This window comes from Scomber japonicus, chromosome 16 (assembly GCF_027409825.1).
Source record: "Scomber japonicus isolate fScoJap1 chromosome 16, fScoJap1.pri, whole genome shotgun sequence".
NCBI classification, from domain to species: Eukaryota; Metazoa; Chordata; class Actinopteri; order Scombriformes; family Scombridae; genus Scomber; species Scomber japonicus.
The window spans coordinates 18,524,498-18,668,676 of NC_070593.1; the positions used below are offsets into that span (position 1 = coordinate 18,524,498).

The 144,179-nt window shown below is 40.3% G+C and overlaps 8 protein-coding genes across 9 annotated transcripts; 2 read left to right on the forward strand and 6 right to left on the reverse strand.

The window, feature by feature from the left end:
* Positions 1–2,683: 2,683 nt before the first annotated feature.
* sipa1l1 (signal-induced proliferation-associated 1 like 1) lies at positions 2,684–37,887 on the reverse strand. The gene is made up of 21 exons (XM_053335481.1): positions 37,652–37,887; positions 18,862–20,558; positions 18,600–18,730; positions 17,245–17,433; positions 16,788–16,962; positions 15,905–16,008; positions 15,426–15,583; positions 11,501–12,080; positions 10,219–10,493; positions 9,862–10,116; positions 9,613–9,756; positions 9,374–9,522; positions 9,185–9,267; positions 8,466–8,872; positions 7,370–7,579; positions 6,588–6,750; positions 6,281–6,482; positions 5,864–6,013; positions 5,557–5,674; positions 5,179–5,257; positions 2,684–4,700 (listed from the first exon to the last, which is right to left on the reverse strand). The coding sequence occupies exons 2-21, from the start codon at positions 20,333–20,335 to the stop codon at positions 4,557–4,559; spliced, it is 5,190 nt and encodes a 1,729-aa protein (XP_053191456.1). The 5' UTR covers positions 20,336–20,558; positions 37,652–37,887; the 3' UTR covers positions 2,684–4,556.
* A 2,869-nt stretch (positions 37,888–40,756) lies between these two features.
* On the reverse strand, positions 40,757–42,401 carry gpx2 (glutathione peroxidase 2). Its single transcript, XM_053335499.1, has 2 exons — positions 42,043–42,401; positions 40,757–41,110 (listed from the first exon to the last, which is right to left on the reverse strand). The coding sequence occupies exons 1-2, from the start codon at positions 42,262–42,264 to the stop codon at positions 40,757–40,759; spliced, it is 576 nt and encodes a 191-aa protein (XP_053191474.1). The 5' UTR covers positions 42,265–42,401.
* Positions 42,402–43,675: 1,274 nt separating this feature from the next.
* Positions 43,676–47,059, reverse strand: rab15 (RAB15, member RAS oncogene family). The gene is made up of 7 exons (XM_053335498.1): positions 46,936–47,059; positions 44,852–44,912; positions 44,678–44,738; positions 44,509–44,586; positions 44,226–44,315; positions 43,964–44,029; positions 43,676–43,834 (listed from the first exon to the last, which is right to left on the reverse strand). Exons 1-7 carry the CDS (start codon positions 47,057–47,059, stop codon positions 43,676–43,678), a joined length of 639 nt encoding a protein of 212 aa, XP_053191473.1.
* Positions 47,060–50,818: 3,759 nt separating this feature from the next.
* Positions 50,819–55,887, reverse strand: max (myc associated factor X). Of its 2 annotated transcripts, none has more exons than XM_053335501.1 (4): positions 55,726–55,887; positions 53,334–53,441; positions 52,297–52,420; positions 50,819–52,164 (listed from the first exon to the last, which is right to left on the reverse strand). In XM_053335501.1, exons 1-4 carry the CDS (start codon positions 55,759–55,761, stop codon positions 51,980–51,982), a joined length of 453 nt encoding a protein of 150 aa, XP_053191476.1. In that variant the 5' UTR covers positions 55,762–55,887; the 3' UTR covers positions 50,819–51,979. The 2 variants fall into 2 exon arrangements, with proteins under 2 accessions (XP_053191476.1, XP_053191475.1); XM_053335500.1 differs by having other exon boundaries at positions 52,297–52,435.
* Positions 55,888–60,068: 4,181 nt separating this feature from the next.
* slc10a1 (solute carrier family 10 member 1) lies at positions 60,069–64,030 on the forward strand. Its single transcript, XM_053335170.1, has 5 exons — positions 60,069–60,457; positions 60,650–60,854; positions 61,356–61,534; positions 62,277–62,476; positions 64,002–64,030. The coding sequence occupies exons 1-5, from the start codon at positions 60,069–60,071 to the stop codon at positions 64,028–64,030; spliced, it is 1,002 nt and encodes a 333-aa protein (XP_053191145.1).
* Positions 63,446–69,606, reverse strand: susd6 (sushi domain containing 6). Its single transcript, XM_053335486.1, has 10 exons — positions 69,489–69,606; positions 68,238–68,429; positions 67,544–67,738; positions 66,935–67,126; positions 66,509–66,700; positions 66,055–66,246; positions 65,689–65,883; positions 65,435–65,567; positions 64,910–65,304; positions 63,446–64,822 (listed from the first exon to the last, which is right to left on the reverse strand). Exons 1-10 carry the CDS (start codon positions 69,604–69,606, stop codon positions 64,797–64,799), a joined length of 1,830 nt encoding a protein of 609 aa, XP_053191461.1. The 3' UTR covers positions 63,446–64,796.
* A 1,004-nt stretch (positions 69,607–70,610) lies between these two features.
* fsip1 (fibrous sheath interacting protein 1) lies at positions 70,611–98,515 on the forward strand. Its single transcript, XM_053335171.1, has 10 exons — positions 70,611–70,772; positions 70,869–70,926; positions 71,035–71,209; positions 71,304–71,392; positions 71,494–71,577; positions 72,432–72,571; positions 72,781–72,900; positions 75,590–75,751; positions 89,330–89,485; positions 98,408–98,515. Exons 1-10 carry the CDS (start codon positions 70,611–70,613, stop codon positions 98,513–98,515), a joined length of 1,254 nt encoding a protein of 417 aa, XP_053191146.1.
* Positions 98,516–102,438: 3,923 nt separating this feature from the next.
* LOC128375196 (thrombospondin-1-like) lies at positions 102,439–111,383 on the reverse strand. The gene is made up of 22 exons (XM_053335482.1): positions 111,216–111,383; positions 111,039–111,123; positions 110,135–110,694; positions 109,881–109,959; positions 109,644–109,733; positions 109,425–109,534; positions 108,954–109,079; positions 108,531–108,627; positions 108,238–108,411; positions 107,982–108,158; positions 107,723–107,896; positions 107,341–107,621; positions 107,041–107,259; positions 106,828–106,935; positions 106,261–106,420; positions 106,037–106,155; positions 105,414–105,648; positions 105,081–105,308; positions 104,721–104,992; positions 104,520–104,617; positions 104,288–104,427; positions 102,439–104,180 (listed from the first exon to the last, which is right to left on the reverse strand). The coding sequence occupies exons 2-22, from the start codon at positions 111,100–111,102 to the stop codon at positions 104,173–104,175; spliced, it is 3,519 nt and encodes a 1,172-aa protein (XP_053191457.1). The 5' UTR covers positions 111,103–111,123; positions 111,216–111,383; the 3' UTR covers positions 102,439–104,172.
* Positions 111,384–144,179: the final 32,796 nt, after the last annotated feature.

The window sequence follows — 144,179 nt, forward strand, 5'->3', positions numbered from 1 at the left end:
GCCCACTGATGCTGAAAATAAGAAACATTTCATTAGGAGGATATTGAAATGCTAATATATAAGCAAGTTACTGTTACCGAGAGCGCACAGATGCAGGCTATAAATATATATCCCACTCTTTCTTTGAGCGAGCAAGCTCAGAGATAATGCTTTTCAATTTCCATTCAAAGCCCATGTGTGAAAGGCTGCATTTTTATGGTGACATTACTCCGCCAGTTGTTGCTCGTTTTCTTAAGCAGGCTCTGATCCAATTTTAGACATTTTATCCTCAAGTTATATTTGTATTTCTGGAGCTTACATCTCTTTGCATTGCTAAAAAAAAAAAATACCATTCTTTGCTTGAGGATGTCAAACACACAGTCTGTTTCTGTCTCCGGCTATTCCACTCTTGCATGTCTATGCCCCCCCCCAGCCCTCCCACCCCCCCACTCCGTCTTCATGGAAACTCTGGAGTCATTCAAGCTTAAATGGCAACCTCGAACAAATGAACCTTTTTTTTTTTTTTTTTCCTACAATAAATGAGATCCCAAAAGCCCCAGAGGAAGATACTCCAGAAATACATGGCATGGCCAATTTGTGAACGCATGCATGCAGAGTGAACACACACACACACACACACACACACACACACAGAGACACACAGAGACACACACCTGCTCACAGCCACACACATACACAGATGTTTGCGTTGAAGGAACCAGTTCATCAGTTATCAAACAACTATCTTGCTTGCTTCTCTCTGCTGTGTCTTCTTCTCTCTTTCAGCAGTGTGCTGTTATCTAAGCAGAGGTCCCGGCTCTGAAAAGCCTCCTCTTGTTTCACAGACACTCGTTGCTTTTGAAAATATTTGCTTTCAAATATACTTCAATACAGCCTTTATCATACTCTACAGATGAAAAGCACAGGTCTCATTATTACAAGTACAACTTGCTTTAGATTTTTTTCCTCAGAGAAGATTTGAACAACTTGATTTGAATAACTGTTTCTCTCTAATTCTTTGTTCTCTCTTATAGTTTTCAGCTGAAAATTAGCATATTGTATACTATCTCTCCCCCATCACCCACATCATTAGAGATCTGCTTACATATCTAGCATATAGCAACATGACATAACCACCCTTCCCCCTCCCTGCATCCCCACACACATGACCCACACTGCAGTGACCTGCGATCAGCACATCTTCCTGTCCCATGAGCTGCTCTGGCATTAAGGAGTGCCATCATTAACAAGGTGACAGACAGACAGGCAGGCAGGCAGGCAGGCAGGGAGGGACTGCTCTAATCTGCTTTAAGGGGGCCAGCCCTGCTATAATCTGCATTAATGCTAAATTATTGAGCAGCCTGTTTATAGCCACGCCGCTGCCAGAGAGCAACACTACCGGCCACACACACATGACACCATAATGATCTTGCTCGCATGCACGACTGAAGAGGTATGTTTCTTTTTTGTCAGCTGAGAAAAGAAATACAATGACGCTGACGTTACATCTGGAAATGTGGGGACTGCAGTGTAGACAAGGATAGGCTCATAAAGTCTGTCTTAGAAACAATGTTAACATTCCCATACATCCGTTTTTATGGTTGCTCTAGTTATTCCTTCTCTTCATACAGAGATCCCTGCCTGAGATAACTCCAGGCTTCAACTATTGGTTGGATTCCCATGAATTTTGCTACAGATATTCAAAATGCCCAGAGAATAAATTATATTGACTTTGGTTATCCTCTGGCTTTTAGGGCCACCAACAGGTGAAAGTTTCCACCTATTCAGTGAAGAAGTGAGATATCTAGAAGATCAACGGGCACAACACTTTGTACAGACATTCATGGTTTCTAAATTATGACTTAGGTACCATTTCCCTGTTTGTTCCTATTGTGCCACCATGATAGCATTTTTGGTTTGAGTGAAATATCTTAACTAGGTGGATTGCTATGCAATTTGCTCCAAATATCCAAGGTCCTTTGAGGATAAATTCTGTTGATTTTGGTGATCCTTTTTATCTAGCTTCACAACATTTAAACTTGTGCAATACTTGCACAAGTTTAAAGGCCTCGTCTTTTCCCACACAACATAACTTCCGATGTCGTAACCACAAGCTTAGAAGTTCAATTTGAAGGCAGCTTTACTAGTCCCCAGTCTAACAGAGGGTTCCTTATGCAGCTAGTCTGGACAAGAGGAACAATTACAGTGACCAAGACCTCTGTCACTGTACACGTTGATATTTAATTATTGTTTAAAAAATATATTTTTAAAAAAGTGAACCTATTGTATTTTTTATTCAGTTTAGCCATAACTTTGCAAGCCATCACACTGCAGTCATTTCTTGGACCCTAACCGCCATCAGCTCGCCATCTCTCAGGTTATCCTCATCCATCAATCTGTCCCATCCAGGCTCATCTCTGTCAGGGCAGCTGCCTTGTGTAATCATGCCTGAGTGGAAAAACAGCAGCTCTCTGTTAATCACAATACAACAGCAGGCAGCCACCTCCTGGCAGACCTTTGACAGGTATCCATTTACTCCAGCACTCAGCACTAATGGCAGACATTAGTTTAGCTATTGTTTTCCTCTTGTTAAAACAAGTTTATGTGGTTGATGACATCTAAACCATATGATTCATACTTCATTTCCCCATAAAACATCACAAAGTGTCACACCAAAAGACCGCTCTGAGAAACAAAGTGTAATTCAACAAAATATCTTTAATAGATATAAACATTTTTACACATCACAGCTCAATGGAAACAGAATCACATGCTGTCACACATGTTGAGAATGAAGGTGCAGGGGCGATCTGCTGTGCTAGGGGCGTGGGACCCAGTCTTGAGTCTGAGTCCGGCTCATGGTCTTCGTCCTGCCTTATCCCCTGTTTCTCTTTCATATTACTCCTGTTGCTCTCCTCTATATCCTAGCCAATAAAGCAGATTTACATCAAAAATAATCTTAAAAAATAAGAATGAAGGTGCAAATTCTGATGAATATCAAATTCTCTTTATATACAGTTGCACAGTATCTGAGTACAAAAGGAATCACTTATGAGGCTTAAATATAGACTTTGTTTGCCTGGTCATCTAGAGACCAAATTCAGGTCAGGCTTAAAAGCAGATTTACATACTACAGAAACCTCTGTAGCTAGAATTTCAGGATTTACACAATATCTTACTATGTAATAATATACCAAACAGTACCGATTTTAATCTATTGAGAGAATTAAGGATCAGATTGAAGCCCTATAGCATGCTATGGATGGAGGAGGGGGTCAGATCCATGTAGCATTTTACATGTTATCAACACAAGGTGACAAACTATTATGAGGTCTTTATGGGCCAAAAACATATTAATGATTTGTATTGTTTACTAGTTTGGATAAAAAATGTGCCTTGTTTAATTGATAACTTTGTTTCGAGTAAAAGGATAAATATCCTCTCACATAGGAGACTGACTATAATAAAAACATGCAGATCTCGAACTGCATAGGCTTGGTTTCTTTTTATTTTTTTGGCCATCGTCTTTTCATAAATACTCTTTAAATATATCAAGGGCAGAGGTGAGAAAATAGTTGTTAACATTATATATTTACAAGAATTGAAATAAGTGACATTGCTCTATTTGTATGACACCCATATTGTTCTGTGTTTGTACAATATATATTCTTTTCACCAATTTTGACCAGTAGTCCTATACAGCTTTGACTTGCAATAACCCTCTAGAAGTCAAACATTTTTCACATAGGGATTACAGACAGGCGCTTGACATTACAGTGTTTACAGTGTATGCTATGTAAAGGGTCTGCCTGTATCTACCTATGCACACTGCTACCATAAAGATAGTGATATCTTTCATGTAAAGTATCTAGCATATATCTCTTTTTTGGTTAGTAATTTAAAAAAACAACAACAAAAAACAGTGACGTCATCACTGAGTTGGGGAAAATTGAAGGTCAATGTAAAACAAAAAAATCTGCAACACACTGTCAATTCTTAAAAAGTGTCGACCTCTATCAGAGGAATTATGGGGCTATATTCTATAACTCTTAAATTGGATGAAACATTTTTTAATTTGGGCAACAACTTTATAATTAGAAATCTGTTCACTTGTAATTAAGTTAGCTGGGGAGCTACACAGGGACAGTAACTTTAAATCCCTTTAGGTTAAATTCAACATCTTGCACTCTCTGACATGCAGGGATACCAACAATCCGTTAAATTGGACACAAAGCATCATATCATTTGTGAAATTCTAAGGAAGGGACTGCATGCTGATCAAAACTTTCACACAGTTACACCACTGCTCAATTTCTCTGTCCCCCTGTCCTTTCTTGTAATGATTCTCTGCCTTTCATGGTGATTATTATACCACAGATTCACAAGGCTGAAGCAGGATGGCAAATAAGTCTGTGTTGGCACTGGTTTGTGAGAGAAACTGTTCTTGATGTGAGTTTTTATGAACATTTTTTTGATGGTCCTTGAAGGACTGTAATGTGTGTACAGTACTGAACAGTTTCAGGTCAGCTTCAGTAGTGGTCATACTCCCAGTGGAGAACAGTCGACGGCTGTGTGCATCAGTTCATGTCAATGGTGTTGAAAACCCACTCTGTGAACTTCTTGAGCTTGGCTGAAGCGCTGTAGGACTCCTCCAGGAGACGTTTGTTGTCTTCACGCAGACTCTGGATCTGAGCCTGCAGTGACACCTTGGCATCTTTCTCCTGGTGATACAGTAACACAGTTTTGTAATGCTTTAAATACATATATGTAATATGCACTTTGTGGCCACTGATGTAACCTGACTCAAGTAACCAAATACTGGGAGAATAAAAGAAAAAGAAATTGTGAGCAATATGATCTGAAGATAGAGACTGTTCTTCTCTTTATATTTATATTAGTGTCCAGGTAAAGTGTAAAACTAAAGCAAACTGATTCTTAATTTAAACTGGTTAATAACCTGATAGTTAGGGTCTGGATTTTGATGTTTCAACTTGCTGTAACTGGATAGTTGTATACAGTACAGTCTTACGCATGGTCATCTAGATCTGTTTTATCTATATTTCATGTTGATTTGTTTGTGACATTTTGGACTAAAATTCAGACCCATTGTATTTCATGTTTATTACTTCTTCAACTGTTGTAATTGTTTTACAGATGTTGTGGACCTCAGCAAAAGAAGAGAAGTGTTCCACGACTCACTTTCTTCAGGTCCTCCTGTAGTGCTTTCACCATTGACTCCAGCTGGCTGACCTTCCCCATCAAACAGGCCGGAGTCTCTCTGTAAAAAAAAAAAGGACAACCAGGACTTAAGCTGGGACAGACTTTAGCACTTAAAATAGTGGTTTAGCTTATGGTCAATATTTCTTTTCTGAAAGTGGGTTTTCATCCGAAGCAAACATTATAGCCGTTGATTCTACGGATTAGTGTGTGGTCAACCAGAGTAGAAGACTAATTAGTGATATCAGCTGCAGTAGTGTTTCACTGGAGTGAGATCTGCAGGGTCTTATATGGCACAGTTCTGGACATGAGTGGATTAAAGCAAACACTGGTCCCAGGCCATGACCGGAGGCCTCTTACCCAGGCGAGGGTTGTCTCAGTGGGGCTGCCTGAGGCTCAGCCTGCTGGGGGCTGGTGGCTGCTGTGCTCTCAGCCATGGAGCTCTCCTCCTGTGCTGCTAGGAAGACCAGCCTTTGCTCTGAATGAAAAACAGTATCCAGATGTACTGTTAGAACTTCAGCCTTCAGTTGAGGGAAAACAAACACAGAATAACAGCACACTCTTCTGGTGATAATAAATACAGCAGTTCCCTTGAAAAATGATTTCCTTAATTAACCTTCACTTCCAATAATTTGGAAGAGGAAATGGAAACATGATGTGTGCCTACCCTCAAAGGCCTTGGCAGCGTCTACCAGGTGGGCCCAGTCCAGTGGACCATCTGCCCCGGAGTCAGGCAGGGGCATGAGGACAGGATCCTGCAGCTGCTGCCTCTTCCTCTCCTGTTCCAGCTCTGAGCTCTCCGGGGCGGACAGGTCTCCTGGGAAAGAGAAACTGCAAAGTAAAACCCACTGGACAGCATATGTGTCTGCTCCCCCATGACCATGAAAATAAGAGAAATGCAGCCAACGGTGATGGCACATAACCCATGTAAGCTAAAATTAAATGTAATATTTTAATTTCATTGCCTGAATACATACTGTGAATTGTAAATCAATTCATCCCATTTCATTACTGTTTACAGAAAGGACAATATGCACTACACTTCCATCTCCTTTATGATCAACCATAAAAATTGAAGATTTACCCAAGGATTTGTGTGACGCTCGTCGGCTGGCTGCGTGGCGAGCAGTGGGTGAGCGTGGCATGGTGGAACAGCTGAACAGAAGGTCGGTGGGTGTGTTGTGCTGTCCAGTCGAGGGAGGCTCCCTCTGTCCGCTGTAAATACTCTCATCTGACAGCGTTCTCTGGATGGAGCGACGACTGGGTGGTGGGCCAGGAAACAATGGCTTCAGAGAGAAATAGAATATATGCAAAAAGATGTGTTTTACATACATTATAGACCTTTACATTTACATCAGTATTGACAGTTAAGCCAGTGCCTTTCTGAATACCTTGTCTTCACTTGTAGTGGGTGGAGGGCTGTCAAGTGTGATGAGCTTCTTCAAGTCTTCCTCCAAGCTGGACTTGGCAGTGTGCCGCTGGGGTGACTGGGAGCCCCGGAGATTGGCCCTGAGCTGCGGCTGGCCACCCAATAAGCCATCACTCTGGTGCCGTCTGGAGAAAAAAAAGTGAAACCTAACTCAGACTGAAACCTCTTAAATCCAAATGAAACACATTTAATAGAAAATCGGGGGCGTAATGGAGGTGGTGACCTAAAATTCAAGAAAGCATGTCTGTGATTAGAGGTCAGTGGTTCAGATTCCCAGACTGGATGGAGAAATCTGGGAAAGATAAGATAATTGTGTAATTGTGATGTAGTGTTAATGTACCATGACGAGTGTACTCAATCACCCAACCGATTCACCAAACTGTACAGTGTGAAAATAACAGTTGTCATCAACCACAAATTATACTATCACCCTTTAAGCCAAACATACGCTGCTGCTACCTTGAATGAACGAAAAAGGGAAAGTAAGTCACTCATGGGAACCAAAAGATGATGTCAAAAAAGCTTCCCAGCTACACCACACGGTGGCAGTGTTGACCAAACTTAAGAAAGCATGTAAATTAGAGGAGCATTGTCTGAGACAAAATATTCCCTCCCAACCTCTCAAACATCAACACCACTAACAGCAGGACGCATTTCTACACTGAATAATAAAGTTATCACAACATGCATGAGGCAGACTTTTAAACATTCACAGATGCTTCATAAAAATTGTTCCTGTCATACTTGCGAGTGCTGCCAAAGTCCACAGAGTTGACGGTTCCCCCTGGTTTCCTCCAGCCAATCAGGTATTTCGAAGTCGCCCCCTGCCGAGGATAGAAGCTCTTGGGTCCCGGGGAGTTCTGGGACGTGAGTGAGGGGGCTGACTCATCCTGGGGTGACATGGGACTGCAGCCCTGGCCCATCGGACTCCCTGAGTGGCCAGAACTCAGTGTGCTAGAGACGAACAGGGGAAAGAGAGGGACGTAAAGAATAGATACAGAAAAGAGTCGCTGACATAAATATTTAAGCAATCACAAAATACACAAACACAAATATAACTCACTACAGTTGTTTAACTCTTATTTTAGCCTTTTATTAAAAAAGCACTGATTACTTGTGATTGAAAATGCATTCCCCAAATTGCCAGTCGTCTTCTTGCTTCACTGTCAAAATATTTTATAAAATAAACATGGGAAAACCTCTTAAAAACATTAACTGTTCCATCACTAAACCTCCTGCTATTGCTGTAGATGGGACCGACCGATGAATTCATAAATAAGAAATAGGACACTGTGTCCTTGCACTTCATTTCCAGCAACTTCAAATAACACTTCTCCATACTTCTTTGGCTCAAAAGCTAAAATTTCAAACGGCAAGTTTTGTGTCTAGGTGCAAGCGCACATGTGCGTGCACATACTATGAAACAAAGCTGCCTATGTACAGGTCTGGTGGAGCTGAGTTATTTCTGGCTGAGTGAAGAAGAGAGGGAGGAAAGCTTTAGTTGATTCAAAGGAAGTGGGATTTAGAAGAGGGGGGAACAGTGCTGAGCTCACAGTCTGCATTTCTAGCAACATCAAGCATTTCCTTTCTATCATGGATATCGGGAGACTGAGATACATACAAATTCAAAACCTCACACACACACACAGTTATTTCATTCTTCCCCTTTCCCTTTGTTAATGCCAAACCACAAACCGCAGAGCTTTGGACTTTTCCATCTGGGATGGTACAGGATATATCTGGACTACAATGAATCACTGTCTGTTTAATGAAGCATTGATGCAAGGGCACAAATTCCTCAGCTGCCAACTCAGCTGACTCTAACAGAACAGCAGCACACCTGGAGTGGGAGGCAGCATCACTCAGGCTGTAGGAGTCAGGAGGGAAGGCTGATGGGCTCGTCACCGGGTTCTCACTGCCTCCAATAGCAACAAGAGAGTCTGGTGTTGGAGGTGACATGTCGGTGGCTCTCTGGCTCCCTGCTGACTCATCCTGCCACGGACTTTTTTCTTTGGCCCTGAAGGCACCAGTTGAAGAAGCTGTGCTGCTTTGGGTAGCAGTGAAGGAGGTGGCGTCGATGCCACTGTCAGTGGAGGTCCCCTGAAGATAGCCATTGAGCTCTAGATCAATCCGCACCCCTGAACGGGAACCAACCTCGTACCATTTCTCGTCGCTGTGGGCGGAGCTGGAGGCGTTGCTTGAGAGTGTGTTGCTGCTCGACTGGCTGGATGAATATGGAGCATCCGCCTGTTCAGAGACAATGAGTCAAATTATAGTTTTTTAAGTTGAAACCATTTTTGTTTTTTACAATCCATATAGAGAGGCTTTGATAATGATACTGCAAGCAGCTGCCCGTGCTGCTGTAATAGTTTAGATGTTAAAAACATTTAAATAACTGTTCTTAGAGCAGAATGATACAGTATAAACATATGGTAGTTTCTACTCCAAATTACATTACCAGCAATTAACCAGTAGCCCTTTAGTTACCACAGTTATCAAATTGTAGCTTGCCATCAAATAGAAATGATAAAAATGACGTGTTTGTTGACTTTGGCTCACCTTATTACTCTTATTAGGCGACATGTGTCCGCTTTGCTCTGGTGGCTGTAGTCGAGGAATCACTGCCTTGGAAACCAAAGTGTCTGTAGGAGACATATGAGTAGTGAGGTCTCTACATCAGTGAGTGCACAGTAAATAGCATGTTTTATTTAATAATAGCTCTAATACTGAGACCAAATTTTATCCAACCTGCACTGGATTTGTCTCCCTGTCTGCTGGCTGTGTCACCCTCCCCAGTTCGGGACCAAGCAGCACTGGTGCTAGACGACACTTTGCCCCCGTCACCTGCCACATGCCGTGCAGATGTCACAGGGGACTGGCAGTTGTTGTTATTAAACCTAGAAGAGCAATGAGGGGGGCTTATGTTGCAAATTTTGATTCATGAAATTTAGTCTGTGAAACTTAGAGTGAGGCGCAGAAGAACATACCCATCAGGCATAGACTTCTGCCTCCATTGGTTGGAGCCCATGGTGTCAGAGTAGGAGAGGCTAGAAGGGGAGTTTGTGTTGTGCAGCGTGCGACCCATCACGATGGAGCAGGCAAGAGCATAGTTATCGTTCCCAGGGGAATATCTGCAAGGACACATAAGGATGTCATTAAAAAATATGCAGCAATCAGACAGGTATGAGTTCAGTGTGCCTTAAAGTTTCATAAACGCATTTTAGGTATTATATGACCTTTTGGGATTGATGGGTCGACCATCACTGGACACACTGCGTGGAATAGCAGCAGAGTTACGGTCACCGAAATCTGATGGCGGGGCCTTGATCAGTGTTCCCCCTGTGCCAGCAGCGCGTGTTTGAGGACTGGAGGATGTGCGTGGCCACTTGTTGTTGTTGGTCGGGCGGAAGGGGAACTTTAATTCATAGGGCATGCCCTCCTTGTGGTTCTTGTAGTCCACTAGTGGCATGTGGTAGATTTCTGAGCAGCCTCTGTTGGCACATGAAGCATTCACATTTAGAATACTATCCTGACAGCCTCAACTGGATTAACTGCAGTAGCTTGTATGTACAGATTCTTTATGTCCACTCTACCTGCGTGGTGTAGAGTCTTCGTGTGGAGGAATGATGACCACCTTGACGGTGACGGAGGTTCGAAGCAGGTCGATCATCTGCTCGTGGGACAGTGAGGCCACTGAAACCTTGCAAATCTCTACTAATCTGCTACCTTGCCGGAGTCCAGCCTGCCAGGCATAGCCATAGGGCTCCACCTCTGCTACAATGCCCTCAAAGTTGACGTGGAAGCCCAGTTGGCCCAGGGCATTACGACGCAGGGTCATCTCTGTGGTTTGGCTGCCCTTGGTCAAGAGCTACAGAACAGACAGTAGAGTAGAGCAATGGACATGCGTAAAATTGTTCTTAGACACATCCTTCCATCACAATCTATGAATACAAAACACTTTAATTTGAATTATTTGGAACACTCCCTGTATATTTGACTACCACTGGACACCCTGTTTAGCTCCTCCTCTACCTGTGACTGATTAACTGACAAGTAAATACTAGCTTGTACGGTCTGGGAGCAAATCACAACAGTGACCGAGTCATGATAGCCACAACAAAAGCCATGGCCAAAAAAAGAAAAACAAGAATGTATTACAAAGGACATGTGCAAGTACTGGCAGCAGACAACAGTAATTCTTGACTTTGTCTACCATCAACTAAAACTGCTCAGACTGAGGAATGATTTAAATAACCCACCAAAAAGCAGTGCCTTACCTACAAACCTCAGTAATGATATCATATCACCAAATAACTATGTATTATGCTTTGCATTACTTATAATCATAGTTACAACACAACAACTGTGGCTTTTTGGTGGCTGCATAATTTGAGGCTACGCCCATATGTTGCTATAATAACATCAACACTTTGTTGTTATTTTTTTCATACTGCTATAGTTAAAGAAGTGGACATTGGGCATTGCATGTCTTCAAACTGTCTATCATGGGACAAACTTCACTAAGTACTTTGTGCCTACATATCTGTTAAATTAGTGGTTACATAGAGATTTCAAAAGGCCCAGATCTTCGCACTCATTGAAATGAGTTGCTTGATTTAGAATGTATATTTATCTTGTTTTAGTCATTGTAATTTGTTTCTAATAACAGTTCCAGATAACTACCTAAAATGTAAATATAATGATTAAAGTAGTAACAGATTTATCATATTCAGAGTTACAAGGATTTATGTGTTTTTTCATTACAAGCTGTTTGTCAGAGACGGTGCTTAACTCACTGTGACCTCTGATAGCTACAGCAGATGTGAATGTACTAATGAGAAGTACTGTCACAGACAGCAGCAGTGCCCCACTGACCTCCAGTCTTTTGACAACCTCTCCAAAGTCTTCCGTGTTGTTATTAATGGAGCGCAGCGACACGCTCTCACCACGCTCATAGTAGATCTTCATGGAGGCGGGGCTTCCAGATGACCAACCAATCACATCACGTGTGGCACAGTTAAACACAACAGCTTTGGCCTCCTGATCCAGTAGGATGATGAAGTCATTTGAAATGGCCAACAGGCATTCACGTTCAGCGCCAGCCACTTGGTCTTCAGCATGAACCTGCCAGGTTACTGCCCCCAGGCTGCGGAGCTCCGCCCCACTGTATGGACGCACCTTCTCTCGCCGCTTGTGTGCCAGAGAGATGAAGGGGAACTTCCCAGTGGGTTCTACTGGAGTATTGGTCACATGACGTTCTGCCAAGTCTCTCAGGTACTCCTGCCGTGTGCGTGTTGCCATGGCGCCAAACTTATCTGACTTGTGGGCTGCGTTCTCAGCATTGATGACTTTGGCCAACAAGAAGTCCCTGAAGACAGTGGACTTGGGGAAAGTCACACCCTTGGGGATTGGGGGGCCGAAGGAGGGGACATCCTGGGAACGGGTGACAGCCACACTGTAGAGGGATGAAAGAAGGGAGGGTGTGAAGTCACTGCTACATTACATACATCATCATACATACCTGTAAGCTAATTTTAAGTATGCATTTGCACCTTTTAAACCATATAAATTAAACATATTTGCAAAAACATACATTGAACAAAAACACTGCTATCCACATTACATAGAGACTAGATTTGATGGAGTGAGGTGTGTATATTATGCAATATATATATATATTATGCAAACATAAAGATATGGAAACAAGATATGTGAAAAACTGAAGAGTGACAAAGTATAAACACTAAAACAAAAAAACAAGACAATTTGGTGAGATACTGTATGTTGCAAGGACAAACAGCAGATGGGTTTGTAAAATAAGAACAGTAGAGACATCTTTACATAGTTTCTCCTGAGGCTTCGTTGCCTTTGACCTGTTTCACTCATGAATATAAAGGAGGGCGTTAGAATTCCTACGGGCAGGGTTCTCCTCGTGTTACCCTCTACTGCTCCTATTCCATTTGCACACAATAGCTGTCCTGGAGTTGAATTACTATAAATTAGTCAACAGGTGCAGGTAATGCTGTCTCATACCTGCTGTGCAAAATTGGGATATCATCATCATGTTTATATCTACTGTGGCTACATAATTAAGTAAGAATATATATATATGTATGTATACACACACACACACACACAGTAAACACACAAATACTCTTTGTGTGTGTCTATTATAGATACAGTAAAAGTCTCATGAGTGCATGAAAACCAAGATGTGGCCTTGAATAAGCTGATGTGACAGTCCTGACAAGTCTCCGTCCAGTCCATTAAACAGATAATAAAGTCATTGCCTGTAGCAGAGATGTTGCACACCATGCCTGACTACACAAAGCATATAAATACTATACATCCAATCAGATTTGACAAGCCAGCTCCCAGTGCTCACACTCTGCCACTCTTTGCTACATCATGGTATGGAGAAGAGGCGCTACAGCTATAGCTACAGCTAGCAAGCACAAAACATCCTCTATTACCTTAACAAAGATCTAGTTATGCAATCTTCCTTGCTGGCCTCGTGTGACTTTGAGGCAGCGGTTGAAAGCAGCAGATTAGCACCCTGCTGGCTCTGGACCACTTACTCCTCTAATGCTCCGGTCTGGCTCAATATGACCTGAGTATTATCCAAATCTCAGCAGCAGGCAACAACAGGCTATTAATAACTAGATTACTCAACAAATCAAAACATACACTTTTACTAATAGAGATCAGAGAAGTAAAATCACTGCCTTTACAACAGGGTCTTACACAAGGCATAAAGACACAGTCCCATTCTGTGATAACAAAAATCACAACAAACAATCATCTCTTTGTATGACATCTAGTTTCAATCTTGTATGTATCGATGCTGGCATTCACATGAATGTATGTGTGATTGCTGTGTTTTTGATTATAATGTTTGACTAGAGATCAGCTAAAATCCACAGAGCTTGGAATCCAGTAAATAACAAGAGTCAAATCACTGCATCAATTGCTCTACGTGCTTTCTACAAAACCAAGACACCAAATCATACAAACACCTACACAAACACCTATAACTTACCTCCTGGCTTGGACAAAAAGCAACCATGCTCCTCAAAATGTTAGCTGCAAAATATTCTGAACCTTCGTTACAATGAACACAATGTGAGAAAATTATTCGCTGAGCCAGTGCTAAATTTGTTATTTTCTGCAGCTACAATCCGATGCTCAAGTATGCTGTTACAAGTCCTTGTAGTTCTTGTCCAGACCCAGACTTATTTTCCACACCATCAGGGAAAGGCATCCATGGAAATACTTGTGACAAACAGTCAGGGAAGTCTTAACATATGGTGACTAGATCCAAAGAATGTGTGGAGAAGCCAAAGGCTGGGTGTGTGAGTGGCTAAATTGTCGTCAAGGATTCTGTGTCCCATGCATCTCCATTTCATCCATAAGGCAAACCAGGAGAACCAGCATTTCACCCTTTTCTCTTTTCCTTCAAAAAGACTCCTGGAGTGTAAACCAAAAGATGCCCCCTTTAGGCAAAAGCAGGCCGAATGAAGGTGTCCACTTGTCGATGAAATTGAGCAGCTGGTCAAATAAACTTGGCAGTGAACAGAAAAGAGCTCAAAATAAATTAGCCTGAATTTGACATGTTTGTGAGCTGAGAGACAGAAGGCTAGCTTGACCCGTCCGCTCCCGAGGTGGACTATGTGAGCTCTGAGGGACTCTGCTCTCAACAATCCTTCCCACTCACATGCATGTCCGGGTGAAGAGAGTATTTCATGTGCATGGCGCTAACTCCTTCAGACCACTCTGGCTCATACTGCCCAAAGGCAAAGTGGCAGGCAGGGAGAGGGGGGGGGGGGGAGGACACGGATGGGGGGGGGTTTGTATTATATGAGTGTGAGTAGGGTGAGCCTTTGAGTGAATCAGTGCGAGGGAAAGAGCGTGCATGTGTGTGTGCAAGTGAGCATGAGAAAGAGGTAAAAGGAGAAAAGGGAGGAATAGAGCAAGAGGGAGCAACTATGTGTGCTTGATATGTGTGTATGCAGAGCAATCTGATCATCACAAGGCCAAGAATGAGCCAGTGGAGGAGAAGAGGAGAGCTCCCGACAGATCGACAACCGCCGCAGCGACAATCTCTTCTATCTGACAATAATCAGAGTAATTTATACTCATGCACACAGTTGACACGAAAATACACAGTCCAGAAAGATGGGACGATGGTCACGCAAAGGCTTTTAGGTTTCACTGTGGCCCATGCCTTCCAGTCAATGCTTTTGTCTTAATGCTAGTTACAACAGCACTGCTGGTAGCACGCTGAGTAGTGTGGAGCTTTCAGGCTACTGTAAAAAGGGTTCAGTTATGTCCTGGAACGTTAAAACCAGATTTATTTTTCAACAACGATGGCAGGTGTGGTCAGTCTGCCCTACTTAAAATTGTAATGAGTCTCCCTAGTCTCAAGAAACAGTCATATATGGTCATATATATTCATAGCTGGTGGGCTAACCTTAACCTTGGTGTCAGTCTCACAAATTTTGAAACTGTAAACCTTTCCATGTCTTTGGTAGGCTGTTGGATTTTTTGAAACCTGTATTTATCCAGGATGGGGTTTTGTTCGGTACATATGCTGCATACCAACACTACTTTTCTTTTCCTTCCTTCCATCCTTTCACAAACACAAATCACATAGTATGTATACATGTGCAGAAATAAAACAAAATCCCTTGTGGTCTTTTCACACATTTACTTTACACCTACAAGCTCAGTGCATTGCTGCTTCAGTCCAGCTTCACTGTATCTGCTGTATCATCTTTCCTGGTCAAATACAAAGACCCACCTGTAGCATGTGTTGTCAGAGCAGGGGTCGTGCACCCTTACGATGATAAAGACATGCTGAAAGTGAGAGCGAACAGCCTTGGGCGTGAAGGGGTGAGAGCCAGGCTCCTGGAACACGATGGTCACTATGTCATTCCCAATGTGGCGCTTTCTCAGCAACTGGTCAGAGAAAAACATTCAAGTATTTATAAGTGTAGTACTTGAGTATGAGAGCATACTAAGCATGTGGAGAATTCCTTTTAAATGACAACCAAAAACCTTGACATGGTACTTGAAAACAATGAAAGCCTCTTTAGAATAAAAGTTGGACAGAAATCAAATCTGATATGTTAGCCACAATTCATATCATGCATTCCAATAAACCACACACCCCCTTCCTTAAACGTTGCCTTTGGAACATCTGTTTTAAAACAAAGGAGATTTTCATATTCTGATACACAGTTAATGATAAACCACAATGACTGGGCTCTATATCCTCACCTGTTGTTTGTTGTTGGGTGTGTAAGGCAGCAGGGTCGACACATGAAACATGATCTCATAGTCCTTGTATGTTGTGTACAGGGAGTGAGTGCCTGTGGAATCCGCTGCAGGAAAAATAGCAATACAATGTTGAGAACCACTGTACAATTACTGCAATCCATCTCTCTCACACGTGTATTCTGTGTGCTTTGTGTTTCCTGTGCAAGACAGGATGCAATTTCTCTTTAGCCATAACATTCAGACAATAGTCAAGTGTGGATCAATGTCAGCCTGGATAACATGATTGTCAAAACCAATGTAGAGAACAATTAGCTGTTTTACTTATGTACCCTATAAGTGTTCGCAATAGATAAGAGTACATATGTTAAGAGTTACACTAGAAAGTTTCTTTGTCAACAACAAGGCTATAAACCATGAATGATGTCTGACTCAGTTCAATCAGCAGATATTTGTTTGATTTTGTCATGTCGGTTACAGTATATCCATAACTGGGATGAAGGACTATTATAGTTGATATATGTGAGAGAAAAGGATATAAATGCAAAAAGTTAAGTGAAATTGTTATGAGGACAAACATAGACAGGGAAAGTGAACTCCGATTAAATTAAATATTTGGAAAAAAGTAAGGAGCAAAGTGAAAGTCCCATGAAGAAAAGTGGAATATGAATAAAGGGGAAACTCACAATTCGAGCCAGATTGTTACTAGCAATAAAAGTCAAAGTAATGGGCAGCAAAATGTACATTGCACCTTTGATCTCTAATCTAATCAAACATCAAGTTAGCTCCAATAATTACATGCTTTTAAAGGATGCATCATAACCTGGATCATTTATGAATAAAAGCACAAACTGTGTCATCTATGTGTGTGTTCGGGCATTGTTACTTTTAGTGTCCAGCTGGGCTCTGTACTTGGTGAAACCCTTGAGGCGAACCTTCTCCCCCAGCAGTTGGAGGAACTCTTCCAGGGCGGGACCGGCCATCTCGTTGTTGTACATCTCCTCCTCTGTGCTCTGGCCCGCTCTACAGTACATCACCCCAACCTTTACCTGAAAACTCAGCTGGGGATCAACAAACACACACACACACATACACAATGAGAGACACAATATTTCTATAAAAAAGGTTCACATAAGGACATCACAGAACACAAATATTTCCACTTCTGTAGAGATAAACAAATTCAGGCAAGCAATTAGACACAGCCGTAATACATTTGTTCCACCTAAACCAAACTTGAAATAGTACATTTTAAAAAAAAAAAACCCTTTAACACAATTTCAGACTGCTTTGCTGCTTGTTTTTATATTTATGTTTCAATATTTGTGCTTTCATCTTCCTACCCCTTGTTCATCCAGTTTCATCAGCTGCTCTGTGACTTTGGGTGTGTTGAGGGCCAGTCTAAGGCAGGACAGATCCAGCTCAGGGAGAAGGTACTCCAGTACCTCTTTAATGGGCAGTCCTCGGGTAGTGCCATGCTTAGAGGTGGAAGGCACTGCATCCTCCAGGATAGAACCCCGAAGAGTTGTCAGCTGAATGGACAGAGACAGGGGAGGAAGAGGAGATTAAAGCGGGTTGTGCGAGGAGAGAAAGAATGCACCTCAGGAATCCTTGGTGTGCTTTGAACTTTCTGTCAGAGATGGAACACACTGATAGCAGGAAATGCCTGCCCAGATACCAGAAAAAAGGATGCAAGCTGCTGTGGTTTTTAAAGTAATACCATCCTTGTATTCATAACACTGACATAAAACAACAAGACAATTATGTTTCTAGGCCTAGGGCAAATAGAGAGTGGAACTGAGGAAGAAGAGGTGGGAGGGCTTGTCGAGGCATTCTGTGTACACAGAGTGTGCATTGTGCTGGGCTCTGGGGGTGAACTCAATCACTTGGCTATCATAAGCAGCTGGAATGGACGGAGACTTTCTCTCCTACATGCTTGAGACTTGTGGGAGAGAAATAGGCCTGTGTTCACAATAGATCTGTGTTCTCCATATTTGGAAGGTAGGATAGGGGGTGGGGGTTCGAAGGTACTTAAGTCTAAAGTGTGGGGGTTTAATCACATGCACCTGTTCTACTTCAATGCACAACAAACAGCCTCAAACAGGTGCCTTTACTCTCTGTCTGGGAATGTACATCCTCATAATAAAACCTGTAACCCAAAATTTATAACCCAGAATCCAAGGCCAGACACAGAAGGGCTAACATTGCAACAAAATATAACAGCCTTTTTTTTTTTATTGAAACAGCTCTCCACACAGTGGTTTGGGCACTGACAGGCCTTGGAGGCGGGGAGATGAGTACACTCTCTGAAGTTTCTTCACACATTGCTGATAGTGGAAGACAGCTGAATAGTCAAAGGGCTGATTGTATAATGAGGAACAAGGACTGAGACTGGTTTCACCTCGAGCTGGTCCTATTAGTATGGTGCAGGCACAGTAGAAAGTGAGCCATACTCACCTTGCAAATTTCAGGATTTGTTACAGATATAAGCAAAGCAGGCTACTGATTTTTCTACATGTTTAACAATCTAATACTACAAAAAAATCTTTCCTCAACTTTTCCAAAGTTGTGAGTGTAAAAAATAATAGACTATATCTTTAAACACTGTGGGCAGATTCATTCCACAACAGGAAGCACTGATGGGATGTAGTTCTGAGCTGAGGTTGGACTGTAAGCAAGACAAGTAATAATGGCTGACCTCGCTCGTTCTGAAGATGAGGCGGTAGTTATACTGCTGGCCGTGATCTTTGTCCTCCTCCAGCTTCTCCCTGCGCAAGCTCACTGCCACTGGACCCAGCACCTCATCCATCCCAAAATAGTTCCAGTGCTCTGAGGTAACGAAAGTGAGAAATGGGCACAATTAAAAACCATTTGTTGGTGGATATTCAACATCACTGTTTTAAAACACACATTTGTATGCTAATGAACACATATAATGAAAGCAGTTAAATTAATCTTACCCCTTAGGTAAAAAAACTTCCTATAATAGTAGGCTCCCAGGTCCACATGCTCCACAATGTATTGTTTGCCCTTTTCACTGAGTGTGCTCGGGCCCTCTTTTGGTCCTTCGAGCACTGCTACTCCAGCATTGGTGCAGTGTGTGCTCACAGATGTTTCATACAAGTTTCCTTCCACACTCAGGTTCCCTGAGCTGCCGTTACCTCCACCACCCACAAGCCCATGATACCCTGTTCCCAATCTGCGTCTCCCAATGCCATCAGCACCTATCTCATTGCGGAAGCAGGGGCAACTTAGCAGCATTTCGTTGCTCTGCTCATCCCCTGTGTCCAGGGTAGGACTGTCTCTTGAATTGAGCTCTTCCTGGCTGCCGCTTGGTGAGCTGTAAGGCAGGCTGTGGGTGGACGAGAGGGTGGAGGTTGCTGATGCTACAGCAGCAGCAGATGCCCCTGTGGTAGTGTTTTTCCTTTTGCTTGCTGTCTGTCGCAATTGAGTTACTTCGTTGAGGTCAAACAGCATGCTCTGAACATCATAGTGGGAAAAGCCTTTCTGACACACCCAGGGCTTAAGAGGGGGGCCCATGTCCTCTGTCCTGCTATCCTCTATGTCAGACCCCGCTCTGGGTGAGTCTGACTCACCTCGCACATTTCGAAGTTTACGGAATATAGACTCCCCCCCTGTCTCAGATTTAGTGCGTCTCTTTGGGGGCTTATCTCTGTCCTTCGTTTTAGGAGGCAGGTTTTCCGTGACATCCTCCTGAAGATCAATGATGGTCTGCTTGGACCCCACATTCAGCATGTCCTCTAGTTTCGCTGGAGCAGGGCTACGCTGGTCAACCTTATCCCCTTGATAGCCCTTAAGCATTTCAAAGAAGCTCTCTCCAGATGCTCCATGCTGATCTATTGAGGAGGTGCTGCCATATTCGCGGTGAAGAGGGGACCATTTGTTTCCGGATGGTGAACCCCAGTCCTCACCACTGTCCCCACTGCCTTCCATCTCACTGATAGTCATGTCACTGTTGCTGCGCTGACGGATGCGTCTCTGCCGTGGGTTTCGATGTGATGGACCTCTGTAGTCTCCTGGGGCTAGGTAACGGGTGTCAGGACTGTAGTTGTTAACCTGGATCTGGGTTCGATTCTTCAAAGTATTGTGGATGTTACGCAGCATTGATGAGTCCTGAGGGCTAATAATCGAGCCTAACCTAATGTGAGGTTTTCCAGCAGATGGGACAGCAGGGTTCTCAGGCTCCACAGCTGGGTGCCACAGAGCAAGGTCTTTTCTTGGGGGCCAATCAGCAACCCGAGCCCGAACACCCATTTTAGGCACTCCTGTGCCCACAGTGGCATGAACATTGTCTGTGCGGGTTGGCACAGCCCCTCCATTGACCATACGGAGGTGGCGGGTGTAAAACTCATCAGTGGCGGGGATGGAACCCCCAACGGTGCGCTCCATGGGTGGCCGCTTCAGACTTGTCATGCCACGAGTGCCAAAGGTTAAAGGCACTCAGCAGGTAGACATAGCTGTCTCTGGGATGGGATGCTGCTCCCTGACTTCATGAGCAGATTGATTGTCTGGATCAAAGAGGAGGCAGAAGAAGAGAAAGGGTAAGGCCACCTCTTCAGCACTCAAGCCTTCATACTGCTTCCTCAGCAGAGTCACAGCTTCCAACTGGCATTTCTTTTACTCAAAAGACACCATCCTGGAAAGAAAAGAGGACTCAGTTAGTACAGACAAAAAGTGTGGGTCATATCCATATCCTGACTCATACAGCTTTACCTGACATAGAAGAAGGCTAGAAATAAGGTATTATACTATACAACTGTGGAAATGAGATCCATAGTATTGGAAAACTAGACTTCTTCACACTTGTTTGACTTTGATGAGTACCCTGTGACACTCTCCTTGACATTGGAGACAGCACAATGCTAAGTCTAATTACGATCCCATTTTTAAGGTAAGCAAGAACATATCTCTCCTTTTTTCATTTCATATCTGTCACACAACAGAGTATCTCTTCATTTCACCTTTGCCATGTAAATATGTGAGGGCATCTTCATAAATATGCAATAATTTCCTCTCTGTAGAAAGTAAGAGAGATATATGGAATCCATTAACCTGTTTTTTTTTTTCTTCTGATGGCTTTTTAGGAGCCAGTGAAAATTCACTGACTTGTTTAATTTCAGATAAGGGGCCCTACTTTTTAAACCAATTTCGGCATAAGCATCTAGAGGAAACATGAAAGCTCAGCCCAAATCAAAATGAGTTCAACAAATTGTGTTTTATTTTTCCTGAAAGTCTGAGCAAAATAATGCCTTTGTCCAGATCAGTTAGTTGGAGTAGAGCTACAACCAATTTATTTTCATTATCAACAATCTGTTGATAATTTTTTCAATGAATCAATGAGTCATTTGGTTTATAAAATAGTGTGACAAATGTCAATCAGTTTCCCAAATCTAAAAGGTAAAATCTCAAAAAAGTCTTCTTTTCCCCCCGACCAACAGTCCACAAGCCTGTAGAATTTTTGGCTCTCCTCATACTCATCTGGGTGCTTTTGTTTGATGTGGTGAAATAATTGTTTTGTATTGCCCCTTCTTGTTGTACGTCTTCTGGCACTTCTTTCATAGTACTGCGGTTTGTTATACATCTGATCTTTTACAACCACTCCACGTCTACGCTATTGAAATCATTTCCCTTTTCAACTCCTCAGCTGTGGCGCTGGTAGCAATGCTTCTTTTGCTTTCAGCCATGTTAGTTGTTACTGCACGTACCAGTATGACATCATTACGTCGACAAGTCGGAATATTGCCATTATCACAATAGGAATTTCTTACCATATTAAAACTTACGATAATATGGCACACTTAGGTCAGAGCAAGATCATATAAGTGAGAAAAAACATCTGCATCAATCAATAAATTTCAGTCTCTGCAACTGGCAGACCTCTAAGCTTCCCTCTAACACTGACTCTTGGCGTGTGAGATCTCTTCGCGTGCCCATTTAGTAGCCGACTGTAGTGAATTGTAATGCAGAGTTGCAGTTTTCTGGATCAAATATCCAAAGCTCCACTTCAAAAAGCAAAGGGGCCTTTGAAAGTCATCTGAGAAGTGGGTGATGATCCTCTGCCTGACAAATCAGGCCAATTTGGCAGTGAGACACTGGGGGAGATTAAGGCTCCACTCTCAGTCAGCCCTGCCTGGCTGTGGCTGTGATCACATTAGCCACTAGCAATCAGTGCACTGTGACGGGCCTACAGCAAGGCCACCTTTACACTGCATCCCAACATCCCTGCCAGCTTTATGCTAGGTAGCACACAGATACACTACTTAGAAAACAGGCCATCATGTGGGGTGTGACACACCAACTGTATTGTCCATATAAGAGGGATTACAGTTTGCTTTAATAAATAAAAGTAATCAAAGAGGGTTTCCATTCAAAAATGAATGACATATATCTGTATGAATGCAGTGCATAGTGCATGTGACCAACAACATTACCATAATGACACAGTCAACTGAGATGGGTCAAATGTTTAGGAGACCATTTGTATGATAATATCAACATCAATTTGCAAGGAAAAGAGAGCAAGTGTAAAATCTCATGGTTCTGGAGATGATTCAGTTGTAAGAATGCCTGAGGCAAAGCAACCACAGCCAGCTTTATTTCAAAACAACTAACCTCTAAACAAGCAGAATAAAATCTTGTGGTAAAACTACTAGACATAGTTATTATCCTAATCCAAGAGTGTGTTGAGCTGCCATTTGGTTGAATCACAAATAAAAACAGCAGTGAATAAACAAGAAATTCTTTAGAGGTTTCATGTGGAGACTAATACTCTTAACAGTCGGATAATAAGCAAATCAGCAAAAAAATTCCTTGCATTAGACCAAATTAGACCTGATTAAATGAAATGGATGCAACAAATATCAGATTGTCACAGCATCATGGTTAGATGATACGCCTTAACCCACAAGGCCATCAAGATGCCCCGGCATAACTGAACTGTAACCTTAATGCATGTTTTCAAATCTTCATCTAGTGGAAATTCAAATAAAGATGAAAGATGAAAGAAAATATCACCACTGAGCCCTGCTAGGGTTAGGCGATGTATACTAAATTTGCACATGACGATTTCCACAGTGAAACATCACGATGGACGGTGACATTGTTTAGGGGAAAGGGGGGCTGAGGGGGTAAAAATCACTATAGTCCGCTTTACCCATCTGGCTTTTTTGTCCTTGTTAAATTCCAGTGTCTGTAGCTATTGTCTATCTCCGCTTGGTGTAGTTTACTGTGTGGCAGGCAGATTTGATCCAGGCTGACCATACACAATTGTTAGGTCAATGACTGCCACACACCTCTCTAATGAATGCTCAGTTCAATGGGGTATGGGAGTGGAGTACATGTCTGAAGCAGATTCACAGAAACCGATTTATCTTTTAAAAACAACTCATTCATGTCCTACTAACACTGGATTCTCTGACATGAATAAGAATAGTCTGGGAATGTACATCAAACTGCAGGTCTAGTTCCCTCATGTTGCAGAGTATGTCCACAGGGACAGACTGATGAAGAGAACGAACACACACGTCCCAGAAAAGGGGCCTCTAATCTCTTCGCTGACGGACATGCAGACAGATGACAGGCTTCATAGTCTAGTCAGATTAAAAAGAAGAGTTTGACACAGAGGCTGAAAAAAGTGTGCCTTGTGTACATTTTAAGTGTGTGTGCATCTGACAGAGAGAGACTGACTGAAAATGCAACACTGAAGTGGAAGCCAAGGAGAAATAAAAGACCCACAACATAACGCAGTCTCCTTTCTACCCATCCTGCCACCCTCCTCCGTCCACTTCAGAATTTAACAGCTTCTCTCTTTCACAGGTCTGTGGGACATGTCAAGACAGCTTGAACCTGTTGACAAAATTAGGTTAACTTCCTGTAATTGGGGCTCTGACCTGCCCAGCTGGTTCGGAGGGCTCAGTAAGAGATGAGCAAAGCGGTGATACAGATGTAGACCAAGGTATGATATGATATTGTGGCATGCCTCTGAGGAGCAACAATTAGTTGTTGTGGTGGTAGGGATGAGTCTAGACAGACAGACTGCACCCCTTTGAAGACTCAGCCTGAGTGTGTTCCAGGTGACTCAGACAGAAGGCCATTCAGGACCTTGTGACAAAAAGCACACATACACTAATCAGAGGTGGAAGACAGACAGCAGTCTGTCAGCAGGACAGATTAATAGTATGATGAATAAGAGACGTAAATCTGGGGTCTGACTCTTCCAAGCTGACTCATAAACCAAAAGAACAAGAGCTGAGTCATCACTGAGACACCAATTGGGGTGCTACACTTTCTCAAAGCTGGGGTCTCCTGGAGGGGATTCCCTAGCTGAGATGGCTTGACTAGCTTGGTATACCAGAGAGAAAGGACAACATGTTGGACTCCTTGTCCCTAGTCGCCAAACAGAGAGGCAATGAAGTTTCCCAGTAGACTGGGCAAGTGTTTCCAAAGCAGTGACAAAGGAGCCGAAGGATTGCCCTACAAGCTTGTAATTACTGCGTGGTTGAATGGGGCTGAGGGGCTGTTTGGCTGACACCAATGGCTTTCAAAAGGCACCCTTCCATTTATCCCATTGGCTCTCCCTGTCTCCTAATCTATCCCTGCTCTAAGGGCTGACTGGGATGTTGGGCAGCAGGCACAAAGGTCCCTCTGTCCTGGCTTGGGCAAGTCTGGGGCCCCATTCCAACACAGTGAAGTCTTTGAAAATTGCCTGGCACGGGAACCTCACTATAGCTGTGTATATGAGGCCTGCCAGGAAAACCAAATGAATTGGTGAGCTAGAGAGATAGAGATGAGGCTAAGACTGAACCAAAAATGGTAAACAAGGTAAACAGAAGCAACAATGAACAACTGGGAAGATATTATCACGATGAGCAGAAAAAGGTGGAGGAATGTCCCACAACAAAAACAGCAAGGTGTACTTAAAGTCAAACAATGAGCAGACTTATGTGTTGTGCATGACTGTATGAAAATTATATCAAGATCAATTTAGTGGTTTTGTAATCTATTTACTCACTGCTGCAACCCATGTTAACTGTCAGATGACTGAGATTTAGGGAAGTGACATGGGAAAATACCTTTCTGGAAAAGTTTGTTTAAATGATGAAGAATGGAGTCAGATTGCAGTTAAGCCTCAAACTCTTACACAATGAGCTAGCTTACCCACAAGGCTGTGCACCGGTCAGACAGAGAATTACAGCTTCAGACAAGAAAAAAATCTGCAATAGTAGTAAATCCACCGACTCATACACAACATTTCCTGTCAAGGAGGGAGTGTTGAGGAGTGAGGGGTAAGCTGAGGTCTCCACACATCCACTGAGGTATAGCTCAACCACGGCTGGCCACAAGCACAACAGATTCACAGGAAGTAACAAGTATCTCCACCACTCCCCTCTCTCCACATCTGCCTTGTTCTTGTTTACCCTTTCAGTCTGCTCCCTCCTCCCGTATGTGCATCTGGCTGAGAACCAGGCACAAACCTGCCCATCTGATTGAGCAAACCTGAGAACCTGACACCTTTAGAGAAAAACAGGCAGGCCTGCTGGCAGACAAACGATACTCGCGTCATCCAACCACGAGCCAGGATACTGGAATTCCACCAATTTCAGTGGAGGAAGTGATGAACGTCTGTGTGAGGGGGGGGCAGAGAAGTAGGGCATGTTCAGGCAACGTCTTAGAGAGATGTGCAGCCCTAACTGTCCAAGTGATAGTCTGCAGTAAAACTTTTTTTTTAAGTGTCATGACTTTACAACTACAGCCTTGTCTTCTACCTTAGCATTCAACTTACAACTGGAAGCTTTGATCTATGAGATAACATCCTCGGATGAAGTGGCACACCGCAATAAAACGAACTGACGAATAGTTCAACTGACCACGCACGCAATGCAACCAGCACGTGTAGTTGGAGCACTTCAAAAACCGGTGGCAGCAAATCGACATTCATCATTGCCATTGTTCTGTGATGTGCTTTGCCCTAACTCTGGGCCCCTCGCTATCACTGCAGCACAGTTCAGTGAGTAATGGGCATAGCTAAACACTGGCAAATTGAATTTCACTCACAGCCTTACACAAGAAGACAGTTCTGGAGGAGCGCCAGTATATATTCATTGCCATTATCTCCAGCAGGGGTGTCCTCGAATCCTTCCTGTCTCCTGATCCAGAAAGTACACCACCAGGGTTTTCACATATTACGTGGGAGAGACACCAGGATAAATAGACACTTGAAACACTCTGCATAGTTTATACAGTTAGCAATGGTAAACCCATTCCCTATTTCCAATGTCATTATCTGGGTGGGCCAGGAGTTTGACAATGATAGTCTTTGTCCTGCTCCTAGAGGGCCATTTACCTTAAAAAAAATCTAATTGCACTGCTAACAGCTTAGGTGGTCTGCTTGAACAGAGTAAAGAGGAATTAGTACTACTTATACACTTAACAGCTGACGATACTCTGTCAAAACAAAAGGTGAAAAAAAGTTTTTAAATGGCCTATATTCAATTGATTTAATGTGTGTAAGCCATCACGGACATTGTGCACAGTAATTTCACAACTTTATGGTCCATAAATACATTAATCTATTGAGACAAGCCTGAGTTGGTTTAGTGCCTCCCATATTAGACGTGGGGTTATAGATGACTTGTCTTTATTACTCGGATTTAAGCTTGTCAGCTTTTAAAAGTTGTGCATTATAAAGAGCAATGGAGAGGAAGGAGTGTGCTGCTGCCTGAAGAGGAATGTAAAAAATTCTAATGAGGTGGCTTCCTGGCTGCTGAACTGCAGCAGTTGGGAGCTGAGGTTTAAAAGTGGAAGTCTGCTCTAGGCTGCACTTTCCCTCTCTGTGCCCTCTCTGCCCGCCTCCAACCCTAAGACTCCATTAGAGAGACGGTGAGTTCCTGATGCACATGGACAGGTACACGCGCAGACAAAAGGCTCAGACACACACACACACACACACAGTATATGACAAAGGATAACCCTGAATAAAATCCACAAAATTCCAGAAAAACGAAAACAGCAAGACAGAGTCAATTTGGACAAACAAACCAAACTTCTTTTTCTCTCTGAAAACATCAGAGACAGAGCTTTGCTGGTCCCAGTCAGCTTGTTGAGATGTTATTTCTGCAATACCTGACTTAAAACTACAGTGACGACTTTATTCATAACCAGAATTTCAAATCTGAACTATACAATAAAATGCACGGTGCAGTGCATGCAAATAAACATGTTGGTCATTTTTTGCAACTACCACTGCAGAGACGTGGGTCCAACTCTGCAACGGTGCTGTCTTCTTTGTTGGGTACAAAATTATACAGAGTGGGCAATGTTTGCAGATGGGAAGCCAGTGAGGGATCATATACTGTGCTTGTTGCCTAACAGTAAATACTGGCTGTGACTTGTAGCCCTCTCAACCATTAACTCTGCTTGTCTCATTCTTTCAGGTGATGAGGAAATGATACTGTATATATATATCGTAAAAATGTCCAACATATTCTACCTCTTCTACGGACATTGCCACACCCATATATAATGAACTGAAAGTTGACAACTCTGTTTAATAAACATATTGAAATAAGTTTGACTTCTAGGTTAGAAGTACTACGTGTGGAAGACATTGGTCTTTTGGTCCACTGGTACTTTATCGGTTCCAGCAGTCTGGCATATGAGTGATACACAGGTTCGTTGGTTAGAAACAAACACAAGGTTTGTGTGTCCAAGTGGCACTTCACTGATAGAGCACAATAAAGATAATTGCAGTAACCCTTGGCATGAGTGGTTAGCATTGTGCCAAAAGCTGATAATAAAGCCCAAAGTTCACCCAGTCAGCTACCACTCCAACAAGTACTCACCTGTATTTGATAAATACAGTCACAGTGTTATCATTTGATTTGGGCTAGTATGGACATGCCGAACTTGAGAATGGCCCGTAGAATCATATATTTAAATTATATTTACTTAAAATACATTATTTATATTTAAAGTAAATTGTAATATGCCCTTAATTTGCTACTTCGTTACAAATAGCTGAAACCACATGTTCTCTGGGCAACTGCAGCCCATGGATGCAGAGCTGTGTTTATCAAATACAAATAAACATCCCCCAAGCTAATTTTTATAATTTTGTTTATGTCTATGTCTGGTTATAAATGTACCTGAACATGGGCTTCTTTAAGGGGGCTTCGCTACTCGTTAGTGAATTCAGAAAAATCAGTGCCTCTGGCTGCTTGGAGTTCCAACACATCAGGAAAATTTGCCTACTGCGCTTCACTGAGAAAGCCAGCATACTCTTATATCAGTTGGCACAACTACCACAGGAGCTTCAAAAAAACACTAAGACATTTAATATGACAATCCCACCTCAATGTTTCTCCACAGAGAAAACACATACTGACAACCATTTCCGCACAGGCACACTGCCAAATAGCTTACCTTTTTCCAACAACCTACTGCATTATTTCCTCCTGGTGAATGTGATTTATGTGGGGATTTTATGTGGGGATTTTTACCCCCTGGGACATACTGAGAGAGAAGGCTTTGGCTTTCAAAATCCCAATACCAGAGGTTTAGTTAAATCTTTTCAGTTCTATCACTATTAGTGTGATTGGCTACCCCCTGGTTCTTGGAAAGTCTTTCACCTACTGTTTCTACTAACAGCCCCTACAGGGTGTGAGGTGACTCCCAACTTGCAGTCATGCATTTCAATGTATCAAATGTATGCTTATTGCTATTACATTTGAATATTTCCGCTTGTTACATTCTACTAAAATCTACAACATTTTTTCCTCACTGATCTAGATAAACCCTGATGCAACAGAAGTATTTCCCACCAGTGTGCATTGTCAAACAAGGAGATGTGGGCTGGGATTCAGCGGGAGGTGTTAATAGGGGCACTCTGTTCTCCCTATAGCCCCCTCTTAATATCTGATAAGCAGTGAACCTGTTTGTTACCAAACAAATACACCCTGCTCAGCATGGGGCCAGCACACGCCTCTGTGTGCTCAAGTGTGTGTGTTGGGATGAAGCAGCTTCCATCAGTGAAGGATTAAAATAGACAGGATGCGAGAGTAGCAGCAGTATAATTAACAGTGTTGATGCAAAGAGGAGGGCTGAGTGAATGGTTTGTGTGTTTGCCGCCTATAATTCAGACTCTCCACGTGCCAGAAGACGGGGGATGGGGTTCAGCCAGGGGGGGCGGCAAACACTTCCAAGCCTGCTATTACTTCATTCCCAGATCATAGCTACTCGTGAACAAAACGACTCAAGAGTCAGCCCACATAGCTGCTCACTTATGCATCTAGCATGTGCAGATTCACTTTGACTGCTCCACTGGATCCATGTCACATAACCGCCGGGACCAAAGAGTTGTAGAGCTGTAGGAAAGTTTGAACAGGGATAAACAGAGTGGCTCATCAGCCATCAATCAAAATGTCAATTACATCATGGTATTTTGATTGTGGGAAGGCCGGTTCCAGACAGGGGATGGTTCAAAGTGTAGTGTGCGCTGCTGGCCGCCCCAGGGCTGGGAGCATCCACTGGTCTTACACACTGCATGCCAGAGCACCATGCTGTGTGCATGTGTGTGCCCATCAGTGAGTATTGGTCACTTGCCCAGTGCCAGTGCTAGCTGGGCCGAGGCCAATACATCTGTTTACTCCTGTTGCCTATGGCTACCAACATGCACATGCCTGGAGACAACAAGTATGCATGACGCATGAAAATCTTTATTGGAATGCCGATCATGTGGCCCCATTATTCCTATTGGAAACAGGCTAATCAATGTTAGCCCCATTCCACTGAGAGCACAGGGCTCTTGAGGATGATAATGTTGGTCACTTGATTTGATCAAACTACTTTGGTCAGGTGGAGAGAGTAGCATATTCTGAATGGGCCATTCTTGGATTTCACAGAGTGTTGGGTCAGTGAGATTCCAGGTCTGAACTGTACAGAGGTTATTTTGCAAGACTGTGTGAGAATCCATCCTTTCAGTTTAAAGTTAAGCATTTATGGCTGCAATAACTGTCCTCTGATGAACTACTGGCAGCTATGGACATGGTTTAGGTATGGCAACAGTGATTAGTAACGGTTTATTCAAAAACAAAATTGTCAGCTCCTAAAGGAGTTAGCATAGACACTGTTATGGCATCAGTTATATCAGAACTGGAGAGTGTTTATAAAACTACAAAGTAGCTACATTGACTTGCTTGCCAACTTTCAAAGTTCCTCAGACTGCAGCTTGTTGTTGTGTTTCCTCCTCTTTGCTCTCATGTTACAACATATGGTACATTGATTTGACTGGTTAAAGTCAGACATTATAGATGGTGATAGATACTTCATCCAATCATCTGCCAAGTATTTGTTGAAAGTGCCTGCCCTTTTTCCAAACGGTTTCCAAAGACGACTTCTCAGAGGGTTCTGTGTAACAATCTAGCACATCAGGTTAGCATCGGGGTACTTGGACCCACAGGCTGTATATAAAGATGGACTTAGCAAGATGACCCATTAGACCTCAAAGCCTATAATAATTCTTTAAATCTTATTAACAAAGCAATAACTGAATGTAGCAATTAAAGAAAGAATGATTAGCTGAAAAAATGCATTGACTTAACATTTCTAGAGAGAAGTTGACACTTTTTGAATGGGAGTTATTTGGAGCCAAGATGGGATTGCACTCTGTTTTGGCTTCAGCCTCATGCGGTGGTAGTTACCACTTACATGAACCCTATTAGTCTAGTTTTAATCCTTATCACTGTTTTTCAAACCAAACCAAAAGTGAATGAGTGCCTGTTTATGAACATGAATAAATGAATGAGACTGTTAACATGAGGAAATAGGTGTGTGTGTAGTAAGTCTGGGTTTGGTATGAGGACAGGTTCATGGTGAGAGCAGTTAGGTCTCAGTGTAAAGTACAACTGTGTATGAGCAGCAAGGTCAGTCAACAGTAGCCTGACAGATTCTCACAGTGGCAGTGTCAATATAACAGATGCCTGCAATTTTTGGAAGCCATCAACTGCCCTGTCCTCTAACATCCTTGCTGCGTGATTACACAGGTAGCAAACAAGCCAAATCACACAGAACCATGAATCCTGCTTAGACCGAACCTACCACCGTTAAGTGAAGTACATTTCTATTTTTGCACAAACAGAAAGTTCTCATGCAAAAAAATCATATGTGCCAAAGCAACAACCACACTCTATCTGTAGCTAAAACACAAGACACATAAGGTGAATTGTCAGATCTGATAACAGCCTGATAGGGAAAAAGAACGAAAACATACAAAGAAATAGATCTCTGTCTCTTTCTCTATTTTGAATTCCACAGTTATGGGATTGTATTCAATTGTGTTGCTGATATCATAATTTAAGAATGGCATACTATGGGAATGACATGGTAGTTTGTTCTACTCATTTTTTATGGATCTGTCTGGCCAGGTTTGTGGCAAGGTGATGTTGTGGGAGAGGAGCAGCTGTGATGGTTTGATTAGGCAGTTGGGGAAAGGCCAGGACCGTGCTGAGCAAACATGAGAAACATGAGCTTCACTGCAGAACTAGCAGCACTCACCAGACTATTCAAAAAGGCCTCCAGAGAGTGCAATCAAATCTATCATAAGATGCTCTCCACATCCTCTGGAGTTCATTTTCATCACTCAAACTGATCTGACAATCGATCAACAGCTGCCTGGGCAACAAATTCACCTGTGGAGCAATCAGGGTAAAGCACAATAGCTAATTTGATTACACTGATGAATAATGGCAGCCATAATGGGATGCATTTGGAGTCCTTGTACAGCTGGTACAAGGATTTCCCCATTGACTAACGCATGTGACAGTAGAGCATGAGAGTGCTGCTAGGAAACAATAGGACCCTTAGCTGAGAGAGCAGCAATAAAAAGGAAAACACAGCCAGCCACCATAGAAGGCCAGAGTCAAGGTGAAAGCCTGATTAATATCCTCTCACACTGTCCAAATAGCTGCTCTGCTGCCACCAGACATTAAATGTGTGCCTGGTGCACAAGATGAACTCCTTTTGTAATTAACCCTTTTATACGCTTGCATAGATGGAGGCAAAAAAACAAGGAAATGGATCTTGCCAGGTTAGCATTTTAACAAGGTAACACCATGGGCTGCAGTGCTGAGGGCAAGGGAAAGCTTCAGCATGAGTTGACATTAGGACCAGCACAGAGAAAGGGAGGGGGTTGGCGTAAAGGAAGGGCTTATTATCCTCGCAGAAAACCTCAGGGGGATTCTCTGTCCTGACTCTGGAGAAGTCTGCTTGACTGTGTTGTCCCTTACAGCACTGAGGACAGCCTAATTCTCCAACTGAGGACTCAGTGGAAAGCTCAGGTTTGCCTCAGTAATCAGCATTATTCGTCAGAAATGGCAAGCAGACTGTAAATGTACTGTTTTGTATGTGGAAAGGCTTGATGAGGACACAAAATCCACAACAACAGTGTGGCAGAGCTATACACAAAAAAACATTTCCAGTCATTGATTTTGGTACATGTCCAGTGCATGGCCCATTGCACTTCCAGTCCAATTATAAGCAGTCAGGCCGCAGAGTTAATCAATTCATACAGAGCCATTTGGACTGCGATAAGTCAGTTAGTGTTGCATAACTGTGGTGCCCTGCTAAATAACAGCCTGTGCCAGAAATCACAGTGCAAACCTGCACAGCTGCTGGCCTGCACTGTACTGCACTTACTGGCACATTCCAGCCAGATCTGCTACTGCGGTTTATTGAGCACCCATGCCAGTTCCACACAAGCCACATGTCATTTTAGGTTGCAACCCAGGGTGCAGTGTTTTCTATAGTCTTGCTTCCAATAAACACCAACAAAAAAAAACACCCACTAAAGCTGAAATACGCACACAGCAAAAGCTGAGTAAATTAACATCTGCTTTATTAATCAGACGACATCAGACACTTGTCCCAGTAAATTCTTCTGCTTGAGTCTTACGTAGTTCATGGATGCAGAGTGAAGCAGAATGCAATTAACATGCTACACATCCAACCCTCCTTTTTATCCCCCCAGCTGATCATAATCAGGACTTTGCATCCCCATAAGTCACAGAGGAGGAAAACACGCAAGTTTTGACAGGAGCTCTTTGAGAGCCCCCTATAAACTGCAGTGTTTTTCTAACTTGTTTGGGGTATTTTAATACATGATTTAGGTTTCTAGAGTCTGCTGAAAATGAACCAAAAGCTGAACATCTAGGACATAAACAGGTTCTAGTAACAAACAGCCAGTGGCAACTTCCACCTCATCAGCATTCAGGGCAAGTATGAGTACCACATCAACACAAACATGGCAACAACACCCCCTTACCTCCTCACACTAGTAATGATAGCAAAGCACCTGTTTTGTAGAGAGACACAGAAAAATTACAATACACACTTTCAGCAATTTAACACTGAAAGAGGCAGTTGGAAAAATGGTAAGAAAGCTCATTATCTCAAATATCCATATACAGCACGCTTTCATTTATTAAGCTCATGCCTAACTCATATTTAGAGGCCAGCTTTCAGTTTCAGCTGTGACTCTTGTGTAGCAAATCTGTAGGCAGGGTATCCAGGAATACATCAATGAAATACACAGGAAACAGGCAGCCAGAGAGGAAAGGCTGGGAAAGCAGCCATGTTTGTTATTAGCCTGCCCTATCTGCCCTTTGCACCTGGAACAACAGGGCTACAGACTATGGCCAAATTCATCAGACAGAACTGTTATACGCTGCCTGTATAGCTTAATTACTGTAACATTAATGTTGAGTTATTTCTGCCTTTTACTATCTGGGCTGAGGTAATAACACAGAATTACATTAACAGTCCCTGCACACACTTCACTCAGTCCACTTGAAACTTATATTTGTTTAAAAAGTCATCTGAACCTAGAAAAAGAAGCCTTTGGTTTACAGTGGACTCATTTTTCCCTTTCAGCTTTACCGAGAGCAGAGCAGGAACTCACAGGGTGGAAATGGATTCCCTGGTTCCAAAGCAAAGGATGTGGAATTTTGGAGCAATATGAGGAAAGGATTGGTCAAGTTTCAGCACAGGAAACAAAGCACAACACAAACTACAGCATGAATCCTGCCTATTTTTATAAACTTGCAGCACTTTTTGCTTAGGTGGCACTCCTAGACTGATGTCTTTATGCTCAGAAGAAGCCTCACTCGTTGTACTGTTGTGCGTGCATTCCTGTTTTACTACACATCACATGCTAAAAGCTGCTCCTGAAAATAACGAAAACAGTTGTAAGCATGAGCAGGAATGAAGACAAGCTGAACAGACCTGTCTACGCATCGAGATCTGTTTTGAGCTCAGCCATGACCAAGCCCTCACGCATTCCTGCCTCCTTCTCAGATTTCTGTCCACAGGAGGGACAACAGCGAAACCTCTGTGGTTTTTGTATGTGGAATTATTTTTCCACCGCTGCCCACATAGGCTCCGCATGGGGCACGGGCCTGCAACTCTGCCTGATGTTTTGATTCCTCTCAGAGCCGAGTTCTGTAATCTGTTCCAGAGAGAGTGCACAAGCCAAACAGAGAGACAGTGTAGCAGACATGTCGAGACAATAACGAGCACGTCATTGCTGTGTGGCAGTGGATAGCCTGCAGCAACACATCATCTTCGCAATCCCAGATTTCATTATGGAAAGTTTTTCCTCCTTGTCTCACTTTAAAGTGTTTTAACTAAGAGGTTGTTTGTCAAAGTGTTGCCCCCCCCTCCCCTCCCCCCCCTCCCCTTCTCCATCTTCCGATCTCTGCCCCATGTCGTACTATTTTCGGCACGATGAGGTTTGATGGGAGCAGAAAAGGGGAATTACACAGTGTCTGATCTCTGCATGACTGTGGGTTTTGGTTTAGGGTTGAGAGTTGGGAGCAGGATGACAGAAATCAGTCACATAGAGGTTGCTTCAGTTCATGAGCGTATAAGTAACAGACCACCGAACAGAGGCCCAACTGTCAATCAGTTGAGGGCCCAGATTGGAGCCAATAGCAACACATTGCACCTGCCCTGCTACTGAACTCCCAATGCGAATGAGCTCCACCAAATCTCTTGCACAGATAATTACAGTGTCTGAACTGCATTTTTCCGAGGTCAAACTTCCCAAAACTTTGTGGCAGGTGGGGCGGGACGGAGGGGAATTTTTCTTTGTCTGCACGCATTTACTCTGTGACAGTGCACTGAAAGGGATTACATCATCACTATTGTAGTTTCAGAGCCTACCGCTTTCCTCCATTGGCTGGCATACAGTGGATGGTCCGATCCAGACAAAAAGACTGAGCATTCCAACAGTTGAGCAAGCAGGAAACGGCGACCCATAGTCACACCTCATTACAGTCAAACCCATCACCCCCTCGGTCACCAGTAAAAAGACACTCGCACTGAAAACAACTGGAGGCCATATCATCATCGAGTCATTTGACTTCTGACTATGGTATGACTAATACCAGTCAGACACTGTCAGTCATGTTCACACTGACAGAGCTTCTCTTTCTTCTAAAAAAACTGATATAGGTCAACATGTGACTTATTTTGGTCATGTCGTAGAAAGAACAAGCAAAAAGAAAGCAGTGTTGTAATTAACATTGGCCATGTTGGTACACCAGATCATCCAGGGTCATGTCTCAAGGTCTGTTTAGTTTGTCGTCCAGCTTGTGATCACACACAGGCAGTTAGAAGTGGCACAGACTTGGGCCCAGATGGACAGACCAATTTTGTAACCTTAAAAGTTTGAAGAAAACATTAGTCTAATACAGAATGCAAACATTGGGATCTTTAAATCAATAAAGAATCCCACACTTTGAACTTGAGAATTAATAACAACAACAACAATCTCATTATTCATTACATAATGTTAACAGTTAATTTAAGCATGTCATGATGGCCACTTAGCATAATTGCACAGCACACATTCCAGAGCGACAAATTATAAAGCAGCACAATGCTCCTCTTGTAGTTGCCTTTTATCTTTGCCCAAGCTATTCCCTGCCAGCCAATACGCAGGAGACAAAAGAAACATACGCTTAACTTAGCAACAGGAAGCATCCCTCTGTGAATGTGTGGGCACATTACGAAGACAATACTACAAATGAAGCACAATAACAATTGTTGTTGTTATGCGAGAAGCGTGAAGCGAAACGTTGAAAATAGAAACCTTGTAATTCAGTAATAGAACAGGAGGAAACACGAGAAGCGATGGCTTTTCTGTCAAGGAACGGACATGTTTAAAGTTTGTATTGCAGGTGCATTTTTTATGATAATGGCAAAAACTGAAGAAAAAAAAACTCATCTTAAGACTGATCCCGTCAACACGCTATGGCTGTAAAGTAGTGTCATGTCCCCCAAATGAGCTGTTAGTCCCACACAGTTCTGTCTCATCTTAACCTTGAGCGGTATTTTAGACTTGTTGTCCCATTGTGGCTGATTAAAATAAAGCAAACACGCTTTCCCCATTAGTAATATAAAGCTGCTGCATTTGCATTAGATTAAGCTCCTATAAGGAATCCCACCATAAAGACCAAGAAGCAGTCATGCGTGAATAATAGCTATGATTTGAAACAAGAAAAACAGGACAAAGCTGAGATTAGACTCACCAGTAAAGATGGCAGTGAGGCTGGATGATAAATCATGCTCACCACAAGTCAGCTAAGCCTATAAAGAATGCCAACAATCCTTGATCCATGCCCAAAGCTAAACTCCAAAGCTTCCCCCTTTTTTTTCACCTGACTCATGTCAAGTTACACAACTCCAAGACACTATGACTCGGCTAGAGGCGAGCCACTGGATTTAATTCCCTGCCTGCATAGCTGTGGCTGGTGTGTTGCAGCTGATATTTGTAAATAAGCTCCTCTTGAACACAATATGACAGAACTTTGAAAAGGTGTACGGTTGCTGCTATCTAAACAAACCTCTGTTTGCCTGGTAGCTGTGCATTGCCAGATCATTCCTATTCTACGAGGCTGCCACCACTGTGATGATCTGGATTATTTTTCAGTTTCATAACAGTCTCGCTGCGAATTTTGTGCTGCTTTTGTGCATGTACAAAAAAAAAAAAAAAAAATCAAGACTCAAGAAATCAGCAAAAGCATGGTCTGATTGGGTATTTTTCTGATCAAAAAATGCACAATTCACTACTTAATGGACACCAGAATAAAGCACTGCATATTGATTAGGCTGTACTCTCCATTCACTATTCAATCACTTTGGCCTAATCTGATCAGCCAGGTGATAAACCAGACAGGCTCTCAAGGCTGTAAACCAAGCACAGCTGTCAGGGCCAGGCAGATGTGGCACAGGGAAATCACCTGGAGCCCGAGACCACCAATCCTGTGAGATACTGCATTCTAAATCAAATACAAGACAGATTTTTCGGGTGGTGACAGTTGCACAGGGAGACATCCATACATCCTGTGTGAGGTAGTGCACACGATGCCACCTGTGAATCGTCTCCCTGAAGCAATGCTGGGAACAATGCCCTTGACATGCAACGACGCAGTGGATACACTGCCAATAGGCTACATGTTGACAGCCCTGGTGATAGAAACGCTTCTTACCGAAATTCACTTCGTCTACCAACAAGCCTTATTTAATAATAAAAAAAACACTGGCACTGGTTACACACTGGCTCCCCACTGCAGCTTCACACAGCACAAAGATCTGCTTTGTCCTTTTCAAACAGCCGACAGATGTTGTACCACGAACAACACCCCACATATAACCACCACCATGCTCCCGACTCACCTTGTCTGCTTTTCCACCTCAAGCGTTGTGGATGTCACACAATACGCGGCGGTTTTTCTTCCTTTTGTTCAACTCGTAACAAGGTCCCACAAGTCCGAAACACAAACTGCGCAGCGCTCTTCTTCGCGGGAAAACGTGTTGGCTCCTTGTCTGAACCGAAAATGTCCCAGTGTCTCGCTCTCAAAGACAACTTGGAAGTTTGATAGAAAGTTACGGGTTTGCCTCGCTGCGCTATGCAGCTGCTGGAGGGATGAGATCATTCAGGCAGCCTCCCCTCGCTCTGCCCCGGAGTCTCGCGAGAAAGCCTCGTGGAGAAAGCAAACGTTTCCGTGGCAACAGTGCTCACCTGTAGTGGGGAGATGGAGAGGAGGGAAAACGAAGAGCTCTCACTCTGCAGCTAAAAAGAGCTTTAAAAAATACGCAAACTGTAGTCTACTCTGAAAGTTTACTGACATCCACAGTATGTCCAGTTATATGCACTTAAATCTTAACCCTAATACTGTGCTAGAAAGGAACATTCTGCGTTCGTGTGTCAAATGTGACTTTAATTGACCACAAATAGCCTACTCAAAAACTTCTTTTTACCCGAAATAGGCTAGTGTTTTACCTCATAACCTTTTATAACCACAATCTACATTTACTTTTATGTTGTGTCCCAAAAGGCCAAATTTACCTTTCCTTGATATCATGAAACAAAAATAGCCTATAGGCCTATTAAATATTTTAACTCGAAGTAGGTCCATATACTGCAAATGCATTGCAAATGCCATGTCCTGTTCAAGTTGGAAAATTGAGATCATCTATGGTAACAAGAGATTAGAATAAAATGAACTTTTAATTCATATTGTAAAAATGTCATCAAAATTTTAAATGTGTTAGACTAAAATACATGAAAGTCAAAAGTGTTGCCCAGAGTTGAATAGTTATAATTTGTGTAACATATTACACAAATTCAGATGTGACAAGATAGTTGATTGTTTTATTTTATTTAATCGTTTTAATCAAGTGTACAATTTGTTTTTACAGTGATTCATCTCTCCTACATCAAGGATCTTTGGGGGTATTTTTCTGCAAGCTGTGTGCAGGGAAACTGTGCAGAGGGCAGGGGAGGCCCCTGGTATTCCTCCTCCAGTGTTTGTTGAATGTACAAGCAGCATTAGTTACCTGACGATAAAGCACAAACCAGTGAGTCTGTGAGAGATATCTATCAAATACCCTCAGGCATCATGAAACCACAAACATTTGCTGGCTTTTGATGTCTACATCTGAAAGCTCCCCATTGATTACAGCTAATACAGTCCTCGCCCACAAACTCACAAACTACACAACCTTGGCCTGAACTCCACACTCTGTGACTAGCTGTTAAATATCCTCACTGGCAGACTACAATCTGTCTGAATTGGAAATCTAACCGCGCACACTGTGAGGCTAGGCACCCCACAAGGATGTGTCCTCGGTCACATGCTCTACACACTATTCCCCTACAACTGTATTGCCTCATACAAGGACAATGCCATCCTGAAATTTGCTGACAACACCACAGTCACAGTGGTCTGATCACTGGGAGTGATGGAATGGCATAAAGGACAGAGGTGGCAAGTCTGGTGACATGGTGTGAAAATGACAGCATATCTCTCAGTGCAGATAAGACCATGGAGATGATAGTGGACATGAGGAAATAGGAGACCCCACCAACCTCTGACAGTCTATGAGTCAGGTACAGAGGGGTCAGCAGCTTTATATTCCTGGGCGTCCATATCAATGATGACCTCATCTTAACATGAAACATCACCCAGCTTGTCCAGAAAGCACAACAGTGGCTACACTTTCTAAGGAGACTCAGGAAATTCTGCAGGTTACTGAGGATTTCCAGCAGCTTCTACATTTGTATCACAGAAAGCATCCTGACCAGCTGCGTCACTGAGTGTTACGCACACGAGTGTTTGCTGTGCATATGACAATAAAAGCTTTGACTTGATTTAAATATGATATGCAAAGAGAGTGAGGCAGACTACAAGCATCACAGCTGCTTCATGCAAAGTGGGAACACCTCTGTCCAATGTCAGGTGACTGCATCTTTTCACTGCTGTCACAAATGTCCCTCCAGCAACCTGCCAAAGACATGAGGGCACTGCCCAGCCTGTGTAGCCTGTGGCTCTGACACCATTAGCTGATGTGGATGAGAGCGGATGTGCAGAAAATCCATTGCTAATCTGCAGACCTTGCACACAATGCATACTGTGCACAGAAAGCTAAAGCTGGATGAGTGCTCATTACACAGTGGGAAGGTAGAAGATCTCCTAGATGCATGATGTAGGACTTGACTTTAGGTGTCACCATGGTTGTAAAGCACTGACTGCAGGCGTATCTGCTGGTAGCAGCGGCTCTTACTTGGAAATGCAGATCAAGTGAATCAGCAGATCAGAGGATGCATAATGCAGGAGTTATTTCAGATAGTGTACTAGTGACAACCTGCATCACAATACCACGTCCATACCACTGTATTTCAAGCCTCATCACATTGATTAGGGCTATTTCAGACATGACAACACCTATTTTGGTCAAATTTGCATCATAGGCAGACATATTCAAGGTGCTGTACATTATATAATCATCCGATTCAAAGAAGATACATCAATGAAAGAGAGAGGTGGTTTTTAGGATTTTATTCCAGTGCAAACATTTTGTGAGCGTGTGTGCTGTGAATGTTAATTCATAAAAGCATGACAGAAGTTATCTGTATGTATAATCAAGTATGTAGCACCATCTGCTGGTCAGGCTGGGATAGGACAAGAAAGAGGACATACTGTAAATACCCTGTTTTTCAAGTGATTTCAAGTATACTCTCATCTGTTCAAACTGGGTACTATACTGTACAGTTTGCTGTTGTAGGGTGTTATCTTTGTCCATTAATATAAGTTTAAAAGTGTGAAACATATACTGAATGTATTCATCCACTACCTTTAAACACTTACAGGATCTCAGGTAATATTCCCACATAGTTTCAGAATATCACCCTCATTTAATAAGGTTTAAAAGTGTGGAGGACAGCATATCAGTCTTGACTATTATGGATGAGAAGTCATTAAGAGGTGGAGGCTATTCTTAGGTCTTAGTTAATCTTAACAGTCTTTGAATGTCAGGCTCTATGTCAATGGTGGGGAACATTTTGCTGTATCTTTTAAAGGGCTCCCCCTCTGGCCCAATGAGAAACTTCTCAAAGTTCCAAGAGATGTCTGTCCTGCAGATGGGACTCCACACCAGAAATTTGGGGTCCTGCATGAAGGAAGTGGGGTTGTCATCAGGATAGGGGAGTTTGTCTTTCAGATAGGCAAAGACCGGATGCGTGTTCGTTCCGTTGACATCACACTTCTCAAAGATGGTAAAGTTGGGCTGAAACCCACCGCCTGGACGCACATGCTGCAGTAAATTCAGAATCTCGCCATTGGTGCAGTTTTCCTGCAAAACACAAGGATTCACTGTCTGAATGACATTAATCATATTTGTTCAAACTGATCAAGACCCCACTGTAAGAGTTTGCCTCTAATTTTGGCTGTAACAGGAATTTCAGTTATTATACAGTGTGTGTGTTGGTCTGTCATAGCCTACATTTAGTGACAAATTTCAGACGTAGGACCAGTTAATTGGGGACAGCTTTTCCAATTGGGGAGCCGTGTCCCCTGTTGGGACAAGCTGATTATTGCGTCAGTGGTCAAAGTCAGACTACGGGTTGGGGTAAGTCTCCGGGAAATTAATATAAGTCCATACAGTGTCCTTAAAAGTTACCTACAGGACAATGTGTGTGTGTGTTTGTACCTCCTCCTTTATGAGGACAAAAAGCTAATCTCTTTAATGTAAATTATTCATTTAAAGGTGAAGACTTGGTTTAAAGTTGATGTTAGTTTAAGGTTATATTAGGGTTAGGATAAGTCTCTTGCAAATAAATGTAGGTAAATGTAATCTACTACTCTGTAGTGATGGAAACACAACCGATCGTGTGTCTGAATGTGGTTTGGTTGGCTGTATTCTTGAATGTATTCTTTGGTGGGATGGAAAGTGAACCTTTGTATGTTTCCCTCTCAGATGCATGGTGAGTGTGTCTATTTGATGCTGTTTTATCATAATGTACTGATACCCGTGAGAAATGTAAGAAGAAGAAATGTAAACTGCAGATAGCTGAATTTGAGCATTTTTCTCTAATGACAGCTGTACACTTTTTTTATTGTACTTGCTCTTGAATGAAGTCTTTTCTGTAGGCTATAGAACTCAATACTTTTAATCAAAAATGTCCTTTCAAAATTTAAAAAAGAAGAGATTTCAGGTCCCTATCAAGACAAGATATTACAGTATCACAATTTGATTGCCTCAGACTACCATGTTGTTCCACTGACCTGATATCCAAACTGGTTACAGGGAAAACCCAGGACCACCAGCCGATGGGGGTACTTGCTCTGAAGCTGGTTGAGTTGGCTGAAGTCCCGGGTGGTGGTGCCTCAGAGCGAAGCCACATTCTCTATCAGGACCACCCGTCCCCTGAACACGTTGAAGTCCACAGAGTCTCCCTCCAGCGTGGTGGCTTTCAGATCATAGAAGGTCTTGGCGATGAACGTCATCTTGACTCCTGTGCTTCTACACTGGGGGCAGACAGGATTTCATCGCTTGACAGTATCCAACTGCTAGTCACATGACTCACTTAGGGCAGAAAGCTGCCTTTCATGGGTGTCAGATGGCTCTGCAGGAAACAGATCTACACCAGACACATTATACTCTTTCACATCATGTTTCAGATAGATTAATGAAACTGATTGTAAAACCACAGACGTTGTTTTTGGTGGTTTACAATGAAATGTGTTTTAACCTATTCAGGGCAAGACGAGTGTTTAAATTCCTTTTAAACTAAATGTTATGTTTTGTTAATTTTAAAACTTATATTATCTTCAACATGTATTTGACTGCACATGCTAGTGTCAATAAGTGTTCATTGGAGAAAACAGCATGATTTCTAACATGTATTCTACATTATGGTTCCTCTATGAAGTATCAGTTTTCCTAAGTCATCAAAAATTTAACATGTGATCACCTGTCTTTTGCAGGCCCTGATGAAAAATGAATGAATCCACTACCTGAACTCAGTGGATGACTCCAGTGTAATTCAGTGACTCAGCAGTTAATTATCTTTAAATATGAATCAATTTATTTATCTCAAAAAACATTACACATTACTAGTTTTTTTGCAACATCACTGAGTTTCAAACATTGCTAAAAGCACAATGGATGTGGCACCTCAACCGAAAAAAAAGCAGGTGTCACACTGCTTATAAATGTAAAACCCACAGTAGGCAATGACACATTTATAAAACAAACTGTATATTCATTCAGGATGGTGAATAAACATGTACTGCATTCAGACATGTTACTGAACAAGGCACAACACTGTCTCCTTTGAGGAAATAACTTATAAATGAATCCAGTCCTGCTTGGTTTGAGTTTCTAGGTGTAAATAAATCAACTTCAACCTCCTTGGATACCTTGTTGTAGCCTTTATACTTTTCTCACCTTAATAAACAGATTTATTGATAGGAGTCCATAAACTCCACTGAATGTAAATGTGTCCATGTGTAGGCTACAAATCAAATAAGCAACGGGAAAGCAAAAGTGATGGAAAACAGTAAATTAAACAGTAATTGATGAAGTAGCAGTACAAAATTGTGTTCAAAGTTCAAAGAAAATGTTAAAAGTGTGTGCACTGATAGTTTCACTGGAGCAAACATACAGAAATGCCTTCATGAACTGCAGATATTCTCACTGCCAACAATTTTCAGTGATCATGCCACAAAATTGTCCCTCTGCTGGTAGCTGGTGGTAACTGCATTTATCTGCACACAGCTTCCTGACTAACAAATAGTGAAACCAAATGAGCACCTTCATGGCCAACAGGTCACAGTATCTCTAAAGAAGGCGGAGGAGGGCTGAAGAAGTCACAGTAGGAAAAACATTGTAAACAATTAGTTGCAGCACTTCTTGCTAACAGGCGCAGGTCTTCTGACTGTTCTCTTCATTATCTTGTTTGCCCTTCTCCTCCTCCAGTGTCACTTTATCCAGATAATCATCCAGAGATCCCAGCAAGTTGTCCACGTCTCTCTTGTGAGCCTGCAGCACCAGTTCTGTCACACGGGTGAATGACTGGAGGAAGGAGGAAGTCAAAAGACAAATATGTGATGACAAAAGAATGTTGCGGGGAGATTTCAGCAATATTTATGCACACTTCTAAAGAGAAAGGCATTTTCTTTGGAGATTCACAATGTGTCCTACCTCACTGATATTACTGCTGGACGAAGCACTGGTCTCAAAGAAGTCCATTCCATAGTGTCCTGCTAACTGCAAGATTCAGTTAGATATGGTTAGAAAAAGTATAAAGTGAGTCAAAGGGTATTTCACAGCCTTAGTAAGTTTTCAGCCAGTAAAGATGGACAGTGGAACATTGGTAGATATAAAAATAGACATAGAAAACACAAAAAAAGAAAACCACAATAAAAAAAGTGATGTTCACACATTAAATAAGGTGAAATCAAACCTTGCTTCCTTCTGTTTTCGTCACCCGCCTCATGGGTTCCTCATCAGACTTGTTTCCTACTAAGATCCTCTGTACCTTCTCAGGGGCATACTGCAAAACAAACCACGCCAAAAGAATAAGAGACAGCATGAAGATGAGAGACCTTATCATCTTGTCACTCACACAAAGCCACGGGGTGTGCATCAAGTATCCAAACTTCATTAAAGAAGTTATAAAAGATCCAGAGTCACTGTGAAGGACAATAAGTGCAAGAGAGGGGAAAAGAGAGTGTTTATTGTCTTACTTCTTCCACATCGCTGATCCACTTTGCTATGTGCAGATACGATGGCTCATTAGTGATGTCGTAAACAAAGATGATACCCTGGATGAAAATCCACGAAAAAGGATTAATGATTTAATTCTACATAAAAAGGTAACTTGAGGTTTGTGGCTGCTCATACGAAAAGGATCACCTGTGCACGTCTGTAGTACTGCTTAGTAATGGTCTGATAACGTTCCTGACCAGCTGTGTCCCTTTCACAGAAGACATAACACACATCAGGAAAACAGAATCAAATAACATGTATGTAAGCATACTGTAAATGTAATATAACTATATAGAGAGTTAAGAGTGTACTTTAACATACCATATCTGTACACGCACCTTGATTCCATCAATTTCTAGTGTTTTCATTTTAAAATCAACTCCTAAAAAAATAGAAAAATACATTTTATTTCACAGACAGCAGAAAAAACATAGATGCAAACTCCTTTATAGATTTACTGGAATCACTTTAGCAACTGTGTGGAATTGGTGAGAAAGCCTTGATTTTGTGATGTTTTACATGCAGGCTGTGTGTTTTCGACTGTTTAATGAGTGTTGCTCAGAGACGCTGTTATCCCTAATGAATAGTATCTCAGGAACTGCATAGTGTCAACTTTTAAATTATTGTGTCTCCATAAAAGGGGTGAGACTGATGAGAACTCCGGTGGTGTTTTTGTTCTGCTAGGTAACAGAACAAGCAAGCTAAGAAATGGGACAGAAATCAGAAAGCACAGGTGTTACTAGTAATATTAACAATACCTCAGTTCTATTTAAGTGTCCCAATGAGCCATAACAGTGTGACAGTGACTCTCAAACTGTGGCAACTAAGTAAAATTCAGCCATAATAATAGATCATTGTATTATTTACTTTGTATTGTTGTCTGTGAAAAAGGCCTATGATAAAAAAAAATAGTTGCAGATGAACTTTCAATCAACTGATTTATCAAGCATTTTATCTCTGCTATGTTACACTAGATTTTATTATTCTGCTGTTGTACTTCTTTTTGCTGCTGAGACACTTCAAATTCCCTGAATGGAATAAATCAAGTTTATCCTACGTTATTCTGTACTGAACAATGTGCCATCTGGATAACATCTGTGAATATCTCCTAACAAACAGGTAAGTTATTCTATCAAGCTTTAGTCATTTGTGGGTCAGATGACACGTTAAGAGTGGGTCCTTTGATAATGCTAGTGAATGACTCCATTGGCTAGATAATACATCCAAATTAGCTGGAATTAAATTAGGGGCTTTGGTGAATCTCACAGTGTTCATTGGACCTACTCCTGGGTTTATCCATAGATCATCACTGTAGCCTGAATCTGATGTTTGCCTTAAAATGATTCAGATGATTCACAATCTTAAGTTGAGTTGTACAATGTAATGTATAGCTGACTTGAAGTAACTCTAAAAGCTCGTTCAACATTTTGTCACTGACACAAGCTTGATGTGCAGAGTATGCCTTGCTGGCTTTGCTTGTGTGTTTATGTAATATGTGCAAAGCCTTGCATTTAACACGTCTGCTCAACCCGCACTGATGCCATTTTGTTTCCACAGCTCTCTGAAACAACCATAGGTTACTCATGTGTAGGGATGACTGAGGCTGTCTAATGCTAACACCAATAACCTCAACATCAGGGATCTAAATGGAAGGAGACTTTTGTACCACTTTCTCAAATAGCTGGGTTTAATCCTGCGTAAAGCCTTCTCAGCCCACAGCCCTTCCAACAAGGAAGCAGATCCAGCCTCCAGCTTTCACTTCACAAACATTTCACCCTGAATTAAACTCCACACTTCACTAAACACTTTATGTGACAGTAACAACAAGCTTTATAGTCTGCTGTGACTATTTTCTTTTGTTAATGTGAGAATAATGAATCTTTTGTTTAAAAACAGCCCCAACACTTCCAATCTGAGTCATTAGTCAGGAATAGAGTCCATATATCAGTCCACACTTTACAATCTATGCATTTAAGTGCAGGTTAAAATATCTAACACTTAGCAGAGGAACAAGCCTTTCCTGTGGACCTTCCTGTCCGTTGTTACTGTTAGTAATCAAGCTGTTTCTATCACTTTAGAGCAATATGTCACATTTAAGCATATGATAAAGTATAAGTGTAGCTTTTTCTTAATGCTGACACGTCTTTCTGTCACTTTCAGAGCAGTTATGGCCCGGGGCCAGTTTATACTAATCCTACAGACTAAGTAGGCCTGTTTTTGTACTTTGAAGAAAAGTGAATAATGACAGTTAGCCTAATTGTTTTGATAATTAGGCTACAGTTAAAGTCTCAGCATCGACATTCATTCAGTAAAAAGTTGTCATTGATCTGGTTCAACCACATGATGCGGGTTTTGACCATGGTTCTGACACAAGCGTCACTTACTGAACTTGTTTTATTTCTTACCGATGGTGGAAATATGTGACGGGTCAAACTCGCTCTCCGTGAACCTGCGCAGCATGCAAGTCTTTCCAACGCCGGAGTCTCCCAGCATCAGTAACCTGAACAAGAAGTCGTATTGTTTAGCCATGACGAAGTGTTAAAAAACATACGAGAGAAAGCATGACTCTGCCATGTAGCGTTGTTGGTTGATGTGCTCACTATCCTGCTGGTGTGTGCTGCCTTCACGGCTCCTCGGAATCTCCTGCTTCAGGGTTCAAACGGCTCTGATCTGAAGCCGCCGCCATCCGGATAATTAGTGAAGAGTTTAGCCTGAATTGCTTTTTATTGAAATATATACTGTAATATATTATGCTTCGGTGACAAATTTTCACAAGAAGAATTGAAAAGACAAGGGTCTAACGGCGAAGAATACTGATAAGCATATGTAGGCTAATTTAGAATTGTATAATGCAATATCTTTGCCTGTTTGTCATTACCATTGTGCTGCTTCACAATCACCACACAGCTCATAATAGATAAGTTCAGTCTTATTTTATATTACTGTGCATTCAGCTGACACTTCTCTGAAAACTTTTATGGCCACGGAAGGCAACATGCAACCTGCATCTTTGAAGAGGCTACCTCCCACTGTGGGAGTGTCAGACACACATCCCATTGTTAAACTCAGGCAAACTACATAGATAGGGGTCCATGTATCTTTTGTTCTTTTTAAGAACCAGTGATGAAAAGCAAGAAATTAGTGGTTATTTGATTTTCGTTTTAAATTAGGCCTACAAAAGATTAAATTGAAATATCAACTGTTTTTCTTTTTCCTGGTCAAGAAGGGATGAGCAGAGCTTTAACAAAAATGGTTTGACTTTCTTTTCATATAAAGAATAGTGAAAAATAAAATCATTGGCAAACAGAAACAAAAGAAGAATGTTTTCATCAAAGCAAGAGTGCATAAAGATCCTTTTTTTTAAACTCCTGTCTTTTCTTATTTTTAATTGCCAGAAAATCCTTCTTTTATGAAATTGATAAACTTTTTTTGTGTTGTTTCAAATCTATGATCATTTTAAAGGTGCCAGATTGTACTACTGTTGAAAATGTACTGCAACATAAGGACAGGGATTTCTAATCATGTGTCCACCCCATTATATCAATGAGGTGAAGCTAAATAACAGAAAACACCTCTCTGTATAATGAAATATAGTTCACAAGTATCACAAACAGCTCCACACAGCCTCCAAAATGACCATACAGTTGATTAATAGCCTATACCACTATTAAAAAACAGTTTCAACAAAAACTGAACATTATAACCTTCATGAAGTGAGCATTTACTGCAGGCCTACTTTTAGCAAGGTAGACATAATGCACTGGCAACTACTGGTACTGTAACTACTTATTTATGGCAGTTAGTATTTGTATTGTTAATTAAAGTAATTCGACTGATGTTTACAAGAAGCTATCTGGCAGACATCACTGCACACAAAGTAGACAGAGGAGCATTGTCACTCATTCCAGAGACAACATGGTGATCCCGGTCTGTTTTCCCACCCTCACAACCCTGGAGATGATCATATCAGGGTGCAAAAACAAACAAAAAAAGATGGTGGTTCAGGATAGTTATCAATATCAACTCAGCCAGTCAAAATAACAGCTTTGCTCAGTCATGGGTCTGTCATCTTTAATTAATAATCTTGTACATTTAGTGACTGAAAATGTGTTTCTGAGAAAAACGGTTGGGAAGTGATCCTCCTTTGACCTCCTACCTGGGCAGTTTGACCGTTGTGAGAGCAGAGAGCTATAATACCTTCTTACCAATGTCAGAGCTCATCATCTCATGTTTACCTTTCTATATTGACATAGAAATACATGTGGCACAGATATTTACAGTTATATAAGACCAACTGATATAATACTTCTTTTGTATCCACACAGCAATACGTCAAACCTCCCAAATACACTGGTATACCTCTAAAAGTACAACTGCTGCTAATTGTCACATGGTTTCATAAAGATACAGTGAGATTTAAGTTGAATAGTAGTAAATTGTGTTATAATACATAAAGGTAATCAGATTACATTTGGAAGTGTAATCAGATTGCACTCCTGGCTTAATCCGTTACACGTTTGCCAAACCAGGATGAAGATATGCAGCTTTGTCAAACTAATGAGGAGGTGAAACATGTTAAAAGAGAAATAAGTCCAATAATTAAACTGAGAGAAAAAGCCTGACAGACAATAACGGACTGACTGAATGGGTAAGTAGTCCAAATATATTCACTTACTAACCACTGCTCCACTGAAACTATAATTCAAGGAAACTGTCGTTCTCAAAAAACAAAAAAAAACAAAAAAAAAAACAGTTGCACACTAAGACTTAGAAATTAGCAATGGAAGTTAATGTTATTCAGGAAATGTATTATAAAAACTCTCTCTCTCTCTCTCTCTCTCTCTGTGAATGAATGAATGACTTAGAGGGCGTGGCCAGGGAAGGTGTTGAAGACGTGCGCCGGTGATTTCAATAGACACAGCTGATACAGCTCTGCAAACATTGGCCCTATTCAGATGTTCAGCATCTCAAACTGAACATGCTTCGCGTGAAGGGACTTTATGTAGGCTATTACACCCACTGACTTCACTGAATCCACCTTTGCTTAATCAGCCGTAATGACTGACATGTATGATGTAAAAATTATAATTATAATTTTAAAAAGTATTATATCTGAGGTATTTTAATGCAGGGTAATGTCATGTATTGGGTTACGTAGGTCACGTTTAGGATAACAGGAAGTGTTGAATGACCGCAGCCCGGAGGCGTAACCGTTGCAGCGGTTAGCGGAAAATAAAATAACCATTTGTTGTATTGTTTTTCCAATATTCTTTACTGAAAAAATCGAATGGCCAAAAACTACATGGACCCCAAATCCTAGACGGTAAACTCCCAATTTCCTGAAATATTACTGAGGACATGAGCTCTATCCTCCTCAACATTAGTGAAAAGTAACTAAGAACATATTCATTTATCCAAATACTGTACTTAGCATTTCCATTTGATGCTACTTTATACTTCCGCCCCAGGTGCTACATTTTAGAGAGAAATGTAGTATGTGCTATGTCACTATATTTATTTTGCAGCTTTAGTTACTTTTCAGATGAAGATTTGATATAGGATAATATAACAAACAAGTGGTTTTCAACTTTTTTGGCTTTTGAAATCGTACTAAAAGCACTGTTTAGTAATAGCTTCACCAAATACTGTTTTTTCCCTCTAAACTTCTCAAATGGTTTCATTTCAATAAATGTTCAAATGATCCAGTATTTCACCAAACATCAAAGATTAGAGAAAAAGTCCAAAAACTGAAAACATAACGACCCATAAATTGGAAACCACTGGACAGGACTAAAATAGCAAACTGTTTATAAAGTAGTTGAAACCAGCTCCACCTTCAGCAGCTACATCAGTAACATGCTGCTTTAACACTGATGCTATATCTAATGTTATATATTTTAGTCAGAGGGACCAAACCACTACTTTCACTGTATTACTTTAACTACATCAGCTAAGCTGATAATACTTTATAGTACTTTTATAAAAGTAGGATTTCCATGCAGGACTTTTACTTGTAATGGAGTATTTTTACATTGCTGTACGGGTACTTTTATCAGGTTGTGGGTGTTTAAACGTTGGTCAGTGTGCTGGGATGGAGGGAGATGTTCATGGAGGAACACTAGTTAACATCATTAACTGTAGCTGGAAATGAGCTATTATCTCACGTTACCCTCCAACCCAGCATATAGAATAGAATATTTAGGAATAATACAAAGTCAGGAAAACAGCTACACAAAAACTATAATAATAAGATCATATTAAAACAGGTTGAGTCACAAATACATCCCAAAAGGATAAAATAGTTTTATTTATAGTCTCATAATAAAGGTATGCCTCAACTTGCAAGACAACCGTTGGCAGTATGTACAACATACCTGTAATTTCCATGGAATGGAACAAACAAATATTGATACGTACACACTAATTTACCTCTGCAAAAAGGGAAAAAAAGAAAGATAAAACATCCCCAGCACAGGCAAATACTTCAGGGGAAGGCTTTTCTTTGCAGAACTGACACCATTAAGAGTATACGGCATATATACTACACACTGAAACTGACTTTCATTAACAAAAATAAAGGTCACTGCCCTTGAACTGCATTGTGTAACATTCAGTATCCATTAGGGGATTTTTTTTTTATACCCACATTTTATTTATGATAATAATAAAAATAGAGGAAAATAAATAGTTGAACCTGTGAAAAAATCCACTAAAACGACAGATCAACTTGTTCATCCTCCTGTGTTCTCTGGAAAATCTCGAGACAAACATGAGGGAGATTGGACATAAGAATATATATAAGGGTAAGAAATCAATTTTGATGCATCACTATAAATAGAGGGACTCATTTGATTACACAAACATCTCAAAGACAAAAACTTCAGCCACCTACACGAATTAGGAGGGTTGCATTTTGCATAACGGACATTTTCTCAAAAGCAACTTCACATTCTTATCTGGAAAAGTATGAATATTAAAAAGGTAAACCATCCCCAATTACCATTTTCAAAAGGTCTTAAAGTCTCACGACTCCTCCAACAGTTTGCAGAGGTTGTCCAAAACAAGCAAGTGAAGAAAAAAAAAAAAAAAACTGGATATTATCTGTAGCTTTACTAAAACTTCATACCTTGTCATCCCCACGTTTGATTATGAATGGTTATTATGAGGTTTGAAAAGCATTGAGTCCTTTAAAACTGCAGAGCTGCCTCACTTTAGGGGTCTTAAAAGTTGTTGCTGGGCCATAAGAGGAGTGACAGGGTGCTTGCCAGGAGGAAAGAAAAAGAAGGTAGAAGCGTTTTATACATAATAGCACCTCTCTCACACAGTCTCCTAGTCTCCTAGTCTCCTGGACTGGCGTAAGAAGGCAGAACTGAGTGCAGACAGAGAGAAGAGGAGTTGGGGGCTGGTGGGCAAAAAGAGTCTGTTTAGAGAGGCGGGGGCGACCGCAGTCTAGCTGGGCTCCACGCGCAGCTTCTTTCTGTTAGGTGGCTCGTCTGGCTCTGATTCAGAGCTGGAGTCAGACCCACCGTCGAAGGCGGACACCGCGCTCCCTTTACGGTTTGTGTACAAGCTGCTATCGGCAGAGTAGTTTGTCTGGAGCTGAGTGTTCCCCTTGGCCTTCTCCAGTGCACGAACTGCAACAAAGACAAGACCAAAAAAATACAGAAAATAATAGCAACCAATCACATCAAATGTGACATATTGTGACAGACCACACCTCATTTTGTCACAAGACAACAACAGAAAAGTAACAAATCTTTACTTACCTTGCTGCTCCAGCAGTGCATTCTGCTTCTTTAAGTCATCAATGTCTTGCTGGTGGGTGTGGTTTTTTCGCCTCATGTACTGGATGTACTCAGTGGCTTTGTCTAGAATCTGTGCTCGGGAGGCCTGTTTAACAGAATTCTGTCAGCACAAATTTCAGAGAGCCATGAGGCAGTGTCAATTTGTACAGTTAAAACATGTGAATCTCTTACCTAACCAATTGTACAACACAGTTACAGTCTTATACATGTATGCTGAAATTAGTTTGTAGTCTTGCAGGACAGTTCCTGGCACACATGAAAAAACAAATTCTCTTCATTAAATGACATCAATGTTTCTCTTTTCCAAGAGAGCACAGTGCAAAACACCACAGACCAGCACTGGCTTTGATTGGTACAAACTGGAACAATCTCTGATAAGGTGGTTGAGTATTATGGATTTGGAAATTCAACTGATGAGATGAAATGGTGCAAGATGAAATAACCTGTTTTGAACCTGCTGGTCATCTGTACCAGGGAAACGCTCATCTTTGCATTCTCTTTGCTGATGATTTGCAGGGTCAACGTACAGTTTGTCTGAGAGCAGATTCTCAGACATCAAAAAGGTGCACTGCCCCGCCTGCATGCGTGCAAGTCATTATAAACCCTACAAAACAAACTGCGGTAAGGACAATCAGGGCCAGAGGCTCATACTGCCAGCTTGTTTGTTTTCATGACTCTTAGGTTGCATGCATGCAGGTTAGGCTAATAAAGGCCTGGTGTACCTTTGGTTTATTCTTTATGCCAATAGTTAGTGGTCATGAAGCAGGATGGAATGATCAAATTCATATTGTCTTTCCTATGGTATTGTTTGTGTGTGTTTGTGTGTGCACACATGCTATATGTTGATGTGACACAAATTTACATATAATACTAACACTTCATGCAATAAGCCTCTGACATTATCTTATTATCTTCCATCTTACATTATCTTGATTTTATTTCCATTGCTGGCACTGTTTTAGACTGTAGAATAGACAGGAGAATATGTTTCCTCTCACCTTCTCTCCTTGTAATGCAGGCACAGAATCCCGCAAACCGTGGAAGCTGTCCTTAATGTGGTCCCTGCGTTTGCGCTCCAGCGCGTTGTGATGTGCTCGCTTGTCTGCCTGCATAGGAACAGAAGTTTACACTTACACAGGTCATTCATACCAAAAAGCACTAGTTCAAACCAAGTCATAAAAAACTTTGTTACTTGATGTCCATATGATTCTTTTAACAATAAAATTGAGCACTTTGAGGCTGTAAAACTTCACAGCTTTAAATGCACCTTGTGTGTACGTGTCATAGCAGGAGCCAGTGGTCTTAGTATGTTTACTGGGATGTGATGTCTGTTTACTGAAGACATGCTGTTTGCTTTCAGTTACTAAAATGGGACCAGCAAACACTGACAGTCCATACACTTTGTCCACTCATTGTTCCTCACAGGAACTCTGTATGAACTACAATGTCTACCTTGTCAATGGACTGAAAAGGCAGCACTAGATGTAGCAAAATGACATCTTAGGCACAGCAGCTTCCAAAGAGAGAAGAATTTGTTCCCTTTTTTGTACAAGAGAGGAGCTAACTACATGGACTGACCAATAATAATGTGCCTGTACATTTACAAAGGCTTAGCCCCATGCTGTTTCCAGGTAGCCTGTTTATTAAGATAAGTGGCAGGGTTGGAGTAGGATGCAGGATCATAAGACATAACCAACACCAGCTCTACCTCTAGGCAAAATTTTGCAAATTGAAGTTTAAACATCAAACACAACTAATGAGAACTCTGTGTCCTGTAATTTAAATCTGCTCTTCATTGTGACTAAAAGATTCTCAACTGGTAGACATATTTCTGTGAACAATGGATTACTGACAGACATGTTAGTTGGGTGTATTCCACACACTTGACATGGGAACTTTGCTGTTATGGTTATCATACTCCAGTGTCCGATTTAAAATGATTCATAAATGTGAGATTTTGTGGGAAAAATTACAGAAAAGACCAAAGGCAACTGAAAACACAATACTACACCTGCAGCAGAATTTCTTTAGTGTGAATTTGTCAGATAGACAAACATCCCGAGAATGTGAAACGTCTGTCTCCATCACTCCCTGTGACCCTTTTCAAACTTCGATAGATTTTTAAACGTTTTTCTGAATTCTGAGATTAGTTAGATGAAATCACACTGTGTTGTCTGTTTTTACATCTGAATTATCCCATAACAAGAGACATGTTAAATCATGTAGGCTCTACAGGCCTCACAGTATTTGTACACTGAGGCTTTATGTGCACACAGAGCTGGAGATCCCAGCTTAATCGAATGGGGGGAGGGGAATCCATGGACCAGAGAAATATGTGAGGAGATTGAGGATCTGACATGATTTCAGATGTATACACATAACATTAATAGACTGTTAAATTCAGCAGACTTGGACATGATGGGGAATTCAAATGAGCTTGTACAGCATGTTTGATGTTGCGGTTTGCAAGTGTGATTGATATGTGGTATAATCACCTGCAACACCACTGAATACTGGCTATATAAGAAGAGCATATTTTAAAAAGGTCCATAGGGCTGCAGGTCCCCTACGGACAAAACATGAACACAGCCGTCTCTCGTGTCCTATTTGCATTACAGGCGACTGCACAAGCTAATCTGCAAGAAGGTTTGAGAACACAGAGTACTTTATGCCTATTCAGTCGTTCGCTATGTGGGTGAAAGGACATTACATGTTGATTAATTTGAAGATTTTTCATATTGAAGAGCAATATGGAAGAAAGAGGACATCTGCTAAATACTACTAAATATAGCGACAATGACGCGATGGGATTACCTTTATCTAAAAATATAAACATATATAGATGAGCTGTATTATAGTAAAAGTATGCTTAACAACCCAATAAAACCTGCTGGTATTCATATGACACTTGATCTTAACACTTGTTCCAGCAGCTCTCAGATGAGCTGACCTTGCTTATAAAAACAGCTTCACCGCTGTTCACGACTGTCGCATTGTGTTTACTTCAATATCCGCAACTTCAACTTCAACTCAACATTTCATTAACAAGTGTATCTAATTGGGGCGACTGATTGTGATGAACTACGACTGACCACAAGTTGTTGTCCTGCACTTAACTGCTCAATGTCGAACAGGTTTAAAAGCAACCAGAGGACGCCAACTCCTCCTCAGACGGTGTGTTGGCGTTTTATTATCAAGTCAGCAAAGCACATGCCAATAACCCCACACTTTTTCCAAACATTTATCTCTGCTTGTGTTAAAACGAAGTGCTAGCCAAGAAACGAGCTAGCTAGCTAGCTCAGTCGTGTAGCGTAGGTGGCCAAGAACGATAAAGTTGTTGTTTAGCTAACAAACTAGCTAGCTACTTCTAGAGGAAACTAAACCACATACATCGCTGTCGACTTCGATGTCATCGTTTTCGCTCATTCTTCGGTAAAAAAAAAACAGGTATCAGAAAAGAAAACAAGCAGCTGTCAAAACAAAGTGCAGCGACAACTGGAGGCAAATAATAAAACCTAGCAGGGAGCTCTGCTACAGCAGAGACATGACGGGCTACGATTACACGTGATTCGCCTACACATGGACGCCAAAACATACACCGCGCATGCGCAGAAAACAATGCTTTGTGGGTAGTGTAGTAATTCGCTTACACACTGCCCTGTTTACACTGGCGCTCTAAACTACATTTCCCACAACAAGCCTAACGTTGTGGACGCGCCCACAAATACAAGTTGCAAACACAGCAGCCAGAGCACCATCTGTATTGTTATTTACTGAGTCCCTCTGTTTGTTTGTACAGATAATAACATATATTAAACTAAAAACATGTCATTTAATTTACACGAATAAACCCGTGAGTAATGATTGTCGCCCAGTGATTTAATGAGGCATATTCTCTATTAATAGGCCATTGAGGCAAACCTGATTCTGTGATAATAACACGGCTTTGTGTAAAGTCTGCTGCTTCAGTGGTCATTGTAAGCAGGGCAGTGTGCTACAATAACTAGGCTCTTCTCCCAGCATATGATTATGAGGCCAGATGGTGGCCTAGCTCACTTCGGCTGCCCTCCCCCCACTCGCCATCCATGGCTGCACACTTGCCTCCATAGGACCTTTAAATAGCTTCTGCAGAAAACTGTCACTGCTCACAACCTTCTGCAGTACTACATAGATGTGCTTCATGTCAGGAATCTTCAGGGGTCTTGTCTAATTTGCATAAACTCAGCTAAACATGGTTGAACATTCTTAAATTAACATATCACCTACTGTTTCATCTTCATGTGTGGACTATCATAAATATATTTATTTACAAATAGGCTGCATACTATGAACCTTTGTCTCTGCAGCATGTCAGCACATATTTCACTGTAATCATTGTCTCAACTCTCCTATAAATACAACCAAAAACATCAACCAAAAAGAACAGTGTGGTCAATGAAAGACAACCTGGACTACCAACCGTAGCAACCATGTCAAATATTTCAAGGAATCAATTGTCAGCACTAGTTATCAAATGTTTGCTCACACAATAAAAAGTTTCAAGTCAATAATCATTTGGAGACAGTCTGTGAGGACACAAATTTTGACGTGTCTGTCAAAATGACATATATATATACAGTCCAGGGAAAAATTAAAGGAAAGGTAGGTACAGATCTGAATGGTTGACCCCTACATTGAGGGGATCTGGTGCCTGTTATGCTGTTGGGGCAATTTTGCTGCCATGGTTTAGGTCCACTTGTCCCCTTAGAGGGAAGGGTCACTGCAAATCAATGGAAAATTCTGAGTGATCACCTTCATGCTATGATGAAACATTTCTATCCTGATGGGAGTGGTCTCTTCCAGGATGACAATACCTTAGGTTGATGGGAGTGGTCTCTTCCAGGATGACAATACCATAGGTCATGAGGGGTCACTGAATGGTTTGATGAGTATGAAAATGATGTGAATCATATACTATGGCCTTCAAAGTTACCAGATCTCAACCAAATTGAACACCTATGGGAGATTATGGATGTGTTAGACAGCATTATTCACCACAATCATCAAAACACCAAATGAGAGAATATCTATTGGAAGAGTGGTGTTCATCCCTCCAGTAGAGTTCAGAAATGTGTGGCATCAATACAGAGGCATTTTGCAAGCTGCTCTGGGAGCACATGGTGGCCCAATACCTTACTAAAACACTTCATGTTGGTTTTTCCTTTAATTTGTCCTCCATTTGTAGCACTTATCTAGTGTTCCAACCATTCAAAGCGCTTTACACTGCATGTCAACATTCTCGCACACATGTTCACACACTGACAGCAGAGGCTGCCATGCAAGGTGCCAACCTGCTCATCAGGAGAATTAATCTAATACTCATTCACACACACTCACACTTCATGAGCAACTTGGGGTTCAGTATCTTGCTCAAGGACACTCGACCTGAGGACTGTAAGAGCCAGGGACAGAACCATCAATCTTCCAATTAGTAGACGAGCTGCTCTACCTCCTGAACCACAGCTGCCCCAATGAACTGCCTCTATGAACCCAGAAATATCGTGGAGGTAAAAATCAAGGCACTTTGCTTGCTTTATGGAGAATTGATTCCTCCAGTGCTTTTTAAGTGCCTTGATTGTCATCAGAGCCTGAGAAAACCTTAACCCACAATTGTGTTTTATTTGGCAGAAATGAGCTTCATTCCCCCCAATTCTTTTACTTTTAATTTGAATCTAACATGTAATCTGCAACATGACTGCCCAAGTTAAGGTTCACCCCTCTAAACAAAACTATCTGGGGAAGTTTGCTATCACTATGACTTCTCTGTATGTAGAAGAGGCAAATTAAAATACTTGAACTGTTGTTTTTCTGAGAGGGTCTACTGAATGTCAGCACGTGAGGTGCATAGAGATTTGAAAATGTGGCTCTTTAACTTTGACCTAATATCTACCATGCTATGAGAGATTAGGAAACAATCCATTTGAGCCTTGTCCAACATATCTAGTCCCTCATGTGGGTCATAATTAATATGTCATTGTTTATAAAAGCACCCCCTGTTTCACAATCTAGAGGACCCCGTTTGAAAAGACTAGTAATTCTTCCACTCCATGCACTCTGAATCCTGCCTAGTTGCATAACATTAATTGAAGGTCTATTTACATGGGCAAGCGAGGCATAGTAAGTAGTGCCCCTTTCAGGATACAGCAGCAATAACATTCTTTTCACATTATCAAGCCCACTGCTACTAATCGTTCCCACACTTCCCTGGAAAGGGGGAGTTTAGTATAGATAGGGGGTAACTTCTTGTAAGTGGCTTTAATCTGGCTAAAATCTGTATTCCCTGAAATACAGTGAAAATGAAAGCAGTTGTGTTTCGAGTTTCACAAAAAAAGTTTGGAAGGTTTTCCTTTAGAGTCTTATTACTCCCACTCTGTTGTCATGGATCCATGTGACAGAGAGGGGAGGGTAAGGGGCCCAAACTCAGAGAAAAGGAGTACGACAGAAGAATGTGAGGAGAGATCGAAACAAGTGTCTGAGTGTCCAGAGTCAGAAACTGCAGAAGTTGGCCTGAAATGAAGGTAAGAAACTTTCTTCATTACATAGCTCATTTAAAATCAATTTTAAGGCAGAGACTGGCACTATTGTATCTTTTTATTATTATCAACAATTACAAGAAAAAGACAAAAAACAAACTGAAAAGAAAACACTTTTGTGTTGCGTTTGGTGCACAGATGGGTTTATGTCATCCATCTGTTGCTGATGAATTTCAATGTTGTGCCAAAGCTATTAAAATCAAATAAAAGTTGTTGCACTGGGTGATAAATGTCAGTTATGACAATGAATAGTGTTATTTTCATCAGCTCATAAAAATAGTAAACCTGTGTAGAACATGAGAAGTCATGCATGCAAATCCAGTTGTGTTTTTGGTTCAAACTAAATTCTACTTATCATAAAGGAATATGTCAGGCAGTACAACAGTATATGTATTTTATGATTTTATTCATATTTGGACCTGGTGTATCAAACTGTATGTATCTTCACAAACAATTATTTTTAACAAGAACAATAAATCGTTTAGTTTAGTCTGTTCAGACATTGTATTGATTGTAATACAAATGTCATTATTTCATTTGCTACCATTTAATTATGGTCATATCACTTGTGAAGAAAACTATTTTCAAACGTGAACAGTTTATCCATTTTGCATGTATGACTCACAAGGTACTGATGCTGGTTTTATCTATTTGCTTCTCTGAATCCGTACAATGTTTGTAGATGTTTTACAGCTACCAGTCTAAAGTTGCAGCAAGTAACATTCATTAAACATTTACTAATGAAACATACAATACAATAAAAGAGGAAAGTCACATACTAAAGTAGTTAGTATTTACTTTCTACCTTAAATGTACCTGTAGCTGAAGAATGGTGTTCATCCTTCCAGTAGAGTTCAGGGAGTGTAGAATCAATGACATGGTGCATTGAAGCTGTTCTGGTGGCACATGGTGGCCCAATACCTTACTGAGACACTTTTTACTGTCTGTAGGATATCTGCAGAGCACTATGTGATGCTCAAGCCACCAAATCCTATTCTGAGAGCAAACAAAGCCATATGTGGAAATGAAATGTGTACAAAAATTCAAACAAATGAAGAATCTCAAACTTTGATTCCTCTGATGTTAATGCATTTAATTTGCTTTGTGTGACAGGTGAAAGCTACAGCACAATAAACACAACGTATTGGGACAGGTGCTGCGATGAATGTGACAGAGGTCTACAAGGGAATAACTAACATCTACAATGGAGGAAATTTTTCTGCCAATGAAAGCATGGGTTTCCCTAAAATATCTACCCGTTTAAACATGGCCATCAACATTATCTCCATTGTCATCCTTTCCATTACCATGATATCCCTTGGGTGCAAGATGGAGATTTCTAAAATTAGGACCCATTTCCTTAAGCCGAAAGGAGTAGCCATTGCGATACTGGCCCAGTTTGGGATCATGCCCCTGACTGCTTTCGGTCTAGCAAAAGGCCTGCAGATGGATCCTATCAAGTCTGTGACTGTGCTCATATGTGGCTGCTGCCCAGGAGGAAGTTTATCAAACATTTTTTCCCTGGCTATAAAGGGTGACATGAACCTCAGGTAAACATCCCTTGTTGTATAGTCGATAAACATTTCTCGGAAACTAGGCCCTTGCTTTGTTTTGCTGTAAGTTTTACGAAACAACAAATATGGCAGCCAAAGTCTTCATTTACTCTGACATGCAAATACCATTTGAGACCTTTATAGTTCAAATGTCTAATACTGTTTCTTTTCTCCCTGTTACCCTCCCAGCATCGTAATGACCACTTGCTCCAGTATTGCAGCTCTGGGTCTGATGCCTTTGCTGCTTTATATCTTCTGCCAAGGCTTCACCGGTCTGGAGAATGCTGTACCATACGTTGGCATCATCACTGTTCTCGTATATACCTTGGTGCCTTGCGCCATCGGCATTGCCATTAACCACTTCAAACCAAACTACACACCATTCATCTTGAAGGTGAGACCACCTACCTCACACAAACACAGTCATAACATGAACAACTGATCTGGTTTAGATAAGGCATGTTGGCTTCTGATAGGAAAAGTACAGCTTTACTGATAATATGAGCCAGCATGCACAACATCAAGACCCTGAAAGTGAATCACTAATTTTATTATTAACACCTTTGCTTCACCTGTGACGCATTAAAACGTCATATATTTGAAAAAGGTTGATTGGATACAGAATTGTTTTTCTCAGCATTATTCATCACATGGCACGGGTGCAATTTGTGGTCTAAATAAGCAGAGAAGTATGAGTAACAGGAAGCCATGTCCTTAAATGTAAGCTAAAAGACACATACTGCTTCCAGATGATGTTGGAAAAGACAAGAGAGAGCTCAGTGATTTTCCTTTCATGTTTGCTTCTCTAAACATTACTCCAGTTTTGATACTCAGAATAAAGTAACATTGGGAAGGTTAAATTGGCTCTTGTAATATGTTTTCTCCTTCTTGACAGGCTGGCGTCAGCATCCTGATCATATCTAGCATCATTGTTTTTGCCTTGTCTGCTGCTGTCGTCAAAGACGTACTGTGGATGATCCTCATGCCTGATGCTCTGGCTGTGTCAATGCTCTTGCCACTGATAGGTTTTACGCTGGGATATATCCTATCCATCATATGCAGACTCAGTCCACAGTAAGTGAATACACTCTACATATACCTATGAGATTGTATTTAAACAAATCTGTCTCAATTCAATACTACATACTGATTGTACAGTATAATGTACTTTAAACTTACAGTGCACTGCTCTCACAGTGTAATCAGTGTATTTTACATTTCTCGACTAACAGGAAAGGATGCAATACATGCACAGACATACACACTCGAAGTTAAACTTAGGACAGCTGCTGCTAATTCACCTGCAGAGAAAGTAAAATTTTCCAAACATGTTTTTTCTTATTTTGGACAGTTCACTAATATACACTATTCCCTGTCTTTGTAACTGTGACTAATTAGCTCCAGTTCCTTTTTGTTTTTTCAGAGAATTGAGCATGTTACTGGTTCCCAGCCTATTTGGTTTATGATGCCTTAAAATTAATCAATAACAGAACTAGGATGCAGTGAGCACTCATACACACTGTGGACATATGTTGTCAACTGTTTGAACAACAGGGGATTTTTCTTTCTTGGGTCTGTTTAATTTAAGGATTTGAGCAATAATTTTGTCTATTAGAGTTTTTCCTTCCTTGATCCTTTTATCCTCTTGCAACCACTGTCAGGGGTGTCTTGACTCTCTGGGTGGGAACCAGTGGTGTGCCTCAACAGTACACTCAAAAGTCTTTTTTAGTAGACTTTTTGAAAAGCTTCAGATAAACTAGACTGAAATCTGTTATTGCAAATTGTATTAAAATTGAAACTGATGATCTCTTTTTAGATGCAGCAGGACCATCGCCATGGAAACAGGGTGTCAAAACGTCCAGCTGTGTGTCGCCATCTTAAAAGTGGCCTTTCCTCCGCATGTCATCGGACCCATGTTTCTCTTCCCTCTGTTATACATAACATTTCAGTGTACTGAGGCCCTTCTTCTGGCCATGTGCTTCAGATGTTACCAAACATTCAAACCACCAGCTGAGGGTAAGTGTCACAGCTGTCTGTGTATGTGTGTTTTTGTAGAGTGAGGCTGGGACAAGAAGGAGGAGCACAAGCACTCTGCACACTGTATGAGCATACTGAATGTAACAAAGCAGATGTCTAACCTCGCCCTTCTCTTACACAGAAACAAGAAAATACAGTGTTGCTGTTGCAGAGGATGTGAGACAACCTTAGCATCAGAGGAGCTTCAAGGCAGAAAACAACAACATGACTGTGTGACAGTGTCACAGACCACAACCTGCTGCTGGAGAGGGAAACAAAGACCCATGATACTGATTCCTGAAGCAACAAATACACAAATTATTGTTTACCTATTCAAGCGTATAGAATGTAAACTATGGGTAATGCATGTTGAAGTAGGAATGATAAAAAATTGCTTTTTATATTCATATTTTTGTATTTAAAGTACCTTAAAGTCCTCCACTCGTTTGTTGTTCATTCTCTTGAATATTTGAACTTCATTGTACAGAATTTGACACTTCTCACAGTCATCAGCTGATTGGAGAAAAGTATCTCTGTGCTCACTGAAAATCTCAGTTGAAGGTGTGTACCTATGAGCTTGATTTATGACAAATCCCAAAAATTGAATTTTCAAGGAAGTAGGAGACATCTTGTGTTGCACAGTTTAACTTCTGAAATGAACAATATTTAGTTATTCAAATTATTTTCAAAGTAGAGTATTTAATATACAAGTAAAACTGAAAAAGCCATTTATGTCTCAGGGGCCAATTTTGAGTGATGAGAATGAATGATTTTCTTAAATTGTAATTGTAACCTGATGTGTCATTTGCTCATTTAGACTGTAGAACTGTGCCGTGTATTATACATTACTTTCATTAAAAATATGTCAAACCTTGAAGAAAGGTCAGACTCAGACAGTAATATTCTGTATTGTCTACAAAGACATAGAGAATCACTAATGAAAAAAAAAGGATAAAAACAATTTGCACACCTCAAATAATATTTAATCAAAATAATCACATGGTATATACAGAGTAAACTTAACTTAAAACTTTTTACATATATTAAAATACCATCTTCACAAAAAACAAAACAAAATGAAATCCGTTCTGCAGTCCAAACATAAATTCAATGGACAGTCAAACAAAGTGAACACTGACATTACACCAAGCTGTACATTTACTCTTTTTTTTGTTGAATCTTCCCAACAACTTTTACAGTGTCACATACAATGTGCCTGCAGTAGACTTTAAACTAAAGCGAAAAAGTGAAAAGACCCACTTTGTAAAGTTTCCAAGAGCTATGGAAGCATCAAAAGAAGCCATGGCTGATCAACAGCGTTCTGGACAACAAGTTAATTCAATACGCATTTCAGTTTCCCATTTAGACTTAAAACAGGAATTTCCAAACAGCCTGAATAAATTAAGAGGATAATATTTTCCGGTGTACGGGTGATGTGTCTGACAAAGCCACACATATAATTGCTAAGCAGTGGAGGCATTTAACTGACATTCATATTTAAAACTCCTTATTTTACATTGTGTAGATTACCAGTGCATAGAAGTGGAAAGCTAAGGCCATTGGGGGGCAAAGGTACAAGTATGAAGAAAATACATTTGGAGATGCAGCTTTTTGAAGGGATGAAATGTGTTGAATGCAGGCCTGAAACAATAAAGTCACTTTGAACGATTTCCTTCAATCAAATGAAGTGAACGAGCAGCCTTATTCTGTACAGTTACATGTGGAACGACAGGAATCATGATTAACAATGTCTTAAATAATGATTGAATTCATAATGGCAAAAAATTCTTAAAAGATGGTGTTGTGAGAACAATCTAGCTTACCTGGCCTTCATGCATTTTTGCCAATGTGTGTTTTACATGATGTGACATGTGCTTAAAAAAATAGTAACAGCAAACAAGACACTGGTTAGATTATTAGCCCCCAAAATAAGTTTGTAGCTTTGCCGGTTCGACTGAAAGACATCAGTCATTTTTTCAGCAATCTTTATGACACATTCCATCAGAAGTGTTCCTTTCTCTTTTTGTTCTGCTTTTTCAAACGGAGCTTAGGACATAAAACATACATACAGAGTGTAGGAATTCCTATAAAAAATGTAAGCATGTATTTACATGTGAATCCCCTCTCCGTTCTCCTTTGGGATGGTCAGAGGAATTACTCAAAGTGACCCAAAGTGACCCACAGCTTCACTCGGTGCCTCTTTAGTTGGGCTTGTGTGTGTTGACAGCTGTGTTGACAAACTCTCAAGAGGCATCCCTCACCAGCACAGGTCAGCAGCAGCACTAGTTGTCTCGGGTAAGTTCAAAGGCTGCAGCATGTTTCAGGCCTCCTTCAATAATGGCATATCTGTAGAAAAAAGATAAAAGTGAGTATTAAAATAAAGTGGGGACATTAAACAAGAAACGTATGAAATGTGTGTGAAGAAGGCTTTACCATCAGAGTAGTCCATCTCTGAGTCCATCAGAGTCAGGCTGTGTTGGTCGCTGCCTGCAGACGGCCTTCTTTGTGACGATGGAGGAGAAGCAGCGCCTGCATGCTCCAGAGCCCAGGTAGAGGATGAGGGTGCGGGTGACGATGAGGATGAAGACTGTGGCACAGGGTGGACCACAACCATTTCTGAATGTTGCTGTTTGAGGGAAGAAGGCCGAGAGGGGCCAGCCTCCGGCGCTGTGGCGTGATGACCCTCAGACAGCACTATCTGGACACGAGACTCAGAGCTGAGACCTGAGGCTGAGACATCACACACAGCCTCCTCATACGAGGGCAGAGTCACCTGGACTCCTTCCACCATGATTGACACAGGTTGTCCGGACACTCCCTGATCACGTCTGCGTGTGGAAGGCCGGAGGATTTTTAGAAGTTTAGTTTAAAGACTAGTTTCCTCAATGTACATTCCATACAGTAGATTTGTTTTAATTATAAATAGATGTTTTTAGGGGTGAAAAAAGGCAGACTCACCGATGGAAAGACTTGAGTTTTGGCTGCAGAAGTACAAACAGCACCACCAGGAGCAGGATGAGGGCCACTGAACTAGCCGTGGATGACACTATGGACAAGGCGGGCATCCCCAGTGGTAAAGTGGGATTGCTGTCTATGAGACAGATAAACAGTCAACATGGTTATCTATACTGAACATTGTAAATCTATTGATATGTTTATTTTAGTAGTTTATTTAAATGATTCAAATATCAGCTCAGCTCAGGTACCTTTACCTTGCTCCATGAGGCAGCTGATCTGCATTAGGCTGTCCCACTCCCCATACTGACAGGTAAGGTATTTATAGTCTCCTTTCAGGATATAGCCTTCATCACAGAAATATTCAATCACAGTGCCATGAGTAAGTCTTCGGCAGGGGGAGGGGTGGCAGGTGTAGCCCCCGTTCTCTGGCTGATATGGAGGCTGGCATACTGTTCATGGAAAGAAAGGAAAACAATAAAAACACCAACTTCAGTGCGGTGTTACTATTTTCTCCCTTCCACCTGGCATTAACACATCTCTTACATAATATTGGACTTTTTTTCAGTGCATCTGGTTTAAAAACTTATACAAAGGAGATTGGGGGGGGGGTTTGTCTTTACCGTCAGTGCGTATGCAGCGAGGAGGTTCAGAGGACCAGTGTCCCAGTGCTGTGCAGGTGAGGATGCTGGGTCCATCTGGCAGGTAACCAGGGTCACAGCGGTACTCCAGTACTGTGCCCACGGGGAAGGAGTTGTTTTTGGACTCCGTCAAATTAGTTGAGACATGCTGCTCCATGAAGGGTCTCATACAACCTTAAAAAAGGCACATTCAGAACATTCTGAAATACAGTTATTAGCTGTAATTACAGTCTGTAAGAATAAATATAAGATTTGTTAATACAGGACTTATGTTTTTAAACTGCTTACAGTGTAAAGAGGCATAACAACATTTAACCCAGATTTTTTTTTTTCAGTTTAAATATTTAACAATTAAAATGTCTTTTTTGGGCTATTATTGGTGGATGTTTAAGACCAATTAGACTTGTGATAGATCTGAATTCGAGGACTGACCAACCTTGTCTCACACAACTGATCTGCATGGGGCCGTCCCACTGTCCATCCTGACAGGTCAGGTAGTTGTAGTCTCCCTTGAGAACGAAGCCCTTATCACAGAAGAACTCGATAACAGTGCCATGGGCAAACATTCGGCAGGGAGATGGGTGGCAGGTGTAGCCCCCATTTTCTGGTTCAGAGAGGGGTAGACATGCTGATGGAGGAAGAAAACAACATATGAAGTACCTGCCCTGCTTTGAAAGTACTGTTTAATGTTTTTTTAAGTTAATAAGACACCAGCATTGGCTAAAAATGACAGAATTAAAGTGCTGAATAATTAAAATATGACTGAAAGTAACGTTACTTTTTACTTCTGAGAGAAGGAGTTTGAATTCGGTTAGTAACCTTCAATACAAAGGTGGAAACAAAGGTGGACAGAATATCTTACCACCACTACGTATGCAGCGAGGGGGTTCAGAGGACCAACGTCCCAGCGTGGTGCAGGTGAGGATGCTGGGTCCGTCTGGCAGGTAACCAGGGTCACAGCTGTACTGCAGTACTGTACCCACAGGGAACAGGCCCCTGTTGGTTTCTGTGAGGTTTACCCAGCTGTTTTGGACCATGTATGGCCTCACACATCCTGGGAAGACCAGGAAAGAAGAAATTCTAAGAAACTGCTTAGGTTATCACTTATATTAAGGCAACAAATAAGTTGAGCCTGGTTTGAGCCAAAAATGCTTATAGTGCTCATTATATAGTGTTCAGTAAAATAATAAGAAAATACAGGCAGATGGCAGTGTCTGCAGATAAATACACTGCCAAATACTTCTAGTGGGTCATAAGTGAAGATTGAGATGGATTACTTATGTATATATGAGTGTAGTATACCTTTCAGGATGACAGAGTTACTCATTCAATACAACTGCATTTATGGACTTTATTTATATATGTTTATTTTAGTAGTTATTCTGAATGATCTAATAACTCAATTCATATATGTTTATTTTAGTAGTTTATTTAAATGATTCAAATATCAGCTCAGCTCAGGTACCTTTACCTTGCTCCATGAGGCACCTGACCTGCATTAGGCTGTCCCACTCCCCATACTGACAGGTAAGGTATTTATAGTCTCCCTTCAGGATATAGCCTTCATCACAGAAATATTCAATCACAGTGCCATGAGTAAGTCTTCGGCAGGGGGAGGGGTGGCAGGTGTAGCCCCCGTTCTCTGGCTGATATGAAGGCTGGCATACTGTTCATGTAAAGAAAGGAAAACAATAAAAACACTAACTTCAGTCACTTAGGTGTCACTGTGTTGTCTTTGTGTATCTGTTGTAAAAACTTGCTTGGTTTCCATCCATGTATTACGCTTCCATGTGAAAGGCACATTAGTCATACTATGACTGTTTTTGTTATTACAGTTTCTGGATGTTGATTTGAGAAAAAGAGTATATTTTACATCTTGTGGACTCAGTTTGTGTCCTCAAATCAAACATGTTCCTGACTACATTTACAGGAACAGTTGAGCTTGTTTATGCTCAATCCAAATAGATAAAGTAAACAAACTGTAGGTATTCAAAACATAAATTGGAAATGGAGGTGAAATAAACGTAAATGAAAAAAAAGAACAACAACAAAAAAATGAAATTATAATATCCCTACTGTAAATACAATATATTATGTTAGATTTTTGATGCCAAGAGAGTCTGTGTGTCTGAAGGCTGAGGAGAAATGAGGAGGTCTGTCTTTACCGTCACTGCGGATGCATTGTGGTGGTTCAGAGGACCAGTGTCCTAGTGCCGTGCAGGTGAGGATGCTGGGTCCGTCTGTCAGGTAACCAGGATCACAGTGGTATTCCAGTACTGTTCCCACAGGGAAATAGCTCATGTTGGTCTCTGACAGATTCGCTGAGCCATGCTGCACCATGAAGGGTCTTAAACAACCTTAAAATAGGGACAAAATAGATAGCTGTAATTAAAGTAATTCAGAATAAATGAGAAATGGTAAGATTTGATTATATAGTACTTAACCTCTAATCTTGATTGACTTCTTTGCAAACTGACTTTAAATTTCTCAGGTTTAATAATAATAATAAACACAGAAAAAATAATTTCATGTTACAGAGAAAATAATTTGAATTATAATGCCCACTAGACACTAAGAATTATGAACAACAGAGCAAAGTGCTGACACCTAAGGCTAACCCTAACCCTAACCCAATCCATTTAATCATATCAATTTCTGCACTAATACCAATCCAGCAGATCGGATGTGTGCGTCCCTATTTTTTCTTTAGCACTGGAACTGTAAACAAACAATATTTTGTAGAAATGTAAAACAAATCTTTAACCATCATTTATTAAATCTAATCGCAACACCAACATTTGGTCTGATTACATTTTTGTGTCGAAGGGTTGAGTTGTTTTGTCTACAGTAGCTTTTAAATGGAAAAACATAGTTAATTTTTTTCCATGCATGAATCATTGCTGATTCAGAATAACAATCAAACGTTCAAGATATTGCACAACTTGTCAGATTGCCTATTCAAACAGAAATCTTACAACAGCTGACCTTTTGCTTTCAATGTCTTCTGTATGACTGTATAGTGTATAAGTCATCATATGGCTGCACTTACTAATGATAAATCTACTGGGATACTCGGGCATATGATGAAATCAATGTCCCTACACAATGTAATGGCGATAATAAAAGTTAACTAAAATGGAATTTGCTAAACAAGCAAACAATTTAAATAAACAAATAACTAATTAGTATGAGTAAAACAACAACCAGACTAAAACTAATAAATAGCACCTACAGGCAGTTAATTAAGTCACTCTGTGAAGTATAATCAATCATGTTTGGTCCACAGTCCCAGTCAAAACTATTTGTCCTAACAAAGCTCATTTGACAATGTTTCCTCAGCAAAGAACAGAAAGGTTAATACAATAGCAACATATATTGATTGATATAGCATGTGTGCAAAAAATGTTGCCTCTTACCTGACCCTTGCCCAGTGGACAGTACTGTCAGCATCAGCAGCAAGCAGAAGCACCGTTTAGTGGCTGAGGTGTGGGCCCAACAGGCTTTTGATATTGACTCTATCATTCCATTGCACATCTTCCCCTGCAGAGTCAACTAAACCTGGAATGATCACACAATCATTTCATTACAGAGATATTAATATTTGGTGATGAAAAAGCCATCCCTAGCTGCCAGGGGGTTGATACCTGCCTGGCGCAGGTGGTCTACATTGCCCGGACAGCTGCCAGAGAAAATGGGTGTGTATGCGAGACAGAGGTACAATGACAGCACTGAGAAAACAATTAGGAGATTATGCAGTTAATAAGCCAACGTTAATTACAAACTCCTCCCTACTTTTCTTACATGCATAATACGCATTTTGTCTGGTTCTGAATGGTTCCGTATGAGCGGCTACATACCTACTCCCTGCGACTCCCCTATTCACTGAGATTGTTAGGTTTGATACCGATACGAGAAAAAAAGGATGCACATAGAGATACACCGGGTATATTATGTTGGTGATAACTGTGCTTTCTTTACCATTGACGTTATTGAACATGACAGAATAGCCAACACAGTACAGCACAGCCTGTTTTCATTGTTAGGTTAGCTACCTAGCTAGATAATCAATATTAGCCTTTTTTTTTTAAAGCTTGCTAACGCTAGCTTGACATAAAAAATGGCTTTCTGGTTAGCATTACCTACCACAGAAACACGGCCTCGAATCCTCCACCGTCGCTCTCTCACAGTATAAACATTTACCAACAATATCTTAGCTGCACCGAAGACATTCAACGTTACTGTGCACACCACAAAAATATGATTTGACGAGCCGAGCGGTGCTACCTGCTACAGCTAACCGCTAGCTGCATTGATTTGAAGCATCAGCTGGGCTGTCTCGATTTCGGACCGTATCCATAGTAACAAATGCATATTTCCATAGTTACAACATCCGGGAATGTTTGCGTCCATAGTTACCAAACATGGACTGAAAACGCTCGAAAGTTTGCGTTGACAAGTGTTTTTTTACTTGGTTAACAGCTATTTCATGATCGCAGGTGGTTTATTTTGTTTTTCCAGCTAGACGATATCAGACCACCATGGAAATTATCAGAGGTAGTTTGGATGACATTTCGCGACCTGCATCGAGTGAACAAACTGGTAGCCGAGTGTCGAGCGTGTCATTGCCTCATAGTGACAGACTTTGTCCAACAACTCCATTTTCCCTTGAGGTTTTGACCAACGATACTGCTGATTTTCAGGTAATTATAAGTAAAGAAGATGTCAATACAAAACTCCTGGTTAACTTAAAAACAACTGAATTACATTTACCTCACAACACAATTCCCTTGCTATAGGGCCAAAGCAGCTCTGAAGAAACTAGAAACAACTCCTCAACCTTAAGTCCTGACAAAGGTTAGTGTTCTGTATAATGTCCAGTGAAGTGCTTAATTTTGGAAATCTTCAGGATGGTTCAGTGTTGATAAAGCTGCTTTGTAACATAATATGTGTACTTCTTTTTAGGTCAGTGTGATGTTGAACTAACTGACAAAGAGAAGGAATATCCTAAACTACAGAGGGCCATTGAAGAAATGAGACGGCTTGATGAAATACTGTCTTCAAAGATCTGCAAAGAAAATGAAGTCAGGCGTCAAAGGAAAGAACTTCAAGCAAAACTCTGGCAAGAGCTACTGGTAGACACAGAACTGTATTCACTCTACATTTCTGGTTTACTACACCAGTATTTTTTACTAGTGTGATAATGCAATGCTGTGTTTTTTTTGTTGTTGTTTTTTACAGCAGAATCAGCCTGAAGGTCGCTCTGAGTGTACTCATGAAGCTGTGAACACAAGGTTGTTTTTAGCTCTGGAAGCACCTACTGGTAAGTATGGGCAGAAGTGTAGCCTACAGGTCATGAGGTGTGTGCTCACAGGTGTAGCACACAATGTCACTGATATATAAATGATGTGTTCTACCTTAAAGGGCCTGAAGAAGAGGATGACTTTGTGTCAGTGTTCAAAACTCAGGTTCCTGACTGTGAACAGGACAGGCAACTCATGGGGAAAAGTAAGTTAATAAAAAATGAGCTGCATCGTTTAGTTAATCTACAGGAAATTAATGGCAACTATTTTGGTAATTGATTAATAATATAAGGCATTGTTCAAGCAAAAGTATCAAACATTTTCTGGTTCCATCCACTCAAATGTGACTATTTACTGTTTTTCTTTGTAACATATGACAGTAAAATGGAACATCTGCAAGTTTTAAACTGTTTGTCAGCAAGTAACAATGAATAACTAAAATAGTAATTAGTTGCAGCCCCAGTGAAAACAAAACTTATAAATGCAGCATGCCTGTTTTAATATTATCTTGCATGTATTACCTGAACTGCACACTTGATGGTGCTATGAGCTCAGGAAACTCACAACAGTAGTTTTTCCACTCTGATAGGAACTGGTGCTTACAGGAGTGCACTAAGTTATTAAAGCTGTTTTCCAAATGTGAATGTTTTACTTATATTAACAATTTCCTGATCAAAAACTTTATATATATCTTATGTGATATCTGCCAAGGAAAAGCATCTTAGTTTACTTACTACAAAACAGCTGCCTTGGAGTATTGAGGAATTCACTTGCTTGGTCCAGAAACGCTGGGAGTTTGTCCGAGTTCATTTGTGAGTTGGAATGGTCATTAGAATATTCTCATTACATACAAATGAATCCCTGTTTCTGGATTATTTTGGCTACTAACTCTTGATCATGTTGGGCAGCAGATAAATATATGAATTTATAATTAGAAAAATGACACTAATAAAACTGTAGGTGTTTTTTTAGTCAAAGTTTTTTCAGGCAAATCCTTATTATTTGACTTACTTTTTCAATATTTACCTCGTGGAAACTAAAGTGTGGTACTCCTGACAGGTGAAAAGAGGCCAGAAAGCACGATAGAATCATTTGAGGAAGGCCGTGAGGAGACATGGGAAGAGCAATTTGAAGGCAGCCACTGTGAAGCTTTTGAAGGCAAGAAAAAACAGAGGGACTTTGTCAAGAGAAACATTGAGGTATGTCAAAGTTCACGTTAGGCCAAATGCACTTGTGGGGTATATCGCATGACTTGGAGTGAGTCTCTCGGCTGTTTGTTTTTTCTGCGAGGAAAAGATTTACCTCTATAAGGGAGAGACACATTTTAAGCCTACTAGAGCACCACAGAAATTATGATTCAAATAACAATTTTCTATGTCTTTTTTCTAACTGTTGTGCAATGCAATAGCTGGTAAGTGGTGAGGGTGGCCAAGTGCTTTTGACCGAGGCAGAGAAGAAGCGTCTGGCTGAGCTCCTCCAAGAAATAGACGAAAAGGAAGAGGACAGTGCCAGAGGCGCAGACAGTGAGGTAGGCTGACATGAAGCTTTAACAGGCAACATATGCTGTCGGTTGAGTCTCTCTTTTTCAAGTTTCTTAGTACTTCCCCCTCGTGTCTAGAGGTCTTTTGGGGAGCAGCATTGCAGCAAATGATCCCATTCAGTGTGTCTGTTATCCACTTTGACCTCACGTGATATATCTAATATTTTATAGAAGGCAAATATTATTTTCAGTGTTTAGTCACAGCATTTGAATATGATCCTGTGCGTTTATAAACTGTTTTTCTAATGCTCTTCGTCATTGGAATCTGTTTTATTATCTACCACAGTTGACCTTTTGAGTGGCATTGTTAAAAGCGAAAAGAGGCCCAATAACTCAGCCACACGTTGGCCTACAGAACAGAGCACATGGAGTAACACTGGTCAGATATTCATGTTTTGATGACTGCTTGGCAGTTGAGATAGCCTCTGGGCAGAAGATTCTGACTCCTCAAAGCGGTTCAGATTATGAACCAGATGCAGTTCACATGGAATGCCACATGTTATGGATTCATTTTATAATCAAATTTTCATAACAATTCCCCCAGTGTTCTGTGAAATTCAGGAGCCAGAATCTCTCATATAGCCCTTTTTCATAAGCCACAGTTGCACTCAAAGTGAGGGGTGTGCTGACAGAGCTCAAAGCCGAGAGAATGAGATGTCTTGTTTCCCTGAGACCCTGTGCCACCTGGAGCAGTAGACCATCTCACTGTGAACATCCACCCACACCATCCAAACTTCAAATGTTTTTTTGTTTTTACTCTTAATTTGCCTTAATAGTCCTCTTGGCAGCTGTGAGGCCAGTTTGAAGTCAGATGGGATAAAGCATGTTGGGAAGCAAGAGGGAACATACCTACCTACATACGGTTCCATTTAGCCTGACCCCGACAGCTCTGTATCCGTGGGACAGCTTACCAGGGTCTTTTTTTATGTCTTGCTGCTCTATTTATGATGTTTGCCTTGCGTTTTAGAACAACACTGCAGTAATTGTGGTGGCAGATACCAAAGTGAGGGGAGTGCAGATGCTCTCTGTTTTTTTTATTGGCTGGAAGAAGACTTCCTGTTATTGTGAAGCATGCTATTATGCATGACCATAACTGAGCGAGCACATTATTTATGTCACCAGGAATTTGTCAGTGATAGGTCTTAAGTTCTGAGGACTTCACCCAGTTCTTGGCAGAATCCCCTGGGACACATCAACCACAGAGTTTGCCTTTTGCACATTTTTGATGTCAGTGCGTCTCGACTTAACAAGCTCCCAGTTTTATGTAATACTGCTAACCTAAGGCAATAAATCAGTAGCAGTCAGTAATAGTAGCACATTTTGGTGCCGCATTAGGAGATGTGTAATATATTTTACTGACATTCATCTCTTACCTTTGGCCTTGAGTTGACAATATGTGAAGAGTAAGAGCAGTATTTTTTCAATTCAGTATGGGGATTGGACAACAACTGCATGATCATGATTCACATGAAAAGTGATTATAATATCGTTAGGATGATGTTGCAGCTGTGAAAACAAATTTCATGCTTGAAAGTAATAGTTCAACATGAGTATAATGTATTTATTTGTTTTCGTGCTGAGAGTTAGATTATAACGCTCTCAGGAGGAAACAGCTACCTTGGCTTTGTCTCAAGGTAACAAAATCTGCCTAAAACTGCCTCCAATGCTTACAAATTAGTTACAAGTTTTACAGACAGAACTGAGCTAGCTGCTCATGTTGCTTCCTGATGCTGGCTGTTGGCTGTAAATTCATATTTACCATATAGACACAAGAGCAATCTACTCATCTATCTCTAAACTGTTTCAAATTCATTTAAAGCTGGGATCAATCACTGTGAAGAACACAACCAGTGTTTTCAACCTAGTTAGCTGTCTACATTTCTTCTCAGAGTTTAATATCAACTCGGCTAACATGACTTTACCATCAGCGGGCCAAATTTGGAATAGTCCAGAATCAAGGTTAAAATACAAATTATTGCCACAGCTGTTGTAAGATTGAAAGCGATGCTAGGATTTTGTCATTCTTTCTTTTACAATTTTATATTGTGTCTTTTGCAATGGTTGAAAAAAATCGCACATGGACACAAACCGCAAACCAACATCTGTGTTAAGTCTGAAATTGAGATTTTCTGCCAAATCTGAGTGAACCTCTACAAAGGTTAAACCATCTGAGAATCTGAAGGTATAAAACATAATAATTTGTGAGTCTCAATTTTGTTCATTCTTGGCTTTTTTTATGGATGTGTGCTCCACCTAGCTGACGTTTGCTGGTCTAGGTTTTCTCAGCATCCAGAGGTTACAGCTGTGCTCTTTAGTTGTGATCTTCTTTGGCGTGAAGATCTTATCTCACCACTGGACCCTGATGAACTCACCCCCCACCCACTACTTCCCTAAGAATATAATGGGAGTCTCAGTGGGACAGACAATCACTGTGAGGAGCAGGCAATTATTGATGTTTTGGCATTTGAGCATATAGTTGGCATGCTGTGTGGAGAAGAGAGCTCACCCTGATCACCAGCCAGAAGTACTTGCACCTCTTTCCTGTTTTAGACATCACTTTTACAAGGTCACAAAATATGTAATGGATATATAATGTGTATAGGCCCCTATTTAGGTTGCGACTAAATAAAACAGGCCAGTGGGCCAATGATTTATTTCAGTGATGTTTCTCTTGCAGCAGGACATGTGGGCTATGTCTGTCTTGACAGGCCAGGGTTACACCCCGCAGCCCTCTGACCTGGAGCAGCTGATTGACATTGACTCCAAAATTCGCCTTCTCCTTCCTGTTGAAGAATTTCTCTCCGTGCAAAGCTCCTACACAAATGCAAGTATGTGTCAGGTATGTATCCAACAGCCCCATGTCTACATTGTAATAGCAATGAGTTTTCATCTAGCTCAATTAACTTCTCACTAGACACTATTCAACGCTACCCAGAGGCAAGGTCGTTAAGCCTTATTACAAGGTCAGCTCAGTGGGGTATCAGTGGCAAGATCTTGTAAAGTCTTGTGTTACACCCCTGTTCCTAAAATGGAGAAAATAGTATTGTTCGCCATAATTGTATGCTGTAATTTGGCACTCTTTTCCGTCCAATTTTCCAGGTTTCCATATGAAGGCCATACTATAAATCTTTCTGTGCATTATTTGTTCCAACTAAAATGAATTTAACACATTTATATTGTTTCCATGTGAGTAATGGTGAATCTGATACATTTAAGTATTCTTAATATTTAATTTTAACATGATCATTATGCTTGTGCTTAGTTAACACATTTATTGTTATTTATTGCATATACTTAATCATTTTATTGTATATTGTCTGAGTTTAGAGTATGACCTTTACATCACCACCACATCAGACAGTGGAGAACCAACTTCACAGATATTTATAACTTTAAACATTTTCCAGGCCTTGGTCCTGTGTTTGGGCCCACTCCTAGACATGAGCTCAGTGAGTTATCACAGGACCTTATCTAACAGCATTGTCAAGGCCAGATGGCCATGCTCATCAATTGCGTAGGCTGTCAGAGGAAAATTATGTTTTTGAAATCATAAAAACTTTACAACAGTCTTGCAAACCCAGGTTGCCATTTTCTACTATCACTGTTGGATGTAGACAAGGAAAAATGACAGACCTTGAATCGCATTGTTGAAATAGCACATGATGTCATAATGTCCTCAATATTTATACTGGTATCCTTGTTATCTCACTGTCCCACTGTAAACTTACCTAATGCCATCTGGAAGTCTTCAAATCTTATTAACAGGGCAATAATTTCTTAATGACCATCAGCACACTTAATAGAGGGCCTGAATATAGTGATTGAAACCATAGTGACTCATTGTAAAAAATTTTAAAAAAAAAGAGAGAAGTTGATGCTTTTTAGATCCAGCATCTAGTGTCCATCAATGGTATTGCACTTTTCAGAACTTCTGCACTGGCTTCAACATCAAATTGTGGTAGTTGCGACTTGTGACTTAATCGACAGCCTGACAAAGACAAACTAAATCTCACAAATGTAGTTTTCAGTACAAGATTTTGTTTCTATCAATGCCACAGAGAATTGTTTGAACCTGACCTCATCCATACGGACATGATCAATACTTGAGGTATATTGAGTGTACTGTAACACTGCCTCGATAATTGTGATTGTTGTTTAAAGGGATATTCCAGCAACTTAGTATTGAACTTCCATTAAGTTGGGCTGGGGTTAGGGTTAGAAGAGACAGATTCAAACAAGAAAAATGCTGAGATAACCTGACTTAAAACACTGGAGCCTACATTTTGCAGCGGATTACCCCACACACTGTTTTCCAGACGGCGTCCTAAGCCGAGACAACCCTGATGACATCATCAGAGTTATTTTTTCAGACTTTGGAAATCTCCCCCCCAGCCACAGAAGACACTACATGACTACTGTCACTGACTAGCACACATAGCAAGAACTGAAGCTCATGTGTAAAATCCGCACAATGGCCCTTTAACCAAAACTCCTTTTAAAATAAGATAATGGTCCTTTGGGGGAGACTCTCCCTTCATGATGTAGAGTGGACTTTTGGCCAATTCTAAAAAACTGTGATATTACTAGGCAGCTGGATGTGTTACTTTGTATAACCTACTTTCCCTTCGTTCCTTCCCACCCTTTAATCATCTTGTATAGTTAGAGAGATTTTGGGAAAGTAAAATTCCCCAACATCCATCTATCATCTGCTACCCATTAGTGTTGAAATGTCCAATGCTTTTCAAATGATGTAAAATATGAATTAAACAATTACACAAAACTTTTGTCTCTCAAGTAACTGGTTGCAGATGATTCACCTTCAGACTGCTAAAAGGGCACATTTTAGAAAAAAAAGCAAAAAAGTCACTTGATTTAACTGCTGTCATGCAGTGTATAAAATAATAAGTGAAAGGTTGGTGAACACCACACCTGTATAGCTTAAAAAGTAGCTGTTTCCTTACCCTACCTCGATCCCGTCTCACTATTAGGGCATATATGAAAGGTAGACTGCACTAGCAATAAATCTAATTCAGAGCCAGTCTTTCATTCCACATCAGTGGCCATAAATCCTAAAGGTGGTCATAAAAGTAAATATGCTTTTGTTTTGTAGTTACCTTTCTTCTATGCAGAAGCTTACACCAGTCAGAGTTCCTAACTATAACCATTTGGACAGTAACTTAGGTACTTGCTTGTTTGGCCGTTCATTCCGGCAGTCTCTAATAAAAACAAAGGAGAGCATCATACCTCTGTTTCAACACCACTAAAGCAGTTTTTTCCCGGCAATGTTTAATCATGGCCTAGATTTTTATGTTTGCTGTTGTCTCCTGTTCCCTGGCAATGTCAGATTGATCATCTGTCAGTTTTACATTACATGGAAGAGAGAGTTATTCTCCTCTCCCTAGTGAGCACTCATCAGTCAGTTCTTGAAAATGTGACTTCACATCTTGGCGGCATTCTTTCCCAATAAGTCGGGATTGATATGCTGATGAAAAAGTATTGCATTCCTGTGCAGTCACCTTAGCAAGAGACTGTCTGGTAAAACAGGTCCTTCACTTGAGCATGGGACGGTGAATGCAGCATGTGAGGCCTGGCACCAGCTTGGATACTGCCACAGAGGAGAGTCAGACCCCCATCACAACATAATTACAGGACTCATGGAGGTTGAGGAGTGCCAGCTCCAGAAAAGGAACAAGGCTTTCCCTTTCATTTGGCGATATTAACACATGCAGAACGGCTTACTACATATGAAGGCTACCATAAACTGCATAAGAAGACTAGTGCCCATATATTGCAGCCAGTCATCTACTTGTAGCAATACAATTTTGTAAGATGTAAAAAGGCGTATTTGGACTGAAGTGGTCATCTGTGGATTCTGGGTTTTAGATGTGCATCTGTAGCAGTAAAGCACATATGAGGGCACTGTTTGTCTTTGAGGTTTTTCCATCTCTACAATAAAAGGGCAATGCAGTGGCAGGTGGATATTATACTGTACTGACTAAATGATAAGGCATAAACCATACCATCAATATTTGTGGAAACATAGTTTCACTCATCACATGGCCCCATGATGAGTCATATTGGAAGTGCTTATGAGAAAAAGGCTTGTTTTCTTTGCCTCTGGCTCTTTGATTTTTGATGACCGGAAAAGGGTCAGGTAAGATCAAGCCATACTTGAATGATCTGGATTGAATGGAATCAAAGCACAACGTTCTTCAGTGTTTTCCTTGGACACTGTTGATATTTTGCTAATGACAGCATTGCTCCATTTGCATTCTTCATTTTTTTTGCTCCCCTTCTTTTTTTAAGCCTCAGCTGAAACAGCCTTTCTGTCATTAAAAACATCTGTTGGCACATAGCATTAATGTAAAGGACACTCCTCCTACTGTACCACTGTGTGGTAATGCCTGCACCACCCACAGTTTAAAGCCAGAAAAAGGAGATTGTGTCATGAGAATTAGCTGGTTTAGGGTGTTTTGTGACATGATTGTCTGTGTGTGGGGGTGTGGGTGGGTGGGGGTGTGTGGGTGTGTGTATGTGTGTTTCACAGGTCAGAATTGCGTACGCCATTCTTTCAAATGTGGGTTTTTGAAAGTGTGGTTACAATGAAAAATTATGGTTTTCAGTCACTGTCCCACTGTATTTGATTGCATCGGATCCCTCCCGTAATCAACAAGGCTTTAGCTGCTTCTGTGATTGCATAGTAACTACAGCTGTTATTTTTTGTTGTGTATTGGTTGGCTATATTTTGATATAAGATGACGATGAGATCATTCAGTCACACTGTGTGGTTGCTGATGAGCACCCATGATTTTAACTACAGCACATGTTAAGTGCGAAAGCAGAGTTTTGGGCAGAAAACGCCCTTTTGCCCAACACTATGTGGTCAGAAGATAGTCAGCAAATTGCTTATTTGGTCCGGTCATATAATCAAGCAACTGTGGAAAAGTAACAGTCATATTATATCAATCTAAAATATAGGTTTGTTTTTATTTTATATCACCAAACGTGAGCTGTATAAGAGGTCAAAATAGATTATACCAGCTATCCTCAGCACAAATCCAACAGTTTTCTCATGTGAAGGTGTTTTAAATCTGTATCAGGTTTTATCATGTATTGTGTTTTCTGGCCTTAAAATTAATCACAGCCAGAAAACAAAACAGAACAATATGTTTCTCTCTAATAGTGAAGACAGCAGGAAGATAACAAATACAATTTATCTTCTTTGCTATGGAAGAAACTGTCCCCTCTGGAATACAGTGTTCATGTCCCAACAGAAAAATGTGAAAATATGCTAATAGACACCAGGAAATGGTTATGAATATGTTTTGTTCAGCATCCAGCATTCAGTACTTTTTATAGCAGTCATCAACTTAACACTGAACAAATGTGTCATTTATATTATCTTCGCTTGAAAAACGTTATAATTTTCACATTTGTATTAATCGTTATAAAAATCCATTATCTTTGCGGCATTTGTGGCTTTGATATTCTGCTGATGACTGGACAGCTGCAGGGTGAGAATTGAGATGTCAGGTTGTAATGTGGCATGCTTGGTGTTTTTCACAAGGTTAACTTGGCCTAGAAGAATAGACTCCACACCCTTCTCCACCCTATAATTCCCATGAGACACAGTTTATTGTCTTCTTATAAACGCCTCTCCCACTGGTGTTATCCGCAGCAGCAGTTGTGTTAAGTGGTTTTGAGAAGTTTTTCCCTGTCATGGCTGAGATCTAACTTTTGGCTGTTTCATTCATTCATTCATTGTAGTACTAGATTATTCAGTCACAAGACTTACACTAGTCACTAATCTTCTGTCTCTATGACCAAAATTAGAATATCAGTAACCTCACTAACCTCAGTAATATCACTAACCTAATGACTAATATCACTGCTCCCTTAAAATAATAGTTCAACATTTTGGGAAATATGCTCATTAACTTTAATTTTGAGAGTTAGATGAGAAGATTTATTGCACTTTAATGTTTGTATGGTAAATATGAAGCGACTGCCAACAGACAGTTAGCTTTGGATAAAGTTGCTAGCATAGCTGGCTCTGTGCAAAGGAATAAGATCTGTTTCCCAGCACCTCTAAAGCACACTAATTAATACATTATATCTCATTTGTTTTTACAGTTTTTATACCAAATTACTACACATACAAACTGTGTGGAGTTTGCATGTGCCTTCATGACTTCTACTGCAGGATCTTCAGTTTCCTCCCACAGACTGGAAACATGCAGGTTAGGTTAAAATCAGTGACTCTAAATTGCTCATAGGTGTGAATGTGAGTATGAATGGCTGTCTGCCACTATATGTAAACCCTGTGACTGACTGGTGACCTGTCCAGGGTTTATCCGGCCTCTTGCCCAATGAAGGATGAGATTGGCTACAGCTCCCCCCACGACTCTCTAGAGGTTAAGCGATAAAGAAAATGAATGAATAAGCTAGACAGCTGCTGGCAGTAGCTTCATGTTTATTGTGGCCTACAGACAGAAGAGTTGTAGCCACTTTTTCATCTGACTCTCGGCAAGAAAGCGAATGAGCGTGTTTTCTTAAATGTTGAATGTCGAATGCTCACATTTCCACGTTTTATTTGGATGTATCACCTCATTGTACAAGATTGTTGCACAGCTGAAATGTAGGTCAAATAGGCCCATTGTGCTTGACAATACACAGCATGTGTCGCTTGGGGACAAGAAGTGCAAAAAGATGCTTGGACGTTTTCTCTCTCCAGATGCTTTGGATAAATATTTAACATGGTCTGCTTCTGAAGTTTTTTGTTCAAATGCACTTTGTCTGTGTCATTAGTTGGCAAACATTAAAATTACCTTGTCTTTGCAAAATGATGAGGGGTGGCTGATCCAATGAGTCTCTCAAAAGCCACAGACTGTGAAGAATTGAAGAGAGAATTAGAGAGATCTTATATGCAGGACTGTCTTTCACAACCTCAACAATAAAGACTCCAAACAGATAAGACGTACATTTTTCAGACCTGTGGTTGCTCTGTGGATTATAGAACACCCAGGCGGTGTGGATGTTTTGATGCAGTATCACATTAAACATCCTTTTATGATTGTAGGAGGTTGCATCGGGATGTTTTGATCTGTGAAGCAGAAGTTGCTCTGGACCACCCTCATTTCTGAAATAAGCAAGTATAAAAATCCAGATGACCCACAAGTGAATCTTCTAATACTTAAGGAATGTTGAGCAATCACGGGAAACAGACTACTTGGTTACAAACAAATATATTTGGGACATTTATAAAGCTTTGTTATACAAACCTGACATTTTTACTTAAGAAGCACTTTTAGATAGATGTGCAGAGAAAGAGGGAGGGGAAGGGATTATTGTGTCAAGAATAGTGCAGGATTAAAAACATTTGTTGTATTACCTTGCATAAAGGTCAGCATGCAGGTTGGTATATACTGTATATGGCACTTGGCTGTATTACAGCACCTCTTCTTCAGAACTTGGCAGATCACCACAGGTCAAAGCTGGGTAAAAAACAAACAAAAAAAAGGAAAAGTGAAGTCAAGACTTTCAGACATAGCTTCCGAACAGATTACTCCCAAGCTCTCACACGGAGTGCTCGTGGCAAGGCATGTGGACAGGCCTTGGCAGGTAGCCTGGGTCCACGTGGCACAGTCAGAGCTTCTACTATACTTCAAATATGCAGAGAAACAGAGGGAGAGAAACAGGGAAACAGAGGGATAGAGGAGCATGCTGTTCTGTACAACAGCAGGCATTTCTGGGTGCGTCAGCAAGGCTGACTCCCTTTCATCACAACAGCACTGTCCCTTTGTAATGTGCAGCCAAAGGCCATTAACAAGATGTATTGACTGCAAACATGAGAGACTATATTTTCCAGTTAGTAGGGATCCATTTTTTTTTTAAATGTTTGTTTGTGTAAGGACAAGTAGCATAAAGTTATACCTCATACCACAGCATTTATGGCCAAAGCTAGTTTGCAAAACCTGTCCATAGCTTTTAAAATACATGAAACTCAACAGTAAAATACATATTCAACTGCACAAGACTCAATAATACATATACATAAATTAATGAATGTAACACAGAACCTAACAATACATATGCACACATTTCAAGACAAAAATTACCAACAAAGTACATATGAAACAGCACAAAACACACCATAAAAGGTCCAGAAAACAACAAGCACCAGGTCAGTCATCACTACATGACTGAACCCTCTTTAAAAACAGTTTCAATTTGAGTTTAAATTTTTTCCAGTCATGATCCATTTTTTAAGCTCTGTGGGTAAAGAGATCCACATGTTGATCACCCACATAGAAAAAGCAGTCTATCCAAGTGTGAATTTATGAAAAGGCACCTTTCAATTCTCAGCAGACGCACCTCACATTACTGCGCTGGAAGCCCGAGAGGTATCACCAGGTCACTGAGCACCTGAGGAGCCTGGTTATTTAGGCATTTATAGATGAGTTTAAGGATTTAAGGAGTTTTCAGATTTTGTTGAGACTGTCAGAGCTCAAATGCATTTTAATTTTTGAGGCTGTAGGTAGGCTGATGTCGCATTATAATGAACCACTAACTACAGCCATAGAAATGTCTACAGTATAGATGTGAAAACATACACCTCAAGCTTTAAAAAGGTAGGAATTGTTAGTGGATTGCATTAGATCACCTAATAAAGTGGTAACTCAGTGTATAACAAATACATGCTGCTTTTATTATATGTGTAGTCTGTTTTTTAATGAGTGGGTGACTCAATGTGACCAACAGACATTTTTAATAAAGTGGACCCTGGAGTTAAGGCCAATGAGCCATTTTGTGGCCACTGCATACTAAAACATGCTCCAATATTGGCTAGCATCTACATCACGTGCTTTTCGAGGGAAAACTCATTGAGTGTTCCTCTTTGTTTGATTTGTGGAACTCTTAAGAATTACCAGTAAGTCTCTATGATGTTTAGCTTCTCCACCTATTTATGGTTTTAGCAAGTTTGAAACATTGTTGAAAAGACCACATGTTGTACAAATTAGTTTGTTTGATGCTTTTATGACTTTGCTGTTGACACGTATTTGGATTAGCTGCCACCGAACATGCTGGCCCTGTTACGCATGTCTTGACTGTGTAAACAAGTTCATCAAGCTCTCCTTCTGGTTATTGCTCTAGCTTCCGACAGCCCTAGCAAAATAATGCCTGAAGAAGCTGATGGAAATAGTGGGCTTGTACCCCCTGTTGCCATGTAGAGATATACGTGTTGCAGCAGGATGCATGGGAGGACTGAAGATGAGGGTGACCTAATCACTTATTTTCTTGCTGTTCATGAGATGTATCTGATATTGTGTCTGCATGAGGGGATCCAGCTGTTATATCTGGTGATGTGCACCACAGATGCAACCCACATTAGAGTGCCAAAGACGCTCCAGGGTATTAATCTCAATGGCTCCCACCACTACCTTACAAAACTAATATGATTGATGTGATGGAATTATATGTTCCTTAATTGGGAGCATCAAGATATAGCAGACTGAGTATTGCTGTGTGTTAGGCATCAAACATTTGTTTTGTATTAATTTGAAATGAAATGTTTGGCATATAATAATCCCCAGTATTAATCGTATTTCATCACTTTGGATGACAGTGGGACCATCCATCAACCTCCGCAGCTGTTTCATACTGAAACATCATGACAACTTTGGGATGGAATGTGTTGCTTCTATTTGAAATAATACAATTGATCACAGGATATCAATAAACCCTTAATGAACTTGAAATACATGCTTGATTAAAGTTCAGAAAGTCATAATAATATACTGACTGTTTTTTGCTCATGACAGTTGGCTAGTAATGTTTCTTTTTTCATGTTACGGGAAAGCAAAACTTGAACTATAAGGTAAACCAAGGACAGCTTCTCAGCAGTTGCCATATGTATGAATCACTACATTCTCTCTTTTAATAACCTCCATTGTGCATTCAAGTGCACTTGACAGTCCGTGTAATACTCTGTATTTACAATGCTGCCCTTCATATCGACTTAGCTAATGCAACATCAAATTCCAAGACTTTTGTTTGATATGTGATCAATAGTCTGACATACTTTATTTACAAAAGCTAATTCTGTTTGACATGTTTTTTTCACACTTGAGGATAACAAAGTCCAGATCTTTGTGGCTTTCCAGCAGTCTTGTGACCTAGCTAGCTTATGTGATTATTGGAGATCTTCAACTGCATGTCAAGTGGCTACTCAGAGGAGAGTCAATTACCTTCATTTGCCGATGTTCAGATAAGATGAGCACAGGTCTATCTCCCCTGCTCTGTTGGAAAGTCACTCAGTCTAACCTCATATTGAGGTAAAGCTATCACACATTCCAGGATAACAAGCACAAATACTGTAATGTATTAGAGCAATATGTGGAGTTTGTTAAGGTCAACAATCATTATTCTCTTAGTCCACTCCAGGAAGCGAATCATCACTACAATTCAGCTGGCACAAAAACAAAGGCTAAATAAATGACTGTTTATTTTTGTCATTGCTTTGGATATAAATCTTAATTCATCCATTTATTATTATTGCTTAATCAATTGTATATTTAGAGAAATTGTGAGCAAAGTACCACAAAGAATAAGTTATAGGCCTATCAATCTTTTATGACCAGAAAACAAACTCTTTGTCAATTTAATACTTACGATCTCATATGGTTTTCAATTGTCACTTGTCAAGTTAATGATTTGAAATCTGTTTAAACTTGACACTTCATGTCAAGCATTATTTTATCTAGATGGGTTGCCATGAAATTATTATGATCTTCTGACTTTTCCTTTAGTGCCAGCAGAAAGATGATGATATCCAGTGAAATATCTCAATGTCTCAACTTTGATACTAACATTTCACGTTCAGCTCTGGATATATTGTAAAGACTTTTTCATCTAGTGCCATCATTTAATTTCTACACTGCTTTGGTGTTTGAGAAAAACATTGACAGCTACTCCTACTATGAATACGCATTGACCGATGGTGTCTATAGGACTGTGTCTGTGTGTTTGTGTTAAGGTCAGCCTCTGTCTGAACTTAGAACTCAATGGAGACTCCTTTTAGCCTTCTCTTTGTACGTTTATGAAGCACATTTATAAAGCCCCCCGACATTTTTCTCTCAAGATGACACATTTTCATCTATGTATTGACTTACAGTATGTAGTCATGCTATGTCTAAAATTCACTTTGTGAACTGTCAATCTTGTTTTGTTACAATGGGATATAGAATACAATTGTGTCTTTTGTGTTTATTGAATTTGTGTATTATCATTAGTACATTGAAGGTTAAATATAACAATGACATTCAGTTGCATTGTAAGAGAGGAATGGTTTGCACCCCATAAATAGAAAACATTAGCAATACATCTTGCTACTGGTCTCAGTGGAACTAAGAAACATGATCAGTGATGGAAAGTAATTGATTACATTTACTTAAATAACCCTACCCACTTAAGTACTTGAAGTACTTGAGTATTTCAATAACTTATAATTCCCCTCCACTACATTTCAGGGGGAAATATTGTACTTTCTACTTCACTACATATGACAGCTTTAGTTACTTTTCAGATCATTTGACGTAATGGATAATACAACTAGCTTTTAAAATACACCACAGTGTTAAAGATGGAACCAGTCATTTCCAATCTTTTTGGCTTTTGACGTCTTACTGACGTCTGTGAGTCTTACTGACGTCTGTGAGTCTTACTGACGTCTGTGATTTGGTAACAGCTCCACCATGTACTGATTTTTCCCTCTGAACTTCACACATGGTTTCATTCCAATAAATGTTCAAATGATCCAATATTTCACCAAAAATCAAAGATTAGAGAAAATGTCCAAAAACTGAAAACTGAACTGAACTTTTTTTTTCTTCTTCTTCTTTCCTCTCCCATTAATCATCTCACAATCCTCAGATTTATCTGATGACCTTTTATCTGCAGAGAACAACTGGACTAAATTAGCTATTATTAATTAGCTAGTGTCATTTTTGGACCATTTGTCTTTGCTAATTATGGTCAGATTAGTAAGGTTTACACAAAAAGGCTGTGGACTTGCCATTTATGTACACTCAGGATTTATAGAGTGTTAATTTAGCCAGAGAAAATTGGTTTTGTAAGAAAGTATGTAACATGCATGCCAAATTCATCTAAACTTTGGTCAGTGATAGTTTTATCAGTGCTAAGCCTTGCAGGCAATTTAGAAGTTTAGAGTCTATAGATCTTGAAAAGTAGGGCAATGGTTGTTTCCAAATTAAATAAACGGTTTCTCCCATAGATTTGGGCCTTTTTAGAAACATGCATTTAGTGGTGTAAGGATGGTGGTAAAGCTAGACTTTAATTTTTATTTTTCCTGGTTGGAATGCCGTGTTTCTCATTCTGGTTCATGACAGGAGTCTGATCCCGGCATGGTCCTGGCTTTTGTAGTCTGGGTGAGAGAGTCTTAACTGAAGGGCTCTAGTAACGACCACTTAAAAGAGGCTTCAGATAGAAGCTGTCATTATTTCCCTTATGGAGACAGAGGGCACTGGTAGGTGAGGCCACACACACTTAGGAAAAATCTAGGATGTTCTTGTTTTTGTAAAGATTTGAATATTTCTGCAAATTGAGTCAAGCCACATTGGTATAATTTTGTCCCTGAAAATCAGTGTAAATTATATTAGTCTAGTGGGCCTGTCTGTTTCACTTATTAACGAGAGCAGAAGGTTTGTTCCTCTCAAAATACTCTTTAAACTCAACAGAACTTTCCCTCTGCTTGGGTTTAACTAAGATAACATCCTATCATGAATGTGTCATAATAGATTTAGTAATTCAGTGTTTAACTTCCTAAATTATGCTGGTTCTCATTGTCTTCAGTAACGTTGTGTCAGCTTTTTATGAAATAACCATCAATTTCAACATTATTATATACATACAGTGCCTGCCTGGCATTCAGACTAACCAATGGAGATGGAGATTTCAACCACATGGTACTGGACGGACACTCCTAAACAGTCCTGTGGTTGGCAACATCCTCTCAGATTCAACTTCTTTTTTTTTTTAAAGAAAAAAAAAACTTTTATAGAGTAGCTGTGTCTTTTAGAGGTCAGAACATTATCTTTTTGCCATGTATTTCCCAGTGGGTGGGATGAGGAAGGAGTTTGACCCATACTTTGAGATTTGAGAATGTTCGCTTTTCTGCACCTATACTGTTCATTGTCCTACATCAGCAGAGGCTATTCCTGTATTGCAGTGTATCAGCAAGGTACTGTCATAAACTTGACATCTGTTTGATTATTTGTAATTAATCAATGTGGATTTGCATGACTTCACTTCAGACTGTTCTGTCTCTGTAATACAGCCCCAAGGAAAAAGACCCATCCTGTGGTCAGTAAGACAAGCCTCTCACTTATCAGCCAGTCCTCCAGGCATGAGTCTCCCATTTCCTCCTGACCCATTTTCAAAGTTTACCCTGGATGCAACTTCATTGTGTCAACCCAATGCACGTGGATGCCGTAAATGTGTCATTTATGTTGGACCCCTTGTGGATTGGAGTTGAAGCTAAGGTCTTATATGAGTATCTGATTTTATGTTGCATCCACGTGCTCCTCGATTTGTCCCATTTTCCGAGTTGGGAAGTTGTTCTTCCGATTTTGGTGTATTCATAAGCAATAAGTCATAATGTGGAAACAACATGGATGCATCAAAGAAAATGTCATGTATTTTTCCAGACTTGGGACAGACTGTAGACTTCACCAGCACATTCTCTAAAACCACTAAAATATTGTTTTACCTGACTTGTTTTTAGGGTTAATACTAATAAATAACTTGTCCAACTAATCTAGGTCACTATAGGTGGATAGCAACTAATGTTTACAACCTAATACCTAACCTAATAATATTACAAATTACAAGTGAGCAAAAAATGAATATGGAGCACATAAATTGGGTAAAAGTCTTGCCATCAACCAAACATTTACTTACATCCGCCATTTTTCTGCATGTGTGACGTCAGCCTTCTGCAAATTGTGTACCATGACTGCAAATTTCTGAGTTGTTATTTTGGCTTGAGGGAGCGTCCATATGGATTTTCCCACTTGGGAACTGATTTTTCCATTCCAACACCACACAAATGCCACATTACCCTCTGCTACGCAGGAGAGAGAGAAAGAGTTATTGCTGTTTCTCTTTAAGACATACTACAGTTATGGTATTTTAACAGACATGAGCATACTATAATACAAGAATCCTGAAGGACTGGAAAGGTTTCACTTGAATCCACTGTGTTGAACTGTTGTATGGTTTTGATCCCTATATAAATGTTGACAAGTGGCAGCCATGAGCTGCGAGTGCCCAAATATGTCCACATGTGAGCTAAGTTGTTTGCTCCCTGTGAGAAACAGTCGTGTCTGTTGTGTATCAGGGCCATGGCCCCGAGGTTATTGGCTGGAAGTGTGATGGGGACCCGCAGCCAGGAGAGAAGGTCCTGCAGGATATAAAGGAGAGGAGAGGGCAGGAGAGGCGGCTCCAAGAGATCCAACAGCAGCTGGAGATGCTGGGCCAGGGCCAGGAGATGACTGTGAGTTCAAAGCAGCCATGTTCGTTCACACACTTGCACAACAAAAAACATGCTCACGTTCACATAAGTACTGCACTGTGTATTATAACACTCCTCAGAGCCTCTATCCATGGACACGTGTATGACAGATTATTACATGCACACAGCTCATTGTCAGTCATTCTCACAGGGGGATAATGAAATCGCATGCAATATTTGGGTCTCTGTAGGCCCTGTTCTCTTTATCCATCACTCACACACTTTAGTATGAGTTTATGGTTCGATGCAAAATTCATGTTTTTTAGTTCAATTTCTTGCTCTGTTTTGCGTTGTACATGGATTTGATCTGACAGTGAGAATGGTTGTTAACTCTGCTGATGGGTTTTTGTGCTACATAGTGTTTCATGACTTTCGAACATTCTTCGCTGAGATTCGATGCCCACGCTACACAGTGTTCCTTGGAAACCATTGAGCTCTGTCTGGTTTTAAGAGCCTCTGACGAGTTACAACCACAGAACTGTCACTCTTTCCCAAAAACCTGTAGCTAAAGGCACAACACAGGAATGTTTTAAGAACAAAGGTGAATAGGCCTGATTTTTGTTTTCTCTGGCTTTTATGACTTTAAATTTTGTGTGCGGTAAAAGGAGAACATTAGAGATAAATTTATTGGTTTGCCCTGTCCTTGTAAGAATGGATAGCATCCCTCAATCTTGGGCAACAAACTACCTGTTTGCTTCCTCTCTGCACTGTTGTAGATGGAATACAAATTCAGATGTATTATCCTCCATTTTACCAACACAGTCACTTCACACACTGGTAAACCACAACATGATGTATACAGTATATGTCTAATTTAAACATAAAAGAAAACCCTTTTCACTCACAAACAGTGAAGTAATAAAAATGTTGGCAGCCACACCCTTGCATCAAAAAAGGCATCAAGCCATGCAACCAGGACCTATTCCAGGCCTAATTAAAGAGAAACAAATGGAATTTTTTACTAATTAAGCTCCATTTGAGGAACAGTTTACTCATTATGATCACAAAACATCAAAACCGCCAGTCTCTTAACTACTGCTGTTTCTAGACACTCTCTGCATTTAACTGTGTTGTGACACACAACTAAATGCATTTTATATACTGTCACTAAGTGACCGTACCCAGCAAGTGACTGCAATGTAAACAGCACACTGACTGTTTTTATTCTTAGTGCCACCAGGCTTATTTTGTGGTATAGAACATTTATTTGTATGGAATTTGTCTGTGAGGGAATTCTTAAACAGTTTCATATAGCTCCAGTATACTCATTAAGTTGATTTGTATAACATATGTAACTCAAATGTCTTCACACAGGCACTTGTGTGTATCACCTATGCAAGTGTTATCAGAAATTATCTGGTGGTCTAAACACAATGACAACTAAGAAAATATTTGTTTGTGAATAGAGAACCAGTTTTCAGGGAATCAATTTTGTTGAGTTATTAGGTCAAAGTAAAAAGAATTCAGGAAAAGGCATGATCCTTTCCCTAAACTCTATCAGAAGGAAAGGACACGTTTACATAGTTTGGTTCATCTGCTACAACTGCAGCACATAGTTTGACATTTTGGAGTATTATCTCATTGCTTTCATGCAAAGACCAGTACTGCTCTCATATATGAGTTCAGTATGGACCTACAGCCTGGAGTTACTTAGCTATTAGCATGAAGACTGGAAGCAACTAGTGTCCAAAAATCTGCTTTCCTGCAAAGAAATATTAAAAGTTGTGGTTTTAGAAGGAAATAAAAGAAATATTTGCTGTAACTGTTTCTTAGTAAACAACAGTTCATTCATCCACCCAGCACTTTTACGCAGGGTCTCTGGTGATTGTTGGCTACCACGCAAAGACAACAAGACTCCAGGAAGTCACTGCACCCAGTTGTTGTTAGCTAAAAAAATATTAGTGCAAATAATTTCTTGCAAAATCACTGTTGGTTTTATACTTCTATTTGTATATGTATGATATGACATATAGAATATGAATTAGTCAGCTTCAGTAGAGCTGGTAGGTGATTTTTTTAACTTGAGCGGGCCACAGGCTAGCTGTTTCCCCTTATTTCCTATACTGTGCTAAGCTAATTGGCATTCTCATAACTGTCAATGTCTAATGACATGCACAGATCCAGAACAGGAAACCACTAACACTACCTTATATAGGCTGATATAATTCACTTCGAAACAATGATACTGTGTTCCAGATAATGCTATTTTTTCTTTGTCTGTCCAACCTTTTCACGAGAAGTCTTATTTTGTCTGCTTTCGGTTAGTGATGAAAATAGTTAGAAAATAAACACAGAATTCCAGGGAAAGAAGCAAACTTCAGGAGTTGACAGGCCATGAATTTCTTTTTGGCATATGTTTAAAATACAAATGTTTGACTAAAGCATAATATCCCTATAAACAAGCAGGATTTATTAGATATTAGATGTTTTCTCACCCAATGTGAACCATGAGGCTCTATGTTTAGTCTGGCCTGTTGCTACTGTAAAGGCAGAAAGTGTTAAAAGGTCAGTCTCATACATCTTAGTTGTGACTACATATTCTCTGCTCTACTTCAGTTTGATTGATTCCAGCGTGTGGTGGTAAGAATTGAAGTGTTTGTCTAAAGATCTCCCTGATTTACCTTTCTGTGGTCATTTATTCAAACAAAAGCCATGTTGTGTTGGAACAAAATGTGAGCGTCATCTCTCCTTCTCCTTTCTTTCATCCCTAACACCAACACTCCAATGAATATAATCTCTTTTCCAAAGAATATCTCCACTCACCTTTGATGTTCCCTTTTTTTTGCTGTTAATAGCAGTAAGACCTTGGCCTTTCCTCTACAACGATATATACTATTGTTGGTAATGACAAAAAAGAAAAAGAAAAAGCTCAACAGGGCTGTTTCCAAATGTTAAAGCTAAATCTGTGATACTGAACAGCTGACCCTGTGCTAGTTTTTCTGCATCCTCATTTGGCTGCATTCCTAGATCAACTACAAAAGGAAGGACAATCCCTACATTTACAGAAAAGCAGGATGATGTCAGCAAAAACCATCTTGCTCTATTTAGACCAACATCATCAATCACACTGTTCATGTTACCAGGGATTTAATAATTGTTTAATAATGTGAATAAACTTTTTATGTGTGACTGAATGATAAACATGATATTAAAAAGCCAAAATGCAACTTTATTATCCTGGAATAATACAGAATTCAGAGTGAGAGCAGAGCATATTATATATTATATGTACACATACCAACAGGTATTTTCAATACCGAGAGGGCACCCTTTTAAGTTGGTCTGAATCTGTTGGTCTGAACACACACACACACACACACACACACACACACACACACACACACACACACACAAAAGGATGTTTTCTTACATTCCTTCCATATCAACAACTGTCAGCCTTTTTCTTTTCACACTGTCAGTTCTCGAAACACAAAGTTTAATGAAAAGTTTTCTCTACAATAATCTTTGATTTTAAATATACTATCTACAGAGTAAGCACATAGATGGTTGTTTTTATAAAGGTGGTGTACATTTGTATGTTGGAACTTGTAAACCACATTTTGTACATTTCTATCTTTACGGCAGCACTGCAAACTGATTTCTAATTCAACTTTTACAGTATGTTCACCACATCATTGAGACAGCCCAGGCTAAAGTTGTTTGGTAAATGACCCCAGAATGAACAACTGTCATTTATTTTTCTTTGGGCTGCATTCAGTGGCTCAGTCAAAACATCTAGAGCAACATGTAAGTCATGTGAACAAGGATATTTAGGGTGTGCCTAAGCAAACTTTATATATTTGTTCATATGCGCTGTGTGCTTTGTTAAATGATGGGGTGAAGTGAGGATAAGGTATTCCATCCAGCAATCACTCCACAAACTGACTTTAATGATCCTCAGAAAGTCCCGGAGGCAAATTTATCTTTATCATCCACATTGTCTGACATTGGGCAGGCTTGTTTTTCTCTGCTAAACACATTGGCAAGAGGTATTGACAATGATGCATCTGCTGTGTTGTCATAGATGTACTAAAACAGAAAGTATTGCTGGCTTGTCTTGTGAGAAACTCTCAACATCTGAATGGGAGTGCATAAAACGTAATGAATAGAATTCCTCCCTATTAATGGAGAAGTGGCCCCGGGGTATGTGGACGATAAGCTTAGGTATGTGACTGAAGTCAGTGAACTGGTCCTGCACCCCATGTGTACAGGAGCTGAACAGTGAGCTGTATAGAGGTGTTGGTCCATTGCAGGGCAAATAGCTGGAGGGCTGAACAGCTCTGGCTTTCTCAGATTCATCTCCTGGTGGGAAACTGATACTAGATAATGACCATAAACCTTTGTCATATATCAAAGGTCCCATCCTGCCATTGTCTGTTGGTAGTAGCTGGGCTCCCCTGTCTGGAGGGTAGATTACATATTAAACTCACTGTCACGTTAGTACTATTCAATGCACAAGGAAGAGGAGTAAAGCCAGTGACAAATGACAGCCCATGAGGTCAAAGCGAATGCATTGCATCGCTAAACAGGACAGAGACAGAGGTTTTCCCTTACACTTACTTTCTGTGCATATGGCTTTGTGTGTGTGTAGGCTAGACTGAGACAGATACAATTAGCCTGCTGGGGGAGTGGGAGAGCAAGAGAGCAGTATGCAATGTCTGGAGCAGTTATGCTGACGCTCTCACAATAACCACCAGACGTAAAGGGCTCAAGATTAATTTGACTTCAACCAAACTGTGATGAGTCAGTTGTGAAAAGTATGATTAAAAGTAGCTGATATGCCCAGGGCAAAAACTGTTCTTATGATTTGTGTAAGTGTTCATACAATAGAATCCTAGATAATTATCTAATAATATGATAGATTCATGAGCAGTCACATAAAAGCAATTTCCTCATTAATGCAGTGTTTTTCTGTCACAAATCAATCAGAAGAAGGAAGGAGGAAATATGAGTGAATAAAGCAGTTATCCAACATTAATGTGTTTTTTCTGCTAATGTCATTCTTCCATTGTTATTTATTAGTAGTATTTAAGTCAGTGTTCAATATAAGATATAAGATACTGAATAAAGTCGCAGGTCCATAACTTTTCCCAGTAGGAGCTGTCAGTGTTAAGTGAATGAATAGATTCTCCACCTCCAGCTTGTATTTCACATGTTTATGCCAGAGGATGTATGGCTGGGAAAAACTCCAAAACCAGCCTCGAGGGAAGCAGCTCACACAGCTGCACACTTCTTTCAACTGGGGACTTTTTATTTACATCTTCCCTCTGCACATGTTCCATGGCTGCTTGCACAAAAACCACTCATGCCTCAGCTTAAAAACAGAAGCTTGAACCATTCTGACAAAGGTTTTATCTGCTCATGCTCTATTCATCTGTTTCCTTGTGGAACTGATAATAACGCTATCTCAGTGATAATCCAGTGGAAGAAGGATACTTCCCAGAACCACCTAAATTAAATATATCATGTATGCAGCACTTTTCCTGTGCTGTTTACTGAATTTAATGTGGTGTCTGCTGTGCAGTTCAAGTCCTGAAAAGAGCTAAAAACACTGTAATACTTGACTGGCTCCGTAAAGAGTAGACAGACAGCCAGACAGGAAAACACATATCAGTCACCCACAGACACTCTTGGACTACATAGTATCAGGGGCACCTGAGGTCAACTACTTTTAAAGGATCACAGCATTTTGTCATAGCACTAAAAAGCACTCTGTCTTTCTTGCATCTCACTTTTTTCTCTCCTCTCCATAGGAAAGGTAAACTTGTAGTCTCTATTTATAGAACGGCTGGTACTGGTTAAAAGCATTTCTTACCATTAATACTCCAGCCAGTGGGGCACTTTTTAATTACCCATTCATGAACACTGAAAATACTGACGTGCCTGTAAGTGGCCTGCACATTTGTAATGCTGTATGTTTCGAGTTGCAGTTGTGGCTCATTAATGTTACCTATTTAAACATAAAATAAACAAGAAATAGAAACTAAGTGTATCCAAAATGCCTACATGTTAGGGTGTGTGGGTAAGTGTATATGTGAGCATGGACTAAGATGAACACAAAGCAAACACATGGGCTGTTTTCACCCAATGCCATTTAGAGGTAAAGGTCAAGTCCACATGCAAAGGGCAATGTCTTGGACAAAAACATGGAGTGCTGCAGGGGGCTTTGTGGCTGGAATGTTTCCATGGTGCCTGTGGTCTCCTGTCTGTTAGTAGAAAGTGATATGCAGTGTCTGAGTAATTGCAGGGGTCACAAATGAGGACCACAAACCAACCCTCGATGACCTAAAGGGTGTCATTACATTCTCGAGGACTTTGAACATAGTGATGTCTATCAACAACTGGAACTTTGAGGTCAGAAGAGGTATACAGATGATCGATGAAGAGTATTAGCTTCAGTTAGTGAGGCAAGATGAGACACAGGAATGTGATTTTGTCTTGAGTGACTCAGCAGGGTGCAGTGAAGAGGCAAAAACAACTGCATGGGTGTAATATTTGGTCTGTGTCTGGACCGAGTGTTTTTCCAGATTCACTAGGTTTGCATTTTGCAGCTCAATTGTATGAGAAAACAACAATTACAGAATTGTAGTTCAATGGTAACTAAATCTACCCACTGACACCTCTAAAGCTCACTACTCAACATGTTGTAGCTTGTTTAACTCATGGATGTATTAACAGAACTGGATTCCTCCGCTGGTCAGTCTTGCTACTAATTTCTCATGGTATTGCAGTAAAAAAAAATCTGTGGCCAGCCATTATGAAAGAGACATCCATAAAACTGCTGACTGGACACTTCTTACTGCAACAAAGGTTAAATTAGGACTCTTTCTACTATGACTATTATTAATTTATATTTGCAAAACTTTCCATAAGCCTAGAAATACAATGCTAAAATCTTTGTACATCATCCCAGTGTAAAGTCTATCGGATCAAGTGGGAGGTTTCTCCAGTTTTCTTCCTTTTGCTTTGACCGTATCTTTGCAATGCATGAAGTGTTTTATACATTTGTCAATTGGTTGAGTCAGGACTGCAGGTGAAAATTGACCTGGCACATTTATACTGATGTTTTTAAAATGCCAACATGCCCTCTCTCCTAAAGGAAATAAACAAGCAAATAAATAAAACATGGCAAATAAAATCTCCCAAAATGTGATCACATGACCCACAATGTGTCAAATTAAAAAGGTAATAATGACCAACCTCAAGAAACAACCTAAAATCACCACTACAGAGCATTTTTTTTTCTATTCATTGTTTTCATTTCATGAGCAACAACTTCACTGTCTGGGTTCACTGTCACTTTTTCCATCAATCCTGTTTTCAGCAGCAGCAGGAAACTGCTTTCAGCAAAAGATAAACCCAGTGTATATTAACAGACAGACAAAGTGGCTAGTGGCTGTTAGTGAGAATGTAAGTGACTAGCATTTAGAAAATTCACATATTTCCCTCAGTAGTTTGTGGAGACCAAAACAGAGCTATGAGGAGGATGGAGGCGGCTGTGGCGGCTGTGGCTCAGGAGGTAGAGCAGTCATCCTACAATTGGAAGATTGGAGGTTCAATTCCCAGCTCCTCCAGTCCACATGTCAATCTGTCCTTGTGTGGTAGCCAATGCATGGTAGCCCTTGCCATCAGTGTATGAATGTGTGTGAATGGGTGAATGAGTTGTAATGTAAAGCACTTTAAGTGGTCATAAAGACTAGAAAGGCACTATATAAGTATAGTCCATGGAATTTGGAATATTACATTCATCAGGTGGACAGAAACATGACTCAAAATGAGTAATATTACTCTGTATCTGTTGGATATGTAAAAGGGGGGGAAATTATCACACTTTTGTCATATTGTTATGAGGTGATAATATGTCAGTATTGTGCTTACAGCTGGTTCTGCTGCTCCCATGTGGGTAAAAAAAAAAGTAAATTAATACAGCTTCAGGACTCACATCAGACACAGGGACAGAGTAATTGGATCAGGACATACCTACTTTAAGGCCAGGGACATTCTGTTCAGTTTGGTATGACAGTGGGAAACATGAGTGCACAAGCTGAGAGAATGATGAAAATGATTACTATTCAACCCAGACATTTAAGGTCTGGCTTTCCTGGACGCACTTTTGGCCTAATGCTCTTGTCATGAAAGGTAAGGAGTTGATATTACTGGAACAAATTGACTGTTGAGTTGCAGCTGACTAAACAAAGTGCATTCTCACACCAATTGATAGCAACTGCCTATGAGCACGTGTGCATCAATAAATTAGTCAGCCTCATCTAATTACTAAAGATAAAGGCATTAAAAGTTTCCCCCAGAAATTTTAGTTAGACTTGCCGAATAACACGTCACTCCCAGAAATAGATATCAGCAGTTGTTTAAATATTTAAAATATTTCTTCATAACCTAGTTAAAGAAGGTTGGCTTTTTTCCTTGAACTCACATGCAGTCCCAGAGGGCCGAAACTGATTTATCAGTAAAAAAACAAAAGTTATATCCAATTGTAAGTGTTTTTTCCCAAACAGCATCCAACTAGGCACAGAGAACAACCACAGCAGTACATTATTATGAACTGCCACTGTTATCACAGGTCATGTATTAATGCAACACGTTGTCTGGATTTGTCAAAAACAGTTTTGAGCCCAGTGAAGGAAGTCTGTAATGTGAAGATATCAGCAGTTGAGATGAAAAATATTCTGTCATCACTTCAGTAACAATAGGCTCATATTATTTGATTGCCAGAGGTTTACAGTGTGTGTCTCACTAGTTGTAAAAGGGCGGGTTGCTGTATGTACACATGCAAACACATCTGTACAGACATACTCTTAATTTTGTTTTTAGATGCATGTACACCCTACAGTTTTGAAATCACAAATCATGTTTTAATAAATCATAAATATTCATTTCTTCCTGCAGAATGAGTCACCAGATCTCACTGAGGAGCAGTTACTTATCCTGTTGGATGAATGTGAGCTGACGAAGCGATGGAGCCAGGACCTTGAGATGAATGAAACAACTCCATGAGACCCTAAAGAATACACAGATGGACCCAATCCACCCGAGGCCCTGCTATTAGAATGTCTATCAAAAGATGCATCACTGCTGGGATGTGACGATCATGCTAATAGGGGGGTTGTAAGGTACAAAATCCTAAGCGATGCAGTTATCAGGGGACACGCTGTAAAAGTTGTAGTTTTATGTAGATATAACCATTTTCTATACATTAAAGGACCAGTGTGTAAGATCAAGTGGCATGTAGTGGAATGGACCTTTCAGAAATGTAATGTAATGCACATAAATATGTCTTAATTTGTGTACAATCCCATAGAAATAAGAATTGTGATTTCATTAGCTTAGAATTTCCATTTTTATCTACATAGGCAGAGCAGGTTCTTTTCCATGAAGGCTGCCATGTTTCACAGCCATGTTTCTACAGTAGCACAGAACAGACAAACCAAACACTGTCTCTAGAGAGGGCTTTTCAGGTTTTTAATTAATCTTGTGGCCACCGTAGATTGTCCTATCCTACACACTTGGAAGTGGAGGATTGGGGGAGGTGTATTCATTTTGTTGCAATCTAAAACTTCACCACTAGATGCCACTATATCCTACACAATGGTCCTTTAACACTATGGGCCCCATTTTGCGGAATGGCCGATTTCCCCCGGGGCAGTCATTTTCTCGCTGTCTCGTTGTTTAAATAGCAAATGCACTTGCACCAGTCTGTGTGTCTATGGGCGTGTTGGTCTCAAAATTAGGTGTGGTCAGGCGCATTGGTGGCGCGTTGCTATTTTGAGGCAGAGGAAAGAAATTGCGCTACTGACCAAAAAAAAAACAAGTCTAAAGTCACTGGCGCATATGTCACTGTTATTTAAGGCGCGCATCATCAAGAGTCCAATATGAATCCTATATAGGCGGGTGAGCAGCGTGCAGACACTGTGCTTTGTTACGCACACAGATGCGCAGCTCCACACTAAACTAACATGCAAAACATTACAAATAAAAGGACCACAATGTGAATTCGTATTATGATGTAGCCTACATCAACATATTAAAAATACATGTTATATTAGTTAGTCATAATATTTAGATTTAATTAACTGAAGAAAAAAAAACTAATTAAATGAGAATGAGCCTTCCACTGTTTGTTTTTTTGGGGGGGTGGGGGGGCGGTCAGCCGCTTGGAGAGTGCCACTGCAGACAGTCCTAACTACCGGATGAAAGGTTAACATGATTAAAACAATTTATGAACAATATTTAACACACATGTCTCTTATCCACAGCTGTTTATACTAAAGGACAGATATGTTGATAAGTCTGTAGCCTCTGAGATGCTGCATAGAGCGCAATGCCGTTACGCACAGCTGCTCACTGTTTATTAAATCAGCTGATGACCCCAGTCTGCTGCAGTATAACCACACACACCTCTACACTCATAAGACTGGTTGGTTATATCTCCATATTCTTCCTTTATATGAATTAAATGTGAGGTTAGCAGCTCATCAGCCAACTTTCTTTTCAGCAAAAGTAATGCATGTTTTATTATTGAAACACATTGCTGGGTAGATGCGCTGTTATAATAGCAATCTACCAAAGTAACAGCGCTCCTGGATATTAAAGGGAATGGGAGATGACACTCTGAGTGGTTTACCGCATGTTACGCCCAAAGCACGCCTATGATTAATGAGTGGACTTAAGTTCATCCTTTTTAGACCATGCGCCTGGCGGAGTGACCATTTTCCACCAGCAAAAGTGGATTTGGACACGCCCCAAAGGCACTTGGCCACACGCTTCACGCCATGCGCTATAGATCGTTAAAATGGGGCCCTATGTGTCAGTATTGGGCAAAAATATTTGTTTGTAGTTTTAACACTTGTTTAATGGACAAACGGGATGAGAATTGTTATTTTTATTCTAATTGCCCTCTATGTTAATAATATGCAGCTGGATTGCATCCCATTGTTTTTATTTGTGTTTATGGCCCTGCATGAGGAAACAGAGCAGCAGGGCCACCTTTTGTATTACTCTAAAGTATCATAGATCAGAACAGAAAATTGCTATCATTAAATTTAATAATTGGGTACAGTGGCCGCAGAATGTTCCACTACACACAAACACATTCAGCTGATAGCAGTGGGTCTTTGGGGTGAAATCTGCACTGTAATGTATCAACATTGATCCTCTCCTATGAAAAACAGAATGTCTGTGTTAGTGATGTGTGGTCAGACGCGTAGTGCGGCTTTTATTGAGGACAGGGTGATGATGTTTTCCTTCCTCTCTCTCCTCTCTACCCCAATCGGTCGAGGCAGATGGCCGCCCACTCTGAGTCTGGTTCTGCCTGAGGTTTCTTCCTGTTAAAAGGGAGTTTTTTCTTGCCACTGTTGCCAAGTGCTTGCTCATGTGGGAATGTTGGGTCTCTTTAAGATTAAAACGTGAAGAGTACGGTTTAGAACCTGCTCTATGTGTAAAGTGCTTTGAGATTACTTTGTTGTGATTTGGCGCTATACAAATAAAGATTGATTGATTGATTGATGTGTGCTTCACAGGAGTGATTGTCGGATCCAGTTCAGCTCCAACCCTTAAAATGCAAAGCATTCCTTTCATTCCTGTCCATTAGTAGGATCTTCTGAAATTGGATCCTGTTTGAGTCCTTTCTAGCTTAATTGTCATTATTTAAAAAAATAAACCACTGACAAAAGATGGCCAGCTTTGAGAATTCTGCTTTCAGTTTGTTTGGTGGATTTGTGGCGCTGTTGACATTATTCCTATTTGCTCTTGCTTGCACAGTATGAGTAGCTCATTTGCCCTGGCTGACCTCGGTCTTAAGGTCCCTCCTTTCCACTCTCCTGGCACAGGACACCTACAGGCCTGTTTGTCTCACTCTTCACCTCACCTACACATTCTGACCCTGACTAAACGGCTGGAATTATCTCACATTCTTTTGGACTGAAAACACGTCAGCCAGGTGAGCCTCCAAGGTCAAACTCCAGCAAGAGCCCAGCTATAGTGGAACCTGCAGCACCGTCTGTCCAGGAATCTAAACAGACACCTCAGCACACGTCCAAAATAGCACTTACACATAACTTTTTCAGGCTGACTTCTCTTAATGAGATAGATACGTACACACATACACACCACATGTGCCATTTTTGTCTATTTTACAAATATTATCTAAGTAACAGACAGAGTGGGAAGCTATACTGCCCATTTGGGGTAATGGAAACACAGTGAGCTCAGTCTGGTAAGAATGAGGTCACTTCTAATGTATAGAGACCTGCAGCATACTGAGACAGTCTGGTTTTTTTGGCATGACCCTCATCGGTGCCTTAGATTAGAGCTCTTTCTAGTCCTGAAAGATCTAAATGAGCAGCAGAAGTACTGTTTGCAGATTACCAGCACCAGCGTAATAGTCAAAAAACTATATAGTGGATACCTCATCTTCTTTGAGTTTTTAGTTTTATGGGGGCATTTTTATGAAAACGATGGAATTTCAATGCACATTCCTTCTGGCAAGAGCGGACCACAGCCAGCTGACGGTGCCGTAACTTAAGTTCACTTCCCTAAAGAGAGTGAATTTATCACTCTGAGGTGCAAAATTCCTCGTGTCTGTGGATCACGTGGAGTGTGATTGTCTGACGGTGTAATGAGATGCCTGTGTAATGTGTAATCAGATCTTTATGGATGTGCTGTTTAAGTAGGTTATACTTCATGTTGAGTTTTCCTGCTGTTGACTCCTAAGGATACTCCCTTCCTCCAAGGCTTCACTAGAATCAACTAATGGATTCCAGTCCAGCATGACGCAGCTCCCTTTGCTTATCTAGGGAGAAGACCTCAAAGTGGATATGAAGTCCAAAAAAGTCAAAGAAAGGGAAGCCTCGATCTTGAACTATTCAAATGACTGTTTGTTTGACAAGTGCAAAAGGACAACATAAGACAGTGATTTTTTTTTCCTGAAGTGTTTATTGTTCACTTGACATTATAAAATAACAAGTAGGAGTATAAACAGCACGTTGGGTAGAAACTATGGTACAAATGTTTATAGAAAAGCTTCACTAATAATTAAAAAAAGACACGTACAAAACCAAAATAACAAAGACATCCTCATGTCAGTGTGCAAATGAGTTTATACATACAGACAGAAACGCTTCCATATGAGGCTACGCTTCTAGATAAATTATTTAAATAGCATAAAGTATATCTACACAAATGAAATAACCTCAACATAAAACAAACATAATAATTTATCAAAAATGCACAGGAAATACATATAGCACAACATAGTCAAGACAACATTTCTTTCATCCTTTACGTTCCTTTTTTGAGCTTCTCTTGCTACAAAAATATCTTATATACAGCAAATAAATGATAATAAAGTCTTGCTAAAAAAAACAAAAAAAACTAAAAAGAAGAAGCCAACCAATTTAAACTCTGTTGCTAAGACAAGTGATTCTTGTGTATTGCTGGCCTCAATACAAAAAGAATTAATGAGGTAATATTTGTACATAAAGGGTTTCCTTTGATTTTCCCTTGTCAGAAATGTACACACATGCTCAGGCACACCAGTCATGCACACTGTGCAGAAGCATAATACTTAGAGATACTGTAAGTGATGCCTATGTCTTCCTTTTTTTAACTGTTTTGGTCAAAAGTAATGCTATATCCTGTCATTTGAGGATTGGATTTCACTTAATTGGAAGGGGTTACTGACAACATGATGAAGAGATACAGAGATGAACGAGAATTAAAGCCTCTATGATGAATGAGTACATAAGCATACTAACAGCCATACTTAGAATGGTGACTTGTAACAGGAAATAGACTGGCCCTTGCTGTTTACGTCCCTTAACATGTTCGGTAAAGGTTAGAGATATTAACATTACATTTGCTTATAATTACTTTCAAAGAGGTGTACAGCATACCTGCTATGGGGCCCTGTGCTGTCCTGAAAATTGTGCTCTCCTCGTTTCTTCTAGTGCTTTCCTGAAAAGACTTGGTATAATGTTTTGGGCCAGCCCTAAGCCGTGGGGAAATAGAAGACCATGTATAATAAAGGCCTGCAAGATTTTGGGGTCATTAAAAGAAATCAAAATTTGACTTGGTTGTCTTCATGACAATGCTTATTGGGTGGCACACATGCACAAACACGCAACAACATTCACTCTCTTTGATAGTAACAGTCAGTCCATACTGCCCATGGTCCCTCAACAGTTCCTTCAAGGGGGCATATTTTCCCCAGCCAAAGAAAGTTCTCCTACTGCTTTCTTCATACTGAAACAAGTATCTTTGAATCCACAGCAGATATTAATGCTCAAAAAAAAAGTAAGAATGTGAAACTCTCTTCCCTTTGGTTCCTCATCCTTAGAGGAAAACCGCCAAACGACAACAGTTCAGGTGTGCAAAGCAATAAATGTGGCCCTCCTTCAACGCAGACCAGAGCAAAAAAGTGAGAGGGCCAATTTCTTCTGAGCAGAGCTGCGCTTACAATTTGAGTTTGGTGCAGAATCATCACTGAACTTTCATTTAAGTCCTGAGGTCAGTTTACCTCATGTTAGCTCATTTGCTCATCATTCCACCAATGTGCATTTCTCAAAGGAAAAGTTAAAAACATATTGATCCAGGTCTCAAATTATATATTCATACTGACAGACTGATACATTCTTCTGGAAGGCTCTGTGGTCCAATTATGTATCTGAAAGAAATCAAAGACAAAAAACATTAAGAATAAAATCTAAGGTGATGATATAGTGCCTTTTAATATGTCAAACCATAACTTCTATGCTCTTTTACATGTCTTACCTCTGCATTCGTATTTGAGGTCCGAGAAGTAAACCATCTCCTGAGAGAAGACATACAAGCCTAGTCGCCCACCAGCATAGGTCTTGTCATAGATGTTTCCAGAATCTGCCATTATTCTCTTGCCCTCATACATTACCACTCTAAAAAAGAGAAATTGATCACATGAGTTCATTCCATGTCATAAAAAACCTAATAATTAAATTAAATAGGTTGGGTTAGGTTTTGAACTCACCTAATAAGCCCAGTCTTGGGTCTGTGGGTCAGATGCCATCTGTAGGCAGTGAAATCCTTCCAGCCAATGTTCTTGGGGTCATGCCAAAGAGTACGCACCTGGAAACAAATAATTACAAAATGTTAAGTTGAGAAAAAAATCAAACACTGCATTCACTTGTATCCTATATGCCTAACGATGACCTGATGAATTTGCACTCACCTGTCCTGCGGTATCTCCAGTGTGCCACAAGGCATTCCTCAAGTGCTCACCAGGCCCAGTGGTGGAGTTAACCACCTTGATAGACAGGCCAGAGTAGCCTTGAGCTCTTGTGGGTGTGTGGGACCAGTAGGTCTGGGTGATCTGTTTCCACATGACTGTGTAGAAGCGAGAGCTGGACTGGTAGCCGAAAACAAAGCCAGCATAGTCATCATCTCTGTCGGTGTTGATGAAGAATGTTCCACTGAAATCCACTGCGCTGAACTCGTCAAAACCTGAATTAAAACAGGAGATGTTTCAGAATTTGTTTGTAGCTACTACTTTGTGTATTCATAGAAAGATGCCTGTTGTCATCTTACGTACCAACAGCAATGCCAGGGTCGCAGTTGACAGTCTGCACCAACTCCTTGCCTTGATGCCGGACCACCCAGTTGGGGTCAATCTGGGAGGTGCCCTTAGGGTCCAGAGGAACCATCTGGAATCTGCGGAAGTCTGTTTCACTGATGGCAAAGTTCTCTGGGCACACATCATCAATGTCCAGAACATTGTCTTGGTCGAAATCGTCTTTGCAGATATCACCACGACCATCACCTGAGAGGACAATACAGATATTTATACATGGAAATTAAAGAGAAGGGGTTTCTCTTTACAAGTCAAGATTTGGAACATATGTGGACCATTGAGAGAGTGACTCACCATCAGAGTCCAGTTGATCAGGGTTAAAGGCCAGTCGGCAGTTGTCTTTGTCATCAGGAATGCCATCATTGTCATCGTCGTGGTCGCAGGCGTCACCCTTGCCATCCTTGTCGTGGTCTGCCTGGTTGGAGTTGGCGATGTAGGGGCAGTTGTCCAAGTTGTTCTGGTGACCATCCTCGTCAATGTCCTGGTTGTTGTCGCACTTGTCTCCTATGCGATCTGAGTCAGAGTCAATCTGTGGGAGAACAGAATTCCTTTATGATGAGATTTCACAAAGAGCCACTCTCAAGACGATTGTCCTCTCATCAAATAGCCCTTCACTGTTTTTCACCAGCCTAAATATAAGATGTACAACTCTGGCTGTGATTTAAATGTAGCCCTTGTGGCCTTGTGTTCAGGTATGTGAGCAATGTCTCTTAAAACAATTGTTCAGTGTACTTGCACCTCAGCAAAATCACACATATTTGTTGGTGAGAGGGAGCATTGCACTCTTTTTTCTCAAAGCTGTCACATTCTTTTCTTTCATTAAAGCAGGTGCACTTGGTGCTGTAGATATGACAGACTGGGCAATGTAATTAAGAGTAGCTTGCAAAAGAAAAGTGAAAGGTAAGATCTGACGATACCTGATCAGGGTTGTGTTCCAGAGGGCAGTTGTCACAATGGTCTCCCACTCCATCTCTGTCAGTATCTCTCTGATCCACGTTGTAAACATATGGGCAATTGTCGTTTTCGTTCAGAATGCCTGTTAAGTCAAAACATACTTATATTAGCCTCCAGGACTGTGGAAATTATTTTAAGGCTAAGGGAAGTCATGAAAACATTGATGGAATAAGGAAAGATCACTTACCATCACCATCAATGTCAACAGCACAGGCATCACCCTCTCCATTATTATCAGTGTCGGTTTGGTCAGTGTTAGCCTCGAACACACAGTTGTCACAGCGGTCGCCAACATCATCCCTGTCAGCGTCATACTGGGCAGGGTTGTACACTTTTTCACAGTTGTCCTAAATTGATGGAGCAAAATAAAAAGAGCAATAAAATTACTAAAATGGGTCAAAGACAGGATATTTATAGGAACTTTCATTTTCATGGCTTGTTTTCCCTCTAAGTTTTGCTGGAATGTGATATTCCACTGCAAGAGAGCTGGTAATTTGTACCACAGCATTTTTCTTGCCAGACTTTCCAAATCCACACTAAGAATTATGGGCAAAAAGCCACCCCGTCTTTATGCTGAAATTATATTACACTATTCCTATACCACTGGTTTTCCACTTTGAGTTTGATGAAAGCACACAAACACTGAGACTTTACATTCCAATTACCCAGAGGAAGGATGGCTACTGCTGATTGCTATGTCTGGTCCCTGAGGAAAGAACGGTTTTAGCTAAAAAAAAATACTGTGATGACTCACCCTATCATCGGGGATCCCATCATTGTCATCATCATGGTCACATTCATCACCCAGACCATCTTTGTCATGATCTTCCTGGCCAGAGTTGGGAAGGTTGGGACAGTTATCCTATAAAGAAACAAAGTAGAGGTTAGGGAGGCAATCATCACAATAATATAGTGCAGATGGATAATGATGGCCTTTTGTACTTCTGTTCATGTGGGGTCTGGCTACCTTTTTGCAGTGGTAGGTAGCATTCTCCACACACAGCAGGTCAGTATTGGGCCATCCATCCAGGTCAGTGTCTTCTCCGCAAATATGGCCATTCCCAGCATACCCTGGCTTGCACTCACATCGGAACATGGATTCGGAGTAGATGCCCAAGTAGACACAGTTTGCATTTTTATTGCAGTTGTGGCTACCATCCTGGCAAGGGTTACGGGGTGTGCAAACCTAAAAAGAAATGTCAGAGCATTAAAAAAATGCAAACTAGCCTTCAAGCCACAAGCATGAGCAGTAAGTAATAATTCAAACCTGTTTTTTGGCAGTCGCCTGCTCCACTCCTCTTCCAAAGGGCTGAGGACCGGAGAAACGTGACGGGCAGGGCAAGCAGTTGTAACCTGGCTCAGTGTTCTCACAGCGATGAACTCCGTTGTGTGTGTGGCAAGCATCAGGAACTTCTTTACACTCATCAATGTCTTTGCAGGTGACGCCATTCCCGGTGTAGCCTGGTGGACATCTGCCACATCTGAAAGAGCCATCGGGGGAGCTGGAGCACTTTGCGCCAGGGAAGCATGGGTTGGAGAGACAACCATCTGTAGAGAGAATTGGTGCTTTAGAATGGTGTTGCATTTACGCATATCTTGAATATATGCATACATGCAGATCTTTTTCTTTAATAATCGGAGATGCTTACCAATAGGGCAGTCTTGCTTGTTGCATACTTGAGACACCGTGGCATCACCAACACAATCCTTTCCTCCATATTTGGGGACAGGATCAGAACAGAGACGTTTGCGGTTCTGGACTCCTCCACCACAGGTAACAGTGCAGGTGTCCCATGGTGACCAAGGTCCCCAACCTCCATTGACTAAAAGCATAATAAAAACAACATTTATTATGTTTCCCTGAATCCATACACTCTAACATAACTTTGACACTGAAATGCAACTTACTAGGACAAGGAGACTTTTGGCAGATTTCGGTTTGACGTCCTTCTCCCTGGCAGTCTCTGCCACCCATCTGGGGTGTGGGGGAATTACAGAGGCGGATTCGGGTGATGACGCCTTCACCGCAGGTCACAGAGCATGAAGACCAGGGAGACCAATGGCTCCAGCCACCATCCTGTTTGACTGTGAACAATACACACAATTAATTAATTGTGCATCAACAGAAAATATTTATTTTCACAATAGTTGAGTTAAGACTTACAGCGTTTGTCGCATTCCTGGGGGTAGCAGTCACGGGTCTGGACAGAGGTGCCCTCACAGTTGCTGTTGATGCGGTCACAGGAGCGTCCACGCTGCTGGATGCCCCGGCCACAAGTCACTGAACAAGGGGTCCATTCAGACCAGGGGGACCAACCATCCTCTGCTTCGTCACTTGCTATAGGAGGAAGACATAAAGGATGAGATTTTTTACCTTGGGAGAAAGACATTGAGAGAGAAATCTAGACAAAACTATGGAAATGACGGAGGTTGCAGTAGATTTAAAAGGAAGCTTACGTGGTCCACAGCGAGGGCAGCACTCTCCATCAGGCACAGTGGCATTAGCACAGGGGATCAGAGGGCAGGAGATTTTTCGGCATATGGTAGCAGAGTTCTGAATGGAAGGACAGTTGAATTAGTAAAAGTACATATATATATAATAATAATAATGTGCAACAGAAAGTAAAGACCTCAACAGTTATACAATACATGAACACCCTTCACTAGATGCTGCTAGAGTGGTGAAAATACCCCATGTTGCTTTGTTGATAGTTTCAAAGAAGTGTTGAGGGCTTTCAGACAGAAGCAAAGTGATGATAAAGGGAGGTGTTGATATGAACACTATTATCATTTTAACTGCTGAGTTACAGGAAATACAGCCAAGTCTTTTAACCCTGGCTTATGTAAAGGTTGCATTCCAGCAGGTGTGATGACACTTACCTGACAGGTGCACTCAGTGCAGCCATCCACAGTCCATTCATCTTTGTCCATGTGCACAATGCCATTGTGGAAGCAGATTCCACTGTGGATATTCATTTGATTTTTCAGCATTGTGCTGTCCTCAGACTGCAGGAGAAAAGAGAAAGAGAGAGACAGAAAAGGGGCTTACTCAAAATGAACGATGGAAAACTTTCACTTTGCCAAGGTTCCAGTACAAATGAATCACAGACCAACACCATGATTAAGACATTTCTTGACTCTAGCGAAGCAGCGCAAATACAACCAACAGCCAACCATATTTGTGTATTCACATGGGTCTCATTATGGACTTGGCCAGCAATTGCCATTACAGTGACAAGTGGCTACGCACTGGGAATGTGTTAACTGGAAGCAGAAGGCAAGACAGAGGGCAGAGGAAAAGAGAGAGTGGATGATGACAAAGAGCAGACCCTGATGGACCTTGGAGCTTACCACTTTGCGGAGCTCATTCGACAACTGTTTAACAACCACGCCGAGTCCCTTCAGCTCCTTAAACATGCCTGCGATGTCCTCACAAGAGAAGCCACAGACAGACTGCAGATCTGGATGTAGAAGAGAAGAGTCCAGTTGATGACTTCACCTCTAAAAGTTTACAACTGACTAGTGAAACAGAGACAGAGGCTTGTCTTTTTTATGAAGGAGAGGTGTTACCTTTGGCTTTGTGGCCGGTGTAATCAGTCCTAATGGCAGGGCTGGAGCCGTTGACTGGGTTGTCCAGGGTCATGACATCAGTTAAGGTAGCTGCAGGGGAAAAAGAGGAGAGAAGACAAATTAATATCTGTTCACTGGCTTGGAAATGGAAGCAGGATGTAGTGGACCACTTGTATTGTATATCAATTTGATTGTATTGCATGTAAATGATGTATTTAATATGATTCTAACACTAACCTCCACTGTTGCACCCCTTATTTCTCAGTACGGTGTCCAGAGTGGTCCCAAAGACAAAGCGCACATTCTGAAGCACCCCCTACAAGAAGATAAATTATAGTTAGACACTTTTAAACATGCATTTACTTACATTAGACATTTCATAGAGGCATAAATATTACAATGTGTGTTGCATCTTCTATTCTATAAAAGGTTATCAATGACAATCAATAGTATATCAATAGTTATCTGAGCCAAAACACTACAGATCTTACCATAAATCTGTCTTTCACAGCTCCCTTTCCAATCCTGACTTTGGCGATGTTTGTCACCTCCTGGGACAGTACTTGATAGATTGGCACATCCAACTCTGATACATTGATCTCTTCACAGCCCACAAACAGTTGCGCACGGTCGTCTTGAACGAACAGCGTGATGTTCTTCCAGTGTCCGGTGGCCAAATTTGCATCTTCGATGGACACGAGCTGCTGCTGGTTCATGGTGGAGTAGATTACGTCCAAAGTGTTCGCTTTGCCATTGGAAACGATCTCGAAAATGGGTCCGGACCCGTCAGTCTTCTCGATGGTTAAAATGCTGCCCCTGGTTTTCTTGAACTGCTTCAGGTTGACCAGGAGGAGGAAACCCCTCTCAGCCTGGATGGAGTCGATGAGGTCCCTGAAGGAGCTGTCGGGAACTGGGGGGATCAGGTCTGGGTTCAGGACTCTGTATGCGGGGCTGTATGGATCTGCGCCTTTGACCAGAGCCACTCCATTGTGTCTCTTGTTTACCCGAGCGAGGTCAAATAAGTCATAAACACTGTTATCATCCCGACTCTCTGTGGTCAAAGAAAAGAGAAGGAACCGTTCAATGTTTTTTCTTTTATAATAAAAATGTCCATAAAAATGCGCAAACACAGAGAAAAGCTCCGACATAATGAGAACACATTCACCAGAAGAATAAGAATAATATAACTTTACTTGAATATTCATTTGAATACTTGTATGATTTATCACCAAAACGATTTTGTGATATGAATTCACTGTAACGTGTATGCCTCAGTCACACATAAAGTCCCTACAGAATATAATTGTAATGCCTACAATAAAGATGCAACGACTTTAAACGTTTTTACATACAAAAAAAAACATTTTACAAATACTTTTTTTTATAAATTCTCACCTGCTAATCTTGCGCCCTCACAACTCCAAAGCATCAACAGCAAAAAGATGCCACACAGCATCATCTTCAAATCTCAAGTGAACTACTGCAACCAAAGAATAACAAACACACATTAGTGGGTACATCAAGGCTGAATAGTGACATATCAATGCGTAATAATAGAAATAGTCTACAAACCTTTAAAATGAAAAAATCCTCTGAAAATAGATTAAAAAAGGAGAACAACAGTCCTTCCTTGTCCGATTATTTATCCCGTCTGTCTTCTTTTAGTTCGTGGAGAAGCTCATTCGTTTTTACTCAGATAGTTGCAAAGTCTCTGTGAGCTCCTGTCCTCGGTTTATTCCGATGCTTGAACTTATTCCACTGATTTATACAGCTGATATGAGCGCTATTTAAACACTTTAAGGACATTCCTGAGGAGCCGTCTGGACCAATGGGATATGGCTGCATGAGAGTAGGACGGACTTAGTTTCTTACCTCACAGCCAGTCAGTGTAATATCCGAGACGCACACACACACACACACTGGGGGAAAAATGCATTCCTGAGCTGGATTTCCATCATCGGACAAATATTTCATACACTCGCCAGAGCCAAGCGGCCGTTTCCGGTCAAATAAAAGTGTAATTATTCGATAAATAGTTTTAATTTTATTTAACTGGCAATTTCTGAAAAGTATATAGATTCATTTTAATATGATACAAGAGCAAGAAGGCCAATTAATTCGACAAACTGCTATTAGAAAACTTGCTCTGAATGGATCTCAAAGTCATATAAAAAATACTAAATTTATTCCATAAACTGCACCCGTGTATTAATACAAGTTTATATTTATGACAGAATATTCACTGGTTCATGGAGTGCTTGTCATTTTGCTATGACAAGTCTGGCCGCCAGGTGACTCATTGAGTAATGAATGTCAGCATGTACTGTTAAGATGAGAGGATAAATTGTCCTCTGTGTCTACAAAGTGTAAAGAAGTACACAAAGTGATGAATTCATCTAAATTCAAGCATTTTCTCATGCTGGAAAATAATCTATTGAGTATAAAAAAAGCCAATGTAGCCAAAACAACACAATCTTTGGTCATACCAGAATCTCATGGGAGATGATCTAAGTCGTGAGTGGGACTGAATGTTTTGTTTCTATTCTAAACATAGAACATTTAGGGAAATTATGGGGGAATGACTGTATCGCATTATTCATTCACTAATTCCATCTTTGTCTATGTTCAGACCAAAGATTATACATGGCTAAAAACTCCTAAAAAATGGCTTGCTTTTGTTTAAATGGTATACGTGGTGGATTCATATTTTCCCTTTTTTTCATTTTCATTTCCATTGTTCATCAAAAATTCAAGATTGGCAAAATGTCATTTAAATATGAAAAGTATAACTTCTGCAGAAATATGGCCAATATCACTGATTTTGTAGACTTTCTACAGATGGCTACAAACACTCCAAGTCATGACATCATCAAACAGATGAAAGCTAAAATTTATGGCTGAGCATATGGCATAACCTTTGACCTCTCTTTCTCACCTTTGCTAGACCACCACCAAGTAAAAACAGAGACTCTGGCAAAAGTAACATTTGGCTCATTTAAAGTCAGTGTTTTCTACCTCTTTGAATCACTGCAGCACACAGACATTTGGATCTAGAGGAAAGCTGGGGAACGAGAGTGGGTGTGTTACAGAGATTTAACTGTTCTGGAAAAATGGGAGAACTGAGGCGCCTACATGCACAGATGACTTACACTCTAAAATAGGGGGGTGTCTAAAAATAGATTTGATGTATGGGCCTGTGATAAGAAAAAATCTGGTTACCTATTCTACAGCCAGAGTATATATACCACTAGAATGCAGACTTTTTATGACCTCTGATGTGTTTTTTTTTAAATACAGGATTTACAACATATGGTACTCACCTTGGTGAAACATAAGCCTGCAGAAAGCGATAAGGCAGTAATGATGCTTCACCAATTGTTCAAATGGAAAATAGGTTCAAGCTTGTGAAATGGGATGGAGGTGGAATAAGCGTCTCTGGACTCATGGGAAATGGTTTTGGAGATATCATAGGCAGGTGTGACTGGGCACATCGCTGTGGGCGTGACCGTGACCTCACAGCGTGGGAGGTATAACTGACAAGACTGACTTGGAGGTGCCAAGTTTGAATGAATACCCGCTAAACTGAGCCAAAGCTGCTGCGGAAAGAGCACAAAGATAGTGAGTGTTTACTCTGAGTGTATACCCTGGCATTTCTTTCCAACTGGGGGAGATACCACACACATACAGGCATCAGTGAGGGTACATAGTGTTCAATGGTAGTGTTTCTCTGCTCTTTTCTAAATGTGCTCTTGACAAAATATCTGATAGTAACAGAAAATTAATTATATAGTTATATACTCTAGTTTGTAATTTACTTTAGTTTTAAAACTTTACAACCCATACCCCTTGTTCATGAAAGCTTTTATACTGTATGTGTTTAACACCCAAAAAAGCTGTTAAAACACTGAGAAACCAGCTCCAAACCACTTGAAACCAGCCACTGTGGTTTGTTTATAATAGGTTTTAGCATGAGTAGCTACAAGCTGGCCATGCAGATAAATAAGCACCTGCAAAAAAAGAGATAATTATATACTGTATGCAATCTTCATGACTATGCTTAAAAGGATGGTTTGACAATTTGGGAAATACACAATTTTCTTACTGAGAGTAACATGAGAAGATTGATACCATTGTGATATTTGTATGTTAAATACGAAGTCCAAAAGTAAGAAAATCCACTTGCCAGCACCTTTTGAACACACATTGTGCCAGTGTCACATTTTGCCTCACCTAGGTTTGAAAAGTACACACGTGTATGACTTTCAAAGCGCCAAGTGGCCAGTGACATCTATTTAAAGTGACAAATGTATTGGCAGGTTGGGTGTTTGGACTGATGCTAACTTGCAAAAAGTGCACGTAGCAGACTCTGCTGCTGGAGACTGCTACTAGCTTACCGCTTCATTGTGGTATTTACTGTTTCCAGGACGACAAAGGTTCCCAACTTTAGGGAACTAGTAACTTTAACACACACCACCTTTCAAGTGATTATTGTAGCCCATATCATAATCTTTCCCTAACCCCAATAAAGTGATTTTTGTGCCTTAAACTAATTTTCATGACTGTTCAAACTGCTATGGCGCCCTGCTGGTACTGAATCTTCATACTTTATACTGGGTTGTTATAGGAACAGGATTCAGACTCATGAGGCAGAACTGATCAAATAAAATAAAAGACTTTACTAGAAATAGCCAGGAGTGCTAAAACTGGCAAACAAGTCCAAGAGACACTTGGGAAATGGATGGATGCTATGGCAACACAAACAAGCTTACAAGCAACACTTTTTAAATACTTTGTATTTAGGAGAACTTATGAGTAATGGCAGGAATCTGAGCAGGGAGATGATAAGATCAGATAAGAATAAATACTATTACTCTACTGTATTTTGCATGGCTGTTTTAATGGCAGCACAAAATATAATAATCATACTGCATTAATAACTTCAAAAACAAGTAAACACAATTTTACCAAAATAATGAGGGCTTTTACTGTTGCTATGTGAGAGGACAAAGGTCAGGGGTGACTGTGTTGCTATGAACAAATACTTGTTTTCTTATCTTGTTGTGTGTGTGCAAGATGGAGAGAACCCAGATGATATAAAACTAAGAGCCATCAGCTGTAGTGATAAAGATTTAACAATTTCTTGTATAATTATCGAGCCTATTAAACCATCTTATAGTTATTACCCTGTGATAATAAAAAATATATAAATCTAAGAGGATTTTACTCATGACTTTACTGTTTCATCAAGACCATTCCTGAGGTGCCAGAATTATAAATTATAAATCTGAGCTCTTTTGTGGTGTATTAAAACTTGTTTCATTTATTCACAATGAGCAAATCAAGCCATTGTGTTTTTTTCCCATCTTTAAAACTGAGTCATATATCTGTTTATAACCGCAGGGAAACACCAACCTGAAGTGATGAAAGATCTGAGGATGGACTGTTTATAGGATTAATATTAGGCAATGTATGACGCTGTAGAACACTCTTATCATTCTGGCAAGTTAAGACTTTCACTGCAAATTGAAATTATATTGATTGATAGGCAGTTTATGACTTATGACTAAGTTCTGAAAAATGTTTAGTCTGCGTAACATGCAACCTGGATAGACTCCATTGTCCCCTGCAGCTGTACACTGGGTTTTATTAGCGGAAGCATTAAACCTGGGGTCAGGAGGTTTTTGGAAAAGACAAAAAAAAAGAAAAAAAAGGAAGAAGAAGTAGTAGTAGTAGTAGAAGAAAAAAAAATCAGTCAATTTGAAAATACAGCTTACCTCAACTATCCCCTCTGTGATAGGGGGTGAATGTTGTGTATGTCTGTGTTCACATGTGCATGCAATACAACAGCTTAATAGTTCAATCACACACACATATCAGTAAGTTTAGAAGCCAGGTGAGCAGTTGGATATCAATAGATAGGAAGTGACAGGACTGCATGAACTATAGAGGGACAACATGTGATCATCAGACATAGTCTTTTCTACAATGCTGGAGCAATAAACTTACAATGGAAGTGAACTCTGCTTCCAAAAGTGAAAAACAGTGATACATTTTTATGAATCACTACAGTGGCTTCAGGTCAGATACTGGACTGTCTCCACACCAAGGTGCTGCTCATTGTTCTGGGACTCAGTTTTTAGGCACAGAATTTCTGACGGACTGAGGAGGTTTCGGAAGCAGACAATGAAAGCAATGGACAGAGTGCACAGTCAGCCAGGCATTTCATGTGGGCTAAATTAACCATAGCCACAGATACTGGATTTTTCCCCCTTTTTTGTCAGAGCATTTTCATTTATTGATTGCTGTCAGAGTGTAAAGAGAACTTCAATAAATATAACAAATAATACTTCCTACCATAACTTTAAGATGTTGGGGCTCTTAATAAAGGTGTGTACTGTGTGTATGAAAGACAAGCATGTACTAACAACTTTTTTTGGCAAGCAGGCCCTGTTGACTGGATAATTCTTCATTCCATCTGTCACAAAACAGCCTGAGAGCTTGAGTAAGTCATGTTTTAGCGGGGGAAAAATTGCAACGGCTCTACAATAAAAGTGGAAAGAGTGAGTAAGAGGCCCCTGCTGCTACTAGTTAAACAAATAACTGCATGAGTCACTGATAGAAAGTGTAGACACAAGACAATCAACCATATTTTCTTATGTGAATAAACGCTAATTTATGTTAAAGCACTGACACTAATGCAATCAGTCTGATTGGGATAAAAGTGATCATGGGGCAAAATGCTTTAATAACGGTAACTAACCACATTATCTGGCAGGAAGGCTGAAAGCATCCAAAGAAATATGGGATTTAAGAGAACTGAAGACTAAACTAATTGTTTAAATCTTTCAGCTGTTCTGTCTCTGGCACATGCCTCAATACTCAAATGATCATAATCCATGCTTGACCTCAGAGGGATAAAAAAGGGAAATATGGATATTACAGGTGGCTTTGGAGCTGGCGTAACTTGGTGAAAATTATGTTCTGTGAAACAATGTTATAAGACCCTGCTCTGTCTGTGGTAAAATACAATTAAAAAAAAAATTCTGTATGTTTTTTTTTTAATATTTCCCATGCACCATGTCCTATGCACCATGAATCTGCCATGTTTGAAATAGGTTTGGCTGCATATATAAATTTAAAAAAAAGTTTCAGGGCATCTGTTATACACAGCAAAGACCCAGGCAGGGATTAGATTTTACTGGGGTGGCATTTAGCTAGCTCATCTTTGGATGTATGCATGGAAGAAAATGATTAATTGGTTGCAGTGAGACTGCTCACTTCCAGCAAGTGATGTCAGGGTCTGATTATGTTGGATGGACGCTGCTCTCTGAAAGCTTGTCTTTTTTTGTAGTGTTTACGGACAGGCACTAAGTCATCCATGCTACTCATCGCATGCCAGTTATAGAAGCGTGGAGTCCTTCATGTTTGGTGAGTGATGGAAGTAAATGCTCACTGCTGTGTTGTGACGTTTCTCCTGCTAAATGCACACCTTTGACTAATGAGCTGACAGATGGAACAGCACTCAATGATAAGAAAAAAAATGTACACAGGAATGTTAAAGGTCCTCTGAAAGAGGTACGAGAGAGAGTGTTTGGTTTGTGAATGCACACAGGAGATCCTGATGACCACACAAGTGGATAATGACTTTTTGGAAAATGTATCTACCTCTTACAACCAACCTGAATTCTAAGGCGAAGTCCCTTTAGACCTCTTAAGACAACACTAAAACAGACTTTTGCTTGATTCTGGACATGAGAGCTTTAATAAATGAAGCATAGCCTATCATATTGCAGTGGTCCTTTTAAATACAGTAGGTTTTCTCCCCCTCTGCTTAGTGCTTTCTTTAGTGCTGTTTTGCTCAGTCCATCGCTGTCCAGTCTTCATTCATTCTTTAGTGTATCACTTCATCAACCTCATCAGCCTGATCAGTCTCGGGCAGAAGTCATGAGCCACCACCACCATCCCCAGTGTCTGGACTACATGGGGGCTGGGGGCATCTATCTTGCTGCTGCCTTGGACTAAAGTTCCTCGGGTCAAAATCTCCCCGTAGAGTCCAAACAACTTTTGACGTAGCTAATCATCAATACATTCGGTATACTAAACAACTCTTGGGAGGGACATAAACACTCACAAGCAATTGGTGATGTAAGTTGTTTTTAAGTATCCTGACGCAACAATGGAAATGTTCAGTTGTTGCCGCTGAGATATTTTTCCGCTGAAATCATCATCTCTTTGTCAAATACATCCGCCTACATTGCATAATGCTAAATTTCACCGAAAATTATAGTGTCTTGTGTTTGTTCTTTTTTTAGGAAGACACAGAGTTCATGTCAACTTACTGGAAGATGAAAATGGGTTGGCTGTCATAGTGGTGGCTGATGTTAGTGAGAAGAAAACCATCATAAAGCACCATCGGAGCCTGTCTCTCCCACAGTTTCTCAATAGGACGTAGTAGCTTTCTAAGGAAAATACCTCACTGATGGTGTTCGCATTGGGGTTCATGGAACAAATCAAAAGGTAACGGCACTATTTCATCCCCCAGCACTAACACTTCAAGTTCACTTTGCTATGCGACCCTGCTTTTCTTGGCTCTCTCCTTTTTAAATTCCACACCGATTTTCGGAAGTGTGCTCTCGCCATATAGACCCTGAAGGATATTAAACTCACAGCGAAACGACCTTCAGTGATGGCAGCCAGGTACAGTAAGGGCAAACCTCTCCATGTCGCCACCTCCCCGGACACTGAACAGCCAATTAAAACACAGCGCTCCACAGGCAGCCACTTTGCATCTTCCACATGAAATCATAAATCAATGATGATGCAAAGAGCTCTGCTGCTTATTGCTGCTTTGGTGGAAGTTAACACATACACTGCTTTTTATTTGGCTTTTATCGGAGCAGTGAGCTGAGCTGAACTGAGTGACCTTTGACCAATTTACACTTCAAACCTGGACAAAAATTTGGCTAATTAAATTAAAACATTTTGAAATTTTAACATAGACTGTCATAATGATGATGATAATAATGATAATAAAAACAACAATAACGACAACACAACAAAGAAAAAAAAGAAGCAAAGAAACCTCACTGAAGCCATGCTTTGCTCAAACACACACATTCTGGTGGACATCCCAAAATTTTTGAAGGATATTAAATCAGGCTGGATATTCAGGAAACTAGGGAAACAGCAAACAGTTACCTATTTACACATCCAAGAGATTCTGAGTAACATTTCTGGCCATCTGATTATATTCACTCTCTTTTTTAGCTCTGGTCTGATCTCCACCAACTCCTGCAGGATATATGTTTTGTGTTGTGTGTGTCATCTTGAAAAGAAATGTTCTAGCAACAAATACATCCTACATGCTCTATTGGCCAGGCAAATATATACTACATAAAGCATGTGAATTTGTGGAAAACACATATAGGCATATTACATTTCTGGGCATCAGTGGCAGGTAATCACTTTACATCTCAGATTTACTTGTTTCAAGATGTGTGTGTGAAAATCAAGCTGAGAACACGCTTAGAAAACATCACCGCTCATGTATAGGATGAACAAACATTCTTTGCTATGTAGGTGAGAAGATCAGACAGGATCCCTGCTGTGACGTGTTTGAGACATGACCCTCCTACACTTCCTCCTGCATAAGTGCATTGGGGGGGTTCTGGAGGTAAATGTGTCATTCACATTCCTTTTTCGATCTGTGGCACATGACTGACCTACTTTAAGAGATAACAGAAAAAACTATCTTTACCAAAATTGAAAGCATATATTATGCTATGTATATAACACTCTATAAGTGTGGTGCTGTCAATTTCTGGGGTGCTCTGCATGAGTCATGCTACAGATAAATATTGTTTGTGTATACAAGGTGCTGATTAAAATCTTTTTTATAATGTGAAACTCTAGGTTTTCAGGCAAAATCTGCCCTATCTTTGGAATTCTTTACATTCTTACAGATGTTTTTGCTGAGTAGAACCAGGTGGAATATTAATATTTTCCAGTAGCCTTAAGCTATAGGTTATACACCTCTGCATGACTGTGCTGGAATCCCTGCTCATACAGCACATGGTCACGTTTGTCTTTCACCACATGGCCTGATTAGAGATGTGCAAAACTCTAAAACAAAAAATGTATTTGTCATAAGAAAAATACATCAGTCCATGTTTATCTATACTCCCTGTCCAGACATTTGCATGTGAAGATTGATTGCATGCACTCTTGCAATTCTGTGGCATTTAGTTTTTTTTCCGTATTTGGCAACACTTTTAAGGTCTGTAAATGTAGCATGCAGTATTTACTGCTGATTCAAAACAGTTGGCTGTGTAGAGTAAGTGTCTAGTGTGTTCTGGGGAGTGTGCCATCTAGAGCCATTCCACTGCTCTTTCCCTGGAAACTAATCAACAGAGTGTGTCAAGGTCTTAGTAAATAAGCTAATTAATGACAGTAGTTTATTTTATTATCTTCTTTGTGCTTCCTAAAACAGGAGTCCTTTTTATTTACAGCCACTTCTTCTGCTTCTTCTGGCAAGATGTCTTCCAAATCTGATGGGAAAAGAGTCAGACGCCAGCTTTAACTCAAGAAATATTTCTTCTGCCATAATATCATGGATGCATATGACATAAACAAATTGATTATTTTCAGGCAGCACCTCTTTTAAATGTGTGTATAACATGGTTTCTCGCTTCAGGAACTTCCATTCAGCTCTAATTCTTTCCATCAATCACCTACTTGGACAATCTTTCAATTGTTGCTGTATTTTGAATAAACTTGGCAAAACCAGCACAGTCTCCGGGACCCTATGTCGGTGTCTGGGAATGCTGCCTAAGAATGTACCCAAACACAGATATTATGTTGGCTTTTTTTTTTTTTTAACTTCAATTGAATCTGTTACCACTGGGCCTGTGAGAGACTCTAACAGCTTGGACAGTGCTTAAAGGAAGTGCTGACTACTGTTTGCAGTCCCTACATCTTGAAAATCCATCACTACATTTCCTTTAGTGGTCTTCCTGCAGCTGCAGGGGGTTGTTGGAAGAATGTACACATTTAAGTGAAGCTGAGGGTTCTCATCCACAGACATGAAGTATACATTAAGATGAGTTATTACATCTTGCTGTAAGGTATCATTTAAGTCATTTTAGTTTGGTACTTTAAGCCCAGTGTGGTTTCGCTTCTTTAACTTTAAAACACTGAAGACAGAGAAAAACTTTGCAGGCGATTTAACATGATTCAGACACCTTACTGACTGCAGAGCCAAACAGATTAGGTAAATGCTGTAAATGATGGCCATAATGGATCTCACATTGTTACAGTCAACATTGCAGCATTGATATAAAAGCCCATGCAGGTCAATATGTGTGTGATAGATAGATAGATAGGGTCACATACATGTACAAACACCATCAGACATTGTAATGCAAGGTTCAGCTGTTGAATAGCTCACACACAGTAACTCATCTAAACGTGAGTCCTGTTCAGTAGCAGCTGGTGTAAGCTCAGCCTCATATTGTCTTGGTTGCTCAGGAGGGCACTAAAACAGACCATGCTGGATTATTTTTCTTGTGGTTCAAGATCAGCGAACCACTGTGTTTAAAATACAGCAGTGCAATAAATACAGAGCTGAGCCTCACTACTGGGTAATCAGTCATGTTCAGATGACTGATGTGGTGTAGTGCATTGTATATCTTAATGTTTTTGGCCAACGTTCATTTTACGCAATGTTTCAGACATGTGAATAATATAGAATTGTCTTTTTTTGAGGTAGTTTACAAGATTTTTTCAGTGGCTGATATTCCCAGAAATATTTATCTGAAGTTTTATATGAAATCCTGAATCCATTTAGCGAGGCCTTTTTTTCTGGGATTCCCGGCACCAACAACAGGTGCTACCTGTGACCGTGACATTGTGTTCTTTTTCCTGGTGAGGCATCTCGCTGGATCGTTGTTTTCAAAGTGACCTCAGCTTTTGAGTGTGAATTGTACATGCCGATGCCGGTACTGGCTGCCATCGGAGAAACATGCATGTTGTGAAAACAGATTATTACCAAAATCCAACAAAGTTCTCAGAGGGACCGTGCATCACTTCCAGTCATTTATTATGTGGGACAAGCCAGCACAGATGTTTACTGGAAGCCTTGCAGCTATAATTTATGTACATCATGTTCCAAATATCACAGTTAACGATCTACCTTTAAAAAAAAAAAAAGATTGATTTCTTCTTTTCTTTTTTTTTCTTTTCCTTTTTTTGCAGTAAATTGTTTTATACTGTGATCAGAAAACGAATCACTTGTACAAACGTTAGGAGCACACACAGACAGACTGGTTGGAAAACACGTATTTAATGTTTTCAGAAGTTTCCTTCTTTATCTTATCATGTTTAAGGGGAGTAGTAAGTGAATATTTGTATCAAAAGTCATTTCACTGTGTTCAGATCTAGAGGTGATTCATCTCACGCTGTGTAGTTACAACATGTGGTAATTTTCCCCAATAATCAGTCAATAAATACCTTTCTCCAGATTTTGGAGGATGAGTGTAGTGAGGGTGGGTATTTTTGGGAACAAACATGACGCCCAAGTGTGCTATGAAAATAGAACAGAAGAACATGCTTAACACCCTGTGAGTTACTAGAACAAGTAAGAATTTGAGGAATTTTCCACACTATTTGGGGGGCTTTTCCCTTCACTGACTGAACAAAAAATGGTCATTTCCCAGAAAAAGGGGTTAAATATCTGGTCATAAGTGCCGGGAACCCCCATTCCCCTCCCCACCCTCTTGTGAAGATCTTTCCATGCACCACAAAAACGGAGGTTCCCTACACTGCTGGAGTCATAACTCTTGCTGTCATGTCTGAGCATTTACGGTAAAGCTGAAATATGCACAAGCTATGTATCTGGGGGCCGTATGGAGACTCTGTTTGTGCTTAGCTGTTTTGAAGTAAGGTGAGGTTGGATGTCAGTCTAGATACCAACGGACAAAAAAGGAGAAAGGGGATATTCACTAAAGAAGGAATAATGTTGTCTATGCAGCTGTATAAGTTACTCTAGATGGTACAAAAAGTAGAGCTGTTAGAAAGTTACTACTTCTATATGATATGTAATTTTTAGAAACATTGTTTGACCGCAAAGGAAAATGGACATAGACATTATTATTATTATTATTACATACACTTGTTATACTTCATGACCATTTATTGATGAATATCTCAACTTGGAGCAAAGCACTTACTCTAGGCATTCAGATTCCTCTTACGATCTCTGATGATCAGCCACAAACCATATTTATCTCTGTGATTTGCTCTGCACGTGGCGAGCACCATGACCACTCACCAGACAGACGCATGCAACATTTTCCTATCAGAAGGATTGGCCACTTGTACAATATAAACATCAACTTTAAAGTCAATGAACAGAGCTACATGTGCATTTATTCCAGTAGATTGTAATGCAGGATGACAATGGATGTAGCTGTGGAGCAGTACACAGATCAACATAATCCTGTCTTTCTTTTTTGTGAAATGTAACTGATAGAACACCTAAACAAAAACACATGCTGGGACACATTCCTGCATTTGCCCCGTGGCTCCTCGCTGGTTTTAAAGGTCCTCCTGATTATTTTGGCTTATTAAACTACTGTATGCATTAGCTACAGTATTGTTTTGGTTTATGGTCCATGTCAGATCACTATTGGGGAATATAAAGTTTCCAGGAAGCTCTCCCTACCAGTGAGTTTTATCCCAGAGCACAGGTCTTTGGTGCAACTGCATAGACCAATTCCATTTCCAATAGTCTAAAAGGAAGATTTCTTTAGCAGATGATTCCAGACGGAAGAGAAAGCACAACTCCACCAAGAACTTTAATAAATAGCAGGGGATGAGTCATGTTCCAAATCAGCAGAAAGTTCCAACCCCCTTTCATCAAACTCATCTAAACACTGATGAAGACAAACTGGCGAATCAGTCAGAGGTCACTCTGTGCTGCACTCCTGCACTGAAGCCCCTTTGTTTCCCTGACAATTTTACTCAGAACTGATTGGACAAAAAGTGTGCCAGGAAATATCTTAACCCCCATGTCATTTATTCAGAATATTTCCTCTGAAATGTCAGTTTGATTTTGATATTCCCATCAAGCAGCTTAGAGGCTTTCCACACTATTCACCAGAACCAACATCTCATCTCCAGGATGCACCAGAGACATGCAAGCTCTGCTTGGCTCAGGGAAACAGTAAAGCTGACACTCGTACCAAGCAATAGTACCGATGTTATGTTTACAGACAGCTGGGCCTGTGAGTATTGGCCCTCAGAGAGTGTTTTGTCATCTACTGAAAGAAGACATGGCACAAGCCAACGGAGGCTGCTGATAGATGAGACTTTCAATATGACTCGACAGAGTGACAGCTCCAATGCAGGAGCCAGTCTCAACCAACTTATTCATGTCCAGTTCCCACTACCACCACCCCACACCCTGCATTGCTTGTGATGCTACATTGGAGGTCCTGCACAGTGGGCATGTGCCCCTGGCTATGTGCTGTGTCAGAGAAACTAGAGAAACAGAAGCTAAGTGTTTTGGTTTCCTCAGGTTGCAGATGCCAAAGTCTCGTGACTGACACTTTCCGGTGGTGCTCCCATGGGGAGGCATAATACAGCGGTGTGTTGCCTGCTGGGATCCAGCAAGCAGCAGCATCTAGTCAAGCCCCATGCAGGGATATATGTTTTCCAGACCCCCATCAGGAGGCAGAAACGCAGCCAAGAAAAGCTGCTGGTGGGGCTCAGATACCCTGCAGAAAAGTGGAAAGGCCCCATATTACACACTTTTCATGAATTTCCAGTTGTACTTTATCAAGAGATGATTGATTTTTTAAAGATTGTAGTTAACTTTAATATAATACTAAGGTGGATTAATAACATGAGATCACACAAATAGTCATCACACCACAGGATTGAAATTATGCAAATGTATTAAAAGGAAATAAACCAGTGGGTGCATTGCAAATGCTGCAAATGATTATAGTAGCGCATTTGTACTCAATTATTGATTGAAATGCTTCTCTTCAATGCCCACTCAGAAGGCCTCTGTACTTGCCTCTGATATCCTGACACATAAGCACACTGACTAAGTTTCTCAGACCTCAAGATGTCAATGTATCATGATGAATTAGACCACAGTGCCTATTCATAGTAATCCTAACAATGACAACAAAGCCATGAATCACTATAATGCCAGTGCAACTTCTCCGAATATTTAGTAAGCTTTACTGTCTTGGCTAATGAATCCCAGAAACACGATAATTAAAACCAAACATTTGAATGCCATTGGGGATCGTAAAACAGACAGATGAATGGATCACCATAGAGAGAGTCTGTTGACTTCTATCTAAATCAGTGTGAACTTCGAAATATTCATCAAGGAATCCTAGGCCCACATTTTTGACAGGACCATGTGGTTACTTCATGGCCAATTAAGCTAATTACTTGGCATTGGCAAGTTTGTAACAATGTGATAAACCGCTGACACAGCAATTCAGGAGATTGACATCAGGAGATACAGAGATGACAATCAACACAAGACCAGGTATGTATTCTTCAGGAAACAGCACCAGAGAGCCAGAGAGGGGGAAGGAAGTGGATATCTTCCTTTTGTGGATAAAGGGTCGTCATGTTGCAATTTGATCTCAGCACTTGAGAAGTTGACATTGGCATTTGAAGTGTTGGAAAAGCCAAAACAGCTAAAGTTTTAAATCCTGCTTTGGGTCTCCTGTGTACAACAAAAATCAGGCCTCCAGTGTTTCAAAACATCAAATGGATTACTTGGAGTTTTGTCAGCTGCCTCCATAATGTTGTCTCTATAACGCCTTAAGATATTTTGGAAGGTAAATGCTTAATGGTGTATACATGTTCCACTAGTGTTTTCCCAAACAAGTCAAGATCATATCACTTTCAGCTCATCTCACCTCAGCCTTCACAACTCTGACTTTTTTGCACTTTTGCAACAAATCTAGAGATAGGTAGCTCAAGGCCAAAAGCATTCATTTCAGTAGATTCATAGTGACTGGACTCAGTTTGGCCTTGAGTGGAGCAGTAAATCTGTGGGATTTTCTCACATCGCTTTCAACTTTGGTGAACTTTGAATTTCTCAACGATGACCACAGAGAGTTGGAGTCCAATCTGTCATTACAAGACTGCTGATTTAGCAATGCACTCCTATAATATATCATTATTAGAATCAAGAGACAAATATCATCATCTTCTTTGTTTTACGATGGGTTTTTCTTCTTTAATTCCAAAATGATCCACATAACAGATCAGGGTGTGTTATGCAGCTGTGAATAGTCGCAGAGATCAGGAACAGGCTAAAGAGGTCAGGTAACCTCACTTCTTTCTAACTCTTTCTAACTCTTATAGGCTGAAGAATAACATGTAGTCATTTATTTTTTATAATTGTCTTTAAACATATGTGAAGTGAATGACATAACATACAGTGGGATAAAGCCATGGCTCAATGCTTTGTTATTAGCATGATTACGTATGTTGACCAGGTTTAGACGTAGGTTTTCTTTTTCCACTGAAAGAGAAAGGATGGCTCTCTATAGCAACTATGCCAAGTTCGTAGTGATGGAGGAAGCTATTGTTTGTTAGAATAAACAGAAAATGTTCAAACTTATTGTCCTGATATTGGCCATGTTAACTGGCTTGGTAACTACCATGGAAACCTTTTCTCCCCATTCACAACTTATTCTAGGGGGGTGGAGGGGTAAATGGCCCAGTGCAGACAGAATAGTAAGCTCAGTATAGTATTTTAGCAACTATCCCTGCAACAAGTCCCTATGTCACCAAGCCTCTGAACCACATATTTTTGCAAAGACACACAAATACATTTTCTGGTGTCTCGGGCTACTCGGGTGTTTGAAGAGGTTTTAAATTTCATGTTTCCTTGAAATATCTGTAGGCTATAACAAAATCTGAATTTAACACAGTGCAATGTCTCCACATCCCTATACAAATAACATCACACAGTTTCACTAAGCTCATCTCATGGAATTATACTGCTCTCTTTTCCAGTGTGTATTGGTAGAGCTTAAACAAACAGACCTTATAATTGCCCTTTCATTCTTCATCTTAGAAAGGCACCAGCAGTAAAGAGGTAAACGCTGGAATCACTCACAGCATTGAGTACAAAGACCAGCCATGACAGCTGAGTGTTTTAAATGGAGGGTAGTTTTTATAGAGCTCCTTCTCCCCCCGACTGAAGGATTTATTAGAATCCCATTTTCCTCCTCAGGGGTTCTCATGTTTCCAATCCAGCGCTGTAGCCTCTGTTGTCTGCACAGGAGTGCTACTGTACACCTCAGCAACACAAACAACCAAAACCACAAGGAGTGAGGAAAATGTGCATGTGTGCCTGCTATGGTATTTTTAGTCTTTAGTTGGGAGAAAGGTGAGTATTCACAACAGTCATATCCAGTCCTTGTAAAATGTTAAACCATTGTTTAAACTGTCACATTCAACTAGTCAATGAAGTTTGACCCTTTGAATGAGTCCCGTCATATATGTCAGGAGCAGGATTTATCTACATGTATCTTTTTTTTCTTGAAACATTGATTATGACAGCAGTATTACTAACACACACGTTAACTTCACCACCTCTGACAAAGTGGAGTGCAGAGCTGCTTTCTTCATGCTTTTTAAAGGGGTATAATAAAGTGTGGGAGATGTTCCAAAACAGAGCTACATGCTTGTCCTCAGACTGATGACCTCATGGTGACCGTGTCAGAGACCAATGGAAGAGCCAAGCAATATGGACTCAGAAGGGACATAGCGATATGAGCTACTGCTCAGAAGGAGGCGCAGGTCAAAGTCTTTTACAAGTTAAAATAACTTTATACCTTAGCCAATGAGCTCTCAGAAATTCTAAAACATTTAATTCAATCAGTTTAATCTTAGCATAACATATGATATATTACTGTAGAAGAAATCTCTTCTATTGTGATTTTTTTCTCAAAATTTCACAACTTTTTTCTCCAAATATGTCTTTTTTCTTAAAGATATTGCCTCTCTCAAAAAAAAAACTTAAATTACGACTGAAACTATTACTTTTTTTTCTTGTACTATGACTTAATTCTCAAAATTGCTTGTGTTTCGTAACAGCGGCTCTAATACCTAAATACTCTGTTGTACTTTTAAAACATTTAGACAGTAAAGATAAATGTCAGCAGCTGCGGTCTGACTAACACACTGAATAATCTAGCAGAGCTGGCGCCAACACCTTCTCCGTAGAAAAAGAGTCACCTCTGTGTAATGTGGTGTAACTGATTGTAAAAGGGTGTTTGTATAAAGTTACTCTCTTCTTTGTTGACTGGTCATACAGCATGCAGTCAGTCTCTCAGATTGTGTTTGCAGAAAACGCATGCTTGACAGACTGTCTGGGTGAATGGGGGTCTGATGAGTGTAGATAACAGTGAGGTCCCCCAGTGTGGCCCACCACAGAGACTGAGCTGGTCAGATTCCCTCCAGCTGGTGCAGAAACACATCATCACTTTGTCAGAATCAAAGGATAAAACATGTTACATCTTGTTGACACATCATCGTGAAAAGATATATGGCTTTAAATGAAAAAGTATGTATATTTGTCATCTAAAATGCTTACAATGATATGTGGGTTGTTTGAACAAACATCTAATGACTAACTTCATAATAATTCTAATTATCATCTTTTCAAAATACAGTTTTAGAGCATGTTTTCATAAGAAATTGGTTAAAACCAAATTTTGAAGTTGACTCATTGTTGAGTACCCTTGTACCTGTCTGTTTTTCTACTCTTACTGATGTTCATCCAGTCAGCAGTCTACTGTATTTGTATGCCTGCTTTCCAGTTATGGATTGCAATAAATCCCAGTTATATGCTCATAGAAAGAAAGAATTGCTATAGAGTATTCCCTTCTGATCACTTCAGGTTGAAATAGAGTTTGAAAATATTATTTCACTTTGATAAAATGCTTGCTAATGCTTAAATTCAATGTATTTTGCTATCATTTAGCTAATTCTGCAGTTTTTGAGTGTTTTTACTATATTTAGATTTTGTAGGCAGATATAACCAAGTTTTGTCAGACTAACAATGAATCTTATATTTGAGTGGAAGCAGACACATAAAATTAGACCATGTGGGGCCTCTTTGTTACACTTTGTTAACTTGAGTTTATCATTGTGTCGTATCATTAAGAAGCACAGAAGAGAGGACATCTTCCATGATCATTATAGCTTCATGAAAAAACAAACTTCTTTTCGTGCTGATCTTGTGTGATTGATCCTGGACCTGAGACACTGACAGGAATGTCAGCTATTCAGCAGGGTAGAGGCCCAATGAAGGCATCACACTGCAGACATTTACATTTACAAAGGACAAATAAATGCCATTCATGTGATCAGCACAAGAATCACTTTAACATCTGCTGGTATGACCTCTCAAACAAAAAGTGCCCTAACTCCACATTCAGCCCAGGTTTCTTTCAACACCAAGCAACACATCTGACAGATGCTTGATGTGTTATTTTGCTTACTGGATGGTAGATGAATTTGACGAGATCTGCTTTTGGCTAGTAAACTGATCTATTTATCTGCCAAAAGAAAATTGTATCACAAAACTGCTGTGAGAAAATTATTTGCAAAGAAATTTAGCAGCGATGTAATCTATGCACACACAAAAAAGGACTGTTGAGCGAGTTTAACTGGAAAATGTCTTAAAATTCAGAGCTTTGAAGTCTCATATTTAGTCCATTGCTCAGTTTCCATTGTAAAGTACTTTCAAGCCCATTGAGGCGTTGTGGTCAAGAGTGATATTTTTATGCAATTGAAGAAATATGGGGATGTGATTTTATGCAGCTCCAGTCCTTCAGTTTTCCATACTAGGAATTATTGAAGTTCTGGGCATTCCAGTTTGGATGAAAGGAAATGATAGCTGGACCAGTTCCTGCTTAAGGGCCACTCGGGACAGCAATCACAAAATGACAAATTACAAACAGCCCTGGAAAAACAATACTGTCCAGACGTTCAGTTTGACAGTAGCTATCTCTGGTTAAAGGATAAGATACTCTGTATTTTATCCTTAACACATCAAATGAAAAGACCAAAACCAACAATGAACTGATTCAGTGAACAAGTATTAAATTCATGTCCAAAACCTGATACATCTTGTTCCTCTGTGTCATAGATCTCCACTGTTGTCAAAACATGGCTAAAACACATCAATGAGCCAATCAATGTTCTTCCACTAATGTGAACATGTGCGCTGCTGAACACTGCCTTGCTGCCATAAATACTCCCTGCAGCAATACATGTGTGTTAATCCGCATATAAAAATAGTCCCCAATAAAACCTTTTTTATACCTACCTATACAGTCAGCTCAGCTATTTTATCTACATGTATGACATTCAGAGCAAACCAATGAGCAGAGTTGAGAGCTCATAAAGTATATATATGGACTCAAATATTGTTGGTTTTGTTTTTTATGAGATTTGTTGACAATAAGAAACACATTGAATGACACTTGTGTTAGTAATACATCTTATCTTAAAGCTTAAAGGTCTCTGATTAACTTCAAGTTGCTGTGAATTCTCACCGATTGCTGTTGTGCCTATCACCCCTGTACAAGTATGTGAATGCAGTAAAAACAACATATTAATTGTGATAACCTGCTGGCTAATACTGCAGGAAAGAAACCTTGAGGATCAAAACAAATCAGTGCTTTTGGTGCTGAAAATGTGCTGGGAGTGAAAAAGTTCATATTTGGGGAAAAAAAACATGGCAACTTGCTGAGGTGATGAGAGCCAGGATGGCATATCTAGGGCAGGAATTGAAAGAATGTTTCAAAACCTATGATTAAGTAAATATTTTGGTGATGGCACATGGAGGAGTTGACCATCCTCAATATTTTTCCGTGATTATCGCCAGTTACCTCCCTATAGCTTTTATATAATTTCACTCTACAGTTCTCACTCTGTTTAGTGAGCTTGTTCCTCGTTAAAGATGTCTCAGTATGGGAGCAGTTCTTTATCAATGCACTGTTGGAACTGACAGAAAACTAAGAAAACAGATATGCCGCACATCTTTATACATTTCCAAGCAATTTATAGAGTCAAAAACAAGGAGTTTCCAAGCTGGAAATACCCTCCCTTATGGGAACACGCTTTATCTGGAATTCAGCTTTAAAACTGCTGACACAACAGTGAAATGTTTTTCCGGTTTGAAAAATGTAAATCTATTGTCCACCTGACTAATAAAGTTTTGACAATCATGCAAGCTTAAGCTTGATTAAAGAGGTGACTGTTATCCATGCAAATAAAAAAAACAAACAAACATGACAGCTAAACTTGAGTGCATGGTGCTGGACAGGAATCATCCTCTTGGATGAAATGCAGCAAATTTCATGGCGTGACTTCTTACTATCTGCACTGACTAGTGGAAGCGGAATGCTTTTGGCCTGAGGGATCAGTGAGGACACTGACCCCTTTGATTTAAGGAGATGGTCCAAACACACAAGAAAACTTTCCCTGTGCGCATCACCCGTTAAGTAAAATTTGCTGACACTTCTCCAAGGGGCAAATTTATCTGCTGAGAAACAGCATTGTTCTCCTCATCTGTGGAACGGTTTAACATTGGAAAGCAGTCCTGGACGCAGTTCAAGGCATTGTTGACTTAAGCAGTTGGATGTATACTTACTGAACTTGTCTACTACTGTAAATCAGGTCATGAGGTCCCTGGGCTGAGACTGTGTGATTTGGTTTCACCACCAGATGATAAAAAAAAGCCATTTGAACATTAGGCAGAAAAATGTAATAATTAGTCTTATCTTGAACTACCAAGTGTAACAAACATGGGAAAAGTTGTGGAATGTGTAAAAGATTTCCTGAGAAAAGACAAATAAACAGCTGAGGAACAATTGGCTGCAGGCACTGCAGCACCCCAGGAAAGGGTCTTTCCAGTCCGGCCAACTCCCCTCCTGGGAAGCTTGACACAGTTCCAAAGTCCAGATGAGTACCAGGGTCAGACGAGTCCAGACACTATCACCACATGAACTCTCAAGTCAGTGATGGCAAGCTGATGGCAAAAGGGCTATTTTGAGTTGATGAGAGAGGGAATAGTTGCTTGACAGCCTGTGCAAAGATAAAAGTAGTAATGGACAGAGAATAACCAGGGAGTAAATGTTTACTATAACAGAATTATAAGAAGTGTAGGATAAGATATTGGTCTCAATATTGAACACAATATTTCAAATACTCTTAAACTTCATATCTTTTAATATATTATGTGCTCTCTGTGAATGGATAAGCCATTTATGGGTGCACTGAATGCTGAATAAAAGTGAAAAAACTCATATTGATTGAAACATTGTAAATATATCAGCAGTAAGCAAGACAGTGTGCAGATTAATGTTTTTTTGGTTGTTTTGTTTTTGTTGTGCTTTACTTTACACCCCTGTCACATATTCAAGAAGACAGAGACTTTTTAAAATTTTTATGACTAGGTGCTGAAAATAGAATTTATGTTTATACTGTTTATCTTCAGCAACAGCTGGCAAACGTGTGAGGAATCAACATAGAAGGTCCTGCAGGGTCCTGCCAGAAGGTCAGTGATGAGAGACTGAAACAAGACTCTCGTGCACTGGTGTGATACATCAAAAACTTCTTTCAGTGCAAATTCCACACAGCATGTAAGCTGTTAAAAATCCTCCAGACATGTAAAAATATTATTATTGAACAATAATTTGTCTGATATATTTTTTCCACATATATTTCTTCTCTCTCCCTAAAATTTCCAGAATCTATAAATATACAAATACTTTTTTTTATTTCCAATATTAAAAGTGGCTATAACCCTGTCACAGAGAGAGTGGAGCAGGTGGATCCAAATGTGGGAAACAGCAGGCACACAGGATCAAAAGCAGAACTATTTATTGAACATCAACAGAAAATGTGACACAAGAATGGGCAAACTAAGCAGATGACTCAACAAAGACTGAACTGAAAACTAGGTTGTGTTCCAACACCCATACTACCATAATATTTAGTAGGCCAGAAAAAGCCAATACGTCTTATATCAAATGCAGTATGCCAAAATAATCAGGATGTTCTACTACATCTGGTTGCATTATATTCAAGCCAAGCATGCTTTTCTGGCTATTCTGGCCCACAATCCTTTGCATGGCTGATGACACATCAGATAAACTGTACCTTTGTAGAAGAACACACCAATGACAGTAACAGTGCAGTGACAGAAGCAGCAATGACAGATTAAAAAGTATGTCACAATATGTCTATATACAGTGAGCCTACTGCATGGAAGAGTATTTACTTTGGGTAGCTGGAGTATGTACTGAAAGTAAAAAGTAGAAGTGAGTGATTCGGAACATAGGTGGAAAAACTGATCAAAGCCAAATCACACAAGCAACAGCACTTGTGTGTAAAGTAATCTGCAACTGTCATTACACAACTACGACCCCCCAAAACACACAATGCTGTTACCTGAACAAACAACAAATAATCATAGACAAGCAGAAAAAGATGAGGAACAAGTAAGTCATTCAACATCATGTACCCAACTCAACCCAACTTCTCTCAGTCAGGAGGACATACCACAGACTGTGACAAATGATAACAATTGGATCAACTATGATGTTCAGAGTGATGAATCCACAGAGAAATATAACTTGTGATTCCAGTCAGCTCTATGGAGTTTTATTGCTCATTGTTTCCGTTTTCCGGCCATAACTTTACTGTTTGGGTTCATTCTTTCTCTTAACCTTCAGCCAAAGTTAGCAACAGGCTAATAAAAACAGTGCAGAATTTAGCAGCCAGTTATTTCCCTCATGAGTCAGTGTAGACGTAAATAGAAAAGGAGACTGAATATTAGATTTACATTCATCAGGTGGCCAGAAACATGACGCCAAATGCATCAGGATTAGGGACCTCTACACTGTTCTCTTATCTCCATCAGGCCACGCAGTAGCCACTGTTTGATGCAGATGTCATCAGTTTCTCACAACTGTTTCCCTGTACAGTTGTAGTGCATGTGTGGAAATGGATAAGACTAAGATGAGGGAAATAACACCCTGTGGGCAAGAGATGCTCATCACAGATCACAGACCAAGGAGTAAACAACAGTAAATTAATTAATCCCACTTGACTCTTTGTTATTTCAGAGCAGTTACAATAAGTTGGTTATATATGAGATGTCATTTTACTTTCATTCATTTGATCAGAAATACTATATACATGAACATAGTATCACAACACTGTGTGGATTAATGATGCTGATGTCATTCACATATAGCTTCAATAGAATACTTAGGAAAAGACTGGTAGCCTATAGTGTACTGTAGGTCTGAAACAGCTGGACATGTGGATATATTGAAAGCAGATGTGGTTGGAATGTCCACCACATGGAAAAGCTGATTGTGCCTATACCTCTACAGTAATAGGGGACATAACAGCCAAAAGTCTACTCAACAGGGCTAAGAAAAAAAACTCCTGGAAAGTTGTGGGATTAACACGCTGCAAGTAGCCTCCTGTGTCGAGCTCTTTTCTGTGGTTTTGTCGACCTCAAGATTCGTCTAAGCATGATTTCTGAATTGAGGCAAAGTGTTTTTTCTTCTGATTACCACTTCACACATGAAGTCAGAACATGAAAAAGTAACAATTAATGAACATGTATTCCGCTGTGGCTGTGTTAGGATTATAGCACCCACAAACACAATGCCATATGGTGGCTGTCTGCACTGCAAATTATCTACAGCGAAAAGAATTTCAGACCTGCTTCAAAATTAGTTTCCCTCTTTAAAGAGATGATATCATTTACCGTACAGCTTATGACACAGTTCTTGGATGGTGAGAGTCTTTTGTTCAATACGAGAACATGAAGACACCACGGTCAATAAATAGAAATGTAAACTTAAGTAGATGTCACCTATTTTTTTCAAAATGTCAACATGTTCTCTTTAGATTCAAGGAAACACCTCTACACTGCAGGTGAACCTTTCTGCAGACTGGATATAATGTAAATACACATGTGGAGGGCATGTGTGTAAAGGAAAAGCCAAACATTTTCCTTCAACACACTTCTCATAGAAATTCAGCTATGATATATATTGAAGGAGAGGACCCCAGTTTCCTCCCTCTAGTGGTGTGAGCAGTACACACCACTGCAGGTATTTTACACTGTGGGCACCCTGCCAGGCTCTCTAAATGGCAATTGCATCTGGCAGTGTAAACAGAACATTTTACCTTGGGCTCAGTAGCTCAACAGAGAGGGATATTTATTGTGATTTGAACATGCAATCACGGAAAACTTGCAAGCATACCATTGCACAAACCCCTCTGTAGACATTAGACAACCAATTTCCTTCTGCTAAATCACTTAGTGCTCCGAAAGCTTCGGTGCCTTTGTGTTGATCTCGCTCTCGAGACACAGAAGAAAGAAGTATCCATACCACAAATGCTGGGTATCGGACCCTTAATGGTTTTGACTTGCTTTTGGCCCCACCGTCTTGTTAATATTTTCAACACAAGCTCTTCAGCACGCCAGAAAAGCCGAGTGAATGTGATCGCTACCTCACTCTCGAATAGTTCTGACCCACCGTGACGGTTAACATCTGTGACAATAACATCTTAGATAACATTACAAAGTGATCTGCAGGCTGCGCAGGGAAGAGTAAAGCTGTAATCTGACGGGCTTGAGAAGGTTACAGAATTAGATCATGTCTTCATAAGCGTCCAGCAACATAACTGTGGCGAGTCTGATGGGCTCATTAATAAACATTTCAAGTCTTTTCAATGGCCAGGTTCTCTCAAACACGTCATGTCTGAGGCTTACAGACTACTTCAGAATGACTATGAATTTGCATGAAATCACTATTTGGTCTTATTAAAACCAACACTAGACTGACTTTTTTTTATTCACTTTATGTTCCTACAACATGATAAGAGACACCACATGTGGATTAGTTGTGCCTTACGACCAAAATCACAGGAAATTATGTGTTGTTCTCCATCTGTTGTCTCACTAATATCACATGACACGAAAGGGGAAAAAGGTTGATACATGTGCAGGTCCGATCACAGAGTTATGGCTCCTTATCTGTTATTCCATTCCTCACACTAAAAACAACATATGCTTTACTGATCAGCCCATTCACACAGGATGACATGTTGTCTGTTATCTGGAGTTATGTCATTAACATCATGATACCCTCAACTTGTGTATCTTTAATAACCGCGTGAACATGATTAACACTGCACTACTCAAATTTTTTAACAATGGGTGAGATTATGTGTAACATTAGAGGGGTCTCTTGCAGTGACAAATCTAACCATCTTTCAGCTTGTTGCTGTTTTATGGGTCGCAATTTCAATGTGGCGAAAGAGGCTCCAGCCATTGCCACTTTTCTCTTTGACTAAAGTGCTGCTTTGGACTAAACTAATGAATAAATTTAATCAGAATATTCTAATTACTAATAAAACAGCAACTTTTATTGATGCTGCTTTTCACCTTATTCTGATTATCACTATTGCAGCATATAAAATGCAGTTGTTAAGGCAACAACATCAGTTTGGGCATATAAAACTGTGATGCAGTGAACACATGGCTGGTGCTGGTGAATACATTTCTGCCCACTTTCATGTGTTTTCTGGATTTGTAGTGTAGTACTTCACTGTACTACTGTTCAGTTGCAATTTAATAAGAAGTTAATTTAATCTTAAAACGTTAATTTAATTTGGTTAGGTTTGGGTACAAAAATAACTTGCTAAGGGTGAGGGAACGATCATGGTTTGGGTTAAAATTATGACTGTGGTCACGGTTAAAAGGAACCACTGCTGAACTTTTGGAAGAAGAGGAGGAACAAACCGCTGATTCGTATTAAAGACTGAAGTTTGTGTTTGTCGTCCTCATTTGCTCCTAATGGCAACTATCAAAATTAATATGACTATTTAGGGTCTTTGTCACTTTAATGTCAACATGACTGTCATTTTGTGCAGTTGCTGACCAGACTGATGATGTCTCTGTCTATTAATTAATAATTAAATAACTTCAGTTCAATTAATGAAAACATTTGACAGGCCTGAGTGTTTCTCGAGTATTTCCTAAGTGGAACCAGTGGGGTGTGTGAGAGTGTGTATGGACAGGCCTGTGGTTTCGTCTTTGCCCTGGAGGACGACTACATTCATTATACAAACAATAAGAGGAAGACTGGACAGCCATAAACACATCAGAATTTTATCAAATGTTCCATTCATCAACACCCACATGATTCTCTGTCTATTAAGAAGGCCTCATTGTAAACAGACACAACAGGGGAAGTAAATATGAGACAACCGCAGAAGCATAATTATCCTCCTAAACAAGGAGATTTTCCATGGCCTTTCACCATGAAATTGTAGTTTTATCATGTAAATGCGCTTGGCACACATTTCTCTTCTCAAGAGAGAAGACGTATAATGAATGGCTTCTAAAATGGATGTAATTAGATGTCTGGAGCAAAATGTTACAAAAGAATTACTGTATGGTTTCTGTGTACTGGGGTGTTAGGTGTTTGGAACTGGAGAAGAATACCTACTGGTGGTACAGAAAGAGCCTCAGGTAGCATTTATGCATGTCCGGAAACAATAAATAATTATTTTTAAAGCACTTTCACTTAAAATTTTTATAACAAATTTGCTTCTGTGGCTAATTCAAAACTGAAGTGCATGAGTACATTGTATTGAAACTCAATTTGCGGGTATAAAAATGACATTAGTCTGTTAATTTATTTGCAAACAGATCATCTTCTGTGTAAATCCAGCTAAGTCCACATTAACTCCTCACCAACAGGAACAAAAGCTCATAAAACACTGTTGTTTTGTTATCATGTGCACTCTAATTACATCTATAATAATTATTTTGAACAAAAAGTATTAAATACTAAAATGTATTTCCAGATGTTATACAAATCTATTTATTTATAGTTCACATCTGTCAGACACACACAAAGCAATAATTTTGTACTAATAGTTTTTGTATGTGTCATAGCCCTCTAATGTTTCAGTATTTTCTAAGAAAATATGTTTTTTGTCCTTCTTTAGTTAAAAAAAAAAGAAAGACAAACTTCAAAGATATCAGATCAAAATGATAAACAGCAGACCTGCATAATAGCAGTTTCATACTGAATGGACCACTGTACCTGTCCTTGTATTGCCTAGCAACAGAAGCACAACACTATCTGTCTGTCAGAGAAAAGGAGTGTATTTTATTCAAATATCCACATTAATTTCACAGTGAGTGAGTAAAATAAATGCATTTGGTCACCATGCTAAAGCTTATGTTGCAATAATGAACCCTATTCATGGAGTACGCCCTCACGTGACACTGAACATGTGTAAAGGAGTAAATGAAAGTGCTCTATTGAATTCAAAATTTGCAACCTGTCATGGTGATTGCCTTGGAAAATATTTGTTGCACATAAAAGTGTTGTATTTCAGAAATAAAAATGTCTCAGAGGCACGTGTTACTCAATACTCCACATGAAATATTGACGTTTCAAGGCCAAAACAAAGTCTGTAATTCCTTTTGGAATAACAGTCTACTCAGTAGCAGCGGACGTGATCCTCAACGGACCTGAAACTGAATTTTGAGACTAATCATAGACATTGATTCACCTACTTCAATAGGTTTTCCAGATTGTTAAAGCTTGAAAAGTATTAGATCATGACCTCACATGCATGATATGCAGTCCAAACAATCCTGAGTAAAGAAGATTTACTTAAGCTGTCCAAAGGGACAAATGACTCATGCAAAACTGATCCACATCATACATCACACTAGTAAACATATGATGAGCATTATAAACAAAAGATTTATTATACAGAACCAAGATTTTAGCTTTGCTTGCGGCTAGAGATGGCAATGCCAGTCTGTCGGTCGGTACGGTCCAGACTAAAATATCTCTGTGAAAGTGTGGATTGATGTAAAAGTGGTACAGATATTCATGTTGCCCCAAGGAGGAATACTAATGACTTTGGTGATCGCTTGATTTCCGACCTCATGTAACAGGATGATTGATGTTGTTGGTTGAGAAAAAAACATCTCTGAAAATACTGGATGCATGCCATGAAATCTTTTACTAATATTTGTGTTCCCCTAAGGACAAACTGTACAGCTTTTCGTGAATCGCAATAAGCAGGTGAAAGTTTTTTTCGTCCAATAGTTGAAGGATTAGTGTGTAGGACTTGGTAACCTCTAGCAGTGAGCGGTGAGTAGTGAGTGTGGGAGTGTTATGAGTAGGAAGTACAAATGTTTGATGAAAAGTTGCGGCCAGGCTTTAGTCATTATTTTATTTGATCTATTTAATTACTGGAACTGATCCAGTCAGAAGAGGTGGAGGAGTGATAACTATTTAGAGAGCAGTTTCTATTCTTTCACATTTATAATCAGAACAAATTATACTGAATATAAATGTAACCCACTTGACAGGTAAGTACACACTAGGTTCGCAGGGCAAAGTAATAAGAAGAGATTAGACACCGCAATGAGTAAAAGGAACACACAGGTAGCAAAGCAAGCACTTCAACTGTTTTATAGTGAAAACAAAATCATGAAATTACTAATAAACAATCAGGAACTTATATGCAAATGATTATAAAACCACTCACAGTTAATCTTAAATACTCAGATCGGATTAAAGGTGTAGTAAGCGAAAATAATCCAATACATTTTTGGTCAAAATCACTGTATCTCTCTCCACTATCCGCTAGCTGTCCCTTTTAAGTGCGCACTGAAAAAAAGTCTGGTCTCAATACACAGCCCGGCTCTGAGATTCAGCTGATAAATATGTCGCTCTGACCGAGCTACTACAAAAATGCTCCAGCCAAATCGGATACAGGGAGTGTTCGTGTGTGTTCACGGTCAGACAGAGGTGGGAGGGGGTCACATAGTGTACGCAGTCGGAGCGAGAAACGTCTGGTATAAACATTGTGAATGCGGAGAGGTGGTTTTCAAACGGCGGAGGGACTGACGGAGACCTGGCGGAGGAACCGGAGAGTGAAGGCGGACGCTGATCTGCCGGACAGGTGAGTAACATCAGCTCTGCTTCACATAAACTGTAACGTTACCTGCTGACATTCAGCTCACTGTCTAGTTAGTCATGATATGTTGTTGTGATGTTTTTTGTTTTTTTTTAAGATTTTTTTGGCACAGACGTCTTTATTCAATAGTAGACAGACAGGAAACAGGAGAGAGAGGGGGGTGTGACCTGCAGCAAAGGACCTCGGGCCGGGACTTGAACCAGTTTCGGCTGCGCACATGGCATGCACCCCAACCACCTGCAGAGTTGTTAGCATCATGCTAACGTAACCAACAACGTAGCTGCTGTGTATCTGGTGTTTGTTCACTGCTTTCAAACTGTTTACAGTCATGAAGACATATAAACACGGGTTAGCTATCACAATAAGATTATTTGGAGTGATACGCAGGCCAACATGCTATGTTATCATTAGCTTCAACTCTTGTCACTGTAGTTGTGTAAAATCAACCTGAACAGCTAACTCCTGCTAGTTTTTACTCCGTTGTGTTTTATTACATAAACAGATTGATACACATATAAACAGATTTACTTTATTGATCCAATATTTGGAAAATCTTGATTAAGAGCAGCAGGTTATCCAGGCATTGCAGAGGAAAAGAAAACACAGTAAATCAACACTAGACATTAGAAATGTATGTCTGTAAAAAAAACAAGAAACAATAGCTCAATACAAAAATACAATTTTGAAAAACTGCATGTTGTTACTCAGATGATGTTTAATATGATGTTTGTTTAATTCAGCTGAAAAAATGGTGATTTTCCAAAACCCATATTTACTGTAACCATCACATCAGTCTTCTCAGTTATCCAGTAACAATGGCGTAAGAGTAATAATAGGTCTGGATTTATTCTTTTTAAAGACATCCCACATACAGACATGATGTCAGCTCCAGAAACCTCCCAGCCTCTCATCCTGTAGCCCTGCTCCTCAGACCTGGACCCTGCTCTGCACTCCCCTGGCCTGGATTCTTCTCTAGACCTGCTCAGCTCCAGCTCATTCTCCATATTTATTTTAAGTTTTCAGCAGACAATGAGGAAAAACAATAAGTTGAAACCTACAAAGTGAATAAGAAAAACTTATAAAATTAGGGAAATACAGTAAAATTGTCTGGGTGACAGATCAGCACACACACAGCAGCTTGGTATCACTACTCTTCTGTCTCTAAGTGCTTCATGTTGGAGGGAATCTAGCAGAAACACCAGGCTGGCTGACCCTGGACACGGTGGAGTGTGGCTTCAGGGGGTCTACAGGTGATGAAGACAGTAGATTGAACATCATGCTTGGGTCCCTCATCAGACACTGCTGCAGCTGATGAGGCTGCTCAAGGTCCAGGTCCTGAAATGAGAAAATGTCATTACTGTTCAAAAGTAAGATTTTATTATGATCAGATGCAGTTTTCATATTATATGTAGAGCCAGTGTCAATCCAGAGGTTGCTGTATGAAGCTTTCTTCCTAGATCTTTTAAAACAATTGATAAACCGCAGAGAAATAAATGCTGCTATTAAACTGAAGCTAACTTACCATCCTGGAGCAGACGCTTCAGACTCCGCCATGTTGGTCAGCTTGCAGAGGTTACATCCGTTACCATGTGTACCAATGCGAGTCCATGAACTTCGGGGGTGGAGCCCCAGAAGGAGCACGAAGGGGTGGGGTGGGGGGGTTTGCTTTGGTTTTCACTCAAATATCAACAACTTTTCTCCTCGTTCTCTCCCACATCGCTTACTATACCTTTAAGGTAAGTAAGATAATGTAACATACATTTCTTGTCACAATACTGATACCTCATAATACACAGAATGTGTAGCTTCATAACCCATGGAACTCAGCTGCTATTTTCTCATCAGGTTGCCCTGGTTCCTCGACACCTAACGTGCATCTTGTTGATGTTGCAGTTTCACTTATCACGGACCTTACCCAAGGGTCCATGCTGGATATTTAGTATATATTAGTTACTCCGCCATCACCGGGAATCGAACCAGTGTGTGTTAACACTGAGCTATCATGCTGCCACGGCTCAAGCTCTAGACAATGCAAGGCACTCGCCTTCAATTAATGTAAATGAAAACTGGGACACTTATGGTGACAACATGGCGCCTGTGAATCATGTGACAGCCCCTGAACCAATGACAGTCCAAAACTGTCCAAACTCTCTCTATCAATGGCTTTGGCACCGTATGTGTTTGTGTGTGTCTGTGTATGTGTGTGTGTGTGTGTGTGTATGTGAGTGAGTGTGTGTGCAGGCGCACAAAATGTGTGAAGCTGTCGGTAGCAGTGAAAACGGGGAGTGGAGTTTCATTGATTTGGGCTTTCTCTCAATAAAGAAGAAGAATGGATTTAATATTGAAGCACTGACACAGCGCTCTAAAAAACTGGTTTCAGATATGGTAAAAGTGTGTGTGTGTGTGTGTGTGGGGGGGGGGGGGGTCCCAAACTAATCATTTAAAAAAGATCAGACACAGAACTGTTAGCATAACTGTACACTCTTAGACTCATTTAAGAATCACCAATTCACTACTTCAGTCAGTGCAACGAAGGAATGTTTTTAAATATACAGTACCATTCAAAAGTTTGGACACATTTCTTATTCGAGTGAATGGGAAAGTGTGTCCTAACTTTTGACTGTTATTGTATAAATTGTGTAAAATAATTTGGAAATCTGTTTTATTTGCCCACAAATAGCATATTGGCTTTCAGACATCAAATACTTTGACATTTATTAGCGTGCCACACACCAGGAATTAAAAACCGCACCACCTTTAAAGTCAAGGCGTATCACACCACCAAGATTTATTTTCCCCCTAATTCTTCCTTTATGGACCTGTTATTATTGAATTCTCATTTCCATAAATCCATTGTAAAAACCATCTTAGACTCCCATGTGGAACAAAACCATTGCAGTTTCATCTTAACTGTGATGAAGCACTGCTTGAATTGTTACAAATAGTTCATCAGCGTTTGCATTGGGATTAAAATGTAAGACTTTCCTACAGTCAAATATAAACACTTTTCAACTTTGCACCATTTCTTGGTGACAGTATGGTATAGTCATCTGGACAAATGGAATAATTGTTTGGGTGTCTGTCTGCTCCTGCGGCTTATGCGTATAAGCAGGTATGACTAGAATGCTATCTGGCAGGAATACTGTGGCTAACCACAACTATGAATGGAGAGAAGCCTCCCATAAACACAGTTGCCTTGTTTTAATGCAGCTTTATATATCTTAAACAAGACAGTTTTAACAGTGTATACATATATATATCATATCAGGCTGATCTCTGGGCTTAAAGTCTGGGCTGATCTCTGCCTTTCCAAAGTTTACAGTTTTACCCTCCACTGATTCACAAACAGCAGCCTGTTTTTTTCATTCTGAAAAATAGATCACTGACATTTAATTTCTTTTCATTTAGTTTGAATTATTTTCTAATCATTAATCCTAAACTGCCCTCTATGTGGGTACACTTTCTGACAACATCAGCAAATAGTCTGAGTGAAAATAGTACCACCAGTCTTTAGGGACCCACCAGAGAGCTACAGTGAATTACAACACCTCTTGCTCATTTATCACAGCCCAGGGTTCAAACGTCAGCTGGATAAACTGTTCACATCACAGCCAGGATTCTTCTCAAGAACAAACACGTTGCCAACAAGAACAGCCACAGCTGGAGAGGAATATAAAGCCTCTGTCTTCAACATGAATTTTGCTGTGTTGATTTAGTGTAGCATTTTAGCTGCATTTATTTCTAAAATGGGCACCTAATTCAGCAGTCCCCTCTTCAGATTGAATGCAAAGCGTCACGTCCAACCTTGAAATCCTGACTTAAAAAGACTCAAACGTATATGTAACATACATATTTGTAATAAAGGGCTGTAATGGCTGGAAACAATACTGATGAGAGCTGGGAGAGTCAACCAAAACACTTAAGTTGCAAGTCAGAAATTCAAAATAATGTACTGAAAGGTGGTAAAATGCTAAGCACAACTGAGGGGAATGACAGAGCTGGGTGATAATTCTCTGATATATTCAGTGTGACCTCTTTAACGTAGGAATAGTAATGTGATCAGTTGTTAGTATAACATATTATAGTTACTTTAAAGACGCATTTGATAAATTGACTATTCACTGATAACGTCTGAAGTTCAAAATTAGTGCCATGTAAAGTATTATTAGAATCATCTGTTCTTCAATTATCATATAAAGAAAGCTTCAATTTTTAAAGCATTTTGTACAAATTCTTTGCTCTGACTCTTAAAGGACCAGTGTGTAAGTTTAGGGGTATCTATTGGCAGAAGTAGAAGATAATATTCATGTCTTAATTAGTCTATCATTACCCTTTATAGAGCAGACCCTCTTCCACAGAGCTCATTGTGTTGCACTGCCATGTTTCTGCTGTAGCCCAGAATGGACAAACCAAACACTGGCTATAGAGAGGGCC

Bases quoted from the DNA above. Each gene is read 5' to 3' on its own strand.
- max (XM_053335500.1), bottom strand. From the start codon at position 55,761: ATGAGCGAAAACGATGACATCGAAGTCGACAGCGAT. The intron at 52,436-53,333 runs GTGAGAGGAAAC...TTGTGCTGACAG, and splicing joins CTGCATTACAAGGAGAGAAG to AATTCTGTTAAACAGGCCTC. The intron at 52,165-52,296 runs GTAAGTAAAGAT...TCTTTGTTGCAG, and splicing joins TGCACTGCTGGAGCAGCAAG to TTCGTGCACTGGAGAAGGCC.
- fsip1 (XM_053335171.1), top strand. From the start codon at position 70,611: ATGGAAATTATCAGAGGTAGTTTGGATGACATTTCGCGACCTGCATCG. The intron at 70,773-70,868 runs GTAATTATAAGT...CCCTTGCTATAG, and splicing joins ACGATACTGCTGATTTTCAG to GGCCAAAGCAGCTCTGAAGA. The intron at 89,486-98,407 runs GTGAGTTCAAAG...TTCTTCCTGCAG, and splicing joins GCCAGGGCCAGGAGATGACT to AATGAGTCACCAGATCTCAC.
- sipa1l1 (XM_053335481.1), bottom strand. From the start codon at position 20,335: ATGACAAGTCTGAAGCGGCCACCCATGGAGCGCACCGTTGGGGGTTCC. The intron at 12,081-15,425 runs GTGGGTCTTTGT...ATCCCTCTACAG, and splicing joins TCTGACAACACATGCTACAG to TGTGGCTGTCACCCGTTCCC. The intron at 9,523-9,612 runs GTATGTTCTTCT...TTGCTCTTCTAG, and splicing joins CAGAAGTCTATGCCTGATGG to GTTTAATAACAACAACTGCC.
- rab15 (XM_053335498.1), bottom strand. From the start codon at position 47,059: ATGGCTAAACAATACGACTTCTTGTTCAGGTTACTGATGCTGGGAGAC. The intron at 44,913-46,935 runs GTAAGAAATAAA...CTATTTTTTTAG, and splicing joins GTCACATATTTCCACCATCG to GAGTTGATTTTAAAATGAAA. The intron at 44,587-44,677 runs GTGATCCTTTTC...ATTTTCATCCAG, and splicing joins AGTACTACAGACGTGCACAG to GGTATCATCTTTGTTTACGA.
- LOC128375196 (XM_053335482.1), bottom strand. From the start codon at position 111,102: ATGATGCTGTGTGGCATCTTTTTGCTGTTGATGCTTTGGAGTTGTGAG. The intron at 107,897-107,981 runs GTAAGTTGCATT...TTATGCTTTTAG, and splicing joins CCAAAAGTCTCCTTGTCCTA to TCAATGGAGGTTGGGGACCT. The intron at 106,421-106,827 runs GTGAGTCATCAC...CCATCAATTTAG, and splicing joins ATGGGATCCCCGATGATAGG to GACAACTGTGAAAAAGTGTA.
- susd6 (XM_053335486.1), bottom strand. From the start codon at position 69,606: ATGTGCAATGGAATGATAGAGTCAATATCAAAAGCCTGTTGGGCCCAC. The intron at 68,430-69,488 runs GTAAGAGGCAAC...CCCTATTTTAAG, and splicing joins GTCCACTGGGCAAGGGTCAG to GTTGTTTAAGACCCTTCATG. The intron at 64,823-64,909 runs GTAAAGCCTTCT...TTTTTTCTACAG, and splicing joins AGAGATGGACTACTCTGATG to ATATGCCATTATTGAAGGAG.
- slc10a1 (XM_053335170.1), top strand. From the start codon at position 60,069: ATGAATGTGACAGAGGTCTACAAGGGAATAACTAACATCTACAATGGA. The intron at 60,458-60,649 runs GTAAACATCCCT...TTACCCTCCCAG, and splicing joins AAGGGTGACATGAACCTCAG to CATCGTAATGACCACTTGCT. The intron at 62,477-64,001 runs GTAAGTGTCACA...TACATTGTGTAG, and splicing joins ATTCAAACCACCAGCTGAGG to ATTACCAGTGCATAGAAGTG.